The sequence below is a fragment of the Poromitra crassiceps genome, assembly GCF_964638095.1.
Source record: "Poromitra crassiceps genome assembly, chromosome: 12".
NCBI lineage: Eukaryota > Metazoa > Chordata > Actinopteri > Beryciformes > Melamphaidae > Poromitra > Poromitra crassiceps.
In genome coordinates, this window is record NC_139632.1 from 28,441,670 (window position 1) to 28,549,317 (window position 107,648).

Below are 107,648 nucleotides of genomic sequence, written 5' to 3' on the forward strand. Positions count from 1 at the left end.
GTGTGAGGGGTGCGGTAGAAGCTAAATACAGTATTTTGTAGTCTGTGAATGAATGTAATCTATTACTTTTGGACTTGTCATTATTATATTAGAACACCCTTTTCATATCAAGGACCCCTAATTTAGTCCACATTTGAGCCATAAACTCCCATTTGATGAGATTTTGTCTCTCGGACCCACATCTGAGAATATTTTTTATAGTCAGATAATGATTTTGTCCAGAATTCCATGGCTATCTGTATTGCAGGTAGAGAGATAACAGTGACTATCATCCAAATAGTCTCCTACATTCTCTAGGTGTGCTTGTAGATGAAATAATGAATGATATATCATATCATCCATATGCTGGGGACCCCCTGGAATGCCCTCAAGATTCCCAAACCCCACGTTACACCACTGCAATGCATGCAGTTCCAGTCCATAATAAACAGGCTGTGTAGCTGTAAACAATAAATCAAATATAACCTTAATATTTCTTGAATAATACCGAATAAATAAAATGCACTTTCACGATTAAATCCAGTATTGCACATGCATGTATCATCAATGCAGAACAATAGAAATTAATCAGAATACAGTAAAAAAAAATAAAGCTACAAAATGTTTGGATCATGCCAAGCCTCGCCCCAGTATCCATGGCTGGCTGGCCTGAGTTTTCTCATTGAAAAGGATCTCTCTCTCTCTCTCTCCATTAGGACAGAATTAATTTTTAATGGGGCCAATGAAAGGGAGCAGTGGGATAGGCTTTTCCATATCTCTGCACGAGCCATAATCAATGAAGGGGAGATGAAAGTTGCCCAGCCCTCGGTTTCCTTTTGGAATGGCACGGGGTCAGATTAAGTCTAATTGAATTCACACACAGCAGTAGATTAAGCGTGCCAGTCCCATTTCCCCCTAAACACATTATGGGGATTAGGATTAGGATGATAGCAGACATATTTAGTGGTTGGTTTGTCAATGGTGCAGCCTGGATTTTGTCATTGGATTACAATATGATTATGACTGATTGTGACGGGAAATATGACTCAGTATGAGAATTTAATTATTATTAAGTTAAGTTATTCATATGGTCAAGGACAGTGGTTTTCAAGGTGTGGTCCAGGGTTCCTTATAGGGGTCCTGGAGGGGTTTGAGTAGGTCCTCAAACAAAAAGAGAAATAGATTCATTTAATTTGCTAGAAATTATTAGAGAATGCATTGTATAAGAATGACTTAAATAATCATAGTTTCAATCTGTTATCTCGTACAATTTAGAGAGTTAATTAAATACCAAATCGTAACAACAAAAATCCTCATATTAGGGTTCCTGGGACAAAGTCTTATAGCGTCCGTGGCCTGATGTGAATCTATTTGGGGCTCTGTGGCATGAAAATGTTCGACAGTCCAAACAACATGAAGACTTGTCTGAAAGCCAGAAACAAGTCCAATGAGAAGATGGAAAACATTTGAGAAGAGTTCAGACAGCCTCGGGGAGTGTCTGATTCAAAACTGATGACAGTGCTATTTCTCATCTGGGTTTGAAAACCCAACCAAACATGTTGGTGTCATCACAGGTTAGAGTCATAGGTTCTTTGGTTTTCTAACTTTTTAGCAGGAAACGCTTGAAAAAAGAGCTGTTCATTGTCACAAATATTGATTGCACTGCCCTTGGCTGCAGCATTAAGAATTATTAAACCTTCAGTATTATCATCATGATGTTAGAATGGCAGAATTTGGCAGTTCTCATGCATACTGCGATAGTACAGAAGATGATACAATAAAACAAGATATGGCAATAACCTGAGCATAGGCTGATGAAGGCTTGACGCTGAAACGTTCGTTGTGTGCCGTCCCAGGTGCCTTATTACATTTCTGAAAGGACATTTTTGAGTGCTGGCCTACTTCTATTACTCTAATAACCTGAGCATGACATCATATTGGATCAGCCCAAGCTTTTTGTCAATTGTATAAGCTACAATTCATTCTCAGAAATCCATGCCACGATCATAAATGAGACTATATAGTCTGTAAATGGATTGTTTATCACGCAATTGTAGTTAAATACAAACTTGTGCTAAGTTTTATAAGAGTCAATTGATTAGCAGTTTTATTTTTTGCCTTTTTTGGTCCAGAGAGGTTGAATATGACTATTTAAGGGAGTCAAGTCTTCCTTGTGCTGTGCGACAGGCTCTAGTGAGCAAAAGAGACTGAATTCATTAGCCAGCTGAGAATCAGAGTCAAGGTGTCCAAGCACATCCTTGGCCAATCAGGTCCCTTGGCCCATTGCCTGGCAACCAAAAGAGAGGGAGGGAGCAAATTGACACTGTAAAAATAGCACATCAATAGCCTGGTGTCTGAGACACACACACACACGCACACGCACACGCACACGCACATGCACATGCACATGCACATGCACACACATACACACACACACACACACACACACACACACACACACATGCTGGTGACGCTATAAATAGCCTCCTGGGGGCTTGGAACAGGTATCCATCCTTCTTGTACAGTACAGTATCTCAACTCTTTGTCCAGGACACATAGTTGCATCGATGCAAAGCCAGCAGGGCTAGTAGAAGGAGCACTCAGTCAGCTGTGTGGAATGATTTGAATGTTTGGGGAATTTTTCTGTTTTAGTGCCTGGAAAGACAACAAGAGCTGACCTCACAGCATTATCATGACATTGTAAAAGCTTTTCCCTAAACTCCCAACACGTAGACTTTTGTATGTCTTTGGTCCATGTCAGTGTCATTTTTGCCTAGATGCAAAGCTGCCATGTTGCGGTGTGCTGTTTTGTGGTGACAGATTTGAATGAACAGTAACAATCATTAAGCTGCATGGACAAGTTTGCATGTTGGAGGGAGTTTATGGTTTTAAGTCTTGCATGAATAATCTGGATGCTATCAGATATTTTCTATACTGTGTGGGATGCATAGCCTATCGTCTCATCTGCTCTCAATCAATACTAGAGTTGTTCCGAATACTGATACCAATACCAGTATCGAAAATGCCTTCGATACTGCCTAAAATGCGGATATTGTGTATATTTAGTAACGCGAGTCTATACATCGATCCTATACCACATAATTTATTAGTCCTGATCCCCCCCCCACCCCCGCCTTCCATACCCCCACCCCCACCTGGATAAAATGTTTTCCCGGAAATAAAAGGGTTTAACCTCAAGCCAGTTCATATAACAATGATAGCAAGCAATCATATCATACAGGGTTAGTAAAACTATAGAACAAAACCACACACACAAACAATTTTGTTTTTTTTAACACACTGGTATCGGATCGGCCAATATAAGTTCAGGTATCGGAATCGGCACCGGGAAGGAAAAATTGGTATCGGAACATCTCAGATCACTACAGTGTCGCATTGTTCAAATGCATCACACTGAATTGCAGCATTAGTGTCTTTCACAGAATGGCACAGCCCTGCAGAAGAGTAAAAAAATAGATCCACCATGTCCAATTCAGTTTCACAGGACTGCTCCAAAATGAGCCCAATACGTGGGTGATGGAATCAAGTGGAGATAATGGGATGTCAATCAAAGCAGCTTCTCAACACCTATTTCTATCCTCACGTTCCCATTCTCTGCCCTCATGTGCCGCGGTGCCCCGACCACCTCCATGTAATACTTCCACTGTATCAAAGGCAATTAAAAGATGTAGCAACAGCAGAGCCTTAAAAGGCTTTATCAGGCCCGTCTTATCCACCAGACATATCTCCAGGGGAGGCTGGCCGTTGCCACAGCAACCCTCACAAATGGCAACTGACGTCAAGAAGGTAGGAGAGAAATACCAGGGAGAGCCAGAGCTGCTATGCATAATGGATCATTGAAAAAAGGGCCCTCTCGAAGAGTGCTAAAGTGACTTAAAATACGAGTGGCTTGCTGGGTTCGCCATCACCTTTCTCCCCCCCCTCTCTATCTCTCTCTCTCCCCCCCCCCCTCTCTCTCTCTCACCTCCCTCCCCCCCCCCCCCCCCCCCCTTTCTCTCTCTGAGTGGGTGTGTGAGATGAGGGAAATAGATGTTGACAGTTCCAGGGTTTTACAGGCTGACTGGCACAGCTTGGGCTAGGCTGGGCCCATTGAAACTATCCGATTTGACTCAAAAGCTGCTCACGAAGCATCTCTTCATAACACAGTACACATACAATGGTTTCTATAGAAACCCCGTATCATTTATTCTGTTTGGCAACTGTGATCACAAGAGACTCTTCTCCTATAGGAACATGCATGCTGATCTTCTCCTATAGGAATGTGCATTCTGATTGGATAAGAGCACATTACAGATGTTCTTTTGTGATGTCTCTGAAAGGCAAAACCTCTCAAACCAGAAAACATGACAGCTACACTGCAACTCTCTCAGACCAAGGCAAAGAGAGAGAGAGGGTCTGCTCTCTGCTGTCAACAGCCTCAGTCGATCCCATAGGGACAGCGGTTCTCAACCTGGGGTCCCGGGACCACCAGAGGTCCTTGAGGGCGTTCCAAAGGGGCCACAGTGGCTCTAATGTGGACTAAATTAGGGGTCCTTGATATGAAAAAGGATGACAATCACCGCCCATGAGATACACAACATTCACGCTTATAGGTTCTCAGAGATGGATCAGTTTGGATCATGTTAAAGTCCAGAGCATAACTGCAGGCGGTTCTTGTCTAATCTCAGGCTATTGTTGGCCCAGGAGAGCCTGTGACTGTCATGGTGGCAGCTCGCTGAAGCGCCCTCATCATTTCTGCGATAAAGCTTCTCGTGTCGTGTTGGACTCACACTCTGGAGAAGCGGACACTGATTGCGGAGCCCAGTTTGCTGATGGCAAAGGCCAAGTAGGCTACTGTTGCTACCCGAATGCATACAGGAACAGTGAGTCCTTTGACGGTGTTCGGATACTTAAGAGACATTTACCAGACTCACCCCATAGATAATAATTAATTTTTAATTATTAAGCCTGGTTAAAAACATATTAAAAAAATCATTTTCTTAAATAAAAGGCAGCAATGTGGCCTAATATCTAAGACCATCAATTTTCTTACAACGCAACAACATCCAATATCATATGTCCTGTCTCAGAACCCACCACTGGCTAAGTTACTGTAGGCCTGTTGTATTGTACATGCCTACGATGCAAATGTAGGAGTGTTAGTAGGCCGACTGCTTGACTTTCGTTTCAGTGAAGAAGCTGTAGAGGAAATGTACAAAGAGCAGAAGTGAGAGTTTGTCAGTCCAGGGGAATCCCAGAGACTTCCTTAAATCAGAGGTGCAACAACCAGCGCAGAGAGCATGAATTAACATGCTGTGACTTTCATCTGTAGAGTGACTCATTCTAGTCGTAGGAAAATTCCCATTGTGAAGAAATGCATCAGCACATGCACTGTGCTGCTTTGATGAAACGAGGTGGGGTGCAGCCTGCTGTGCTAATGCCCCCCTCCTCTAAATGCCTCCCCTCGTAGCTGAAACACTATGATACCAGATTATCATTTATTCATTACCAGGAGCCAACAATTAATTTGGCTTGACATTTTGGTGCGCCACAGGTTCAAAACACAAGATAAGACCAAGGTGTTGCCTCCTGGCTGCCTGAAAAGCAAAGCGAACACGCCCCTTGATGCCAGACACACTGGTCAGTCTGGCGAGCCCGTAGATACCACCACTGGTTCCTCTGTGTGATTTCTGCAGCAGTGGCATTCGTTTTAGTTTTGGCTCCACACCCATCCATCCCTGCTTTGATCCAAGTTATGCTTCTGGTGCAGCAAATATTGTTCTTTATATGCTTTACCATGATAAAGGCATTATACTTCTTGTGTTTTAGAGGGAAATTTTAACTTCACATTTTCTCCAGTGGTTGTAGCGTGGTCCAGTGGCATTGCTGTAACAATGCCTCACAGATGAATGAATACAGAGCACACTAGACACTATGCACACACTGGTACACTGCACACCAGCAATGCTATATTTATGAATAAAATATATTATAAGATGTTTTTACCTTTCTCCAGTGCAGACGAGTAGGAGAGGAAGTGGGCGTTTTCTGCATGCGTCCTAAATTGCATGGATTGTGAGTTGTACAGAGAGCGTTGTGGTTTCAGTTCTTCCTCTCAGCTTGGTGTAGATGCTGCTAGGAGGAGCGCTAACTGGAGAGAGAGAGAGAGAGAGAGAGAGAGAGAGAGAGAGAGAGAGGGGGAGAGAGAGATGGAGTATGAGGTGGACTGAGTGGGAGGGTGAGCATGGTGGGCAGGGGAGAAGGGCGGTGGAGCATGAGATGAAGAGTAATACTTCTATTAAAGGGAAAGGGTTTATTTCTTATGACAATAATGGGTTGAGATTAAAAAAAAAAAAAAATTGTATTTAAGAAATTCTACTGGGACAAACTTGATAAGCTGTTATTCCACAGATTCTTCACGAGCTTGATGGTTACCTGTGTAGATTCCTTTTCCTTTCTTTTTTTTTATTATTAGAGAGCGACAGAACGGCAAGACAGAGGTGACAGACATCAACAGTTGCCTTCAACATACAGCTTGGGGTCAATTCATGGATGAACTCATCAACCCCTCAGGAATTGTAATAAAAAAAATCTAGCAAACAGAATTGGAATTTTATTGGAATTTCAGTAAGTTTAGTTTAATTCAATGAAATACTACTGTTTTATTGTGTAATAATGTTTTGTCTTGTTTTTATTTTCTTACCACATACCATAGGAGCGTAATAACATTATCAATGTTGAATGTCATTAAATGTTAAAGGGACCTTTCAGGTGGTATTTGAAGCATGTATTCGTTATACATACATTATGATTGTACTTGATTTGTTTAACAATTGTGATTGACTGTACATACTTGATTTGTTTAACTATTATGATTGAGTGTACTTGGTTTGTTTAGCTGTGATTTATTTGATTCATAATGTTTGTTTTATGTTTAGCAAGTCAAAACAAACTCTCTTAAAAGTGGAATTTCATGGAATTCAATTATTGTCATTCCAATTACACTCCCATTCTGTTTCCTTCCGATTCCAATTCCAACTCCAGGAATTTAAGTGGAATTTTCCATGCATTCCCAGTTCAATTCATGAATGGCCAAAGCCCTGTCCTCCTGGAATGAACTGTTTGCTAAATGGATTTCTGATCATTAATTAATTCATTCATTCAATCATTCATTCAATCATTCTCTCATTCATTCTCATTCAGCGTCACCAGGAGCTGGAGCCTACGTACCCAGCATGCATTGGGCTGAAGACAGGGACCTTGGACGGGTCGCTATTCCATCACAAGCATAAAGTATTACTAACCCATTATTCCCGTATGAGCAAGTCAACGAGTTTCCAATTTGCATGTTTTGGGAGTTTTTGGTTACACTCGGGCAATTGTGATGTCACTGATGATGTCACAATGTCTATGACATCATCAGTGATGTAACTCGAGCAATTGTGATGTCATCATGTCTATGACATCATCAGTGATGCCACACGAGCACTCAATGATGTCATCAGTGATGTGGGCTCTGTCTGCGATTTTGGTCTGCCACTCGAGCAATTGTGATGTCATCAGTGAGTCTTGTCAAGTTGATATAGGCCTATATACAGAATATATATATATATATATATATATATATATATATATATGAATATTTTTGTCATTCTCCTATATTGAAATGCCTTTTGCGCCACAATATAGCTGTTTTCTATAGCCTACTAGTTACATGTTACTTTGGTAAAAATGAATAAAATAGATACCGGTAGGTCGTGACTCGTGAACATAGCTTTTTCATCGCTTTCTGCACAGCAAAGCAAGACGTTTACTCACAGAAGCTTGATATCACGTCACGGGCAAAGACGGAAGTTGGGGAGCCGTATTGAATTCTGATTGGACAGCTTGACCAACGCAGTGTGGCGCTTGCGTTTGGTGGATCTATGCTAACAATTTTCTTTTGTTGTGATTAACCGTATAGCGGTTGTGATTCTGCTGTAATAATTCACAGAACGAGAAAAGTCTTCTTGTAATTATTTAGAGAATGAGTGGCGGGGTGTATGGAGGCGGTGAGTGAGATTTCATGTCAAAATATAATTACATTTTTAACCACGTTGCGTTTGTAGTTCTAGCCAGCAAGCTCAAGAGTTAGCCAGAGCTAGGTTAGCTCTGCTAACGGTTAGCCCAGTAGCAAGCCGAAGCTGCATTTATGTTAACATTGTTTGTACTGTTTACTCATATTAGAATATAGATATGTCACACTAAGTGCCTCGTCTAACGGGGTAAACTTGTCCCATAGATAAATGTGGTTAGCTAGTCGGTACAGCTAACGTTACCTAACGCGAACTACCGTTAGCAAATGAATGAAAGTGGGCTTGCCGATTGGAATCACATTCATGAGACATCCTGACCTAGGCTGTATATTTACAGGATTTGTATTATTTTGCATGGTCATTTTTCTTTGGAATGTGTAAAAGTGCCATTCTGACCATGGAATAAATAACTTGATAACTTGACTTATGAATCTTACGTTAACGTTACAGTGATCCGGTGTTCTCATACTTAACTATATTATTTACATTTGAGCCATTTCGCTGAGTGTAAAGTAAAAATAATATTGAAATCCTACAAGCAGCTAATGGTAAGGAGTGCACAGGTCAGACTTTAGTGCCCTTAACGTACAATATTCCCGTGTTTTAGCGGTTAGTGAGAAGAGAGTGTTTGCACCTTCCAGTGGTTTGCAACGTGGGGTCTCTAACTGATGAATGAATTGTTAAACTTAAACATTATTACATTAACAAAAAAAATACACAATTAGAGAATGTGGAATAAGATCATAGAATGTAGATGTAGATCATAGTTTCACTGATGTCTCTCTACCTACAATACAGATTTGAATGGAATACAAAATCATATCTAACAATGACTATTCGCATAATGTGGGTCCAAGAGACAACATATCATCAAACGGGGGTCTGTGGCCCTAATGTGGACTACGGTAAATTAGGGTCCACTCCTTGCTATGAAAAAGATTCAGGAATCTCTGGTGTAATCAATGTGAAGATGAATGTTACAATTCAAGACTGATTTGGAGCACTTGTGTCTCTTCTGCAGATGAGGTGGGAGCCTTGGTGTTCGACATTGGCTCATATTCTGTGAGAGCTGGCTATGCGGGAGAAGATTGTCCCAAGGTAAGTGGATCAGTCAAATGACCTGATTAACTATGTGTCTTTTTTTCTTCCTCTGGGCATCTCTTCATCCTCCCGTGGGGCAAACACCAATGTGGAAAGAAATGAGGTCTCTCACCCTGGAGACAGACAGCAAAAATTGAGTTCAGATCGTTCTGGAATACTTGCTTGCTTTTGATTTATATTTGCCTCGGGAAGAGATAGTGCTTTGCTCTTTAATAAATAAAGCACACGCCTTGTTTTTTTAACCCACTGATTCTTCATTGATGTGGTTGTGATGTGACTGGGGTGTGGACAGAAAACAAACAAACGTAGCAAAGTTGTACTTGCCTTATACATATTTTTTGTGTCCTGGTGTTTCACTGGACTAAGACGCATTGAATTATGAAAGTGTCGACTAGCAGCCTATTGTCAGTTGGCCAAACATCACAGATGGCAGAGTAACAGGTGGATGGAAAGGTAGAGAGGAAAATAGGTAAGAAACTGACCGGTTTAATAAGAGAAAGTAAATTGCGCTCATATTCTGCTTAAACCAGTGATGACACGTTACTCTTGTGTGGTGTTTTGTTGGGGCTGTGCTCAGGCGGACTTTCCCACGGTGATTGGTGTGACTGTGGACCGAGAGGATGGCAGCACGCCCATGGAGACAGATGGCGACAAGGGCAAGCAGAGCGGCACCACCTACTACATCGACACCAACCAGCTGAGGGTCCCCAGGGAGAACATGGAGGTCATGTCGCCGCTCAAAAATGGGATGAGTGAGTCTTTGCTCATGTGTAATGTGCATTTTAATGTTTCATTTATTTTCATGATTTATTCTTATATTTTTCCATTTCCCCCTTTCTCTCAAGTACCCCCTGTAGTACTTCCACGTACCCCTAGGGGTATGCGTACCCTAGTTTGTGACTTGTTGATGTAATTACGTCACACCGTTATATACAGTCTATGGTTACAGTGCTTAACGGTATGACATACTGTACCTACTGCAACAACAAGCATGGCTGAAAGCGGCTCCACAGCGGAGGAGTTGAAAAGGGGGAGTTACTATAGTGTGGAAGAAGTTTGGTTACAAAAGAGCATGTACAACAAACCACGGTAATATTTGAAGGCATATTTGAATATAAGGCAAACTGTTACATTCATCCTCATATATAAAACCATACATATTTTGTTGCAGTTGTATGTTCTTGAAATGAATAACATTATTTTAAAGTATTTTGTCATATCATCAAGAATATCGTTGTGGCAGAAATACCCTGAACTATCGTGACATTTTAGGGCCATATCGCTCAACCCTATTATAGAGTATAGACCAACATTAAAAAATTAAAATAAATAGGGGACTATAGGATTATTATTATTATATATATTTCTACAAGCATTGTAGCGATTATCCACTTGATAATTTGGGCTGACTTTAGCTATCACCTACGGTAATTCCCATAAATAAAGAAAAACAAAAAAGTAAATAATGAAAATATCAAAAACTTCACTTCACCTCACAATCCATAAATGAACATTTGTAGCCTGTAGTTTGAAAGTATATTGCCCTGTTTGTCATGGCCGCCTATCTATGATTTTTGGTCAGACAATTGACTTGACAGATGAATTCGTCATCACTACCCTGACTGTCACTCAATAATGAATATTAATGAGTATCTATAGACCAAAGAAACTCATTATTATCATGCTGTGGTGCCCTAGCTTGCTTCCCCATATACTGTAGTTTAGTAATAGAAATCTTTCTGGTCCACAATGGGGCAATTCATTCCACAGCAAGCAGTTCAATACATCAACATTAGAAAGATATAATCGCATATCACAAAAACACAATGTATGACACAATATAAATGTAAATCTATGCTGAGAAGAAAACCTCATGGTGGAAGCCATGCCCCTTTCCATCTTAGGTTTACCCCGTTTCTGCCTCCCAGTGATCATATATATTTTTTTTACCTCCTGCCTCCCAGTGATGGTATCTTTGTGTTTGCTGACTGTCGAGGCTGGAGTGGAGGATATTGTGTCTCCAGAGCTGTCCTTGGTGCTGAACTTGAAGTTTATGTAAAAGAGCAATTGAATAAAATCACCAGTCGCTGCTTTGACCTGAATATAGTTTCCAAGGCTTTGGTCAGGAGACACAGCACGTCCATTCACTACTGTCTGCAATTTCCTGTTTTCCTAATTCTCTGCCCAACTGTTTCCTATTCCTGTTTTGATGTCTTCTGTTTGATGTTATTTTGTTTCTCTATTTGACAACTGTTACCCAAAAGCTTTACACAGGGTTCATGGTCATGGAAAAACCTGGAAAATCATGGACATTTAAAATGCCATTTCCATGTCATGGAAAAGTTTTGGAAAAAAACAGCTTAGACCAGGGGTAGGCAACCCCTTTGATATGAAGTGCCATTTTCAAATTTGCCTGTCAACCATTGTGCCCAAGTTTTTCTTTTTAGCTCAAGGACCTGACATTGTCTTTCGCATCAACATTTTCATCTGCTCTCTGCTGCTTTGGAATGTATGGAAAGCATGGGACGCACCGTAAATATGGTCACTACAGTAAATATCATAAAAGACTAACTGCAAACGGCTGTAATTTGGCATTTCAAGATTTCTACAAAAACTCTCAATTGCGCACTTATTGCTACTGTCTGCTGCCGTGCCACTGGTTAAGGGTTAACCGTTAACCCTTCGCATCATGCCAGAGGTGGCACCCGACTTAGCTACTGCATCAACGAACTTCAGCTTTAGCTTTAGCTAATCGCTCCCTGCTAACATGAGTTCCTGTTGCCAAATCTCGCGAGAGTGTGTTGCTGAGATAGAGACATGTCTTCTTGAACAAGTTTAATTTTCTCCTGATCTGTCTGTCTGAAAAATGCCATTTTAGTGTCAGAATATTCAGAAGATATATGGCTTCGGAGAATGGGCCGAATATTTACTTGAATGAATATGGGGGCGAAATAATCTGAGATCACGTTGACTTTTGCCATTGACTCCAATAGACCCAGGCCTGCCGAAAATCTCTTAGTGGCCGTGTCCGTGAAACACCATGGGCAAAAGCCGCATTCCAAAATAACAGGAAGTGAGTTGAAGTTGGGCCGTCTTGCTTGAAATCCCATCGTCTTTGGTGTCTGTGTGAAGTGCTCCTGCCCGCTGACCTAGCTGATGATGCTAATCAGAATGTGCTCCAGTGGAGTTTGCCTGTGAGGCTATTTAGAGACAAGTGTGACACCAATCTTAATTGCAGCAGAACAGCACCGTGGGAGCACAGGCCCCCTCAGAGAGCTGACCTGGAACATTTGTGCCTGGTGCTGAAATTATTATCCAAAAAAGCTCATCATCGCTCTATTTTCTCCACCATCTGACCCAGCAGCATAGATGAAAGACAGGCATGCTTTGTGACGTCAAGTTTTCTGTAGGCTTATACCTATGAGCTCTAGATGGCTCATAGTTATGGCTTTATTTATTTTGTCTGAACTGGGACTGCCACATTATAGCAACACTTATCACATGCATAAAGTCAATGTTTGCTCTCTATTCGCATGTTTTTTTATGCAGGTTTCACCAGGAACTGTAAACTGATACTCAAAACCAGGTTTAAATGGAATCTGAAAAATATAGAAAACATAACTCCACAGTAATTTAACATACAGTATAACAAACTTCTCTCCTTGTTTTTTATCTCGCCCCTTGTGTAGTCGAGGACTGGGACAGTTTCCAGGCCATTTTAGATCACACCTACAAGATGCACTTCAAGTCTGAGCCCAGCCTGCACCCCGTGCTCATGTCGGAAGCCTCGGTAAGTCTTCAGCCGTTTAATCTGTGACTGTATACAGGTCATGTGCACAGGGTGTGAAATTACCAGCCAGCAGCCAAATGCTGGTCAAATTAGCTGGAAGACAAAAGTTAGTTTTGTGCCCTGCATGCACAAATCTGAACAGTAAAGAGCCATTCATTTTCTGGATTCACAATTTTGATTACACAGTGATTTATTAGGAAGATTGTTTTCTTGTTTTCAACCAGCTATTTAAATTTTTTTTACTTAGCCATGATCAGGGTATGAAATTACTATTGACCACCAGCAAAATGCTTGGAAATCATGGCTATGGCTAGGATGTTTCTCTACTCTACCAGCCATCACGAGCGGGCCTACCAGCCATCATGAGCGGGCCTATTCTATTCCAAAAATATTTGGTTGGCAAAATAATGAATTTGTCTGGGTGATTTTGGAATCCATCTGCCCCTGTGGTCAGTGGAAGAAAGAGCTCGTTGGTGGTCCTGATCACCTCTTTGAGAAATGTATCACTGATTTACTGTGTGTGTATCTTACAGTACCATGACCTGTTGCAAATGGGCTATTGACCTGTGTTTCATGTCTGCAGTGGAACACGCGAGCCAAACGGGAGAAGCTAACGGAGTTGATGTTTGAGCATTACAACATTCCCGCCTTCTTCCTCTGCAAAACAGCCGTATTGTCTTCGTATCCTTCACAATGTTACCTCATACACCTCCCAACAGAATGATGGAGTGAAGTGTGCTGCTTGATAATGGTCAGTTTTGTTATGACCAGTGTGTTGAACTTGGCTTCAGACTTGATATCTGATCTCTGTGGAACATTTCCTTCACTCTGAGTACCTAAGCTTTGCCAACGGGCGATCTACAGGTTTGGTCCTAGACAGCGGGGCCACACACACCACAGCCATTCCAGTGCATGACGGTTACGTCCTGCAGCAAGGTGACTGATTATTATAGACTATTGTCAAGGTGATCACTATTCACCTGTCAATTCTCCTTCAAGATTCAGTTTAGGGATTTCATTTGGTCTGTAAAGAGACCTAGGACCTATTAATCTAATGATTGATTAATTGATTGAAGTGTCATGCACTCCATGGTGCCCAACCCTCATGGGTTTACAAGACACCCATAAATGTACAGGGATGGGATTTTATTTATCACAATTTAAGATGATTGATATAAATGCTATAATTCAGTCCTAAATCATTGTAGATGCATCTACCTTTATGTTGCCATCTGCTGGTACAGGTGATAATTTCATTTCTCCCATGCCAATCAAGCCAGCTGTTCTTGCAAATGCTTTATCACTTACCTGTTGCCCTTAGGAATATTGGACAAGAATAATTTTTCAATTATACAGGAAGCTTGTAACCCCCCCCCCCCCCCCCACACACACACACACACACACACACATACACACCTATTTTTAACTCTCCCTTAATTTAAATCCCTTGACAGAATGGGTGGAGATGGAATTAAATCAGATTGTAGAGCAGAAAAACAAAGCCCAGAAGCAGGAAGATGTAACGGGAGACACAGTATGAGGTCTGACATCATATCCACCCTCAAATCATCACCTTACATTCAACAGAAGGATTTGGGAGGCAGCTTTTCAGGAAATGGCAACAACTGTGGCTCGACCTCAAGAGCTAGGCTTACAGCGACGAAGCCATTTGAGTCAGAGCCGCAGTGAAACACAAGACAGAAGAGAGTGCTGCAGGAGCCCAAAAAGGCATATTATAATATGATAAGGGGAAACTGTCACCCAGAAATCAATGAAGTAATTTTAGTTGGTGCGACTTGAGGAAAATGCTAATTTGGAGAATTGTATTACTTGGGCGGTCGTTAAGGACAAACTCATTATGGTCATAGTGGTATATCAAGTTGATTGTCTTAAGGTTGGTTTGTCATTGCAGTGTGTGAATGTGTTATATGGAAAGTACTGTGTGTTGGATTTTTTTTAAGTTGTCTCCACTGTGGTCCGTCTCTACTGTAGCTTCAATGTGACTTATATTATTTTTTCCTCTCTTAGGCATTGTCAAGTCTCCCCTGGCTGGTGACTTTATGAGCATGCAATGTAGAGAGCTATTTCAAGAGTTAAATGTTGAAATAGTCCCTCCCTATATGATTGCATCAAAGGTGAGATCTACTAAAGTAAGTCAAAACTACTCATTTCATTTTAGAGGCTTTCATCTCTCTCTTGGGATTGTTCGGCGCTCTTTGGTTGGGTTATATATTGTAAGTACTCCAGTAGTATTATGTATATATGGCCATGACATTCTTATGTTATCACACCAACACCCACAGTTTTGAACATGGTTGATCCACGTTTGTTTGATTTGCTTTTCATCATATCCATCTATCTTGTAGGTAGCATATTTCACGCTTCTGGTCAGTTTAGAACAAATGCAATAATTTGCTAATTGTATTTTGGCCGATTGACTTTGTGGTGAAAATATAACTAAGTGATGCAGTGTTTCATTTTGTTTTTTCACTGATATGACTGCATAAACTGGTTTCAAATGACCGTGGGTCTAGAAATTGGGGTTGAAGTACACTGACTGTTCAAAAGCTGCTTACGTTGAGTAAAATATAAATTAAATCTAATACTCATTCATTGAGTCCAAAGTAAACAGCTTGTGACGGCTTGGTGGATAATACTTGCAAATTGCAAGAGGTCAAATTCTGCCCAGGCTCTAGTAAAAATCAACATATAGTTGTTACCCAGTAAGTCTCAGAAGCGTGTCTCCAAATAAATGCATGGAAGCACATTGTGTTGTCTGCCTTTTCCCCCCCTTTTCTTCCCTTTCTTGGTTCATGTGTTTCCCCATATTACGATAATTACCGTGCCATGTCTAAACCATAACATTCTACATGCTAGTTAACTGCCTGTAAATGTTGTCTTGTCGTGATGTTAGCTATACTGACGTTTATGGAATTGGGTGTGTCTCCGTCTGTAAAATGGTATGGATTGACAGCTTTGTGCTAGTAATTAGAAGCTATGGAAAGCTGCACATTTGTAAATCAGATACAAACAGATCCTTATAGACAAGCAGGCCGTCTTCATCGGGGTGTTGTGAAGGCCACTCTCAAGCTTTCCAGTCTGAGGAAGTTTGTTTCATTCATTACTTTATAATCTGAACAAGCAGACTGGGAGCAGTGCTAACCAGTTGGCTGCCTTTACCAAGCAAGTGTCCTTCATGTCATCATGCTCCCCTGTAGACCAGCCACTGCCAACCACAGTGTTTTTCTCCATTGCAGGACGGTGTGAGGGAGGGATCCCCAGCCAGCTGGAAGAAGAAGGAGAAACTACCTCAAGTCAGCCGCTCCTGGCACAACTACATGTGTAATGTAAGCAGTCTAGACTCTTCTGTCGCTCTGTACTGTACTGTAGTAGGTATTGGTAACAGACCAGAACATTTGATCAGTGGTGGGGAGGTAGAAATTACAATAAAAATGTATATACATTATATATAATAATCTGATTATATCCTATATTTTGATTGAGAAGTGTTGTCTTGTTGAACTTGCACCAACTCAACTCTCTTACTGTCTGCAGACTGTGATCCAGGACTTCCAGCAAGCAGTGCTGCAGGTGTCAGACTCGCCGTATGATGAGCAGTAAGAGAGTTATTTTGCTTAAAATTATATTTCACTTTAGCACACAGGTAGGAGTTCATAATTTGTCTGCTAGGGACCTTGTACTGTAGTTGCAGCCACTTTTCGTTTTGTATCAATTGGTCGTTGGGTCTAAAAATATACTTCTAATGACACATTCTGACATGGAAAAATAGGTCCAGGTGATGTTATTATGTAATTGGATTATGTAATGTGTTATGCATTTCAGATGTGAGTGGTGTCACATGATCAAGCAGTGACAATATTTGGGGTTATTACACACAGGTTTTTATTATAGACTCAATTCTGCCCAGCCAGTAAACCCAGTCTGTTATTTCTGAATAACACACCACTGTTTCACATCTAATCAGTCAACAAGTCTGGACCATTCTGTTGATTTATGACCAAATTAAACAGAAACACCTTGTGCTCGTTGGTGACTGCAGACAGTCCTGCTGGACCCTTGTTTTGGTGCAAGCTTGTTAATTAATGTAGATTGTAATAATAACATTTCGAATAAACATTTTGTGTCAAATGATTAATGTATTTGGTAATTTCCTGTGTAATAAGCAGGCCAATATACACCGATCTGGCCATTATTGCAAAATTAGCCTTAACTGGGTGATTCAAGACCCCAACGCAAAGCAGAGTCAGAGTTTCTGCAGCTTCTGAAAAAGTTTTAAAAAGTTTTAAATCATATTTAAACTTGAACATGTTCTGAATGCAGTTAAACATGTAGTTTTAAGTCTTAAATTCAATTCTTGAAGCTTTTGGTATTTCATTCTGTCATTAAAACGGTATTTTAAAAGTCTTAAAATTGAATTTAACTAGATACATCTTGCAGATACCCTGTTGTTGTCATTACGTAACTGCACCTGAGCTACTATGGATGTGTCCATCCATGCTAAACACTGAAAATATTCTGACAGGATGACATTTCACTTAAATCCCACAAGATAACTAACTCATTATCCTTCTGGGATAAATAAAATTGTCTGAATCTGAATCATTATATGGCTCCTCTCTTTCCTCAGGGTTGCAGCCCAGATGCCCACGGCGCACTATGAGCTGCCCAATGGCTACAACTGTGACTTTGGGGCAGAGAGGCTGAAGATTCCAGAGGGGTTGTTTGACCCATCTAATGCAAAGGTGAGAGGCGGTTAGCACAAAATACTCCACTAGCCAGCAGTTTTATTCTGGTCTAACAGAGATAAAAGCAGTCAAACATCTCAGCTTATGTCTAAAATCGTTGTCTTTCTTCGGCCCCAAGAAATTCCAAGATAAGTTGTTGTTGGGCCACATACTCTGATACTGTTATCAAAATGAGTCTGGTGTGAGTTGATTCAAGCTTCTAGATGTATTGATTAGTGTGTTAGGTATTAGAGCTGGGTTAAAAAAATATATAACGATATCGAATCAATATTAATTTGAAGGAACTATTCATGAATCCCAATATCAATCTTTTAATATAATGGCTTTTCCCGTCAATGCCCGAAGCGTTTACCCCGTTAGACGCGCGTGGTTTGGTTCTTAGTGCAACAAGATCTCGTAACCATCTGTAAACATTAATATTTTTAATAATGCACCAGGTTAGAGGGTTCCTTGTACAATTTACAAAATTAGTTATTTGAGAATCTCTTTCATATCCAAGCAAAAGTGGTATTCTATTGTAACTGAAAAATCTTATCGAATCGGAAATCAAATCAAATCCGGACCTTGTGTATCAGAATTGTATGAAATCGGGAAATCCGTGGCGATATTATCAATGAGTTGTGTGAGTGTAATTGTTTGTGTTGTCTGATCACACAGGGCCTGTCGGGGAATACCATGTTAGGAGTCGGTCATGTGGTGACCACCAGCGTGGGAATGTGTGACATCGACATTCGGCCGGTGACTACAATACTTTGTGTGTGTGTGTGTGTGTGTGTGTGTGTGTGTGTGTGTGTGTGTGTGTGTGTGTGTGTGTGTGTGTGTGTGTGTGTGTGCAATTGCTATGGCTGCTGCAGTGTGCTAGCTTTTCTATGAGATGCTTGTGTTTACATTTACATTTACATGATACATTGATCATTTTACATGATGCTCTCAAAGGAAAAATCCACCCTCTGATACTCAAACACTTGTAGATATCAATTTGTGATGCATTCCAAGAGTTGTTTTGTGATGATACAGTTGTAATTTACTTATTTGTTGTACCCATTCTTTCTCACTTTCTTCTTCAGTTAGTGATTTGCTTACATTTAACAGAATGGAAATTAGTCAACGCAAATAGCGGGTCTAGAAAGAAGAACCTATTTGTGCGCCCCCGCCCCCCAAGATACAGTTCTTGTTCAAGAACACATTAACTGGATGCCTTGCTTTTGACAGACTAATTGGTTTTTCTGGTAGAGTTGCAATTTTCATGCATTTTTCTTACTCGTGAAGTAACGTTACGCCCTCTGCTGGTATAAAAGTTAATACAATATGTGAGCTCTGGAGAAATGATACACGTCGCCTAGTTCTTGGGATTGAACCTGTGACCCTTTGTAATTCGGCCACCCTGCTGCCTTAAATGCATTGACGTTGAGCAGTGTGTTGCATTTCAGTTCTGCACTTCAGACTCATAGCAGAGCTTTGTTGTGTTCCTCAGGGTCTGTACGGCAGTGTGGTGGTGACTGGAGGAAACACACTCATCCAGGGCTTCACCGACCGACTCAACAGAGAACTCTCGCAGAAAACCCCTCCTGTGAGTGACGCTCAGTTATGCTGCTTCTGATCATGCATTTTACTTATAGTCTTTAACTTATGGACCAAGTACTGCTGCTACTATAAGTACTCTGGATTTTACACACTCTTCTCAATCGGAACTAGGCAACTTCACACATTGGTGACTCCAAATGTCAGCAAAGAGCCAACTATTTGAAAGATTTGAACTTAAGAAATTCAGTAATGTGACGTCAGTAAACTGCACACAGCAGGTTTGTTTATTGCTTACGAAAGGGATGAAAGGCAAAAGACCTAATGTTGGTGAGTCCAGCTTTCTCTGGAAAGATAATTGGTAATTCCAGCTTTCTCTGAAAAGATAATGTTGGTGTATCTCGCTTTCTGTCTGGACAGAGTGCTCTTGTGTTTTGATAAGTCTTCCTATTGGCAGAACATTTTGAACATACCTGACACCAGAATTTCATTTGGGGCCCTTTTCTCTGTTGCAACCCCTCTTTGTGATATAAGGCGGTTGCATTTTTTTATTATTATATTTTGGGCATTTTGCCGTTATTAGACAGGACAGTATTGCAGACAGGAAAGGTAGGGAAGAGAGGGGGGATGATGCGGCAAAAAGCCATGGGTCAGATTCGAACCCGGGCTGGCCGTGGGAAGAACTAAGCCTTATGGTACCAGGTGAGCCGCCACGATGCCAAAAATGGGTGCATTTTTACATACAAATCTTACCTAGTGCAGCTTTTCAAGGAACGCTTCACTACTGGGAAAAATCCAGATATAGCCATGGCTATATATAATAGGGATGTCATCTACCGTAAATTCCGGACTATAAGCCGCGGCTTTTTTCCCGTTTTTTGGCCTTTTTTTGCCCCCTGCGGCTTATATAACGGTGCGGCTTATCTATGGATTTTTCCAGCAAACGGCCACTCGGGAACCTTCAAAATCTATGGATGTTGGTATGAGGCAGAACGAGAGCAAGACAGACATTATGAGAGCGAGACCCTGATTGGATGATGTTGCAAAAAATGTGCCTCGCGACCTGATTGGAGCACTGTGCCACTACTCTCTCTCAGCCACTACGGTAAAACACCCTCCCTCCTCCCTCGCTCCGGGGGGAAAAAGGCAGCGATTGAGCCTGAAAGACAGTCTGAATGAAATTGAATGTAACATTCCCAATTCTATGTATTACATTCTAAAAAACTAACAGCAACATTTTGGAAGGCTAAGCCACACAACTAGCTCGTTGTAATCTAACATCATGCTTCAAAAGATGGAGAACTGGCTGTGTTACGACGATGGCGGCGATTGAGCCTGAAAGCCATGTCTGAGACAGTAGCGAGACAGGAACAACAACAGCAGCAGCAGCAAAGGATCATGCACAAACCCGAGACGAAAGGGACTGTCCGTCAGGGCGCGGACGACTGTGTCAGCAACTCCCTCCCGACTACCAGGAGAAAATTACAAACTTCGGCGAATTCACACAAAGAAAGATCAAGGAATATTCCATCGGACCGGAGCAGATCATAAATATGGATGAAGTGCCTTTGACGTTCGACCTGCCTCTCACTAGGACTGTTAACAAGAAAGGTGAATCGTCCATCATGTTGAGAACCACAGGTCACGAGAGAACGAATTTCACTTGTGTTCTTGGCTGCACAGCATCTGGAGTAAAGCTCCCGCCGATGGTGATTTTTAAGCATCTCACAATGTGTGATTTTGTCTGGGGATTAGTGACCTGACTTTTGTTTTGTTGAAATGTTAATAAATGGGAGCTTCCCCAAACAGCCATCTCTTTCCCGACAATCCCCTCTGTGCACGAAGCCTTACATATGGTAATTAAACATCAAAACACCCGCGGCTTATAGACCGGTGCGGCTTATATATGTAAAAAACAGTCAACTCTGCAGGTGCGCCTTATAGTCCGGAATTTACGGTATTTGTTTTTCCCCCTTGAACACACAAAACTCCCATTCATTTCTCACGGGTTGATATTTCTGCTTGTATGTGTTCCTGATCTACAAATACATGAACATTGAACTGAACATGACTGTGTGCTGGAGTCTAACATGTGGTGTATTGATCTCCAGAGCATGAGGCTGAAGCTGATAGCCAACAACACTACAGTGGAGCGCCGCTTCAGTGCCTGGATAGGAGGCTCTATCCTGGCTTCACTAGTAAGGACACACAGCAGCCACAGCAATATTTTCCCAGGAGAATGTCAGTTTTCCTGCGTTTCTACCCTTGTTTTGTCCCGATCACATCCGTGATATGAAACATGTTTTCTTTGTCTACCAGGGAACCTTCCAACAGATGTGGATCTCCAAACAGGAGTACGAGGAGGGAGGGAAACAGTGTGTGGACAGGAAGTGCCCTTGATTTGACCGACAGCCCCCTCCCCCCGCTCGGCTGCTCTCTGCCACAAACCCGTCACGTTTCGTTCACCTCGGACCCTGGCCTCAGGAACACCCATGGAAGATTGCAATCGTTTTGTATGTTTTTCTTTTTTAATAATGATCGGTATATTTGTCTGTCTTTGGTTTTATGTAGAAATCAGACTATGAACATCTATCACAAACTGTTGCAATGGAGAATTGGGGTTGAGTTCCTTTGTTCAGGTCATTAGTCACATTGTCTTGTTATCTTTATATCATCTGTGTCTTGTGGAAACCTTGTATCTTCAAAAAGTCTGGAATTGAGAAAAAAAACTGCTTGATTTTGCTACTTAATGTAAATTTATTTTTTCACTTCAGCAGGTTTGGTCCAAAGATCATGAAATACTATCTACATGTGGGTCAGAGACACTTTTTGATTGTTAAACCTAAGAATTGCTCAATTGGTTATGGTTACACAAGGTTTCTGCAGGACACTGACAGTATAAAATGTAGGTCATAAATTTTGGAAAGTGTTCGCGTACACTTTGTACAGTTGGAGGTGAATGTCGTCGTTTGTCCTTCAGTCTTTCTCTTTTCGTGAATAAGCTTGTCATCACCAAACGCCAGTAAAGTCTGTGCTTATTGGGGTGAGATTGTCACTTCAAATTAAATCTGTAGTATTTAATATCCACTTTTGTTTTTATCATTGGCAATGTATGGTCTTTTGAAAATAAAGTCCTTTTTTGTTACGTGAGTTCTTGTATAGTTTTGTGATGCTAATTGTAATGGGCCCGGCCTATAAAAACAGTCCTCTCCTCACCCAAAACCTGGTTTACTGTGCCAGGAAAGTTGGATTAGTTAGCCGAACGTTTCTAAACCAGCATGTAGCTTGATTTGGATCTGAATCTGTGAAATTAAACTTGAATATTACATTATCTTATATCAGTCGTACATAGTGCTTGCGACTTGTTTTACAAAAATTCACAAGTGGTTTAATTATGTCATGACTTTGTAAACCTACCTGGAATAATTCTGACAACTTCTCATTCTCGATTCCTGTTTTCTCTGCAAAGGAAATGAACTAAATTGGACTTTAATTCCAAACTTTCTGCCTAAGACGGACATATGATTCCATATCCGAGCAAACTGGGTATACAGCTCCAGTTTGAACAAAGCATTCTTTAGAGATAGATGACAGTATCATAAACCAGGATAATTCAGTTGTGTAAAAACCCATTTCTAAAATGCCTCCAGTATTACATCTATTGGATGTTGTGATACTTGGACCTTCACTATTCACCTCGCTGACTAGCACCATAAACATTTGTTTAATATTAAGTAACAGAACACAACAATACATTTCAGTGTAGTACAGCACACATGTATATTGTAGAAACAAATAACAGCTGACCAAATACACTTAATGGTGGGACAACAATTTTAATTAATTTGAATTGAGCCAATTCAGATGGCTGAATGGAGAAGAAGCAAGATGACCAGAGCCGATCCACAACAGCTCAGCAGATGAAACGTGGAAAAGGAATTGCGTCTGGACACGTCGTGCCCGCTGGATCGTAATCCACCAACAACTCTGTAGGCTATTTATAGAATGGGAGACTGATATACGTTCACATCACGATGAGGCCTTCATAAGAGGAAACTTCTCCTCGAGTATGTGCAGCTTTTTCTTCTCTAAGCTCGCCTTTCTGGTCTTCGCCCGCATGTGCTTCTCTATACGGAGCCTGCAAGACAGAACATGATGATGTATGAGGAAAATGTGTGTTTTACCTTGGCCCAAAGATAATTGAATGCATTTAGCGCAGTGGTACACAACCTTGCCATACTCAGGAGCCACATTGACAAAAAAAAGAACGTTGCAAGAGCCACAATTAAAAAAAGTCCCTTTCCTATTTATTTTTATTTATTTTAGGTAAGAGCCACAACTTCCCATAAAGGAGCTGCATTTGATTGTAGAACCTCGTGTTGAGTATCACTGTGCCTTTCTAGATACTCAAAGCGCTTCACATCAGGGAGGCAGGGGAATTCAACTCATCCACCACCAAAGACGCTTAAATTATAATTATTATAATTTATTACACCAAATAAAAGGTGTGATACTGAGCTGTGTCTTACCTCACGTGTGGTTCGACAAACTTTGGTGTGAAGAACTTCTTTCGCTTGAATCTTGTGTTCATGTACCAAGGAATGACATGCTCTCTGAATCGATACCTGGGGGAAAGAAGATAAGTCACATACCGTATGAGTGATGCCATTTCCTGTGTTTCATTCTCTCAAGACCGCCTCTTTGGATGTTTAATTCATTGCTCCTTCATTATATGCCATACTTAATGTCAGATGACCATTTCTGGAAGAGATTTGATATTCTGCAGGGAATATTATTCACTCTGCCTGACAACGTACAGGCAGGTCGCAGCAGAAGAGGTGATCTATAGTCACAGAGTTAAGGGTCCCCATTATTCCCCATAGAGGAACTATATATATACGGTATATATATACATTTCTGCAATAACTGTACTTATGTGTGTTTACTCTACTAAGGTTAACGAAGTGGATGGTTTTAACCAGGCCAATTTATATTATGCTCAACGATGTTTAATGAAGACACTGTTAAAGCTTTGTTTGAGTGGTTACATAATATAAAGTAATTTCATTTTCAAAAATCCATCCTTTACCTTTGGGGATTTTTTTGGACTAACTCCATTCGACCCATTACAACTAGACTTGGTCTTGATTGACTCCCCTCACTAAACTATTGCTCAAATCCTGAGCATCTGAGGCAAACAGAGTTCAATATTGTGACTGTTCTCGCTGTGAACACAGAGTTCAAATTCATTAAATAAATAAATACCCTTTTAACTAAACTACATTTATCATAACATCATGAGGAGCATTATTATTTTCCTGGGCACAGTATATTTGAAAACAAAACCATGAAAACTATAATATGGGACCTTGAACACAACACACCTGAACCCCAAATTTGACTAATTTCTCAATATTGGTTTTGACCCTGAACATGACCCAAACCTGTGTAATTGAATGACAGCTTTGTCCCAGCCTGAACCCACTAGGAATATATGTCAAGCGCTCTGCTCAGACAGACCTTTTGACATGGCCTGGTTCCCCATTCCCAGAAGGTAAACTGAGTTAAAAGGCTAATTAAGGGCACTGTATTTCTTCCTGGGTGTGGGGTGTGTTGCACAGTGAGACTCCGGCCTCACCACAAGATTTGTCCAAATACGTTCCTCCTCCAGGCTCCAGGCCGGCCCCGCTCCTGTCCTGTCTGCAGCAGGCGCAGGGCGTTCTCCCTCTCACTCACCACCGTCTCCAGCCTGATCAGAGAGCGCTCAATCTGAGGAGGAGAAAGGAGATTTGTTCCCCCCAGATCCCAGATCAGTTATACTTTCACAATTCCCCCTCCCAAGCTGTCCCGGTCGTTGCTTCACCCCCTTCTTGTTGTTGTCGAGTTGTAGACTAGCACATGCTTCCTCTGATACATGTGCAGTCGCCAGCCGCTTCTTTTCGCCTGTCAGCGAGGAGTTTCACTGGCAGGACATAGCGTAACCCCAATTGTGCCTGTATGGACGCCTGACCAAGCCAGAGGTAACATGGAAGCTCGAACCTGTGACCCTCGTGTTGGTAGGCAGGAAATCTATCGCTGCACCACCCGGGCATATCACTAATTACTAATTACAATTAGATCAGAAACAAACAGGAGTTTTATTTGAAAATGACAGTTACACTTTATATTATCATGCAGTTTGATGTGATGATCAATTTGATTAGATGATTTTACATGTCATTATTTCTTATGATTATGATGATATTACTTTTGTTCATATCACACAGTCCTACCTTAGAGTAACAAGGGTAATTGTTTTTCAAATGCCAAAATGGCAATTGAAATAGGTAAATAATTGTTTAATGATAGGGAAAGGGAGCAGGGATGTAGTGAGAGTAGTGGCCTGCACATGTAGGGAATATAGGCAGGACTCAAACGCTACAGTCGTGTTGCAGACATCAGTTCCACTTCATACCAACCTTCCTTAATCTTTCTGGACTGGGCATCGGAACTCTTTGCCTTCTTGCCTCCCGCTCAATTGTAAGCAGCATGTTCTTCTCTTTCAGGAGCACATACCTGAAATGAGACGACAGTGAATGAGACTAATTCAGCGAGTAGAACAGTTTAATATTGCGAGGCAGTAGAAACAGTGTCATTAGATACACACATCACCACAGAGCCTACCAGAGTTTGTGTAAATCTTCATTGCTTTTTGCTCTCAGCAGTTTGGCGGTCCATGGTGCACCTGAAAGGCAGAGTTAAATGCTGCCTTCAAGTGCAGTTGGAAAAATCACAAAGCATATTTGAATGACCTAACAAAATGCTAAATACGCCTGGGAAAGTCAGTCTTTTGATACCAGTGGCCAAGACATAGGGGAAAATAGCAAACAGCATGTGAGACATCACCTTGAGGGGAAAACAGCAAACAGCATGTGATCCATGTCAGTAACTGATGGTAGTTGTGTATTTTATCATTCTGTTATTAGTCTCTCTCAAGCCAGGCTCTTCTACAATCTTCGAATGCTCCATAGTGCAAATTGTGGCAGACAACGCGTCTGTTTTAAGAGACTATTCTGTTATTGTTTAGCATTTAATGTAAATAATTAGACGTAGTGTTGTTGCAGGTTTCTATTGTTGCTCTTTAACTTTTAGTTAACACACATTTTTGCACATACTTGAAGAGATAACTGAAATAGTATGTAGTCTCGGGATTATTGATGCAGAAGATATAATAATGTACGTTTTGGCTAATAAATTAATTTAAACATCAATATCATGCCTGATTTGCATTGTCTTCTCTTCATTCTGCCAGTACAGCACATGTGGTTTGATTTTTTTTATACAATTAACAGCCACCAAAACAAAGCACCTGAATGCACCTCAAGTGGCATTTACAACTTTATACCAGGAGCCCTGAAGGCAGCACAAGTTCCATTCATTTAACGCTAGTTTTCGGCTGACCATATCCACATGATTCGAAGCAATGATGTTATGATATCGTATAATCGTATTATATAGACAGTTTTACCTGACTTCGCTGTGGTCTCTCCCCAGTTCTCAGGCAGGTCAAAGAACTCATCCAGTCCCCTCCTGCTGATGGTCGTGTGCAGGGCTCGACTCTGAGCCACAGAGCCGGTGTGACAGTGCCAGGACGGGGCTGTGAGGGAAGACTTTAGCCTGGTGTATGCCAAAGTCAGAAAACAAGACGAAATGTGATTGATCTGTCAACGTGAACGAGCAGCAGCGCTAAGACAGTCCTCTATGAACACCGTGTCTCTTTTCGCAACATATTTCCTGTTACTGTACTTCCACTCTTACCTGGAAAGATGAGACTGGCATTTGGTCAAACTGAGAGGAGAGTGCTGAGGTGGATGTATCGATGAAGATATCCTGAAAACGCTTTGAAACTGCCTGCAAAGAGTCAAAACGCGTCCTGCTGAGGTCGCCGCCATCTTTGTCGTAAGCCTTCACACATTACCCATCATGCATTTCTCCTCAAAATAAATAAACAAATAAATAAATAAAGTAAGAGAAGATATTTAATTGTTTAACATTTTTCTAATGATATATACACGGTGTTACTATACGAATTATAACAACACAATAGCTAAAACAAAACTACAATTAAATGTATGCCCTTTGTGAATATGGCGTCTTCGGCTTCACTTCCCCGTCGACCAATAGGAGGTGGTGTTGTTGGACTGTCTGCCCACAGCAGTGATGGTGGGCATGAGTGTTCTGCGGTCTGCTGCTGCCTTTGCAGCCAGGCTAAACCCTCTGAAACATGGGAATACTGCGTCCAATTTACTCAGCAGAACCATCCCGCGGGCAGATAAAGGTAAACGACACCTAACAGTTTCTATGGTGACAGGCTGGACCCTAAAGGCGGCTGTCTGTTGTCATGACCTTGTGTCGGGCTTGTTAGCATGCTAACGTTAACTAGCACTGGCTGTCAAACTTCAGGTCCTGTCAACAAAAACAACAGTTAGCTTATTCCTCTCTGCCCGCTAAGTAATGACATCGTTGTCTTTCCTTCCAACGCAGTAAACAGAGTTCTTATCATTATTAAAACGAAACACTGGTGTAAGGTTAAAAACAGTTGTACTACTAATGAGGAGGTCAAACTCAGGCAGTAACGTTAGTCAGATAAGACAAGTTCAGTGGGTGGCACGGCAAGATTTCACTTTGAGATATTACCGTAACTGCAGTCGTAAAAGTGTTGGTAAGTTTGGTCAATGAAGGAATCAATAGATTGTCTACTTTTGAGCTGCTCAGTGCATGGCAGATGGCATTGGCATGCCATATGACAGGACCTCCTGCCTTTGTTTTGCAGTGGCAGTCCGTTGGGGCCATGGCAAGTCAATGTTTGTCATCAAACCCAGTGACTACTATGACAGGAGGTTTCTGCGCCTATTGGTGAGTATTTAAGTATTTTCTCATATATTTTCTCTTCCCAGTTAGGAAGGAATCTCAAGTGCTCATCTTATAGAACAACAGTTAGTCTCTCTCAAGCCACTATCTCTTCCACAATCTTCGAATACTCCAGAGACAGTCTGCACTTTAGCCTGTTAAAATTTGGCCAGAGGAAGTTGTCATCTTCCAAAAAAAAAAAATGCCAGTCGTATAATAGAAGAGTTGCGACATCTCTGTTGACTCCAATGGACACGTTTTTTACATTGCAAAAGGAACTTTTGGGAAGTAAGGTTCTGGATTAAGGAGCGCTGTTGAGTTGCAGCAGAATGGACCGTTTGTGATGTACTTTGATTTGAAAGGGTAAGACGTTTAAATAATCAAATTGTATATTATAAGCTTTATTTTATGCATTCAATAAACATAGCGCAAGTCCCCTTCCTGGATCCGCATTTTGGACTTCCTTTGTCACAATCTCTTACTACTACACCACCACGCTGAAAAATGCTTCAGACTGGAGGAAGTTTGATGGTATTTGACCAATCACGACACATGTAAACAAAACCGAAGCAGGTGATTGGAGAAATTAGCGGATGTCCCGCCTTGACCAACTTCCTCCTCAATGCTCAATGAAGTACAGACGGGTAGGCGGAAGCATTTGGAAATTAAAAGAGCCAACGCATCTGTTTTAAGAGACTAAACAACAGTAGAACATTTCAACATTTCATTTTGTCTTTTCTCTTTTTACAGCAATATTATGTCCTGCTGACAGGCATTCCAGTGGCTGTCATTGTCACAAGTGTGAATGTGTTCATTGGTAAGTAAGCACATATTTGTGTGTGTGTGTGTGTGTATTTTTTTGTTTTTATGCCTCCGCCGGCGATAGCCAGGCCGGAGGCATTATGGATCCGGGTTGTCCGTCCGTACGGCTGTCCGTCCGTATGGCTGTCCGTCCGTACGGCTGTCCGTACGAGGTTCGTTAACGCGATATCTGAGGAACGCCTGGACGGAATTTCATCAAATTTGCCTCAAACATCGACTTAGACTCGAGGATGATCTGATTAGATTTTGGTGGTCAAAGGTCAAAGGTCAAGGTCACTGTGACCTCTCGAACGCCATTTTCAAGCTTGTTAACGCGATATCTCAGGAATGCCTTGACGGAATTTAATCAAACTTGTCTCAAACATCGACTTGGACTCAAGGATGAACTGATTAGATTTTGGTGGTCAAAGGTCAAAGGTCAAGGTCACTGTGACCTCTCGAACGCCATTTTCAAGCTTAACGCGATATCTCAGGACTGCCTTGACGGAATTTAATCAAACTTGTCTCAAACATCGACTTGGACTCAAGGATGAACTGATTAGATTTTGGTGGTCAAAGGTCAAAGGTCAAGGTGAGCTCTCGAACGCCATTTTCAAGCTTGTTAACGCGATATCTCAGGAATGCCTTGACGGAATTTAATCAAACTTGTCTCAAACATCGACTTGGACTCAAGGATGAACTGATTACATTTTGGTGGTCAAAGTTCAAGCTCACTGTGACCTCTCACACACCCAATTTCCAAGCTCTGTAACGCAACATCACAGGAGCGCCTTGACGGAATCTCTTCCAATTTGCCTCAAATGGCGATTTGGACTCCAGAATGAACTAATGCGGAGGCATAAGTCCGCGTTGCGGTCGTTCTAGTTGTTTTTATGCCTCCGCCGGCGAAGCCAGGCCGAAGGCATTATGGATCCGGGTTGTCCGTCCGTCCGTACGTACGTACGTACGTACGTACGGCCGGCCGTCCGTACGGATGTCCGTCCGTACGGATGTTTGTTAACGCCATATCTGAGGAACGCCTTGACGGAATTTCATCAGATTCGCCTTAAACATTCACTTAGGCTCAAGGATGATCTGATTAGATTTTGGTGGTCCAAGGTCAAAGGTCAAGGTCACTGTGACCTCTCGAACGCCATTTTCAAGCTTGTTAACGCGATATCTGAGGAACAACTTGACGAAATTTCATCAGATTCGCCTTAAACATTCACTTAGGCTCAAGGATGATCTGATTAGATTTTGGTGGTCCAAGGTCAAAGGTCAAGGTCACTGTGACCTCTCGAACGCCATTTTCAAGCTTGTTAACGCGATATCTGAGGAACAACTTGACGAAATTTCATCAGATTCGCCTTAAACATTCACTTAGGCTCAAGGATGATCTGATTAGATTTTGGTGGTCCAAGGTCAAAGGTCAAGGTCACTGTGACCTCTCGAACGCCATTTTCAAGCTTGTTAACGCAATATCTGAGGAACAACTTGACAAAATTTCATCAGATTCGCCTTAAACATTCACTTAGGCCCAAGGATGATCTGATTACATTTTGGTGGTCCAAGGTCAAAGGTCAAGGTCACTGTGACCTCTCAAACGCCATTTTCCTGCTTGTTAACGCGATATCTCACGAATGCCTTGACGGAATTTCATCAAATTTGCCTCAAACATCGCCTTAGACTCAAGGATGATCTGATTAGAGTTTGGTGGTCAAAGGTCAAAGGTCAAGGTGAGCTCTCAAATGCCATTTTCAAGCTTGTTAACGCGATATCTCAGGAATGCCTTGACGCAATTTAATCTAACTTGTCTCAAACATCGACTTCGACTCAAGGATGAACTGATTACATTTTGGTGGTCAAAGGTCAAGGTCACTGTGACCTCTCACACACCCAATTTCCAAGCTCTGTAACGCAACATCACAGGAGCGCCTTGACGGAATTTCTTCCAATTTGCCTCAAATGGCGATTTGGACTCAAGAATTAACTAATGGCGGAGGCATAAGTCCGCGTTGCGGTCGTTCTAGTTGTTTTTGTTTTATGTGACTCCAATAAACATTTGAGATTAAGTTGAATGATATTGTTAATTGAACTGGAGTGTAATTGTGCTTTCAAGGTGAGGCAGAGATGGCTGAAACCCCTGAGGGATACGAACCTGAGCACTGGGAGTACTACAAGGTATACAGCTAGCTTTTTCTGTCATTACAACTCCTTTAGAAATGCTCATAATGTTTGTCACTGCTTTGAAACATAATCCGGGCAAATAGATGAGCTTTAGGGTGCATTAGCTTTGGAATTGGCAATGGGCACCATACTGTATATATGCATAAACAAGCTTTAAATTAACAGTTTGTAAAGTTTGCCTCCTGTGAATTTTTCATGGGGATGCTGTCTCTAATGTTATTGATAGCTCATAAGCTGTGTCCACAGCAAGAGAGAGTCATGAGCTTCAGGCTGTGCGTGTCTGTCTGTCTTTGGTTAGTGTCTTTTGTGTCTTAGCAGCTTTTAAGTGATATAAAAAGGTACAATTTTACAGACTGCATCCTAAAAGGACAAGTTCACCCAAAAAAGACAATTCAGTCATTATCTACTCACCCCCATGCCGGTGGAAGTTAAGATGAAGTTTTTTAGTCCACAAAACATTAATGGAATTTTCCAGGGAAACAGAGTTACAGCATTCTCCTAAACAATTGAAGTGATTGGTGACCAACTTTCAAACATTTTGAGCACCACAAGCCGAGTGCCATCCAGTTCCATTGTATTGAAGAGAAGGCAGAAACTCTGCAGCCAAAAATATGTATTTTGGATTTTAGGTTGAGCTGTCCCTTTAAAGCGAAAAACCGACTTTCAGCTCACAACTTCAATTGTTTAGGAGAAAAACATCACTCGACCTTCCACCAGCATGGGGGGGAGTAGATAATGACTGAATTTTCATTTTTGGGTGAACTTATCCTTTAAAGCAAGAGAACGTCTTAAGATTACATTGCAATATGCACATGTGAAATGATTAAGGTAATACTGCAGTATTTTCACAGAGAGCATTTTGAATATCCCCACTGATCTTTGTTCAGGTATCTTGGAACACAAATTAGTTGGCAGATATTGAGTGTTGGCGTGTGCCTTCTCTGTGGTGGCAGCATCCTATCAGCAGGTGGATTGTACGGACCTTATACGACTCCCCAGTGAAAGACTATGAGAAGATGATGGCTGCAATCCAGATAGAGAAAGAGAAGGCAGACATGAGGTGAGTTTTATATTACTGATGTGTTGCAGATCATGTTTGCAAAGCCTCGTCATTTACCGATTTTTCGGCTATATGAATCGCGAGTGACCATAAAACATTTGACTCAGACTTAAACAAACAAAATGTCGATGATCACTCGTGATTCATATCGGCTTGTGGCCATGCTTAAAACTCCATACAGATTTTAAAAAACGTCTTTATGGAGAAATTAATAACGAATTCACAGCCTAAGGTCCCGGAAGTGGGTGTGACTTAGGTACTCTATTACAGAAGTATTGTTTTATTAATCATGTGTTTGTGTGTTTTTTTGTTCAACAGAAAATCACAGCTGGATGTGCGTCGTCACATGAGGCAGAAGGGCGATGGTCCTTGGTTTCAGGTGGAGACCATCGACAAGAATATAATTGACAACAGTCACAAGTCGACACCTGACCACTAAACCTACTGGTCGATGATGGATCTCACTATTTGTAAATTTTTTCCCTCTTCCGTAAATAAAGTATCTGTATGTACTCGGATATCGTGTCTTGCAGTGTCTTTACTAGGCTACAGTGTGCCAAAATGTTTCTGCAAAAAAAAATCAGCTGGCTGTCTTCACCTCGATTTAATTCTATCTAAACTACATGGAGGTTAGCAGGAGATATATATATATATATATATATATATATATATATATATATATATATATATATACTTTTTTGTCTTTTTATTAAGTGCATTTACCCCACAATAACTTTATGCAGTATCAAAACAACACAGGGCAAAATGAGGACACATGGCCAGAGATTTTGTTTTGGGGACAAATGTTTGCACCACACCAGCTTCATTAAATTTGTTGCAATGGATGGAATCGTCCACTTGGTGGCACAGTTAAGCAGACAATAATTTGTGTCTGTTGGGCGAAATTGCCCTCTAGTAAAATAGAGGGACGTTTGACTGTTGAAAATACATATTGAGCAACATGTGCCAGACCTTTCCCCCATTGTAATTTAAAAAAAAATCGTTAATTTGCTAATGTTATCTTTCTTGTCTTTGTTATGTTATTCTAGTAGACAAATTGCCTTTGCTTGTATTGATTTTTTTGCCTGAAAATTTGCTTTCACTTACATTGAGTTACATTTTATGTATGCATGGTGTAATAAAACAGTTTTATGAGAAATGTATGAAATGCAAATGTAATGATATTACATACATTCTGGAAGGGGAAACAAGCAGGCGGTTAGTGTGTGGTTCATGAATCAGTGGTGGGAGGGACCTTTCTATATTTAAATAAATAAATGCGCGTCAGTAGGCAATGCAATTCCTGCGCAAGTCAATACCTTTTTTAAGGGGGGAAACGCATAAAGAAAACATCAGCCAAATGATCTAATAAAGGTGTTTATCTCTGCGTTATTTAGATATTTTCCTCGTCCAGCAGCGTCACCTCCCCCGTCGTGGCCTGGCTGGCTGGCTGGAGGAATGTGGAGAGCGACGCTTTAAAAATAGCATCCTCTCTGACAGCTCAGCGCAGGCTGTCTGCTCGGTGACTCCCTCTCACAGGCAGCATTGTGGACCTGGAAGCAGGAATGCGAACATGGCTACAGACCTCGGAGAGCTGCTGGTCCCCTACATGCCCACCATCAGAGTGCCCCGGACAGGAGACAGGGTTTTCAAGAGCGAGTGTGCCTTTTCCTACGACTCTCCAGTAAGTCCACCATACTAAATAATATCTGTCTGGGAGAGAATGTGTAGCAGTTGCAGTCTACTCACACCCGAGTCTGCTTGGCCGCCCTCATAATAACACGTGAAACGCTGCTGTGACGCGCTCATGGCCACCTACCTTCCTCTTGGACTTGGAAGGAAATAAATAATTAAATGTTGTTTACATCTCCAGAGGAATGGCCAGGGGCTTTCCTTTGTGGTGCAGCGCGTCTGTCTGCGACGCAGACGCGCAATTAAAGCCAATAAATAACACCTGCCTATTGTCAAAATCTTCTGTTTTGGCTGCCATGTTTATTACACCCTAACGGGAAATCACTACAATATTCCTATCAGAAAGAAACGGTGTGCGCGCTACTACCGCTAGTAGTGAGTACCTCGGTTTTTATTCACCTATGTAACATAGGATATGTTATCACTATAATATTAATTATTAATCCTATAAGGAATTGTAGTGTATGGTACGTAGTAGCCTAGTGATTTAGTGACCTAATCTCCGATGGTATCCCTACATGTGTCTGTCGTAGGATATTTCTTTTGAATATCTTAGTATTCATATTCCTATAATGACCTAGTGTATGGTGGTTATTCAGGTTATATGTAGTAGCCATATATACACACACACACACACACACACACACACACACACACACACACACATATATATATATATATATATATATATATATATATATATATATATATATATATATATATATATATATGGGTTAGCCTGGCTGGCAGTGGACTTGGAGGAAAACTATGTTGTGACCAACTGATCTGGTATCAGTGAGTTGATATCATAATCTTCTCATAATCTGTCTGTAGTAGTCTCAGGCATGAATGAGACGGGAGGAGGTTTTCCACCCGAAACAGGCCTTCATAGAGGATGTGACAGACTTGTAGTTTTACTTTTGAATGTCAGAACCCATAGACTTAATGAGATGGCAGATTTACTTGTCCTGATGATCGGTGACAGACTGCACGAGGAATTCTGAATGTTGTCCCTAAACACAATAAAAACACTTTCTCGGCCGAAACCAGTTTGAAAGGTGACTCAGCTGTCTGGAGTTCATCATGTCAGTTTGAGGACTGGTTTATTTTTATCCTCTGTTGCACTGTTGAAGCTCATATGTCACTCTGAGCCACTTAAAGGGTTGTCACACAGTTTTATAAGGCCTACCCTGATTGCAGATGTAGCCGGTTACTGTAGGTTTGAAGGGGGTTTCTTCATTTTGTCCCAAACAGTCAATGAAGCAGGCCCTAGTTAAGCAGCAGTTTAAACAGCCAGAGTGTGACTTTAGACTAATAGCCACTGGCCACAGGTTATTTTCTTTTCAATCCCATACAATGTGACAAACCATCAGGCCTTTGAGTCCTGTAACAAGCTAAGATAATGCGACCATGATGCCTCTGAGCTGACATGAGTGGCTTCACAGACCACAGGCATCATAACATCAAACTGGGAGTACAACCTCCTTGTCCTCAGTTAGGCTACTGAGAGTCAAACCGGTTCTAGTTTGTCAATAATAATAATAATAATAATAATAATAATAATAATAATAATAATAATAATAATAATAATAATAATACGTGTTTTCCATATAATTGAGTAACAAGAACAAGATAATTGTGCTTTACTTGAAACAATAGCAAATGTGACATATCACATTGTCAGCATGATATTGGGGGGAAAAAATATTTTGGGGTTGTTCTGTGGCATCAATAATCAGTAAACCTTAGCTATGACTTTGTGGCTTTTTGCTAGAAACCAGGTTAGTCAGTTACTAGCAGGCCTTTTCTTGATCAAGGGAAATAAGTGTGCAACTGTGCATGGGTAAGGGACAGAGTGGCGCCCTCTGCTGAGTGCTGACTGTTCAAGATCAATTAAGCAATATCACACAATAGGGAGTGCTGTTGTTGTACTGTAATATCGTTACGGCGGTGATTCGGTCAGAAGATGATCATAGCCATGATAATATTAAGAGTACAACAGCACAACCTCAAGTGTGATATTGATTTTATAAAACAGTTGTACAGTGTAAACAACAAAGCTATTCATCAAGTAATAATAACATTTAAAGTCATTTGAGGCAACAGTCTGTTATTTGTCTCTGCCAACAACAAATAGTTCCTCAGGAGTGCACTACCAGGAGTTGCCAAGCAACCACAGGTAAACTTGGCGCCTGCAGTTTCCCGAATGCAAGCTAGCTAAGCTAACGTCAGCTACTTTGTGGTTAGCACAGACGATTTCAGCTTACCGTTTGTCAAATGTATCCATATCGCTGTCCCTATAGGTGCACAAACGCTGCAGTGTTAGCGGAGTGGTATAAACACAGTGAAGCGCCCGTAATGTTATACTGAAATATCGATCGACACAGCTGGAATGCCTCTTCTCCAATCAAATTGCTCGGCTGGAACTAACTGTTGTAAAATGGACTATAAGCAACAAAGCCCTACTTACATGGCCATGGGTTAATCTCTGCTCATGACAATTCAGACCTCACCTGGGTCACACAACCCGGGAGACAGGCATAATAATGAACAACATTAGCATAAGAAATAATAGCAACCCTGGTGGTGCCATTCACACTGCATCAACCCGTGTCCGACCCTGGTCCGGTCCACCTTGACAGGTGGGTTGCCAAGCCGAGTCGGCCAACCCGGGTTAACCCTTTCAGAGACATAATCAACCTAGGAATAACCATCATTGGACGTCTGTGTGAAAAGGGGTATAACAGTCTTCTTGAGAGCGCACCTGCTGAATCATTGAAACCTCACCCTTACTTGCACTTTCAGCATGCAGTGTTCAATTTGACCTTGCAAGGCTGGGCAATATGCCCACAATACTTTTCTTATTTAGCATCCATCCATCCATCCACTGACAATTAAACTGTGATGTTAGATCTTTTTTGTAATCAGATTGTCATGATATTGCTTTGGTTTACACACATCCTATTTCATTGTAAACTACTTATGGTAGCAAGCAATGTCTAAATATGGTAGATTTATAATATATATTATTGTCAGTGGTATTTTTTTTAAAGGCATACCTTTGTGTGGATCCATACCATCCGCTGTACAAATATAAGCATGCCTCCCAGCTACTGTACGTGTGTGTTTAGGGATGAAACGATTACCGGTTTAATGATGAACCGTGATAAAATTCCTGGCGGTTACTATCACTGTTTAAAAAATTAATGATCATTAAAACTGTTTGATTACCACGCTTTGAAAAACACTGTAAATACTGTCCATCATCAACCAAAGTTAGCAACAGTCTCCCAGTCTAGGTCAGAATTTTCAATATAAAAGTTGGTGAAATTATTTCAGTGAGTGTATCAGTACTTTTTGAACATTGTTAGCCAATTTATAATTGTGATTATATGATAATGCTGATAACGTGCTACTTTTGGTCACTATAATCATGATATAAATGTTCATACTGTTTCATCTCTGTGTGTTCCTTGAATGTTTTTGACATGAGGCTTCATAATGATAATGATAGAACATTCACTGCGTACTGCTACATTTCCAATGCTTTTCCTTGAGCGTTGATCATCTGGTTCTGCTGTTCACTGCTGTCTGTTTGTGTGTGTGTGCAGGAGTCTGAGGGAGGCCTGTATGTGTGTATGAACACATTCTTGGGCTTTGGAAGAGAACATGTGGAGAGACATTACCGCAAAACTGGACAGAGTGTTTACATGCACCTCAAACGACACGTCAAAGAGGTAAGGCTCTCCGACTGCATCACATCTGACTGGGGGCTAGCATCATATACTATAGTAGTAGGGGTTAGGGGTGGGAATCACCAGATGCCCCACAATATGATATTATCACAATACTTAGTCACGATATGATAATATTGCGATGTTGTGATATGCTAGTATTGCGATGTATTGAGTATTGTGATTTAGCTAAATATAGTTTCCAGTCTGTTCATCTCACTTCAATAATTTTTATTGCAGCAAAATTGTCAAGTAGACAGACTGACCAACACAGGTCATAAAAACATAAATGTTGCAGCACCTGGTAATTTATAGAATAAAATATCACGATACTTGGCATTCATGCAATAGGATATATTGCCACACAAAATATCGCGATACTATGCTGTATCGATCCCCCCCACCATCCCCCAACCCCTAGTAGGGGTGGTGGTGGTGTTAGTAGTAGTAATAACAATAAGAGTGAGAATAATAACCTTTGTTTACATAGCGCGTTTGAAAACACATTTTACAATGTGCTTCACAAAAAACAAACCAATAATGAATTGAAGACAATATGAGACAATAAACACAATAAAATGATAGACATGAATCAAGATAAGAATACAACCACAATAAAATTGATAAAATCAAATGATGTATTGAGCATGTGAAATGTCTTTGCTAAGCGATTTAAAAGATGATACTGAGGATACTGAAGGGCCTTCCAAAGCCCCGGGCCCCAAGTGAACGGCAGCTGAACCAGGCTAATTTGCAAGAAGTGTCTCATATGCAAATGAAAGTTGTGAGAAACTGTGGCTTCATTTATGGCTGATGTGGCTTGTAGGCGTGAACAAAAATATTATCACATATTTCACAAATCGCAATATATGATGTGAAAAAGTAACGAGCGGAGCCATTATGGAGAAGCCACTTGAGAAGTGTGGTACTGCTGCTGTGTTATCATTATTAATATTTAATGTGACATAACATTAGTTCATTGCTACAACAGAGTGTCCCTCTTAATTTAATTACATAGATTACAGAGCCACTGGTTTCATATGGGCAAAATTAGAGGTTAAATTCCCACTGTGCAAATGAGTGGAGTCATGATACTGTAAGGTGCTTCGGGTAAAAAGGGCCACCCAGTGGCCTGAATTGCTGACATCATGATGGTATCATTTTGAACCGAGGATTATATCTAATTACATTGTGTCCAGGATATAGTTACATTTTGAATGCCCAGTCATCTTTGACCATTACACACAGGCTGGCTTTCAGTGAATCATAAGCAATAAAGAGGAACATTTTAAACTTGTTTTGACCTCTTCGTCACATCTGACTTTCAGATAGAGACCCTTTTTCAGTGTTTTGGTGCAATACCTAATGTTTTCCACTGTGCAATCAAGCAATCAGCAAATGATACCCCCCCCCCCCCATTGTTTTATAAAGATAATTGAGTGTAAACCCTCTTTCTTTATTTTATTTTTTATTTCATTTTGTCATTTACCCCCTTCCTCGTTTGTTTTTGTTTTTCTCTCTCTCTAAAGGCTTTTGCACACCAAGTCCGTATTTTCGTCCGAAATTGACGCACGAAAAAAAGAAAGAATACGACCTCATTTGTGTCAATCATCATTGACACACCGCGTCCGACAGTTACGTCCGTCATTTAAGTTTTCGGACGAGGTTCGATTTTTCGCATCAGTCAATAGATTTTTGCGAGCTGGGACCCGTCTGTGTTTTCAGATGACGGATTAAAAAACACGCATACGAAAACAATCGGACTGTGTGTGCAAAGACCTTAAGTCATTAGTTTGTGCTTGATGTTACTGTTTTGTCGGTGGGGGGTGGGTATTATACTAAAATTGATGATACTAGAATTGTGTCATACAGTATGTTGATTCTGTCACTTGTAAAATGTAAAACTCCAATAAACAGAAGAAAAAAAGTATAACTTCTGCAGCAGTAAGATGTTAAATACCAGAATCTACTTATCCAAGTATAATAATGTGCTTCACACTGAGTTACACCTGAGCCGTATACCACGGCCCAGCAAGCCCCCATTACAGGTTGATGGTGAACAACAAAGGCCTTAGCTGCTGCTGTGTTTCCTGGCTGGCTCTAATTGCCCTCAGATAAGCTGGGCTCTGTAAAGAGCTGCTATTTCCATGCCTGGATCTGCCCGACCTGCCAGAAACAGCTGCTCACATTCTGCTGCAGGCTCCTGTGTCTGCTGTCTTTTCCCAGGAGGCCACTTGGGCTACAGTGTGTCAGCACACTCTCTCTCTCTCTATCTCTCTCTCTCTCTCTCTCTCTCACATACACTCTCTCTCTCTCTCTCTCACACTATCTCTCTCTCTCTCTCTCTCTCTCTCTCTCTCTCTCTCTCTCTCTCTCTCTCTCACACACTATCTCTCTCTGTCTCTGTCTGTCTTTCTAACCTCTGTGTCTTCCTCTCAGCCTGGTGAACAGCAATCTGGGAACCCAGAGTCTATCAGTCTGACGACTAATAAGACCCTGGAACAGACGGGTGATATTTCAGGGTTTCCGGTGTAGAGCGGACGTCGGCACCAAGTCTCAGGCCCGGTTCCATAACAAAATGACTTTTGGGGCGGGGGTGCATCTGAATTTAGTGGTGAGAGTGCGTGCTGGCAACAGCAACGACAAATAGTATACAGGTCCCGAGCGTGGTCCCCGATGAACAGATGAGGTTTTGAAAAATGGTCTCATTACATGAAATGGCTACTATGGCGACTAACATCACAGATGAATACAAGTGGGCTCATTAAATCCACAAGAAGAGTCTCAGCTTTCCAGTCATACCCAATGTATGCTATTCTAAAACTGTTAGAACCCAATGTATGCTATTCTAAAGCTGTTAGAATAGGTGAGAATAATACATTTATATGAAGTGCAAAAAACTGCATGGTTTTTTGCCAAAAACTGCATGGGATTAAAGTGGGCATGTCTGTAAAGGAGAGACTGGTGGGTACCCATAGAAGCCATTCTCATTCAGATGTCTTGAGGTGAGAGGTCAAGGATAGAATGACATGGTTGGTACCAATGGATGCCTTTAGGGATACCAGTATCTTCAATCTAGCTTTAAAAATAAGCCCTCTACAGCCTCTGAAAGACAGTAATAACGCCTATTATTCAAATTTCAACTGAGGGTGCAAAATATTAAACTGCGGGTGCAATGCATGCTCCCCCTGTAGAACCAGGCCTGTCAAGACTTCCACTTCCGTGCACCACGGTCATTGTTTACAGTCTGATTGACGCGAGAATGGAGTTGGATTTGATCGTAGGTGTTTTAGGTCCAGATGACATTTTGGCTCATCTCTATAAACAGATAACTGCATAATGCAATGTTGTCAGACTGACGGAAGCAGAGGTTTTTGCGCGGATGTCCACTCTACAACGGTCACCCTGAAATATCGCCTGCCTGTCCCAGAGTCCTGTTAGTCGCCAGACTGATACTGCAGACTCTGGGTGCCCACATTGGGTGAACAGTTGAGTGGGCAGTCAGTCACCTGAACTTGATTAGACTGGAGGGAAACCAGTCAGTGGCACCGGGTTGTCTTGCTGCCAGTCGGTGATTTGGCAGGTGCACGTTTATGGTAGATTGACAAAGTGCATCACATTTTTTGATTGATTCACCCAGTTGTAAAGGCTGATGCTATGGATGATAAATCAATCACCTTTCAATGACAGGCTTGACTGTTGATTAGTCTGGAAAGTAATATTTTTGTGTGCGTGTTTCTGCAACAGTGGACAGTATGTAGTGTAGGGAAGAAGCAAATACAGGAAGAACAGAGAATACAGACAAAGCAGCCTGAAATACACAATGCTCATTGTACTGTACATGGCATCTGTCCCAGTCCACAGATCCACAGTGCATCACATGAGCAATTAGTTTTATCACTGGCTCTTAGCTTTTGACCATACTATGATAGAGGGGGTTTCCCCTTGCCTTGTAACCTGACCTGGCAACCGGAACGTCTAGCATCTATTTCTAACAAAATGACAACCATCAGCATTGTGCAAAAAGATTTTTCTAAGGTGTTAACTGTGATGAGGATTCCTTCATCTCATGTAAACTCTTCGTCTTCCTTCCTGTTTCCTACAGAAAGCCACAGGTGCTGCAGCAGGCGCTATCCCCAGAAGAAGAAACGGCAAAGTGTTTCTAGGTAAGTTTGTTTTGCCCCTAACTGTCAGTTAGGGTGGAGATGTACTTCCTTTTGGCCATGCGTACGCGTGTGTATCCTGCATGCGTTTGGAGCGTCGGTCGTGCACGTCCTGTCCAAATGAACACACCGCGTACGCTCCAAACCGAGGCAGCCGTCATACACACGTGAACGCGTAGTTAAAAGCATTAAAGCAAGTATAATACTAATCAAACGTTTGGATACACTTTCTCATTTAAGTGAATGGGAAGGCGTGTTCAAACTTTTGACCGGTACCATATCTCCGCCCTTAAGATTGCTCAATCGACCCTCTTTTCATTATTGTTCCCATGAAATTTAAACCCATTGGTGATAAAATAAATAAATAAACAAACAAACAAAAAGTCCAGCTCTGGTTGCAATATACAGCTTTTGCATAGAGTAGGAGTTATGGCATTAGGTTGAACTTGTTTCCTGTCATAGCCGAGCGAAATCTCATCCCTTACGACCTCATGTTATTGTTTCTGTTAGACCGCCATGACCCGCCAGCTGCCCCTCCAGCCCGTCTTTACCCAAAGCAACAGATATTTCCCATGTCGAGACCCCCCCCTTCCCCCCGTGCTCTAAATATAGCCCATTTATTTGTATATGTGGTTGGTAACTGTTCTAAATCCAAAGTGCCACATGCGCAGCCTGGCCTACTCCCCTCCTGCTCGGTGAGGAAGGGGGGGTTGGTTTACAGTTCTTCCCCGGCCTCTCAGCTGCTCCAGCCCGTCAGCCTCGCTCTCATCCTGACACACTTCCACCGCCGGCAGGCAGCCATGATGCTGTTCAGGGACCACCAGGTGTCTCTCCCCACAACCCCCCACCCCCCCTGTCTCCCCCGTCCTCACTGCTCGCCTGGTGCTGGAGGAATTCCTTCCATTCAACTTCTACCTGATTGATGTCCCTGTGTTCCTATCACCAAGCGTTTAATAGGCTGTACTATGTCAGTGGGAGGGGTTCTCTCAACATGGGGTCCAGGGACTACCAGGGGTCCATGAGGGGGTTCCAGGGGGTCCCCGACAATCTGATGAATTGTTAAACTTCACCATCACCACCATTAACAAGAAGATAACACAATTAGAGAAAAATCTAAATCATATCTAATGATACAATATTCTCAGGTTTGAGTCAGAGAAACAAAATCTCATCAAATGGGGGTCTGTGGCCCTAATGTGGCCTAAATGAGGGGTCCTGGATATGAATCACTGCATGAGGTCCACCCTCTCTGACTCAGTGTCTCTGATGTGGGTGTGACACAGCTTTTCGAGAAGGCCATCTCTGGACAGGACGGTTCTCGCTGACGTCCGTTTTGGATCACCCCCCCCCCCCTTTCTCTGCATCATCTCCTATTAGCGTTGATGCGACTGCAGGCATGTATGAATCTGCGTCTGTCTCCATACCAGTCCCATGATCTAATCCTCTAGCCAGCCGCACACCTCAGATGTTACCATGAAACCAGCGGGCACAACAACAAAGCCAGCGGGGCTCGCCGAAGGGAGAACCTCTGCTCCTGTTTGTCATGAGTCATTACACAACTTTAGGCTGGAGACAGTAAATCAAGAGAAGGCTGTAATGAACAGTCAACTTGGATCATCTAAATTTACATCAGCTTTGGCCAAGTTTGATATCGTTTTGATTATTTTGTTTAAATTTGTGACCTATAATGAACAGCACTTTGTTGGGCGAAATCTTGCAATATGCATTCATTCAGTTAACATTTAACGTCCCACCCTTATCTCATCTGACACTCCTGCCCAATGCTTAATAATACGGGTCATAGGTAGGACGTCCTGAACCTGGAAGGGTCATAAGTAGGACATCCTGAACCTGTAAGGGTCATAGGTAGGACGTCCTGAACCTGGAAGGGTCATAGGTAGGACGTCCTGAACCTGGAAGGGTCATAGGTAGGACGTCCTGAACCTGGAAGGGTCATAGGTAGGACGTCCTGAACCTGTAAGGTCACACATTCAAACCATAGGTAGGACGTCCTTTTCTCCCATTTTCTTCCCAATTGTACTTGTAATTGTAGCCCAAGTCCCCCTGCTGTCCCGGTTGTTGCTCCACCCCCTCTGCCGATCTGGGGAGAGTTGTAGACTAGCACATGCTTCCTCTGATGTGCAGTCGCCAGCTGCTTCTTTTCACCTGACAGTGAGGAGTTTTACCGGCAGGACGTATCGCGTGGTGGGAGGATCACACTATTCCCCCAGTTCCCCTCCCCCTGAACAGGCGCCCCGACCGACCAGCGGAGGCACTAGTGCAGCGACCAGGACTCATACCCCACCGGCTTCCCACCCGCAGACACGGCCAATTGTGTCTGTAAGAACGTCTGACGAAGCCGAAAGTACCACCGGCGGGAATTGAACCCTGGTCTCCGCGGTGTGGCTAGTGTAACATGTTCATTTCTTGCCTTGACGTTGAGTGACCGGAACAATGTCAGTCAGTGTTGTTTTCAGCATCAGTCCCTGTCTAACGGCAACTGAATGAATGTGTGCTTCCTCCCTTTGAAGATTTAGAGCTAAACCGTGATTTTAATGGCGAGGACTATGAGTATGAGGACGAGGCCAAGCTGGTCATATTCCCAGACCACTTCGAGATCCCCTTACCAAATATTGAGGAGTTGCCTGCGCTGGTCAGTGAGTCACTCGCTGCTGCACAGGCTCTGTGTGTGTCCATGCATGTTGCAGGGATGGTGCACATCAGTTATTCCCCTCATCCTGAACTTCATTTGTACACAGTATAGGTTTAACTGAGATGCACGTCAGAGTTTCCCCTATCAATGATTAGGCGGGTTGGGTCACCCTACCTCCAGGAGCTGTCAGTCTATGGAAATATATTTCTATCAAAACAAATTGTACATAAACCCAAGGTTGTGAAATGGTTCAAAACGTGTCTGAAACTCCAAAGTCACTTCTGTAAATCTATAAACCAGAATGTAAGCCGTGGTTACCAGTGAAATCCTTAACTTCCGACTACGAGTGACTATTTGTGCCTTCACTTCTCATTTTGCATCTCTGTTTATACATTTACAGATTTATTTATTTGTACATCCCATTATTTTCTTCTTTTTCCCCCTTAGAATTTTCCTTTCCAGTTATGACTACTTCCTGTTGTAGTTTTTCCTGAGGATTGTACCTGCAGAACACAAGTTGCAATCCTGTTTATAGATTTACAGAAATGACTTTGGGTTTTCGGATTTGTTTTTCACCATTCAACCATTTCTCACTCTTGAGTTTTGGTGGAAATACAAATATTTTGTAATCTTTCCACCATTGTCTGATCTCTATCCTTTTATGTATATTTACTCCCTATCTTGTTTTGTACATTTACATTTTCCAAAAAATCAACAATCGAGATTTTGGTGGAAATATAAGTCCAAATCAGCCCGCCTAAAACTAAGACACCAAGAAAACAAACTCTGGGGAAACACTGGTGTGCTTGTAAATATCACGTCTGGCTCTACAGTACATTGTATTGCTTGCATGGTGTTCAGTGTTGTCTCTATGCCATGCATGCACAGGCAGAGGTGCTTCAGAGAAGACTGTCTTCACTCTTGGCTTTAGTAGTGCAGTACACACTTCTCCACTTAGTACACTATGATGGATCTTTTTGGCATGCTGTGGTTTTTCGTTTGTTGAAGCTAAACACCTGGTGTTGGAGGAGTGATGCTACATTTTGGTGTTTTATCTGAAAATGTCATGCATGGTTATTCTCTGGCAAGATAGAAATGTTGAAATTTTAGCAAATGCTGCCCTCTCCTCTTATGCCAGATAGTCGCTCATGTCAGACATCTTCATGTTGTGTGTGTCCTGCATGAACCTCGAGTCATACCTCCAGTTTGGCCCTTTTCATTTACAGATGATATTTATGTGTATACAAAATGTTATGCTCCCATACGCGTTTCAAGCATGTGAAAATATTCTAAATTAGGGATGCATCATGATATATCGGCAATCATATCGGTATCGGCCGATGTTAGTAATTTTTTTATATATCGTATCGGTCCGATGAGCAAAATAACAGCAATGTTAATAATGGGTATTGGTATCAGCCAAAATGTTCATATTGAGAGGAAACAATGTGGTAAATCTATGATTTACTGGATGTGCTTTTCCAAATGTTTTGGAAATGGAGAAATGTGTTACTTTTTCCAACTCAGTGTTTACATTTGTTTTTCAGTATGTACAACATTTGATCATCATACAAACTTGTTTTCATACAGATGTATCAACATAAATATCAGTTGGCCATAACAGCAACGTTAATATCGTACCGGCCAAAGTTTTCATATCGGTGCATCCCTATTTATGTGGAAAATACACTGATATTAATGGTCAATTCAACCAGTTTTCTTAATCCCTTTCTTTGAGATACAAGACACTGATGAATACTTCATGACTTGATCCATACTTAATGTGGTTGATGTCCGTCTGTGCGTCCAGGTGACAATAGCCTGCGACGCAGTGCTCAACGCACCGTCGGCCTACAAGAAGCAGGACCCTGAATCATGGGAGGAGGAGATCCAGGTGTCCAAACATGCCAGGAGCCTCAGACAGCAGGACAACGGGGTCCGGATCCCACCCAGGTACTGAGGACACAGGCCACACCCACCTAGGTACTGAAGACACAGGCCACACCGACCCAGGTACTGAGGACACAGGCCACACCCAACCAGGTGCTGTAGGACATAGGCCACACCCACCCAGGTACTGAGGACTCAGGCCACACCCACCTAGGTACTGAAGACACAGGCCACACCCACCCAAGTACTGTAGGACACAGGCCACACCCAACCAGGTACTGTAGGACATAGGCCACACCCACCCAGGTACAGAGGACACAGGCCACACCCACCAAGGTATTGAGGACACTGGCCACAGCACAGCACCATGCCAGCCTGGACTGCTCGGTCAGCGCTTAACAGTGTTTTTATGGAACACTCCACTGTGTTGGAAGAGCCGCAACAACAGGAAATATTGCAACATTGTCACCTCCTTTATTTCTAACTTCTTTCACTCAGCAGCACTTGGGTCAACCAATCTAGACTCTGTAGAATTCTACTTCCACAGCTGGGTTGAGAGCAAAAGCAAAATCTTTTGTCACTTACTCAGTCCTGTCATGATTGTATGATAAAAAAAGGTGTGTGTGTGTGTGTGTGTGTGTGTGTGTGTGTGTGTGTGTGTGTGTGTGTGTGTGTGTGTGTGTGTGTGTGTGTGTGTGTGTGTGTGTGTGTGTGTGTGTGTCTGCTGGCAGAGGGTGGAAGTGTCAGAAGTGTGAGATGAGAGAGAACCTGTGGCTGAACCTGACAGACGGAGCGGTGCTCTGTGGGAAATGGTTCTTTGACGGGAGCGGAGGCAACGGCCACGCGCTGGAGCACTACAGAGAGACCAACTTCCCCCTGGCTGTCAAGCTGGACACCATCACCCCAGATGGAGCAGGTCTCTCATACTGATCCCCCCCTCTATTGTTTCACAAGTACAGAATCTGAGCTACAAAACAGTGTTAAGATTCATATTCTGGATATAGGGAGTGAAGATGACGGATTCAAAAGAAAAAGGGGTGATAACATTGTAACTGTGAATTGAAATGTATCCAGTGACGGCTGGTGGTGACATTAGGTGGGTGGGCTAACAAATGTGCCTTATACCCATATAGTTCACGCTCTCGTATGTGATGCTAGATACAGTAGATGCCAAGTTACAGCAACAAACTATATCCAATCTGGGAATCCATCAGTTAAAAAATAAATGTTGTTGTTGTTGTTTTACGTCTGGGCGCAAGCATGTTTCAATACCTTAATAACCGGAACCGGAACTCAACCCCGCGCACTTTTATGCAAATTTTACCCAGCACTCGTGCTATGATTAGGAGTGCTATTATCCGGATTGTCTTCGACCATGCGGACAGATCTTCATGCAAATCAAAAATCTACCTTGAGAGATTACGCTATAGCCTATACCAGTGGTAATCTCAAGCTGGGGTACGTGGGGCTCCATCCCTCTCATACTTTCATATGGTGGTCATTTCTGAGGTGGTCCTTTGTGTAAAAAGGTTGAGCACCACTGGCCTATACCTTGTTAGAGCAAGTGCTCCACAACAACAGAGAGAGAAGAGAGAAATACCCACAAGAATGGCCTGATGCCAAAAACACTTTGTATCTTTTCCTCCCCCCTCTCTCTCTCACTCTCTCTCTCACACACACACACACACACACACACACACACACACACACACACACACACACACACACACACACACACACACACACACACACACACACACTCACACATTTGCCATTTTGCCATTTTTAACAAAAACAAAATATGCAAGAATGATAAATGATAGACAAGAATGCTCTATTCGTGTGCTGTAGCCTACAGTATCAGAAAAGGGTCCACACTGTTCCAACTGTAACAACTAGATACGGCAACAGTTTTTATCACAACCATTTTGCAACACATATCCTGAATAAAACAACTTGGTAACCACAGCAAAAATAAGACAATAAGGCAATATGTTGTTAGACAGGAAAGCTAAAAGAAACGTGTGTGATGTTTTAAGAGGTCTATGTGGGATTAGCCTAGTTGTTGCCTGGAGCCCCTGGCACTGCTATATGGTGCTCATCACTCGCCAGCTCGCTCTCCGTGTTTCAACCATGGACTCAACACCGTTTGGCTTCAGTGCTCATTTGACAGTTCATTTGTAGACATGTTTTCACGTAACTAACGATATCTTAAAACGCCAGTGAGTGACTCAAGTCACGCTGATTTAATGTATGTATCGGTACTGTTTTCACCAGGAAAGAGATTTGACAGAGATTGATATTGTGGATCAGTCTCCTTCCAAGTGTTGTGGTTTTACAAACACACAGTAAAGTTTTGGCAAGGTTCCTCTTAAATTTAAAATCTGAAAATCCACTTTTAAAGGATGGCTTTACCGATTATCAACCCACTTTGTATCATTATAATCTCGGTAATATAAGCACATGCGCAGTGTTTACCTTCTCTCGCTCACGGAGAGAACCCATTTCCTCTTCTGGCAAAACGCCCCGTTGTGATGCGTTTTACGTCACACCGTATGGTATGGTCGACTGGCTGACAAGAACATGTAATTTTCCCAGTTCAACTCTCAAGTCCAAAACACATCGGCGCCAAAGTGCCGCGTTGTGATGCCCCTAGCACTCATAGGAAGCGTCACGCCATAGCAAGTCCACCTGACCACACACGAGGCGGTGCTGGAAATAGGACAGTGGCGTGAAGTGTTGCTGGGATTGTGCGCCGCCCGCCGCTGGTGTCGGGTTATACATAGAAAATACTGGAGGGTGAATGGGGCGGCTGTTTGAACACGCATCATGTGTTTTGCACTTCACTTTTTAAATCAATTGAAACATGTGGCTAACTGGTGTTTTGGCTTCCCTCAGATGTCTATTCATTTGAGGAGGAAGAAGCAGTGCTGGACCCGCATATGTCAGAACATTTATCACACTTTGGAATAGACATGCTACAGATGCAGCAAAGAGTAAGTTGAATCTGTGCGGAATTTATCAATAAGCTGCTTTTGCTACTCACATAATATCTCTATTATTATGTAAATACCAAACTAAAACAACAGTTAAAAGGCCACTTTGCCAATTTTCAACCAGCTTTGTTTGATCATTACAAAATCAATAGTATATATGCAAATTAACAATGCTTAACTTCCCTCCATCATGTTGCCTGGACTGAGAGCTCCCCGTACATTCACAGAACTTCCTGGTCTAAATGATGTCATAATGATGTCATTTCACTATCACAATCATTATTGCTCTCTCACTTCCTGGACCAAATTACATTATTGGACAGGAAGAACTGCAAATGAATGGGGAGCTCTCGGTCCAGGCAAGATGGAGGGAAATGAAACATTTTTCATTTACATATACGACTGATTTTGTAATGATACAAAGCTGGTTGAAAATCACCAAAGTGACCCTTTAATGCCATCTTGATGGACACCCAAGTCTTCTACCTTAAAGTGTTAACAGCAGGTCTCCTCTGCCCCCTGCAGACAGAGAACGGCCACCACACAGACAACAGCGCCCCCCGGCCGCGGGTCAGTGAGTGGGAGGTGATCCAGGAGGCGGGCATGAAGTTGAAGGCGGTGTACGGCTCGGGTTACACGGGCCTGAAGAACCTGGGCAACACCTGCTACCTGGGCACCGTCATGCAGGTCCTATTCAGCATCCCAGAGTTCCAGAGGATGTGAGTACAAGCTGCAGCCAGACTTCACCACATGGAAAGCATAATAAAAAGTCAATAAAACATCATGTGTGACTTAAAAATAGAAAAAGAACACCATTTAATAGTAGGAATGCAATAAAATCCATATATTTTGTATATGTAGTTTATATGTATCTGTTGTGGTGGTAGTCTCTGCTCAGCAGCACCATGTGGGTTCTGCCTTCCTGTGTGGCCTCCTGTGTGCTCCGTCTGAGGTGAGCGGCTGACATGTGTTTGGCTCTCTAGGTATGTGGGCAATCTTCAGAGGATATACGACTATTCGCCCCTCGACCCCAGCCAGGACTTTGCCACACAAATGTAAGTGATTCCAACGTTACATAATGCCATGTTGTAATACGCCAAGGTGTGATGGTCTCTTCCAATGACTGTCATGTATGAAAATTGAGATATTTGATGAGTAAATACTGCAGACGTGCATTTCATTATGAATACAGACAGTACATATTTAGTACAGTAATACATATGTTGTCATATAAAAGTGGGGCAAAATTAGGTTTTGTATATGAATTTCAGTGAACCCAACAAATACCCCCCCCCCCCCCCCCCCCCACCCTCCCAAGCAATTTTCTGGTAAATATCTGGTATATTTTGTCTGGTATGTTTGCTTGTATTTTGCTGAGGCCAAGATTAAAGGTAAATCGGGTCTAAGCTGGGTGTTGAATATCAGTTGTTAATCCAGAGTGTTATCATGTCTTCCAGGCAAACATGTTTATAACTTTCACTATTCTTATTGGAGAGAGCCTATCACCACTAATCAAGTCATTGATTATAAGATGAAAGATCAAATATGTGAGTGAATGATATTGGACTGGTTCTAAATGTGACTGAATGATATTGGACTGGTTCTGAAATGCTTCTGATGAGTCAAAGCACTTTTGATGTCAATGGTATTTTCTTTGGAAATAGGGTGTCTGTTTAGGGAGCGGGTGTAATTGTTCATATCTAAGAAAAGCAGGGGGGGAAAGGATAGAAAATCACGAGCCCCGAAACAGACTGACTGACTTTGTGTTGTAATGATTACGCTTTCCCTCTGTCCGGCAGGGCTAAACTGGGTTATGGACTGCTCTCAGGCCAGTACTCCAAACCACCCATGAAATCTGAGCTCATTGAACAGGTGATGAAAGAAGAATACAAGGTATTAGACTGGGTATGTCCAGCTCCCAATCTGGGTCCCTAACCCACAGAAGCATGTAAATACTGAGTGGTACTGTAGCTACATGACTCTTGTTGACCTGATGAAAAAAACTGTTTGGGGTTGTTAAGACAGAGATGAACGTTTTAACCTGCTGGTTTCAAATGCTATTCTAAGTCTTTTCAGAATTCATCTGTTATTAATACAATTAAGTGTGGATAGATTTTCATTGTTGTGATAGCTGCAGATGAGTTGATGGAAACAAGAAAATGTGATTTTGAGACATGTAATGTCAAACGTGATACTATGCTCTGAATTTTTTCACTTGGTCTTAAAATAGCTGTTGGCTGCTGTCCCAAATGTACTGCTCAGACTGCTTTTGACCACAGCTCTAATAGTGTGTTTTACTCTTATCGCTGCTTTATTTTGCTACCAAAAAGATCTCACACGTTATCTGTTGTAGTTGACGACTGTATGAGCTGCATTACTTCATGTCTTCTCTTAATTTCCTTCACAGCCAATTGATGGAATTGTTTTTCGGACATTTTCTTGTGTATTTTGCTTCACAAATTTGAACGGGCATGATGCAAAATCATGGCCTTTTCATCCACATAATGCACAACTGTCAGGAAATTAGAAGAGCAAAGCCATAGATTTCAGCCGGATTGAACCAGATAGATAGAGCAGGGCAACTGTCTCATTTGATAGTTTATGGCTGAGTTTGACAGATAGTTAGATAAATACATTCACAACAGAAGTAGACATAATATATCTCCCTATCATCAAAAATGCTAAATGTTACTTTATTTCTTGCTGCTGGTTGGCCTGTATATTACTATTTCACTGATGTGGTGGTACAAGATAATGCAGCAGTAATCTCGGCTACTTTTGGATTTATGAAATTGGTGCTTTTTTGTTATTGAAGATTATGAACATTTTGCCATTAACTGCCTTCAAGATATCTATTTGCGTCTAGTTAAGTTGGATTTACAATCACATTTTTACAGCACAGTTTTGTTGTCCCAGAGTGCCCATGTAAAGACCCTCAGGCTAGCATGAAGACTGCTGCTTTTTTGAGTAGAAACTTTGAGTTTGTTGTCTTTGCTAGTGGTGTTTTTGTATAGCCTCTTGATAGGCAACTTTAAGAGGTGGCTGATGCTGTAAGTGCAGCATGTGATCAGCACTTACTATTCCGTACCCTTAAATATTCAACCTTGAGCACTGCAATGTTCCTCAGCAGCTAACCGCTAAACCTGAGCAGATTTGTTCTCCTCCCTCCAAGCCCTTTAAGAACCATTAAAACCAGAAGGCTTTGCATCTTTTTAATGAAAACTCCAGTTGCAGCTATACTCATAGCAGCCATATTTCCTGAGGATTCACTGATAACACTTTTTCATTGTGAATACCATTTCTGGGTCCTAAACTTGAAGTATCGGCCAAGTCCTGATCCATTACTTTTACTCGACAGCATAGGCTTGAACTGATCATTTTAATTGATAATTTGATATTGGCTTTATCCATTCAGGGGGTCTAACACCCTTCAGAAGTCACTTCAAGGCCCCCCTTGTGTATTTCTGACATGTTACACACAGCTCTTCATATTGGATTTGAAGTATTCTTGGATACCGAGACCCTGTTTAGTCTGATACTGGCCAGACACCGGGTACCACTATCAGTTTGTAATATTCACTGGTGGTTTTCTGTCTTGTCTTATACTTAACTCTGAGGCAGGTGATTGGTCATGTGATTGGTCATGTGATTGTGATGTGATTGGTCATGTACAGTGAGTGTGTGTGTGACTCTGAGACAGGTGATTGGTCATGTACAGTGAGTGTGTGTGTGTGACTCTGAGACAGGTGATTGGTCATGTGCTTGGTCATGTGATTGTGATGTGTTTGGTCATGTACAGTGAGTGTGTGTGACTCTGTGACAGGTGATTGGTCATGTGATTGGTCATGTGATTGTGATGTGTTTGGCCATGTACAGTGAGTGTGTGTGACACCCACTCTTCTCATTCCAGCACCAACAAAAGGGCGTGTCTCCCAGGATGTTCAAGTCTATGGTCAGTAAGGGCCACCCAGAGTTCTCCTCCAACAGACAGCAAGATGCACATGAGTTCCTACAGCACATCATCAACCTGGTGGAGGTGAGTGGAACCGTGGTCTGTGCAGGTCAAATTATTTTCTTTTTCTTCACATTATTAAACAGGCATCTTTGTAAGCAAACGGCAGGTGATTATATTTGAACAAGCCATTGGCCACAGCCAATCAGTTATGTTTATGTTGAGGAGCCATATTGGTACATGTAATGTCATGAGAAAACCATTCATACTAGGGGTGTGAATCTTTGGCCGTCTCACGATTCGAATAGATTCTGATTCCTGGGGTCACGATTCGATTCAAAACCGATTTTCGATTCAAAACGATTCTCAATTCAAAATTGATTATCGATTCAGTACACAGGGGGATTTCAGGATCTACTCCAGTCCTCTGTGTGCTAAGAAAGGTGCAGTAGATAACATTTATTCATGCTAAACTTGCACAAACAAAAACTCTTTAGTATTTCTGGTATAGCTAGTAAGTGTTTCCAGGTAATGCCTACGTCTCTAGATGTTTGGTTTAATATAATCGGACCATCAAATTAAATTTCCCTATTATTACCATTTGTTTGTGGCCCTGTTACCCTCGCCCTGTTAGCCTATTACATACATTTCAGCCTAATTACCCAGATATACCCATTAATACCAAGCTATTATCTGGTTATTACTTTGTTATTACTAATTACATGGTATTACTAGTTATTACTTATTTATTATCACACTACATGCATGACCCCCCTATTACCATGTTGTTACCGAGCTGTAATGTAAAGTGCTACAAAAATAATAATAATAATTAATTAGCAGATCTTTTACCAAATGGATAGTTTTGGAATTAAATGTGAACATCTGGCTACATTTGAATGATCTTACACTGTTCCCATCAAGTGGTGTTCACTGGGTGATAATGGAAAGTAAACAGGAAGAGAGGCTGCCAAAAAACAAACAAACTTGAAATTACACCCCTATAAATTCTGTCCATGTGCTCTGATGAAGGTTACTTTAATTTTTAATTGTTGGGTAAGTGATAGTCTTCTCTTAATTGGCCACTATAAATTCTAAACTGTTTCACAAAATGGCAGGGGTTTGTCTGACCCCTGACACAGTGGGGGGGGGGGGGGGGGGGGCTGTTTTCAATGAAAGACAGCACACCGTCTCCTTGGTTTGGTAGACACACACTGGTGCTCTGAAGTGACTTTCTCAACCGGGTTATATATAGCTCAGCCCTCTCTGTTACACAGACCCACCAGATAATGCTTCCTAGTCTGCCTCAGACTCAGACCCGCTGCGTCCTGATGCTGAGATCAACAAAACAAACCGCTCAGATTCTGCCTGCCGGGCTTTCTCCAAAACCCTGTACTTCCTGTAGTAGGGTATGGCCCTATGATTTCCACAATGCAGAAAATGCAGAAGGAATCACAGAATTTTGTAATAAAAATGGAATTGACAGTAAAACATGAATATTGCCGAAGTTTTCATAATTTGGCTGAATTTGATTCAAAGAAAAAGGAACAAAATCTAAAGTAGGGTGTTTTGAGAGGGGGGTTGATCTTGCGTGGGACCCTTACGCCACCTTCCAACTTGGTTGTCACTTTGAGAGACATGTTGAAGAAGCCAAGTAATTAAAATAAATAAATCAACCATAACCCCGAAATTCAGATCGATAAAACTGAATTGTGGGGGGGGGGGATTTCATAGGGCCCTAGCTGAGCATTGACTTGGCTTGTCTGGAAAAGGACCTCAAGCCCCGCCTCCAACCCCCTTAGTGTACTTGCAGGCATCTCCAGCTGTCTGCGACCTAGATGCCGAGTTAGTTCGCCAGACATCGACAGAACCTGACCACCATCAGCAACTTCTCGAATACTTTCCCAGAGTAAAATTATAACGTGTATTTCTATAGCCGCTTAGAATAGACAGGCTGGACTGCCTAGAGGCCACTGGTGTGTTAAATCGCACTGCCGTCCCTCATCACACTCTTCAAATAAACACAGCCCAAACCTCAGTGACCCCTGCTGTTCAGACGCGGTGAGATGACATACAGGCTTTTAATGATACTAAAATATCTGTGCTCTGGGAAAAAAGAAAAATAAGGTGTAACACACTCAATTATGGAACTATGGCTAACCGGAGCACCATTTCTGTTGTGTGATTTTACGAGTTGCAGAGTTGCGTCGGTGTTATAAATTAATGTATTAACCCATTGATACCTGATGCAGCATTTGCGTGTATATCCCTCATTTGTGTGCGTATCCCTTTAAGACCGCGAACCGCGTTAACACGGTTCGCGGTCTTAAAGGGATACGCACACAAATGCTGCATCAGGTATCAATGGGTTAAGAGATCTGGGTCAAACAGTGTTTGCGCTGTTGTAATGCCAGGCAAGTGTAATAGACCACAGCAAAGAATGGCATGTAGATAGAGTCACATTTCAAACCTAGGTCTGTCATGTTTATATCTGTAGTTTGAGACCAACATATTCATATTGGCCTTTAAAAGGACAATACCAATATTTTTGACTTGAAGCTGCAAATAGACGATGTTTTGTGGTGATGTTTAACACTTTAATTTTGACCATTTGCAAGTAGGTAACAGCTTTAACACCAGGGGGTGCTAAAACTCGTTTTTGAAACCTGTGCTAATCAAATTCTTATAGATGGTTGGCTGCACTTCAACCTCTTGAACTCTGATTTCCCCCTTAAAATTTGCCTTAAGTAGCTTCATAGTTCTATAGAAATGTGTTTACATATTGTATGACAATGCTACATATTGTCCGCCTGTTCCAAAGGTTCAGGAACCTCCATCATATCAGTGGTGGACCATGATATCCAATATATTATTATAAGGCCAATATCGGCCCAGTATGCGTCAAACCGATATATGGGTCTAACCGTATTGTTGATATTCTAACCCCCCACCCCCTCTTGCTGTCTCTCCAGAGGAACAGCGCAGGTTCGGAGAATCCCAGCGATGTCTTCCGCTTCCTGGTGGAGGAGCGTGTTCAGTGCTGCCAGTCGCGCCGGGTGCGCTACACCCAGCGGGTGGACTACCTCATCCAAATCCCCGCCCCCATCGAGGCCGCCACCAATCGAGGTAAAGGACCCCTGTCACTCACACGTACACATGCGTGCACGCGCACGGCGTCGGGCGCACACACACACACACACACACACACACACACACACACACACACACACACACACACCTCACAGCTGGAAGCCACAACTGCTGTGGCGCCGGAGCAGCTGGCTCAGGTGGGACGAGCTCCCGGGGGAATCAGCAGGTCCTCATCTGAAAGGGTATGGAGGGTCCTGAGGTGCTGGATCCATAGTGAGGGGGGTGTCTGTGTCTAACAGCAACTGCATATGACTCTGATGATAATGAGTGCTTCCTTATCACAAAGTCTTGGTTTGACTTAAAACACACCATGGTATCCTATCCTATCTTCACTGTGCGTTGGCTGATTGCACTGCAATCATTAGTGGAAACATTGCAATATTTAAAGGTTTACATTTTCAAACATCGATGTATCATCGTCAAATTAATTGTTATGCCTTGTTATTATGACTGTAAACAAATGAGACCATGGTGGAGATGACTGGCAGCCTCTATGTCACATCAGTGGTATTGTTAGTGCTAGTGTTTCTCCAAATTAACAGCACATTTCACATAAACCCCAATTGCAAAGATGATGTTGCTACTTTAATTACCGGTAGCACCTTTGTTTCCTTTCATTTTGAAATTACTGGATGTTATGGAGTGTTGTGGATGTTATGGAGTGTTGTGGATGTTCTGGAGTGTTGTGGATGTTAACCTTTGTTATATTAAATTACTGGATGTTATGGAGTGTTGTGGATGTTATGGAGTGTTGTGGATGTTCTGGAGTGTTGTGGATGTTAACCTTTGTTATATTAAATTACTGGATGTTATGGAGTGTTGTGGATGTTATGGAGTGTTGTGGATGTTATGGAGTGTTGTGGATGAAACCGTATGTTATATTGCATTCTGTTTGGATTCTACCAGAGGAGCTGTTGGCATACGAGGCCAAGAGGCAGGATGCAGAGGAGAACATGCGGCCCCCTCCAGAGCCGGTGAGGGCCCGGATCCCCTTCAGCGCCTGCCTGCAGGCCTTCACTGAGCCCCAGAACGTCGCCGACTTCTGGAGCTCAGCGCTGCAGGCCAAGTCAGCCGGGATAAAGTAAGCAAGGTCCATCTGCACCTGCAAGGGCTAGTCTACACCTGCATGTCTTTGCATCATCTCACGCCTTTCAGTTCTAAGCAATGGCCTTTTAAAGAGTTTTGCTACTTTCTTCTAAATTCAGAAGACTCTTTTCGCTAAATGTTTGTCCCTTTCTCTCCAGGATGTCCCGTTTTTCCTCCTTCCCAGAGTATCTGATTATGCAGATCAAGAAATTCACATTTGGGGTTGACTGGGTGCCAAAGAAACTAGGTAACTGACTGAAGAGCTCTCTAACTTACCCCACTTAACACACCAGTGCTGAAAACATTGTTCTAGAGTTTCTCAGTACATTGCATATAACTCATTACATTCTACCACATTGGACTGTAGTCAGGTTCGCAATATGGCTTTTGCCGAGATCTAGGAGGAAGTAAAACATCCATTGATTGTTTTTCATTGCCCACTAACTTCTCAGTGACTCAATAGTATTACCGTTTTAATTCTGTGAATGCCCAGCAGAGGGCAGCATCACACTGTGATTCATGTTTGTTCACCCAAGCATCCCCTGTCCTTTTTGGACACACCATCTGCCCCACCTCTCACCCCACACATCCCTGGCAAATACTGCAGTTGGTTAGCTATTAATAGGACACAAAACTTCAAAAGAAAAAGCAGAAACTTGCATTTCACTTCACAGCTGACTTTTTTTGACATACTGTAACTGCATCTACAGGTGTATCTGTAAATTTGTTGTGGCTTCTTTAGAGCTAAATCATTTTGCAAGGTCACTAGTGACATATAGCCTGTACTCTTTACTAGGGGTGTCACGATACACTCAGTTCACGATACGATACGTATCACGATACTGGGTTCACGATAACGATACGATACGATACGATTTTAACAATATTTTTTTAAACTTGAATAATGACAATATATGACTGGAAAAGTAGTATTTTATTTGAAATGCACAAATACAAAACATGCTGTTGTGGGAAATTGTTATTACAATAACAACTAGAAAAAACATGAGATTGGACATAAGGCTTATCTTAAAATAGAATGAGTTACACCGTCACTTAGATTTACTTTGAACTAAAAGGTTTCTCAGCAGTATAAATTCTCATTATGCATCTTCAGTTTTTCTTCAAACTCAAACAACAAGACTTTTCTTAGTCTATTTTTTATGCATCTTCAGTTTTTCCTGTCAAGTAAACAGTTTTGCCAGAAACTCAATTGAATGGTTTCTCTCCTGTATAACTTCTCATGTGTCTCTTCAGAGACTTGTTCAACTGAACTACTTTCCACACATTGAACTTCAACAAACAAAGACGTTTCTTAGTCTATTTAAAAATTAAAAAAATTTAAAAAAATCGCGATATGAGATTTCATCTCAACGATACATCGCATTTCGTGGGACGATATATTGTGACACCCCTACTCTTTACCATATGTCATGGGTAATTCACATTCGCAAATCATGATCTCCTTTGCCATACTACTGACTACATTATGATTTAACTCTTCTTAACAGTCAGGCTGCTTGAATGAGATTAGCATTTTGGTAGCAACTTCACAGGCTTGAATCCTCAGTTACTATATTGTCCCACTTTCCTTATAGACCCCTTATACAGCTGTCAACATTGGAGCTGCGCGCGCATCGTGTAGGCAAAAAGCTGTGAGCCCAGCATAGAGAGCTGTGTAAAAGCCCCGCTGTCAGGACTGCTCTGTGCCCATCTGCGACACACAGTTTTAAGTTTTTAGTTTTAAAATGCAGTTCTCGGCTTACTACCACAGCTTATCGCCTAGTGATAAGCAATGTTATGCATCGAAATTAACGTTGTTAATGGGATATGTCTTACAGACCCATACCATACGCACTGGCGCTGTCAATTGGCCAAGCCTAGAGTGGCCAGCAATACATATCGTGCATTCCTTTATAACTGGGGATAGCGTAGATAATTATTCTGTAACTTGCAAAGATATATTGTTATGTTGATAATGCACACAACTCAATAATGACATTATGTAACGTTACTTGGTCGTTAACTAACCGAGCGATGTGGCTGAGCAGCCTACAGCTACAGGCAGCTTACCTGATTATGAAATGAGCACTACAAAGTCGGGCATTTTTAATGATGTCCTCGTTCCAATCAGTTCAACTCAATAATGACATTATTTAACGTTACTTGGTTGTTAACTAACCGAGTGATGTGGCTGTTACTAGCAGCCTACAGCTACAGCTTACCTGATATGAAATGAGCGAGCACTGCAAAGTCGGGCATTTTTAATGATTTCCTCTTTCGGCTTGCAACCAAAGACACCTACGGTTAGCATTAAAAGCAGTATGAGTTGACGGGATTCGGTAAAACTTTAGTCCTTGCTTTGTTGATAGTGTAACAGACTGTTCAGTGTTGTGTTGTGTTCTATTGCGTGTGTGCGAGGCTGTGTATGTTCCCTCGAGTTGCCGTAGAACAGGATATGTGGGGAGAAGCTATAACGTTACAGCCTGGCTCTATCGTTTATTATTTTATTAACCAAGTGTGAATAGGCGGACCCGAATACTCTGCTACAATACCTTTCCGATTCTGGCATCCCACTGCACAACACAAAGACATGTCTAGCTCGTCTAGTTTTCCAGCCAGTTGAAAACTACTTGCCAGGGCCGCGCGGAGTCTGTCTTTCTGCCTCCGTCTTGCGCATGTCTTGCGTGTCTTGCGTGATGTCAGTGTGACGTAGTCGTATAAGGGGTCTATATTCCCTTTCCCTCTTCAGTGTGAACTCTGAGGTGTACCTGATGCACGGCACAATCCAAACCTGAAGAAATCCCATGACAAATCCTGTCCAATCCCAATATGAGCCCATTTGCCCCTAAACCTGACCTGACATGTGTCCATGTGTTCCTTACAGACTTGGCCATAGATGTCCCAGACTTCCTGGACCTGAACAGACTGCGGGCCTCCGGGCTGCAGGCGGGTGAGGAGGAGCTGCCGGACCTCATGCCTCCCATCGTCCTGCCTGAAGACACCAGAGGTATGGCACAGTGAGCACACATCCACTGTGTGATGGCGGGTAGAGTGACCAGATGTCCCACTTTGTGTGGGACTGCATAGCATTTTCATGCCTTTTCCCCTGTTCCACATATTGAGACAGTGTCCCACATTTTGATTGGCTCTAGTGGCCACTGGTGTCTTTTGTCTTCTATGACAGTAAACTGATTATCTTTGGGTTGTGCACTGTTGGTCAGAACAAAAGAAGACATACAGAGGATGCCATCTTGGACTTTGGGGAGAAGGTTATCAAATTTTGTCACCATTTTGCAACACTTCATATATGAAACGACTAACTCAAGGTCTCTGCTCAGTATCTTGTTAGGACTCTGGGCAGCACCTCAGACGTTAAAAAGGCCTTTCTTTGAGCTGCAGCACCTTGCTTAGGCCGCATCGCATATCTACCTCTGACAGCAGCAAACCATTCAGCCATCTCTTTTCAGAGGACTATCTGAATGGAGGTGTGAATGGGTTTCTTTGTAAGTAGGCTTCCTGAGATTGGACCCTGTTGCTTGTTAATTGACCTCAGAGCATCACATTCTACAGAGACATGGGTTAAAACAAGAGTGTGAATGAATCATGGTTTAAACAGTAGAATGAAAGGGGGTGAAAAGAGAGACCATTGTTCCCCCCCCTCCCATTTATATGATGATCTTAGTCAATTTCAAATGAAGCGCTGGCCAGTATCAGCAGCGATTAATCATGCCTTGGTCACCCTTCTGTCTCACTGACTACAGGGGGCGCCACACAAATGTGTTTTCCTTTATGCTGCTTGAAACACGTCATTTCCCATTAATTACAATGACAGATTTTGGTATTGATGCAGAAGAAACAGGTTTGATGCTCAAAGCAATGACTACTTGGGGTGAAGCGAACTTGATGTGATTGAAGGCGATGTTGCTGACCTACATTTTGGAGGATTCTGTCTAGGTTGATAAGCATGTTATTTGTATTTATTTTTAAATCATTTCTCCTCCTCTGAAGCTAAAGTTTTGTATTGCCAAGCCCATAAACAAAACTTATAATAGTGTCAACTAATCTATGTGCATCACCTGAAATACATACTTAGAAAGTTGTACTTTCTGCTCCTCTTTCAGATAACTCCATGAGCTCCATAGACTGTGAGTATTTCATTTCTCTTCTCAATACCTCTATACTATACTGTATATGAATATGTCATCCATTATTTTGGGTTATTATGGGCCCAAGCAGTAGTGACAAATGCTGTAGAGCTGGAAGTCTGGCTATGTTCACTGCAGCAGGTGCAGCTGAGGCGCCTACTTCCACACCAAACTTGATTTCTCAGTGTGACTCTGCTCCTTTCAGCCCGGCTCATTTCTCTCCTTGATAAATCTCTAATTTAATGAGGCCCAAAGAGAAGAATGTGTTTGCTTGTGTAAACTGGAGGGCTATAGCGGATACGCTGTAGCTATAGCGGATACGCTGTAGCTATAGCTGATACGCTGTAGCTATAGCGGATACACTGTAGCTATAGCGGATACACTGTAGCTATAGCGGATACACTGTAGCTATAGCTGATAGGCTGTAGCTATAGCGGATATGCTGTAGCTATAGCAGATACGCTGTAGCTATAGCTGATACGCTGTAGCTATAGCTGATACGCTGTAGCTATAGCTGATACACTAGCTATAGCTGATACACTGTAGCTATAGCTGATACACTGTAGCTATAGCTGATAAAGCTACAGCTGATACACTGTAGCTATAGCTGATATACTGTAGTTGAATCAGCTGCTCTGTGTTTTAATATTGATGTTGGTTTGCGTGTGCCTAGCTCCAGAAATAGACGAGGCAGCAGTGATGCAGCTTGCAGAGATGGGCTTCCCGCTGGAGGCTTGTCGGAAGGCGGTCTACTACACCGGCAACATGGGCCCCGAGATGGCCTTCAACTGGATCATAGCCCACATGGAGGAGCCAGGTAAGGCAGCCACAGCAGCGCACCGCCATGAGCCTATTTCACTTCCCACCCAATTCACCCATTTTCTGTCTAAAAGGCAGGAGGTAACACAGGTGCAACCAGGACACTAATTAGGGCTTGGAAGTTGGAAACCCTAATTAGTCTCTTGCTTGCACCTGTGTTACTTCCTGCCTTTTTGACACACAATGGGTGAATTGGGTGGGAAGTGAAATAGGTGAATGAGCACACACACACACACACACACACACACACACACACACACACACACACACACACACACACACACACACACACACACACACACACACACACACACACACACACACACACACAAACACACACACATTTAGCACATATTTATTTGACATTTTTGTCCACTTAACTTTTGTCCACTTTGCCTAAACATGTTGGAATACTTACAACAAAGTCAAACTTGCTGGAAATAGAAAACGAGCCGAATGCGTCTTAGTAGCTAAGTAAGACTTCAGCCTCCTATGACAATGACAAATTGGACTTGTGAGAGTGGCTACCGCTTCTGTAGATGTGTTTTAGCAAAATGTAGGTATTTTAATTTTTTTTTATTAGTTACCACCTTTTCACACAAACATAACTAGCAAAGCTTTTAAAATAGTTTTAGTCTAGTTAGTAGTTTTGTTTTTCAAGTGGTGGACATCTTGTTTCACAACGAGCATCTTAAAGTGTGATCTGCAGGTTGTTACATTAGATCGACCATTACACACTGACGACTTCCTATCTGAAACTGTTTCACAAACCACAACAAAGGGCTGAACATCCGTCTGAGGTTTTGTGACTGTAAATGATGGTTATCATGCTTACTTTCACTTCCACATTAAAATATATTCTGATTGTGTGTATAACGGAGAACTATCATTACTCTCTCTCTCTGTTTGTCTGTCGCCCCTCTCTGTCTCTCTTTATCTGTCCCCACCTCTCTCTGTCTGTCTCTCTCTCTGTCTGTGTGTGTGTCTGTGTCTCTCTCCAGACTTTGCAGAGCCTCTCACTCTGCCCTCCATGTTGGATCTGGGTCCCTCCTCCAGCGACGCGCCCATGGGTGTGGCCCCGCTGACCAACTCGCCCCCCGAGGAGAGCATCGCCATCCTCACTTCCATGGGCTTCCCCCGCACTCACACCATCCAGGCCCTCAAAGCCACGGTCAGTGTCCGGTCCACTGCCCTCATGTTTCCCCTCCATCTACTGAAAAATAACTTTTATTCCATTAGCTGGCACTGAGGTGGCGACTTTTTTCTTGGGGTCAAAAGATGTTTAGTCTGTCTTCTAGTAATATTCTAGTAATATTATTTGTAATAATCTATTAGAAATCTATCGCTCTATCTAGAGCGATTAGAGATGTCTGCTCTACACGCTGTTTACACTGAGCAATTAGAGATGTCTGCTCTACATGCTGTTTACACTGAGCGAGTAGAGATGTCTGCTCTACATGTTGTTTACACTGAGCGAGTAGATATGTCTGTCTGCTCTACATGCTGTTTACACTGCGCCATTAGATATGTCTGCTCTACATCCTGTTTACAAATAGTCTCCGCATACAGAGGTCACTGCTGATGCAGCTCTTCAGCTCCGGCAACATGATCTGGATGGGTTACAGAACATGTGCAGCAGTTTTATCATCTTAATCAACACGTTTGGAAACGGATGTAAAACGCACCAGAGCATCGACCGCTTATCCACGATGCGTCAAAGTGGATGCGGTTGCAGCAAAGTCACCGGCTGGTGTCTGTTTTGAAATGGCCCCCGATTCTCTTGTTTCAACTTGTCCCAACTTGTCCCCTTCAGCAAAAAATAGACCAGCAGATACCATTAATAATACACCACTGAAATAGACATCTGGCTTCGTTGTTTATCATCCCCAATGCCTCCATACTGGCCGCCGTCCTCAGTGTTCACAGACGGGGTAAATAAACAGTGAGGGGGCTCATGGCCCGTCTGTTTATAGCCCTGAGTCAGGACGAGGAAGTGTTCAACCTCACTGACCTGACGGGTGGAGATGGGAAAGCACCAGCCACCCCTTCACCCCCGCCCCTGTATTGAAGGTCTGCTTCAATACAGCATAGTGTCCCATTTTGTAAATTGTGGTCCCATTTAGAGTAAAATAGACAATAAAGCGGACTATGCTTTGAGCGCGTGATTGACAGGTCACCTGTCCAGTATACTTTAACTCATAATCTGTAAGATTATTGTTTTTCTTGATTTTGGTGACACCTTTAGTGATAAGCGGTCATTGCTCTGGTGTTTTCTCAATGTCGTCCCTGGCACTCACTGTAGACTGCAGTGCAGTGTCTTCTATTTATCAATTTTAATATGTATTCCAAAGAAACTACTTTGTTGCCTCCATAAGCACAAAAGGGAAAATGATTTTTGCCAGGAAAGAGGGATATGACCTGGCGATGAGATGAATCAATATTGTATGGCATCAAGCGGCGATAGAGTAGCAAAACCTACATTTATTTATATAATAGGGAAAAGTTGTGGATTATTACTTCAGATTGAGATTTCATAATTTGCATATACCTGAACATTTTGTTTTGTCGTATATTAAATGTGAATTTATAAACTTTGAAATGAACGCTTATCTTTCAGAACAACAACCTGGAGCGAGCGCTGGACTGGATCTTCACGCACCCGGAGGAGGAGGAGAGCGATGCCCTGTCAGACATAGACACAGAGCCCAACGACAACGCCTTCTCCAACGCAAACTCCCACAGCGACTCCACGCTTTCCCCGGACAGAGACACGACAGGCCCAAGGGTCAAAGACGGCCCGGGACGTGAGTGACTCTGCACGACTCTGGACTTTAAATTGATTATTAAGTCTTATTTAAAGCCTGATTATGTAGTTTTACTACTTTGCGAAACTGCGCCCCCCACCGAAATGCTACACTTCCCTGTTTGTACATTCAGATATCAGCCATATTTTACTGTTCTTGCTTATACTCTCTACTTGGCTTACCTTTCTGCTGTGCTTATAACTGGTTCACTGGAAAGAATAGCTCCAAATATCCCCAAATGATGTCTCGACGAGGGAATCGAGAGAAGTAGCGCTGCTAATCAAGCTAGCAAGCGAAACACCTTTCATTTCCTAAACGTACTTCACACTAAAAGCAGGCTGTTACTTTGTCAGCGGAAAACTTTTAATTTGAAGGCGCTGTGCAGGAAATGGACTTAAAAGTTCCAGGCAACTTGGCACTGTCAAGATGCCATGACACAGACACCAAAAATGCATAATTCTGGAACAGGCTTTCGGAAGGCGGTGTTGGAATTACAGAGCTACCATTCTCCCCTATTAGAAGTCACTGTACCATCAAAATGATTAAAAAGCTGTTATATTAAGATTTAAAACAAAAGTTACTTAAAGGGGCTTTAAAGTGGCAATACGTATTCTATGACTTCTGTTGACCTCTACTGGTGTTTAGTATGAATTAACTAGAAAAAAGTGCACACATCAAAAAAACTCAATACAGGTGCTGGATCAAAAGATTGAAAGAGGTAAAATCCACACACTGTATTGATAGCTCCCAATAATTTGAATGACTTTCAATCATCTTGACAGGTACAATAAAGTCACATTTTTACAATCGACAGGAGTAAGCTAGCCTAGGGAGGAAATGTCACACACACGCACACACACACACACACACACACACACACACACACACACACACACACACACGTGCGCACGCACGCACACACACACGCCAGGGTAAGAAATTAACTTTCTTTCAGACCCCTCATTTTTCACAGGCGTTTTATGAACTTTCAAGGGCGTTCTTGCCCCAAGCCCCGCTAATGTCTGACCCTGAGCCACACACAGTCTCCACTGGGAGAAACTCCAACATTCCTGTGTAATGTTGCTCCTGTGTAATGTTGCATGTCCACAGTACAAATAATCATAACATCTTGACCCCTAAAATCTAAACCTAAAATTTAAATGGAGAAATTGGCCAGTGGAGTTTGATGATTGTACTTGTTTCCAATGCAAATCAACTTGATCCAAGAATTTTGTAGAATCACGTGTAGAATTACCGTAATTGCCTTCTTATTCTGACTTGAAGAGACTAATTTCTAGAAAATTACTTACACAAGTGAAACTGCATTGAAATCAAGTGGCGTTCTCACCCCATTGAAATAATTATTCTCTTGCCTTACGAAAAATAAGATTTGAAAGCTGAATATGAGACTAAACAATGTTTTTGTAGTCCATATCCTTGTTTGAATAAACTGCTATTTGTAATTAATGGTCCATGTTGGTTACAAGGGGCTACACAAGTGACTGAGATTCACAAATATACATGTGAGACCACTTTCTGTGATGTCATTCTACATGTAGAGTTTTTGTGATGTCATTCTATATGTAGAGTTTCTGTGCTGTCGTTCTACATGTAGAGTGACTGGTTTGATTTCTTCCCCCAGGCTATGAACTCTTGGCCTTCATCAGCCACATGGGAGCATCCACGATGTCCGGACATTACGTATGTCACATCAAGAAGGAGGGAAGGTGAGTTATGTCTTGATATTGTACTTTATTATTCAGTCTGGCTCTATCCACCGTTTCAAGTTCTGTGTTCGGCCACAGCTATGCCATTTTACGTGCGATCGGGTTGAAACCTTCAGGGTGTGTAAAGGGCACCCGTGCGGGTGACCTGATGGAGCCAGATTTTTTAATTATGGCAGATTAATTGCCCTAAGGCTGAGGCTATAGTTCAGTGATGATGTCATCAGTGATGATGTCATCAGTCTGAGGCTATAAGTAATGGGAGTATAATGGCCGCACAGCGGTCGAGCTGCAGGGGGGGGGCGAGGCCGCGCAGTGGCCTGAGCCACGTATGCAAGCTGCAGGGCCAGCTTGGCGAGCTGCAGGGCGGGCGAGCCCGCGCAGAGGGCGAGCCTAGGAATGGAGCGCGCGAGATGCCTAGTTCACCCCCCCATTTTCTCCAAAATTGTACTTGGCGAATTCCCCCTGCCGTCCTGGTCGTTGCTCCACCCCCTCTGCCGATCTGGGGAGTGGGGAGAGCCATAGAGTGCCGTCTCCCTTCGTCTGTCTGTCTCTCTCCCTCTATCTCTCTCTCTCTATCTCTCTCTCTCTCTCTCTCTCTCTCTCACACACACACACACACACACACACACACACACTTGCTGTCACCATTACACAATGCTAAATACATACCAGTTGTGACCATAGACTGTATTATTAAAAAAAAGAAGAAAAAACAGAGTACGCTACAGCATAATGCAACGCGCACATTTCTTATAATTTCAGCTGTCAAAAGAATCTCTGGGAATTTATATTTCCATCCCGGGAGATGAGTCTGTTGGCCAATCCGGGAGGGTTGGCAGCCCTATCTGGTCTGCATGCTTTTTACCTGGTGTGAAACCGAGCTGAACCGAACCAGCTGAAAAACTAAACAATGTATCATTTTTGCATTTGGTGTGAATCAAGGAACCGGACTGGCTGGTCTGAAAATGCCCTAAGTTGAATGTGCATCTCCCTCACATATTGTCCCTTCCCTGCAGGTGGGTGATCTACAACGACCACAAAGTGTGTTTGTCAGAAAGGCCTCCAAAAGACTTGGGCTACGTCTACTTTTACCATCGACTCTCTAGCAGTTAGACTGAACTAGAGACCCACTTCCTCCCTCCCTCCACCATGCAACCTTAGAGAACTGCAGCCTTGCAACCAGAAGACTGGAAGACAACTGTAACAACTCCCTCCAGTGGGAAACCATGGAATTAACCACTTGGACCAGCCAGTAGGAGAACTGCTCACCTTATCACAATGTCATTGAGGAGCAATGAGGAAATGTTCAACACTGCTGTGGTCGTAAAGGGAAAGCAACGTGCTTTTGTGCAACTGTGTTATTATATTGTGCTTTAAATGTGTATTTCAGTGTTGTTTCTCTTGTCTCTACAGTGTAGGTACAGAGGGATGTGTGCAATGTCCATGACTGGAGTGCTGTATCCGCAAAATAATGTTGTCACATATCAGATCTTATTGTTCCTTCTCTATGCCTTCAGCTACTGTGCCAGTATTTTTCAAAGTGGTACGTTTTATAAATGTATATTGAAACGGCAGTGCCTCACTGCCAGCCCTGAAATGCTCTGAACTGCAACAACAAACAAGGAATTACTGTGCTGATGCTGGTGGCTTGGCCTTTTTACTGCGTGGCATTGAAATAGATGTGAATGTTCTTCAACCCCTGGGAAACTGAAAGGACATCAGGAACGATAAACATGTTCAATAGCATGTTTTAGTTGGACAATGCGCCCCAAAAATACCAGCATACGAGGGAGAACACCGGAGAAAAAATTACGACGACCCTGCTCGGCTGTGATGGGCACTTACATAGAAGCCCAGGAATAGGTATACTTATATTTATTATCTAGACCGGAGACTAGTTATGATTAGACTCACATGGTCAGACCCAACGTCTTACGTCAGCACGCTTCCAGCGACGGAGGGTCTGAATCACAAGTCAAATTTCCGGATTCCGCCAACAGGAAGCCTGCGGCGAAATCTGATTGGCTGGGCTGTTACGGAAGTCCAGCATGCCGTCCATGGTTGGTCAATTCATATGTCTGTGATGCCTCTTTTTTTGTCTTGGGGGTGGGTGTTGACCACTTTTCAAGTGTGTTCCAGATGTAGATGTACGGCTGTATGGCTGATTGACTGAATGATGGGTCAAATCTGAGGTCATTTCAGCTTTCAAAACAACTGTTGTATTGTATTGTCCTTCCCTGAAAGCACTTTTAGACTAACAACTGGGACACACCAGAAGCATCTCCGAAGCAGTGCGTCGAACAGGAGTCTGGCCATTCACACCAGAAGCACTCTGTTTTGCTCCGCGCCTCGCTCAGTTTTGCTCCGTGCCGGTCACAACTTGTACTGACTTCATGCCTGGCTGCACGTGGCCGCTCGCGTCAAAAATAGAGCAGACGCCGAAACTCTCGCTGCAGGACGTGAGACGTGACGCGCCGAGGCCGGTGTGATCGAGCGCCCCTGTTAACAAGGACGCCGAAATGAAACTGCCTCCGCGAGGTGAGGCTTCCGCGTCGGATGCGCTTCTGGTGTGTCCCAGCCTTAAGATTATTTCATATGCTGCACCTGATGCAATAGAACTAGAATATTTATTCACCAACTACAAGCAACTGAATGTGGTGTGAAAAGTCTATGAAGCCATTACAGTATTGCATATAATTACTGCTTCATATGAGGAAAGCCATGCCTCATTTGAGCTGGCGCAACCATCAGTGTACATAGTTTATGTAGAAGTCCTGAGTCTTGTAGTGAATTTCTATACAAAATGTTTGCATCAGTATTTTTCCTCAGATGTGACTGGCCCACTTTGACAGATTTAGACCATTAAAGGTGCGTTCACACCAAGGCGGGGGAAAAAGAAGCTTCACTCGCTCAAGCTTGACCGCGCAAATTATTTGGCAAAGTTGAACATTTTCAACTTGAGCGAATGAGGTGAATTTTGTGTCATTCACAGCACGATAACATACAGCCGGCGAGCGTGCTCTGGCTTATGGAGAGCAAATAAGTGTCCAGATATACTGCGAGCGAGGTCCAATACTGGGAAGCAGGATGACCCTCGCGTCCAAAAATGCCCCTATTTTGATGGTGGTGTTGTGCACGAATCTTTGCAGAAGTAGAGTCAGGGCGAGCGATTTTATTCATAAGCGTCACATCGCCCAGGGCAAAGCGGCATCTGCTCACGTTTGCATTGGCTTTATATGTAATCTTGACACGTGAATTTGTGAATTTCGCCTTGGTGTGTGAATGCACGGCAAGAGTAAAAAAAATAGATAAATGTTTTAGTTGAATCTTACAGGTGAATTTGTCCTGTTGCCACCTATAGATTGTTTCATGTATTTATGCATCTCAACACTCGTGGCTTCACCTCTATAGCAATATGCACTACAACCAAATCTCTTCTCCAACACACAAAATGAATGACGGATGCTGTCTCCTCTTCTTGTACCACTAGACATGGTGCAGTGCTGAATGTATACAGTAACTTCACGGTGCTCACTGCGACCTAAGCCATGCTCCTCAGCTTTAACCCTCTGAGACCACGACAAAAAACACAACTAGCCCTAAAACCTTAAACTGGATTCTCCTCCGACTGTGCTCTGACTCAATTACAGTTAACAATGCTGCCTTGAGGCTTCTCTGATTAAAGCTTCATGATTTTCTGTTGGGTGGGAAGAAGACCACCTGTTGACTTCTCACGCTCCTCAGATACTACTTGATCTACTTGCTGTAGTGTTCATTGCCTATGCAGCATTCTCAAAGGTCTCTCTATGCAAGTCTTGTGTTCTCTTTCGTGTCAAGACTATCTCTCCCTACTAGAGTACATATTCCATAATGGGACTGTCCCTTAGCCTCTGGCTAATGTGTAGCCTCACCACCGGTGATGTGTCTTAATGAGTAACCCATGTCACCTGCCCCTGGAAAGGGAAGTCACATACGGAATATGTAGTCGGGAGAGATGGTCTCTCCACTCATTGAACCTGGGTTACAACAACGTAACCAACTGTTTCTGCTGGTCTTCCCGGACAAAGCATTTTTCTCACAGAAACCGAATAAGTAGAATGTACAGTATCCTCTCCAGGGTTTCTACTGCGCCTTGTTAAATTGCTTTACTACCCCGCCTACTGGATGTGCTTCATGGCTGTGGATGGACCCAGGTCATATCTATTAGATGTTCTTGTCGTTTCGTTTTGTCTCAGCTTTCCCTCCAGCTTGGTCTCCTTTCTCTCTGAGTTGTGAAAGCTTAAGGGTTTAATTTGTGTCACAAAACGCCTTTTTACTATCAGCATGTGCACTAAAAGTTGACATTTAGTCATTTGGATTGTACAATTGTACTTTTGTGAGTTTTATCCTTTTTCATTTCACTAAATGTCGCAATGGTACTTCACCTGTTTTTACTCAATTGTGTTTCCTTTTTGCCTTTTTGCAAACACGTTTGTGCCAATTCTGTAGTTTTCATTACATACAGTTTTCCTGAAGGGATTATTTTAAGTTGACTTTTGTAATGTATGTATTTATCCAAATATTGCTTAGGATACAGTATTCTAACAGTATATGTGAGTATTCACTGATGATCACAGTAAACCCAGTGGTGCTGTTTACTTGCAATGTTTGGATAATTCAATAAACTACACCTTTGTTGAGATTTGGCACTGACGCTTCATTCAGAATTTACCTGGTGAAATGTCTTTCTTCTACAAGTCAATAAGACACAGGAGCATAGAATATAGAACAAGAGTTTATTTGAAAAGATTTAATTTTTACTTTCATATTGTTAAATACACAGCTTTATTGAATACTCAATTCTGATTGGCTGCAATGAACACAAGTCTGTCATTTCTGAAAGGCCTGTTTCACTTCTAGTCATCACTCTGGAGTCAACCGGTCCAGTGGAGTTTCTAATCAAGTTAACTAGTGACACCTTGTGACAGAAAGACATCACTGCTTGGTTAGAAGTCATACTGGACTAGGCTACTTGATGGAAACATCTATACTTCAGATTCTGATCATTTAGAATGATTATGTGTAAAAGCAGGATAACGTACAGGGAGCTGATTGTTATCGCAAAATTTGCATCTTCAGGGTGATTGGACTTATATATATAGTTATGCATAGCTTTACATTTGTAAATTGGACAGAGGTTATCTTTGTTTCTATCTGATTGTTTTTCTGTTTGTCTATCGACTACCCAAAGCACTTTTACATTAATACCACACATTCACACACCGATGGTGTTTGCAGCCATGCAAGGCACTAACTGCTCATCGGGAGCAGTTAGGGGTTTAGTGTCTTGCTCAAGGACACTTTAACACCCCACCGGGAGGAGCCAGCCTCGAACCGGGAACCTTCCGATTCCCAAGCAACAGCTCTCTACCTCCTGAGCTAATGCCGCTCCAATATCTCATAAAAGTATAATTTGGTAAAATGATTTGGCAGAAAGTTGGTGGACAGAATCTTGTCCCAGGGATCAGTCGGTTAGATTTTGGGGATGATTTAGATCTGGAATTTCTGCCATTAGACGATTATCAACTTTTTTCCTTCTCCAGAGCTTAATTCTTCACCTACTCTTCTACTGCATTCATGTGCTGGTGGGAGGGTTTGATATCCGGCATTGCATTCATGTGCTATTTCACATGCTTTTTCTTTTGGAAATGACAACCCACCAGAATAAAATGCGAACCAAAAATACGTTGTGTATCACCATTTAAAATTAACCCACAACAAACAATTTGGTTAAGGTTAGGGTTATGGTTAGGGTTAAATACAACCGTTATTGACTCACGGTTGAAATGTAGACTTGGGAAACACCTTTCTTGGCCACCGTACTATTTCAATAGCAGACTCTACAGTATAACATTGATATACACATATCTAGAAATGTTGATATGCAACATATTTAGGTTCACAAATGTTGAGATTCAACATTTCCGTGGATTGCAGGAACGTAAGATGCCAACATTTTATTCAGACAACTGGCCTGAGTTTGGAGTGACTGTTAGCTCTACAAGTTGCAGTTTAATTTTAATTTTACAGACCCAGTCAATTGCAAGTGAACTGACCACACCCTTGGTTGACCTTTTGACCCCTGACTGACCCCATCAGGACTGGTTGATCCAGACGCACCACATGCAGATGACGACCACGGCGTAGCAGCAGATGATGAGCAGGTAGATGCGGAAGAGCAGGAAGTCCAGGACGTATCCCACGTGGCACCATTGGTCCTGCCGCTCGCTCTCCTTCTGCAGAGAGGCCAGGTGAGCGCGCAGCTCGCCCAGGTCCCGGCTTATTTGCTGCAGCTCGGGCACCGACACCACCGCAACTGGACCTATCAAGGGTGTAGGGATGGGAGGGATCGCAATTCATGAATTTGCCAGATTGGTTGACATTCTGCATAATTCAGTAATATTAATATTCTATATTAATATAGTAATATTCAGACTGGATTCAATTATACCGGAAGAATATGTGGTGGGAATTGGACAGAAGATTGGAAGATTTTCCTTTTGCTTTTGCATGTCAAGTGGATGTATGATAGTTAGAATAAGTTAAAAGGGCAGGAAAGTCATTTTTCATTGACTTTGACTTTTATCGCATTTTGCTTTATTGGGTAGTTCACAGTGTGGAGAGACTGGAAAAAGGGGGGAGGTCCCAGGCTGGATTATTGCCCAACTGAGCCTCAACTTGTTTGCCCAATTTCCCCATGAGGATGATTCAAATGTCATCTTATAGGTAATCACTACTGTAGTATTTTGAGGGTCCACAAAAGTACAATACTGTTGACTACTGACTAGCTCCAGTTAAAAGTAACAACAGATTGACATTTGTGAATCTATTGGATCAACCTGTTCTCTCATCCCCGTTGCAAGTGGGGTGCTGGTCAGATCCGGGTGCGTTGGCACCTGGTTGGATGATCCAGGGGCCTGACCCGCTGTCCGACCTGTCAGGTTTGTCCTCCTGGGCTTCAGGAGGGGGCGGGACTTCCTCCGGCCAGCGGTAGCAGATGAGGGTGGCGATGAATTTGAGGATGACCACCCTCACCCACCGTGGGACCTCGCGGTACTTCATGGAGTTGTGGTGGAGCACGTTGGTGATGATGACCGTCTCCAGCAGACTGATCACCATGAGGGCCAGACACACCGAGAAGTAGATACCTGAGGACGGAGCAGACTCCTTAAAGGGGCAGTAAGTACGAATTTGCCCGTAGCACAAATGACCATCACACATCTGTTCATCAGCATAGTTAGTTTTACTCAACTTATTATAGGCAGAAATAAACATATTATTCTTCTTGCCCCCCCACCCCCCAAGTGTGTAGGCAGTCTTTTCCTATCTGCCCCGAGCACAGTAGGGGGAGGGGGGTTTATACTTCATTGCAAATAAAATATGATTTACTTCAAAACATCAGAAAGCTTGTCAAATTGGCAAAATGTGGTGTGGAAACCTTTCCTGCACATTGTCAAAGTGCTGGAAACATTTAAAAACACAGCTTTTGTTTTTTTTAATAGAAGGACTCATGACTGCCAGTCCCAATGGGGGGACTCTGACCTATGATGGGCGTGCCGTTGGCTGTGCTGGGCAGCAGGTCGTTCATGATGAGCAGGAAGACGGTGTAGCCCAGGATCAGGGTCATCTTGAAGGAGGCACGGTCCACGCTGTGGGGGGGCAGGTAGAATGACAGGATGTCGATCAGCATGAGGAAGGAGCTGGGGATCAGCAGGTTCACCACATACAGCATCGGACTCCGCTTGATCACCACCTGGTCGACAAGAGAGGGAGGGACATGGGGTTCAGATGCGTGTTGACGCGTGTCATCGGTTCATGTTATTTGAAAATGTATTTTACGTTATCAGAGGCAAAGAACATAATACACTATGAGTATGTGGGTGAGTCTATAAGCTCTGAATATGTGGGTGAGTCTATAACCTACGAGTATGTGGGTGTGTCTATAACATTGGGATATTTTCAGAAGCTAAAGAAAAAATTATGGTAAGAAGTATCAAATTATAGTACAGGTACAGGTAAACTTCATTATCTGCAAAGGGGAAATTTGTTTTGTTATGTGTATTACATGCCAATGGACATCCACATGGAGGAAACAAACATACTATATAAGACATCAATTTGATAAAATACTGTACACAGCTTAATTATTTTATATTCTGAGGCCTTTGTACCAAACCCCCATTCTATTGTATGTATTTGCTCTGGGCGTGGCCCAGGTAAAAACCTTTACTATCAGTAAGATATGTCTATCTTAGTAACTCGCACCTTTACTATCAGTAAAAAGTGTCTTTGTATATCCTGCTATCCTAATTTTTCATTGCAAAATGTTGTGGATTGCTCAACTGAAATTTAGAATGCAGGTTATATGAAAATTGGGTGTGGAATTTCACCCCAAAATGAAAATGTATTCTTTATCAAGTCACCCTCATGTCAGATATTGGACTTTTGGACCCACACAGTGCAATTGTTTGGCTACAAAACAGCTTTATTGGAACTGTACAAATATTTCACAGATTAACCTCAATTGCCTGGGAGTTGCTGAGATAGAGCTACAGGCGCTAACTCGCTGTGCGTTTGATTTTCAACTGACACTAGTGCTGATACCTGTTGGGAGCATGCAATCACTCTGTGTGTGTGTGTGTGTGTGTGTGTGTGTGTGTGTGTGTGTGTGTGTGTGTGTGTGTGTGTGTGTGTGTGTGTGTGTGTGTGTGTGTGTGTGTGTGTGTGTGTGTGTGTGTGTGTGTGTGTGTGTGTGTGTGTGTGTGCGCGCGCGCGTGCGTGTGCTTGTGTGTGTGTGCGTGTGTGTGACCTGCTGGCTGCCATGGATAGTGCCAATTAGTATCACTAATTGGCCATTTAATCAGCCATAATGACCTAATTACAAATGTGTTAGATGAGGATGAGTAGTTAATGAGTTTATCGGAATAAAGCATACACAAATGCATTTCTGAAACGTTGATTTGTATTCATGTTAGCGGTTGTTGGCTGTATGATAATTGCCGACTGGAGGTAATAGTTCACCCATATTTTTATTCACCGCTACATCAACTTGTTGACGGTTTAAGTTTTATTTTCAAACATAACCAGTGAGTCCAGTGAGCTTCCTCACCCAGAAGGTGATGATGTCCCACTCGTCGATGCCAAAGCGCAGGATGGAAGTCTCTCCCAGGATGACCACCAGCTCCCACTCCCCACTGGCCTCCAGGTAACGCTTTGAGTTTCCTGAGATCTCCTCAAAGGTCAGAGCTGGACTCACCCTCACATCCCGAACTGGGAGGGAAAGAAGACAAAGCCAGATAGATTGATCTATTCTAAGCTAACTGAAATACCTAAATCTAGGCTAGTTTTATAAGATAATTTTATAAGCTGTTTTGTATGTAATTAATCTGAATTTTTATTTATTTTATTTTATTTATTTATGCTTGCTTGTTTGTTATTCAGTGTGTCATCAAGTCTGTCGTGAATAAAATCAAGAGAAATAATCAGTAGATCTCTGCAATCATCTAACATTTGTAAGAGATTTTTATGTAGCTCTAATGGTAATGAGTAAAATTCAATAAGAAATCACTGAATTTTACATCAGAAGTCATTTCCACCACTGGAAATGACATAGTGGATGCCAAACTGTTAGCATAGAGCAAACGATCGACCGGGGACACGTGGATAATTTTGGTGTCTCTGTTCTCATCACTAAACAGGTAAATTCACCAAATGTCCAAACTTTATTTAACAACCTTTATTCATGTGTAGCCTATGACTGCCAGTTTATAATTATATAAATTATATAAATATCTGTGTTTATATAAATGGTTACTGGTGTGCATGTAGGAGCCGAAGGTGAAAGTGCAGTTCTGCACATCGAAAGGGAAGCTGAAGATCTGCAGGTTGCAGGCGGACACCAGCCTCAGCATCCTGTCCCAGCGGATGTGACCCGTGTGGTTGACGTAGACGTAGGGACACGCCTGAGAGACATCGTCATCCACACTGAGAAAACACACGGACAAAGAGGTGACAAAAATATCATAAATCACAACGACCAAAATAAAAATAACATAAGACAGGGCTTACGTTGTCCCGGGACCTCCGGACGGGACCTATTTGATTGGATCCAGCATATTTAGCGCCACTAATCGTCAAGCATCAACATAATCATCTTATCAATTATGTGTGTTGGTAAACGACAGTTTCACAGTTGACTCTCTCTCTGTTGACTTAACACTGTGGCCTATCTTTGCTCTCTCTGTCAGGGGAGGGCTGAGCGCATCCACACACACACACACAGACACACACACGCACACGCACACACGCACACACACGCGCGCGCACACGCACACACACACACACACACACACACACACACACACACACACACACACACACACACACACACACACACACACACACACACACACACACACACACACACACAGACAAACACACACACACACACACACACACACACACACACACACACACACACACACACACACACACACACACACACACACACACACACACACACACACACACACACACACACACACACACACACACACACACACACACACACACACACTGACAGCACAGCAGTAGAGGCCAGTCAGTGAATCAGGTCAAGTGAAAGATGTTTGGTGTATTAAAGGAGTCGGACCACACTGCCGATTTTCAACCAGCTTGGTATCATGAAAAAACTCGGTAGTACTGTATTCACCTTATTCTTTGTCCATATAAGGACGCTTCTGCATGACGTTATTTTGTAATTGTCTTTCCGTTTTAGAAGTAGATTACGCCTACCGTAGTAATTTTTAGACTTGCCAAAAAGCTGTTTTCAAGCAAAAAAACAAACTGTTAAAGTTTTAATATTTTTTCTGGTGAGAAGTTGAACGTAACATACCAAATATGTGACCAGTTTATCAGAATAACGCCTATTTGGAAATATTTAACGAGCAGCGAGGACTGCAGCGTTGGCTGTGCTGACCGGTCGGACTAGCTAGTATCTGTCAAACCCTACTGGCAGTGAGAAAACAACGTGCTTTTGTAACTAACGTTAAATGCCGACCAGGTACAGCCATCGGCTCCTCGCAGCAGTAGGCCTAAGGCTATGAACATGTAACTGAAGTTGGCCGAAGTGTAGCTTCTGAATGTTGCCAAACTTCATTCATAGTGAGTGACGTTTTGTTTTGAAATTGGCCGCCAACTAGCGCTGAACCAGAAGAACAAATACAATTGCGTCTAACACGGCAGAGAGAAAAAGTGAATAAGGTGAATAAGGTGAATAGACCAACAATGTTTAACTTCCTTTCATCTTGCCTGGACCGAGAGGTCCCGTTCATTCACAGAACTTCCTGGTCCAAATGATCACAATGATCTCATTTGGAACAGTTTTGCCATGGTGTCACTATCACTATCACTATCACTATCACTATCACTATCACTATCACTATCACTGTCACTATCACTATCACTATCACTATCACTATCACTATCACTATCACTATTGCTCTCTCTACCTTCATTCGCAGAACTTCCTGCACCAAATTACATCATTATGACATCATTTGGACCAGGAAGTTCTGCGAATAAATGGGGAGCTCTCGGTCCAGGCAAAATGGAGGCAAGTTAAACATTGTTAATTTGTTAATACTGCTGATCTTGTAATGTTACAAAGCTGGTTGAAAATTGACAAAGTGGCCCTTTAAAGGCATAGTTCGTGAACAGGGTCACAAGCAAAAATGTAAAAAACAAAAACAAAAAAACATATAATGCTTCCATACTGCTCACCTGGTAAATCCAAGTCTGACTCAAGCCCTGACTTGCCAAGTTGACTTGAAAATGAAGATCAATTTGTTCAAACTCACAACTCGTAGACAATGATGTCCGGGGACCAAAGCTGCTTCACAGGGAGAGAAATCCTGGTGACGCCATCACACTCGTCTGGGTCCCAAACCAGGAACTCATGGTGCCAGTACTGAAAAAACATGACATAGAGTTTAACTCCTCCTAGGGTTAAGGTGAGAAGCTCAGTCATCAGTGAGGGACTCGGAGTAGAGCCCATGATTTGCATAGAAAGGAGGCAGTTGAGGTGGTTCGGGCATCTGGACAGGATGCCACCTGGTCGCCTCCCTAGGGAGGTGTTCCATGCACGTCCAGCTAGACGCACGTCCGAGGGCTAAAGCAGGGGGAGAGATTATATCGCCACGATGGCCTGGGAATGCCTCGGGATCCCCCAGTCAAGGCTGGATAATGTGGCTAGGGAAAGGGAAGTTTGGGGTCCGCTGCTGGAACTGCTACCTCCGTGACCCAACCCTGGATAAGCGGTTGAAGATGGATGGATGGATGTATGTTCCATTTGTTGTAGTTTACTAGAGTAGATTACTAGATTACATTAGAGTATATGAGGTGGATGGTAAAAAGTACCACTTACTAGTCTCAGCCACAGGAAGGTAGTGAGTATCTGAGTCTTCTCATTCTGAAATAAAATGACAGACAAACCTCATGTAAAGCTGATTGTTGCCTATGCCACTTTAGGGTCATCCAAGTCAAGAATGCATTATAATTATGTCTTATGTGATAATATTTTCAGTGTATCATTTAAAAAAAAATGAACGGGATCAAAGTTGATTCCCTCACCACCCCCAGCACGGCGTACAGAGTGAAGGAGATGTTGGTGAGGGTTGGATTACTGAGGTTCACGGCTGGTCTGAAGGGCTTTCGTTCAAACACGGCCTGCATGGACTCATAGGTCGGCCCACTGTGGCCTTCTTTACAGGTCAGCTCACTGTGACAGAGGCACACTGAAGAGAGAGAGAGAGAGAGAGAGAGAGAGAGAGAGAGAGAGAGAGAGAGAGAGAGAGAGAGGTTAGAATAGGTTATGGTAGGCTGTAGATCAGATAGATTTTTTTGAATGTTATATACAGTAGTTCAGGCTAAGATTAGATTAGATTAGAGTAGGTTAGGGTAGGACAGTTTAGGCTGTAGATTAGCTAGATGCCTTGTTTGCTATGTTCCGGTTAAGTACTCAGAATGTCTGCAGCTGTTGCTCGTTTGGTTTGGCCGCTCTGCTGCCGGTTCCAGGGCCGGCAGCAGAAACCCAATGTAAACCTTAGTTATTTTTCTGACATCATAACATTGATCCAATTCCAGACATAATATTTATTCATTACAGTTGATGTGTCATACTGTTGACATTAGCTTAGAGCAGATAGGCTACTATCTGATGGTGACAGCAGGACAATATTCCATCCTTTAAAAGTTAATCAAACATAGCGAGGCATGCTAGTCAAATCAGTTCACTGAGAGGGATACAAGGTTTTCTCTTCAATTTCAACTCCAGTCTCCTCAACTCACCGATGAGGCTGTGCTGATCATGGATGTTTTGCCAAGAAATAAAACATGATACTGAAAGATCAATGTGTAATGGGAGTTTTTGATTATTTCATGATATGCTGAAATTCAAAGCAGTCACAATTTCACGTTTTTCCAAAGGCTACTAGAGGAGATAAAGCCTTAAAATCAGACCACAGATTTAGGCTACTATTTTAACAACTATCAATAATAAACTGAACCAAAATATAAAAGCAACAGTTTTCAAGATTTTACTTCAGAGAAAATCATCTACAGTAGGAGAAATTGTACATGGGCAAATGAGAAATGCTCAGAGGGATGTAAAATCTACAGAAGATTAGCTCGCTTTTTTTTAATAACGGAAAATGAATGGGATATTTTAACTCAGGAAACATGGGATGAAAACTTTACATGTTGCATTGATATTTTTGTTCAGTATAATAATAATAATGATGATAGGAGGAAGAAGAAACTGCATTTGTAAAGTCTAAAATGACATTGCCATGTAAATAAAGGCATTTTAACTTTTTTAAAGGAGAGTGCCTTGGAGTTTTTTGTTTTTTCAAGAAACTGCATTTGTTTGAGTTAAAAAGTTCTTCACAACATGTCCTCATAATGAAACGAGAGAATAAGTCGATTTCCAATTATTCCCAAAAGGACTATGAACGAAACGGTGCGCGCATGTTATATATGCCTCGCGTGGAGCATGGTTAATTTGAAAATGTCACGTTGGTTATGTTTACAGTAAATGTCGGTTATGTTTAGGCAACTAAAACAACTTGGTTAAGTTAAAACAACTTGGTTAAGGTTAGGGTTATGGTTTGGGTTACTATATGGTAAAAAACGCAACACGTCTGGGGACAAACCCAGCAAGAGGTTGCATTCGTAAATATCTGTCATTTTTCTTCTTCTTCTCTTCATTTTAACCCCCTTGAATATCGGCCAATGTTGTCGTTTTCTTTGTGGGGACGGCCTGAAAATGTATTTTTACTGAAAATAACAACTACAACAAACAGCGAATACATGGATTAGAAATGCAAACCAAGGAATCCAAAACTACCACAGTAGGAACATAATAACTGAAAACACAGCAAGTTCTCCTTACCTGTCATGAAGAGTAAAGCTGAGATGAGGCTGAGGTTCTGCTGAGACATGTCCATGTTGGCTGACGGACCAAACAAACCTCCAGAAACACTGATCACCCAAACACATGCACAAACAAGATGCACACGCACAGTCACACTTGGATGTGTGTGCAACTACATGCACAAACGCACAACAAATGTGTACATACGCATCTCTTATCATACAATTGAAAAGTGTTGCTGTATTTTATTCTAATGCGAACTGCAAGTAAAAGAAGTGTGATTTTCCAATTTCCAATACAACTGTCACATCTAAAATTGTAACATTGCTAAATTAACTGCTCTCTTTCTTTTGCTAAAACATGGACACAAACACACACGCACACACATTTTAGTCCTATACTTGTGAGGACCATTTTGATATTGTCCCTAACCCCTAACCCTAAACGTCCTTATATAGTACCCCAAAACTAAACCTAATCTTAAATCTAACCCTAAACCCTAAAAACTCCGAACCATAAACTTCCCTAAATCCTAAACTATTCTATACTAGGACCGCGGCACAAATTGTCCCAATCTTTCTATCTTTGTGAGGACATTTGATCCTCATTTGTAGAGACAAAAACATGCACGCAAACACACACACACACACACACACACACACACACACACACACACACACACACACACACACACACACACACACACACACACACACACACACACACACACACACACACACACACACACACACACACACACACACACACACACACGCATACACACACACACACACACACACACACACATCCAGATGGGTCTAAACGCACACCCACTCCCCAACACAGGACTTGTTGTTCAACACCTCCGGTAACCACTCACCCATTGTATTTTTGAACACCTTTACCCTTGGATCCAATGAGCACCTGTTTTTGACACCTGCAGTTGTGAAGCAGCACTCCCTGGCCAATCTATTGGCATTTGACCTCTACCCATGGGATTTACAATATTTTTCCCTTCTCCAGTGTTGTGTCTTATCCTGGGCTTATATTTTTATGCTATGTTAAAAACCTGTGATTACATTCATCTCTGTGAGGAGAAAGAATGCAAGTATATCTCATCTTCTGGAAGCATCATGCCCTCATATTCCGCAAGCATTTCAATGAAAAGGCTTATTTTTATGATGCTTTATTAGACAATCCACACAAAAAAGAAAGAAAAACAAAAAGCCAAATCACACTGTGCTGTATGACTGCACCCAAATGTAGATGATGGTGATGGAGCTGGCTGAGAGGAAGACGGTGTAGATGCCGAACAGCAGGCGGTCGATGATGAAGCCAACCTGGACCCAGTCCTCAGAGCTCTGGTCCCCTGTCAGGTGCTGCTCCACCTGGAGGCGGATGGCCTGGAGGTCCTTCCCCAGCCTCCTCAGCTCCTCCAAGGCCTCGTCCTCCACCGACCCCTCCTGCTCTGGAGGTTTCCCATCAGCTACTGGAGGGCAGGCTTTCATTTCTGTTACAGAGGGAATAGAGCTGGCGATGACATACTGGAGTTGACTGATTATGGCTTTGCACAAAGATAGTCAGTCCAGAATGACATACCACTTGTGGTACTGTAGGTGGCAGCCTAAAAGTTGAAGAGGCAGGATTGTAACTGGAGAGTTCCTGGCTTGAATCCCTATTGTTACTGTTTAGGATTCCCTTAACAGTCTTATCTACTGCACTGGAAAGCACTTTGAATTGCATTCACCAAATACCAAAATTGCATTATAACAATTATGATTGATTGATTGATTGATTGGTTGATTGATTGATGAAAATGAATGTACAATGCACTTTCCTCCCTCAAAGTCAATTGTTGAGCAAGGCATCTGTTCTGTGGCCAATAGTGAGAGACTTGGACTGGAAATCACTTGTCTTCTAAATTAAAGTTGTAAGAAAGAAGGGTGCAGAGAATTCAGTAGCTCACTTCTTGCTGAACTCGATATCATTGTACCTTAGTGTGAATGCTTGGGCAATTAACAATGTATCGTTACAGTTCATAGTTATCTTTATAGTTCTTGTTCTGAATGTGAATGAGCATCTAATCTGGTTACCAGGTGCAAAACCACATCCCAGGTCTGACATTCTACCTTGTGCTGCAGGATTTTGGATGATTGTGTCTTCTGGATCTCTGGGCTTTGGAGGAAGTCGCATCAGGCGGCCCAGGATGTGAAGAACGAGCACTCTGATCCAGCGGGGGACGGGAGAGTACTTACTGGAGCCACACAGCAGGTTGGTGATGAGGATCGTCTCCAGCAGACTGGCCACCATCAGAGCCAGGCAGAGAGACAGGAACACATCTGAGACAGAGAGAGGGACAGATGACTTACTTATTTCTGCAGTGGTTTCCAGTCATTGTTTTTCTCAGCGTCCCTATAAGACACCTTTGACAGAATCGGTGACCCACAGTCATGTATATGTCAAAAGTAAAAGTCAATGAAAGATAGATTTCACATTTCATCTTATTCGTATTATAGTTTGTTTTACTAGCAATAACGTGGAAATCTTTTACTTGAAAGTCCTCAATCGAAAGCTATAGCTCACCCTATTTTCAAAAACCATGGCAATTTTTGGTCTAGGCCAGATGAATTGCTTTTGCATTACAAATATTTCATTCACATTCACGTCTGGCATTTTGCTAATACTTTTATCCAGTAACATTTACAAAGAGTTCAACAGTAAAGAAAAAAGTATGAGCATTATACTGACTGAGGAGAGGAATGGTGTTCCCCGTGATGGGCAGCATGTCGTTCATGATGAGCAAGAAGGCGGTGTAGCCTACGATCAGGGTCATCTTGAAGGAGGCACGGTCCACACTCTGTGGAGGCAGCAGGAAGCTGAACAGATCCACTGTGATCAGGAAGCAGCTGGGGATCAACAGGTTCACCACATACATAGTGGCTCTGCGCCGCAACGTGATCTGGAAATATATAGTACATAGACCCTCATGTTTATTGACACATCTGGTGCTGTGAATGTACTGTGTATACAATGACATACACTATACTTTTTTTTTAAATCTTGTGTCCCTCCCTACTCTGTCTGAATAAACATTGTTTTTTTTACAAGCAACAAAACAGTAATTCCTTACGTAGTAGAGGATCCTGTCAAACTCGCCCTCCTCATGGGACAAATCTCCTTTACCCGAAGCAGGTGGCTGGTATTTCTCTGCCCTGATGCCGACCAACTCCCACTCACCCATGGTTGTGATCACTTTTTTAGATTTTCTCAGCATATCCTCTGCAGACATCGCCATGTTCACCTGCACGGCGGACACTGAGAGGAACATAATGTATATAGTCAGACTTATGTGATGGGTTTTTGAAGGCTGATAGATACAGATTTTTTAGATTGAAGTTGCTGTTAATGGAACATGCCAACATTTTGGGAGATTCGCCTATTTGCCATATTCCCAAGGCGAGAAGATAGATGCCCTTATCTTCTCTGTGCGTGCCCCTCCTGCTATTAACTTACCCCTACCTCTGTTAAGTCACCAAAGCAAATACACATTCCATCAGCACCAAAACGCTCTTATGTAGGCCTACATGTTGTGACTCGTGCATTCACCACATTATTATTAATAATAATGTAAAATTATGAAACATTGTAATCTTTGAAGCAAATACATAGCCAGATGTCTCATAATTCTACATTATTATTTCATAATGTGGTGAATGCATAAGTCAAAATTAATTAGTAATATTGCATCTCATTTTTTTCACTGGGATTTTTTTCTCTCTATTGCAAGGCCACTTCATTGTATTTCCTTAGTTGAAAGGGCATCTAAGAGGGCACTTCATGAGTTTTTCATCAGAAAGGCACCTGTAGGGAACCTCAGGTTTATCCCATTGTAAGGGCACCTACTGTAAATGGCACCACATCACATTTTCTCCACTGGAGGGATATCAATTAGGAATCCTCCCCACATTCTCACACAAGTAGGGACACCCTTACAGCACTGCATCAGCATCACATTCTATCCACTGAAGGGGCACCTTTCCATTAGAGGGCATTCCATTAAAGGGCATGCTTTGGGACACTGTCATAACGGCACCCTTTCCATTGGAAAAGCACCCATAGGGACTGTCAATTTAGACCATTGTAAGGGCACGTTATAGGGCACTGTATCACGTTTTCTCCACTAGAAGGCACATTAAGACACATTATAGAATTTTCTTGCCCTACAGGATTCATCATCATGATTCATTGCATGAAGGGGCACCCAGAGGGGCGGCCCTCAATCATATTTCCCCATGTAAAAGGCAGCCAATAGGGCTGTTTAGCTATGCTTTTTCAACCATTGACACATCCCCCCCCCCCCCCCCCCCCCTTCCCCGCCAGTGATAAAAAGGCCAACAACAGCCAATATATTGGTCTAAGTTAACCCTAGTGTTATTTTTCGGGAAAGTTGGATCACCAACGAACTGACAAAAAACTAATAAATAAATAAATCATTAAATAAATAGAGATCGACAGTTCCTACTTACTACGATGTTTGAAGGAGTTGAAGGTGAAAGTGCAGTTCTGGATGTCGAAGGGGAAGTTGTAGATGTTGAGGTTGCAGGAGCTGATCACTTTGACAGGATGAAAATCGGCCACTGAGCCATCAGACCGCAGATAGACGTATGGGGCAGGTGGAGCTGTGTTCTCCTGCATACTGAAACAGGAGAAAAGGTTAGGTTTAGTGTTAGGGTCTGGGTTAGGGTTAGGCATGGGGTGTGGGAGTGGGGTCCCCGGGGTCGGAGACCCCCTTCAACCTTAAACCTAACCTCTCCCACCCCCCATGCCTAACCCTAACCCAGACCCTAACCCTAAACCTAACCAAAAACCCACCAAAAAAAACATTTCCATTTTACAATTTTTGAGCCGAAATTGTAAAATAGCAACGTTTTATGCTGTGGACAAACATTGCTATTTTACAATTTTTTGGAGACTGGGCTGGGTCAGGTTCAGTCCTGACCCACTTGGGTAGAAATCTAGATTAAACTTACAATTCGTTGATCACCAAATCTGGCGCCCAGAGCTTTTTTCTTGGAATAGTAATCCTTGAAGAACCGCACTGATCTGGGTCCCAGCTGACAAACTCATTTCTCCATGACTGCAACACAATACAATCACATGCTTATTGTCCACAAAAGATGACCTGCTGAATATCAGGTGTCCGTGTCATGCACAAGCACAACCACGAGGACACAAGCAACTGACTCACAGCATTTGTTAATGTCAGCTATAGGTCCTTAAAGCAGTCTGATAGAGCGCTTTCAGGTGAAGGAACACAGCCTTCAGTCTTCAGCTCTTGGGCAACACTCTCAACAGCCTTTCCTGGTTAGATTTCTTAATGTCCTTAATGTCATTTCAGAACTGAACAGAGGCAGGTTGCAAATTGAGTACTCACTATACTTACGCAAAACTGCCAGATATACGTTGTCAGGACTTGGGCCTTTTCATCCTGAAAAAGAAACCAACATTTAGCTTCTTCTTCTTTTTTATGTTTGATTCAAAAATGACCCATAGGCTAGCCTCAGTAAAGGTGCGGTTGTTAGGTGCCACATGAGTTTGATTGGCATTGTTCTATTCTGCCAAAACAAAACAGACTAAAGGAGTAAATGCTCTAGTCTAGGGCTCGGATGAGTCGGACGAAACAAGTGTAAAGACCTAACAATTTGTTGAAACATTACTTTAAGCTACATTATAAACTGTTTTGTATATAAGTATACTTACAAACAATTACTAATAATACTTTATAAACTGCCTCGTACCACTCCCAGAATGCCATACAGGATGAAGCTAATGTTGATCTTGGTGGGAGTTGACCAGGTCCTGACGGGTCGTATGGCGCTCAGGTTGAGAGCCGGGCCGAGAGCCTCGAGGAGGGCCGGCTGGTTGGGTTGAGAGCAGTTCAGCATGACGGCACTGCATGGAGCTATGGAGGGAAGAAGAACGCTTTGTGACAGCACTGCATGAAGCTATGGAGAGAAGAAAAATGCTTTGTCAGCAGACTTGAACCTGCACTAGGTCACTCACTCCAAACAACAGCGAAGGAAAATTTTTGGAATTTATATCCAGAAACAACATTGTGCTTCTACAAGCAGTTTGAGAGTTCTAACTTTTCCCTTTACGAAGCACTCACTCAGTGCTGTTTAGGATAAAGTTTGTGTTTTACGACTTTGTCATTTGTCAGTGCCTGCTGTACCACACCAAAACATGGCACCACATCACTCCAGTCTTAAAAGAACTTCCCGTCTCCTCCGGATCAACTACAAACTCTTCGTCACTGCTTAGAAAGCCCTTCACCAACTGCCCCCCCATATATCACCGACCTCCTCTCCCCCTACCAACCCTCCCGGTCTCTCAGATCCAATTCAGCCGGCATTCTCTCCACCACCAAGTCCAACCTCCACAATTTCTGGGACAGAGCCTTCTCCAGTGCACCTATACCAGGCTCTGGAACTCAATCCCGCAAGACATCTGAGAATCTGAGTCCCTCAAAGTCTTTCGATCCTGCCTCAAGACCCATGTCTTCTCCATTGCCTTCTCTTACACTGTCTCTGTTGTCAACGCCGGCCGTTAGTGTATAGTGTTAAGCGACTTGAGTTCTTGAAAAACGCTATATAAATGCCATGTATTATTATTATTATTATTATTATTATTATTATTATTACCTTTATTATTATTATTATTATTATTATTATTATTATTATTATTATTATTATTATTATTATTATTATTATTATTATTATTATTATTATTATTATTATGCCTGCTGATTAACTGAGTAATGCTTTACTTTCAATTAGTTTTTCTTCTTATTTGATTGCACCCAGCTCAGCGAGCACATGCAGTTGCCTGAGTCTGTTGAGCCATGAGGATGTAAGTATCTTCTGTAAGTTAGAATGCTGGAAAAGTTGACAATTATTATTGATTGATATCATAACAGCACCCGCCATACTCCATACAATAAACCAGTGCCACTAACCCCCGGAATTAATTCAATAATTGACATAGGAAGGTAGTTGAACTGAACAAGATCATCACTAAATCTATGAGAATGAGATGTATGTATAATACTGTACTGTTACTTACCATACATGAGCACAGAGATGAAGATGAATAGAATCTTAGAAGACTTGACTGTCAGCGGGCAGCGCTAAAACATTAACATTGGGTCAAAAGCAATTGTTAGTTTTAGTTTGAGTGCGTATAAGGGCTTTCCTGCAAAGCTGTCTTCACAGATTTTAAATGTTAAATACAAATATTCTCTAGATCTCTTGTAGTATTGGTGTAGGAGTTAGTTCATTGAGAACGTGGCAGTCAGCCTTGATTCCCGACAATTAAATCAACAGGGAAAACCAAGAAGATGCAAAAAAGTTTTTTTTTTTCATTTTAAGATTGAAAAGGAAATAAACATAGAATGAAATGGCCAATAAAAAAAAATCTCTTTGTTCTAATTCTGTGTCAATTTTGCATTGCAATGAAAGATGTGAGTTCTTCTGTTTACTTTTTCTCTTATCCAAATCTCAGATACATGTGAGCCATCAAAACAGCTAAGATATGGATTCTGTATTTAAATTGGATTTAAAGTCCCATTAAGAAAACTCCATAACACCTCACATGCTCTAATGCTATTTTTATTTTTTTGCTAATTATTTGTTCAATCCATGGGTTTTATTTATTTGTTGTATAAAGGTTCTATATATAGGTTATATATTTTGACACTTAAGTATCATAATTTATCTTTGGGCATTGATGCGATATCATTTTGGGGAGGAATTAGAGTATTTTGCTCATTATGTAAATATGTTACAGCTTATGTTTATTTTAGTGATGCCTGCACAGCCTGGCATAGATGTTAGTGTTACAACTGAAGGCTGATATTAAAAATAAAATAATAATAAAATTAAATAAATCTTTTTTTTAACATGTTGATCATTTTGGATACTTGGAAAATATTGTATGGGAGTCAACATAATTACTCTGCACACAACACTAACTGATGTCAATCATCAAAAACTATGAAATTCTTTTTCCAATCAATTTTATTTTGTATACAGTGGTTTCCTCCATTCTACAATGTCACAATATAAAACAAAATGTTAGGCACATGGTCAAATAGAAACTATGTAGTAACTGTAGTAAAGCTAAGCTATTTTTTTATGTCCCATAGTAATCATATGACAATTCATATCTACTTACAGTAATGGTTATATATAACCAACACATTCTCACTCCCAACTCGTCATACTGCTGCTGATCGGTCAGGAACCGATTGTCGTCACTTTTTCACACCCAGGGAACCCCTTCCTCGTTATTTTTCAACAAGGAGGGTAGTGGGGTTGGGGTTAGGCACTGGTAGCAACTTGGTGGTGTTAGGGTTTGGATATGGGTCAAGGTTAGGGCTGGGCTGGAAGCTCCATGAGCTCCACATCCAGCAGAGCGGCATATTCCTCCTCCTCGTCAGTGCTAAGCCTTCATTTCACGTGAAGGACCGCCTCGCTTCTCCGAATTCAATGCCTCTTTTCCCAGAATTCAAGGTCACTAGTGGTCACATGACAACCGTGCTCACCCCGTTGACCACAGCATTGCTTTCTGAGGATAGGGGGCTACCTTTCTCTTCAGGAAGTGACGACAAGGGTTCCTGACCGATCAGCAGTATATTGGTATAGTTGGTATAGTTGGGAGTGAGAATGGGTTGATATAACTAAAATATCATCAAATGAAAAGTCAAACTAAATTTTGATGTAGGCTATCGAACAGATTCAACAAACATTTAAGTCACTTGACTACATTAATGGAGCACCTTAAAACAGAAAGTATTTGTCTACGGCTTATGTGAGTTTGACCAGATAATGATGAAGGTGATGAAGCTGACTGATATGAAGACGGTGTAGAGGCCGAACAGCAGGCGGTCGATGATGAAACCCACCTGCATCCAGTCCTCAGAGCTCTGGCTCCCAGTCAGGTGCTGCGCCACCTGGAGGCGGACGGCCTGGAGGTCCTTCCCCAGCATCCTCAGCTCCTCCAGGGTCTTGTCTTCCACCGCCGTCCCCTTCTGCTCTGGAGGTTTCTCATCAGCCTCGCTCTGCTGTGTTGCTACAGGGCCGGGCTTCACTTCTGTGTGTGTGTGTGTGTGTGTGTGTGTGTGTGTGTGTGTGTGTGTGTGTGTGTGTGTGTGTGTGTGTGTGTGTGTGTGTGTGTGTTTTAGGGAAACACAAGAGAGAATGCAATGGCAGGTAGTATTATCAGCATTCACTGTGCCAATTGTCATTGTGCTAATTGAGATTTTAAATTTCAGAATTGACATGTTTGAGCCCTCAAAATGTCCCTCAATGACTTTTCCCAGAGATACAGAGATAAAAAGACAGTGTTGTTCGATTACCATAATCAAGAAAACGATAGTTATACAGTATGTACATTTATCCACTTCAATATGGTTTCTTGGATGTTTCATAGACCCCCAACATCTACCTTACTCAGGAAAACAGTGATTTTAATCCATCTGTCCCATTGAGTACATTTTGCTGACGTGACAAGCCAAGGCCATGGCTTGAATACAGTGCAGGTGTGCACACCTGCAGTGCACCATATTCAGTAACTGTTGTTTACCGTTTTTATCTTCGACATTGTTGGTTTTGATTGTCTTGTATTGTTTGTCCTCGTGAAGCCAAAGGCAAATTTTCACATCATAGACAATAAAGTTATCATGTCGTGTCGTATCGTATCGTATCGTATCATATCGTATCGTATCGTATCGTATCGTATCGTATCGTATCGTATCGTATCGTATCGTATCATAATGTGTTGTATCATATTACATCACAATGTATCAACTTTATATAGCACTTTTCAAAACACTTGTTGAAAGCAACAAGAGTTTAGAAAAATTATTTAAAACATTATTTCAGGTTCATTTTACCGTTCTATAGTCAAACACATTTATTCAAATACTGTATATCTCCTGTCTTTGTTCTTTGTTCTTTGTACCTGTTTGTTCTTTAGGCTTTGGAGGCAGGCCAACAAGACGACCCAGGATGTGAAGAACGAGCACTCTGACCCAGTGGGGGACGGGAGAGAAGTTCTTGCAGCCATAGAGCAGGTTGGTGATGAGGATCGTCTCCAGCAAACTGGCCACCATCAGAGCCAGGCAGAGACAGAAGAACACATCTGTGATAGAAATGAGAGAGGGACAGTTGACTGACCCTTTCTACAGCAGTGGTTCCCAATGATTGTTTTTGTTTTTCTCAGCGTCCCTATAATACGCACCTCCTGGTCCAGGCACTTGTCATCTTTCGCCTGCACTACTGCAATATTCTTGTGGCTGGGCTATCTGCCTTGGCCATCAGACCATTTCAGCTCATTCAGAATGCTGCAGCCCATCTGGTGTTCAACCAACCTAAATTCCCTCATGTCACTCCCTTCTTCCGGTCCCTTCACTGGCTTCCCATCTGTGCACAGACTGCACACATCAAATTCAAGACACTGGTTCTCGCCTACAGGGCAGTACAGTGACCAGACCTGCCCCCCTACAGGGCCGTACAGTGACCAGACCTGCCCCCTACAGGGCAGTACAGTGACCAGACCTGCCCCCTACAGGGCAGTACAGTGACCAGACCTGCCCCCCTACAGGGCAGTACAGTGACCAGACCTGCCCCCCTACAGGGCAGTACAGTGACCAGACCTGCCCCCCTACAGGGCAGTACAGTGACCAGACCTGCCCCCTACAGGGCAGTACAGTGACCAGACCTGCCCCCCTACAGGGCCGTACAGTGACCAGACCTGCCCCCTACAGGGCAGTACAGTGACCAGACCTGCCCCCTACAGGGCAGTACAGTGACCAGACCTGCCCCCCTACAGGGCCGTACAGTGACCAGACCTGCCCCCTACAGGGCAGTACAGTGACCAGACCTGCCCCCCTACAGGGCCGTACAGTGACCAGACCTGCCCCCTACAGGGCCGTACAGTGACCAGACCTGCCCCCTACAAGGCAGTATAGTGACCAGACTGCCCCTCCCTCTCTGCAATGATCAGTTTTCAAACCTCGCCTCGTTCCCTCCGCTGCTCCACCCTTGTAGGTCACTTGACCCCTCCCACTACGTGGGCTCAAAGGTCTCTCTTCCGGGTTGCGACTCTTCTCGTCCCTGACGCCACAATGGTGGAACGAGCATCCCCCTTCTTTCAGGATGGCCAAATCACTGGCCATCTTTCTGCGAAGACTAAAACATACCTCTTCAGGCTACAACCGGACCTTTCTTGAACTAACCATTCTCTTCTTCTTCTTCTTCTTCTTCTAAAAATATCCATCTAACGCTACTTATTCCTTCTTTTCGACAAATGCAAATGTATTCCTTTTAAAAAGTCTTCGCTGATGTAGAGTGTATTGCACTGTTGATTTCACCACTGTTGACAAAATGTCACTTTGGATAAAAGGGTCTGCTAATGACATAATGTAATGTGTTATATGTGTTAATATGTTGAATCCAGCCTCAATCAGCCTGCATTCAGTTCTGAGACACTGTATGCAGAACATGTTTATGTCGCCCTTAAATAGCTTGATCGGCCACATTAGCAGCAACCGATAATAAGGCGTGCAAGTCGCAGCAACGCCGACAACAGTTGTAACAGATTGAATTGAATCACTGGAGAGTGTATTTTGCATCAGACTGACTTATGAGAGGAATGGTGTTCCCGGTGATGGGCAGCAGGTCGTTCATGATGAGCAGGAAGACAGTGTAGCCCAGGATGAGGGTCATCTTGAAGGAGGAGCGGTCCATGCTCTGTGGAGGCAGCAGGAAGCTGAACAGATCCACTGTGATCAGGAAGCAGCTGGGGATCAACAGGTTCACCACATACATAGTGGCTCTGCGCCGCACCGTGATCTGGATTGGAAAACAAAACATTTGTGTTTTATTACTTATTTATTACCTGACGATTAGTTACTGTTTTTGTGTACCCTATTGTAAAGTGGTGCATCATACTCAGTAGTTTATGCGTACTGAATCATTACTTAATTATTACCTGTCCATTTGTTAGTGAAACTGAAAGATCATATTATTAACAAATAAACAATCACTCCAGGTGAGATTTGAACACTCAGTCCCAAGATTGTTAAATTATAAGTCTGCTTCTCTACCATCTGAGCTAACCAGCCTGTGATTTGGTAGAGCCATACTGCATCTGTAGATCCAGAGACTAAGTATTATGTTCCATCCATACTACTTTCTGTTCAAGTACTTGAAGATATATTCCACCCAAATACTACCTTCTCTCCAAATGTTTATAGTTTTAAAGGTATATTCCATCCAAATACTACTTCATGTCCAAGTACTTAGGTATGTTTCAGCCAAATACTACTTCTGTCTAAGTACTTGTGTTTTAAAGCACAGAATATACCTTCAAAACTATAAGTACTTGGACAGAAAGTAGTATTTGGGTGGAATATACCTTCAAAACTATAATACTTGGTCTCCGGCTCTACAGATCCGTAGTATGGCTCTACCGACTAAGCTGTGTTAACAGGCTGGTTAGCTCACTTGGTAGAGAACCGGCCTTACACCCTTTGGGGCTGAGCGTTCAAATCTCACCTGCAATAAGTCTTGAATTTATTACGTATAAGTATGATGTTTCACTTTATATTAGGGTACACAAAAAGAGTAACTAATGGACAGGTAATGAGTAAGTACTCATAAACTACTCAGTATGATGCACCACTTTACAATAGGGTACACAAAAGAGTAACTTTGTACAGGTAATAATTAAGTAATGAGTAACTAACAATTAACTACTATACTCACAAACTGACCATTGACTAACCATTAACTAATGAGTAATTACTCTACCAAAGAACTAACAACTAATCATGAACTAATGATTAAATACTATACTCACAATGTGACCTTAACTAATGATTAACTAATATATTCATGAACTGACATTTATTAATCATTAACGAACGATTAACTACTCTACTCATGGAACTGACGGACTAATCAGTAACTAATGATTAACTACTATATTTAGGAGCTGACATTTAGTAATCATTAAAGGTCCCATTCCGTGCAAAAGCTGTTTTTACTTGTAAATGCATATATACTGCTGTCATCCCTCCCTGTAATGAGTGGTCACAACCTCAGAACTGCCAGAGTTGGATTTGTCCCTCCAGCTTCCCCCTGCAGTCTCCTTCAAGCCACGCCCCTTACACTCTGTTCCCCCAGACGGGTTAATGTGATGTCACTCGGGTCCTTAAGCATACTCTCTCACACAAGCTATACCTGCACCATTTTGTCTATAGCCACAAAATTAACACTTCTAGCTGGAGCAACGCCAACTGTACGTGATCCAGCAACTGCGGAGGTGCATTTGGTAAGTCTAGGCATTTTGAGATGTCCTCTTTAGCGTAGCAACCGTTAAGTTAGCGATAGCTCGTTGCTAACGTTAGTTGTGGACACAACCTAGCGTGCTGGTCCACGGACGCTAATCTGATTGGCCGCTGGGAGCCTGGGGCGGGCTCTCCCTCAGCGGCCAATGGGAACTGTTAGTTCTGAATATATTATAGAAACAGACCATTCTTGGGAAGCGACGAGATGAGGAAGTGACAACTCCGTCAGAACGAACGGGTTTGCTATATTTTCGACAAATTAATCCAGAATCATGTTTTATGGACCAGAGACACACGTTTTTAAGAGGTTACAGCTGCACGAATTGGGACCTTTAAGTAATGATTAACTACTCTACTCAGGAACTTAGATACTAATCAGTAACTAATGACTACCTACTCATTAACTATGATTAACTAGTGATTGACTAATGACAAATTATTCATTAACTACTCATTAACTAACTATTAGTTAATAATTAGTTTACTAGTAACTACTACATTATTTGTGTATGTTATTGTAAAGTGTTACCCACAAAGCAATTAAAAAATAATCAACTCTCATGCAACACAGTATTTGTTTCACTAAAACAAGCTAGCTAGATTGGTAATGTTTCATCTGTCATATTTTCTCTCCCTCTTGCTACAGTAGGTTGTATCAAGTGGGGAGTGTCATTCATTCATTGTAATTGGCATCTTTGTATTTTATTTTGTATCGTTTTCTAGCTGAACATAATGTCAATCCGTGTTGTATCAGGTTTTCTTCTGTCACTAGCTGACTACTTTCTTTCATTATGGTTGTCCTGGAGAATAGGAAGAGAGCCATCAGTCAGTGCAAATAACCTACTTATCAGCGTTTTGATTGGCTGTTGCATGAAACTAGTTTCACAAAGTTGGGAGTTTTACAATTGTTGCAGCTGAGTTTCAGACAGGTTTCAAGTGCATTGCAGAGGGCTTTAGACCATGCAAATAATTTGCAACTTAGTTTCACCTTAGTTTCAAGCAAAAGAGAAAAGGCCAGCACTCAAAAAAGTCCTTTAGGTGTTTTTAATACTTATCATGTACTGTACAGCGGTTTCAACCAACTAAAGTTGCGTGAAAGTTTAACCCTGTAAAGCCAGCCTTAGTCCTTCGCGCGACCGACCCGTGGTCCTTTGGCCAAGTTTCCCCCCCTCTCCCCATCTTTCAGACATTACAGTAAACATACGTGGAATTCAAGCGCTTCCAGAGCACTTTCTCCAATTCCATGGATTCTTTTCTGGAAGGTGATGTCCAGCAGCTCCCATTCCCCCATGGTGGCCATCACCTTCTTGGAGCGTTCAACAATCTCATCCACTGGCATACTCAGGTTCATCCTCACCTCCCTTACTAAGAGGAGGATAAATGAGAGTAGAGGGAACAACAGGATAGGAGAGAGGAGAGGAAAGGGGAGGAGAAAAGATGAAACGAGAAAATAGGAAGAGAGGAGAGAAGAGCAGAGGAGATGAGATCCAAGGAGAGGGCATCTTCCTTATCAATTTGTCTAACAAGTGCAATAATATACAAGTAGCATTTCTCATGGGAAAAAAAAAGTAATACCAAAATCATTATTGTCGTTGACACTGTCAAAACAAATGACTCCTCGTAATCCATGTCAAAGTAACTGTGTGTAATTACAGACAATCTCCAGCAGAGACATTAAACATTATTTCAAACTGGGGCCAGACCAACTTTGTCCAGGCACTTCATTATCTCTTGGCAAGGATGGAAATGTAGACTTGTCTATTGTGAAACTTAGAATTGAAATAGACCCATATCACTGCCCAGTTTTTCTCATGGTGCATCTGCAGTAAAACACTTGAAACACGAATTGATTGATTCTAAGTTATCTGTAAATGCTACAATGATATCACTCTTCTCTATTGTCAGTAGTTATAATGCTTAAGGCCGTGTGTAGCGCCGACACGAAAATATCGACTATGCCGGTCCACGCCCACTAATATGGGCTGCGCCTGGCGATAAGCGCTAATTTAAGGCCAGTGGGACGATAGAGCCCTATATGTCTAGGTAAAATACAGTTTATAAAACGGCTCTCTCAAATCAAACAATCTGATTGGCTCACAGCTGTGGTATTTAGCACATATACCACACTAAATATACCACAATTAGAGCCACTCACTGCCCTGAACACTGTATTGAGCCCATTATGGGAGTTAGAGGGGATCTGATATGAAGGCGAGCTGTTTGGACCTGAGCCCCTGACACCCACTGTGCATGAAATTAGTTCAGTTCCTCTGAAGGTGAGCTAATCAGTTTAAATCAGCTAATGTAGCCAGCCTTTGGTGATGTAGCAGCCCAAGCTTTCATTGCATACGCAACTGCCTTGATGTACAGGAGGTACCATTGTTTTGAACGTTATCTATGAATAAAAACTATTTAAATAGGAGTTGTTTAGTATACTTTCATATTGCCATACTTGGTAACCATTTTATAAAAGAAATAGTTCACTTCAGACCGTGAAATAATCTTATTAACCACACCTAAGGGTGTTTTTGCCTGACACATTTCTGTTGGACCACTACTCTAAGATACTGTAGGCAGCTTAGGCCAGTTGTTCTCAAAGTGGGGTCCGAGGACCCCCAGGGGTCCTTGAGGGGGTTCTAGGGGGTCCCCAGCAAAATATTTTCACTATAAACCCATCCATAAGTAACACAATGACAGAATGTACTACTATTTTGGTCATTGGTTTCACATACTTTCTCTAATAAAACATCTATCAGCAAAAATCTTATCAGATGAGGGACCCTGGGACAAAGTCTTATCAAATGGGGGTCCATCCATCCATGGTCTACTCTAATCTGTGTCAGTTTAGGGGTCCTTGATGAGAAAAAGTTTGAGAACACTGGCTTATAGGCTACTTGTCTCTGTTGTGCAATTTTACTTATAGGCATCTCCCGTGCTACGCGGCCTCGCCAACAGCTCGGCTGCTGAGTGGCCTCGCCTGCTCTATTGGCATCTATTGGCACAATTGCTCGCATCACTGATGACATCACAATGATGTCACAATGCCTATGACATCATCAGTGGGACAAACATGTCACCAATGACATCATTGATTATGTGCAGGCTCACCTGCTCTTATGATTATGTCACAACTTCGCATCACTCATGACATCACAATGCTCTTATGACATCACTGATGATGTCACAATGCCTATGACATCATCAGTGATGTCACAATGCACAATCGCTCAAGTGACATCACTGATGACATCACTTCCAGTTGAGTGACATCACTTCCGGGACAAAAATCGCAGAGCCCACTTGCTCCCTTTTAGTTATGATGATGATGATGATTGTTGGTGTCAATTAGAGGCCACCGGTGTGCTTTGTCAGAGGTTTATGTAGGAGAAGAAAATAAAACATTCTGCTGAATTGTAGCCTACTCAGCAGCATTTTAAATCCCATCTATTACAGAGTACAGATTTTACAAGCATCAAATACTACAGTATAGACAATTGTAAATTGACAGTGTGGATCCATTCACAGTAATAAGAGAAATCTGACTTTACATATTTTACTCTTTCCTCTTGTCCTTTTAAAATTACATGGAAAAGATCAAAGAGCAACATTCAATTTTCTAAAAAGTAACTTTTACTCATTTTAAGTACATTTTAAATTAGCTACATTTAACCTTTACTTGAGCAGGCTTTTACGGCAGTAATTTTACTTCTACTTAAGTAAAATATCATTAGAGTAACGTAGTAAAGTAGGCTACTTCTACTGGAGTGTAATGTTTTAGTATAGTACCCTTTCCACCCCTGCATATTCTATTGTAAATATGAAGCGCCTCACCCGTGTGAGTGAAGGAGTTGAAGGTGAAAGTGCAGTTCTGGACATCGAAGGGGAAGGTGTAGATGTTGAGGTTGCAGGAGCTGACCACTCTGACAGGCCCAGAGTCGTGCACCTCACCGTCGTGGTGCAGATACAGGTACGGGACATGGGGGGCAGTGTTTTGTTCCATACTGCAAGACAGGCACAATCAGACAGGTTATCCATGAAATATTTGCAAAATGAAAGCATGGGATTTTTACTTCAATTGTTTGCACAGTGCACACTGATAGGTGCAGCTTCTCAACTGTAGCCCCACTGTGATTAATAAGGCTGATAAGACAGGTTTATGTTTACAACATGTAATAATTTATGTTTACATTTTGAGTGCTAGAATAGAAACTAGCAAAGATTTGCCCTTGCACTTGCACTTGGGCAGAAGATATGTCACTATACTGACTGATGAAAGAAACACGTCTGCATGAGATTTTGTGTGTAGGGGGAGTTACAGTGACTTTTATACTTGTTGTATTGTGTAGGTTATATGTTGTTGTAAAAGTTCTAAATGTTTGGTTAGGTGTAGGCTTCATCTTTACGAATTATATTTTTTGCAATTTCAATGGCTAACAAAGCAATGAAAATAATTGATAAAACAACAACGTACAGTACAACTCCTGTACTTATCTGATTTATAGTAAGCTACTGTTAAAAACTGATAGTAACATAATATTTCCTCTGCCACTACATTGTTGATTATTTACAACTTAGATGCATGGAACTCACAATTCATCGATCACCACATCTGGCACCCAAAATTTGTCTCTGGGGAGAGAAATCTCCTTGGTACCGCACTGGATCGGGTCCCAGCTGACAAACTCATTTGGCCACTCCTAAAACAACACACTGGTGTTAATACACTGGGGTAAATAATACAGTCATAGACATTTGCTTAAGTATTAGATGAGCGGTGTTTACTGCGTCAGTGGGATTTAGATCGTGTAATTTCTTTCAATAAGTACACCTGTAATTCTAAAGTCAGGCTATACAGGGTTAAGAAAGGCAAATTTAAGACTTTTTGAGACATTCTTAAAAGCTACCTGGAATTGAATGAGACAAATCTAAAAACCTAAATAAACAAACAAAGCTGGAAAAACAAGGGCATTTCCATTCCATATTTTTTAGTAATGCAGATAGCACAATGAACTATCTTACATCCCTACAATTTCTTTTTTCTTTTTCAGTATGCATGGACACTGTGTAGCATATAAGCTACTTGTTTTCCTTGTGATATTACATGGGAAACTTACTTAGTTTGTTACGGTAATTGTAGTGCCGTGCCATTATATTTAATACTACGTCGCTGACTGAGATATAAAAGACGGAGGACTGTACTACTTACAAAAGTTAACACAATATAAGTTGTCAGCAGTTGAGCCTTTTCATCCTGGAAGGAAACAGAACATGAGTACCAGGGGTCCCCATAATAAGGATTGAATTAGTTGCATTTGGTAGAAGCAGCAGACTTTTTTCAGTTCTCCCCCCACTGTTATCTCTAACCCACCACCACCAGCAGAGCAGACATGCATTTTACAGTAGCTATAGATTACACCATGATCACCATACTGTAATAACAGCACTATTTCAGAATGATGCCCCTTGCCTAAAGTACATCTAAATGGGTCTTACGAATTAAAAAGCCCTTTAAACACCATTGTACGTGTAAAGAGTTTCATTTTGAGAAAAGTGGGACCTATTCATACAATATGATCAATAGAAACATCTTTAAAGAAATTATTTTGAAATGATAAGTTAACAGCTCTTGACACAACAGCAATACTTAATCACTGTCAAGTATTTTGGAAATGTGGAAAAGATCAAGGTTTTCAGGGATAATATATGCTCAGCTGTGAGAAATGTCAATGATTGATAAGGTATTTTACCTCGATGTAATATCAGGGCATGTGGTATTAATGATTTGATGTGGTATTGCAAGATTTTACTTTTAAAAAGCCATCACCAGAAACTGATCCAAAACTGAAGCCCTTGGTCTTGAACAATGGATGGACACAGGGGAAATATTAATATGGAAAAAATATCATTTATCCCAATGACTAAGGAGGATTTATTTAATAGAAAATTGGAGAAATGGAATAGCTACATCACGAGTACAAAGCCAACATTTGCTCTTCAATATTCAATGATGAACTTACTGTAGGTAATTTCTCAACACAGACACATTGTACAGTATATAACATTTTGGAAACATATACGCCCCCGTCTTTTATCTTTTGCCAAAAATCGACTGCGAGCCACTGAACATACCACTCCCAGTATTCCGAGCAGGGTGAACTGTGTGAGGACCATGGTTGGGTTTGATGTGTTCATGACAGGTCGGATAGACTTCAGCTCAAAGACCGGAGCCAGAGCCTCCAGCAGGGCCTGGGGGTCCGGCCGGGAGCAGTTCAGCATGATGCCACCCTGACATGCAGCTGATGGAGAGATCCAGAAATATTACACCATGAATATGATATGACTGACGGGATTATTCATCCTAACAATGGATCTGCAACCAGCAGAATGCATTCAAATATAGCCTAATGCTTTAACCTTGTTAAAACCATCCTGAGTGAATCCAAATTCAGTCTTTTGCCGCCAAGAAACTCTGCTGTACATACTTTTGTTCTTGTTTAATTGTTGTTATTGGGTCTATTTCTGCAATAACTGCACTTATGGCTGTGTAAACTCACGAACTGCTTTGTGAACTGCTTTGCTTTGTGAGCCACAGAGCCATTACTGATTGGCAGGTTACTGTGTCAACTATGATTGGCTCGTGGACTTTGTAATTTCTGACAACGCCCGCCCCAGACTGGAGGCCAGACGATACAGGGACCATGTTGGAAATAAGTGTCCGCCCTTTTACATGTATATCCCTTGGATGTTGCTGTTTTTTATATCCATAATAAAATCAATCAATCAATGAAAAAAAATGTGACTTCACATGATCTGGATGGTTTAAAAAACTCTCGTAACGGACAAGCCCGTCTTTTATTGTCACACGAACACCACAACACATGCATGCGGCCACAACACACTCATGCTGACGGTGGCCGGTGAAAAGTGTCCTCTGCATTTAACCCATCCAGGCATGTCCTTTCCTCCGAGGGGCAGGCCAGGAGCAGTGGTCGCTTTCTCGTACAGCGCCCGGGGACCAACTTCGGATGTTGTCGTCACTGGTCGGATGACGATGACGATCTGATCTTCTGCATGTTTTTAGTGGGGGGGTCATATACGGAGGAACCCCCTGGGGGAGCACGGGGAGAACATGCAAACTCCACACAGAGAGAAAGGCCCTTACGACGAGATAACCCACCTGGGCAGTAGGCACTGAAGATATGGGGGGAACACAACCACAGCGCCCGCAGTGTCCCAGGCGAGAATCGAACTCAGGACCTTCTGACTGTGAGGCGACAGCGCTACCGACTGCGCCACCGTACCCCCTTTACTATGCTATTCATGTTTTCTTTCTTTTATATATATATATATATATATATATATATATATATATATATATATATATATATATATATATATATATATATATATAGTTTTTCGGTGATGTGTCCCTTCAAGAGAGGGCTCCATGGTGATCTAAATCAGCAAGAATTGGTGCATTTCTTATTTTATTTAGCTTAAATTCATTGTTTTATATATATTTTTTAACTTTAACATTTCCAATTTATACTGCTTTGTTGACCAGGCATTTATGAGCAAAACTGTAGATCTCAGTGGGACCTCATCCTTCAATAATGGCTTAAATAAAATAAATATATAATATGAGTGATGATGAATGATGTGCTTACCTTGTATGGCAGCGAAGGTGATAAGCAGAGTCAGAGAAGGCTTGACTGATGGCTGGACCCACTAGAATTAATATCAGTTAGAGATAAATTATTAGAGAATAAGTTAGAATAGATGATACAGTATCCTTACTTGTGCTGTATTAAAATGTCATGTGTAGGCTACAAATTGTAATTGTAATTGATAGGCCTATATGTCATAAAGGGAAAAGTGTTTATCATAATCATTGATCTTTCAGGTGATAATGTGTTTCAAAAATAACATATAGCCTATGTGCACCATAAAAAGACATTTCACCTTCAGTGTCATATCTTTGGATGCCATCAAAGGGAGATTTTCTGCCCCGCTGTTTCTTCAGTATCGCATGCCTGGAGAGTCACAGATTTACACATAATAAAAATACATTTGCATAAACCATCACCTTGACTGATCATCACATCTTCTGCTGCTGCTACATTTCTCAGAAAGTTGGGAAGAGCTAGTTGTCCCCATGCTAAAAATGCCTTTTCAATTTCAATTTTACCAATATTCTGAAACTGCCAGTGCAGTGAGACAATAAATAAATAAATAAATAAATAAATAAAAATAAATAAATAAATAAATAAATAAATACATACATACATACATACATAAATAAATAAATAAATAAATAAATAAATAAATAAATAAAAATAAATAAATAAATAAATAAATAAAAATAAATAAATAAATAAATAAATAAATAAATAAATAAATAAATAAATAAATACATACATACATACATACATACATACATACATAAATACATAAATAAATAAATAAATAAATAAATAAATAAATAAATAGATAGCTATCTATCTATTTATTTATTTATTTATTTAGATAGATAGATAGATAGATAAATAAATAAATAAACAAGGTTGACAATTCTAGAAATAACTTAAGAAGTTTGTCAGTTTTTGCAGTGTGTCTAGAGATATACATACAGCAGAGACAAAGGGTATCCATTACCTACCTGGCAGACAAACTCTTGCAAGTCTAAATTCAGTCCTAGCAGCAAAGATATACATAGTATCCCTCTGAACCCAGTGTGACTTGGCTAAAAACCCAACACAAATGTTGTGGTGTATAGAAGGCTTTGGCAGGCTTCTGCTTTCCCTGCACGTGGTTGAATGCAAAACAAGTCTTCAGCCACGGGTGCCTGATAAACCGATGTGTGCCGTGTCGCGCAGATGGTGAAAACTGACCACAGCAGCATCAGTGTCACACCTGCAGCACCCATGCAAATAAGAAGGGCACCCTGTGAGAAACAGGTGTCCCCCAATTTCACCCCCTGGCTGCCCTCCTGCCATCAATCTTTATGCAATTTTCATGTTACAAGTTGCTTGTGCAATAACTTCTCACCATAGGTCAGAGACTCAACCTTTTTCAAGGACCCCTAATCTAGTCCACATTATGGCCATTTTTATTATATTATGATTTGGTCCAAAATTACAGAGAGGTAACAGTGACCAACACTGTCATTCTTCTACATCCCACATGTGATTGTGTTAACTTCTTGTAAATGAAGGAATCGTGAAGTCTAACAAGTCATCAGTTTGGATCTGGACCCCCTGGAACAAGGACCACTGGTTGACCCCATGTTGAGGTCCACAATGGAAACAAATCATGGACTTTATTGTGTTTTATTCCTCGACTATTTTAATACTGGTGTATGGATTGTATCTGTTCATTTGTATTTTTAACAACTATCTTAAATAAATTAATTCACTCATGTTGAGAACCACTGCCATTTGTTTCCAAGAGTTTTGCAGCTATCATAACTTCAGAAATCCTTGATTTACAGAGAATGCAAATTCATTCCCATTGTTATCTCGTCCGAGTGAATTTGCATCTCATGCAACTATTCAAGGATTGTAGCAAATAATTTCTCACCACACTATCAAAACACAAACTAGGTAGTTCCACCATGACAATAGATCGATCATATTCACACGAGACATGTTTGTTTGCAGAAAATACCCCCACTATATACACCACATACAAAGAAAGTGAGTCTCTTGAATGTGTATAGGCTTTATTTCATTAGTCCATTTGTATTTGCAAGGCAGCTTGTTTAATGCTTTCAATAGGCATATATTAATATGAAAGAGAAGAGATTGCCAACTGTAATAACATACTGTCTGTATACACTAGGGTTAACACCTTGTAACACCTTTTCATGTTTCTAAGGTAGTCCTTTATAGATAGATGTGTTTCAAGGCATGTCTCATACATCCATTCAGAACTCATGAGGCAGCTGGCTGCCGGTCTAAATCTGGCTATGTCTGAAGTAAGGAAGGAAGCTGACAACCTTCAAAAGTTGACAACCCTGAGCAGCCCTCTAAATGCTCGAGTGGCATGACTGATGACATCACTCACTGATGACATCACAGTTGCTCGACGTCATCAAGCAACGGCAACCAGCGCTATTTAGATTATATATATACATTCAGTAGTATATACATTCAGTAGTAGGATTATTTATATTTATCAATTACTGGAAATTTTAGGCGACCCCATTTGAATTCCATGCGACCCCACTTGGGGTCCCAACGAAAGCCTGGCATAAGGAATGATGTGAAGGTCTGTGCTCAGGGAGAAAGCCTGGCATAAGGAATGATGTGAAGGTCTGTGCTCAGGGAGAAAGCCTGGCATAAGGAATGATGTGAAGGTCTGTGCTCAGGGAGAAAGCCTGGCATAAGGAATGATGTGAAGGTCTGTGCCCAGGGAGAAAGCCTGGCATAAGGAATGATGTGAAGGTCTGTGCTCAGGGAGAAAGCCTGGCATAAGGAATGATGTGAAGGTCTGTGCTCAGGGAGAAAGCCTGGCATAAGGAATGATGTGAAGGTCTGTGCTCAGGGAGAAAGCCTGGCATAAGGAATGATGTGAAGGTCTGTGCTCAGGGAGAAAGCCTGGCATAAGGAATGATGTGAAGGTCTGTGCCCAGGGAGAAAGCCTGGCATAAGGAATGATGTGAAGGTCTGTGCTCAGGGAGAAAGCCTGACATAAGGAATGATGTGAAGGTTTGTGCTCAGGGAGAAAGCCTGGCATAAGGAATGATGTGAAGGTCTGTGCTCAGGGAGAAAGCCTGGCATAAGGAATGATGTGAAGGTCTGTGCTCAGGGAGAAAGCCTGGCATAAGGAATGATGTGAAGGTCTGTGCTCAGGGAAGGGACATTTGTCAGGAATGCCTGGTTGATGCAGGTTGTCACATTGATTTCAGGGCAGGTTGCCATAACTATCCAAATTGTTTAAAAACTAGAAGAATCCATATGAATCTGTCCTCCACTTTCATGGACAAGATCAGCATGCATTTTGTCTATAGGCTACTTGCTCTCACTGACGTAGGCTGCTCTCTTATGCACTAACTGAAGCTCGCACAGCTCTGCCTCATCTGGGCATCTCTTGTCTGAGTAACTCAAGAGCTACGCAAGTCTTCAATGACTGGAGCAAATGCTATCGCACCGCATGCACTATCAAAACAAATGCCATGTTAGAAAGCAGAAAATGACTCGATTCACTAGATATTTCCTCCATGACAGGTCCATAGTAATCATATTCACAGTAGCAATTTAATTTGAATGCAGAAAATACCTACAGTGTATGCACTGTATACACAGCAAGGGAGTGTCTTAAGTGCTTTATTATATTTCTGTTTGCTTTATTAACCTAGGAAAAAAGGAGATTGGCAACACTAAATTGCCACAGAAATGCACTTTAATGAGTGTATTGCACATAATTATATAGGCCTACAGTAAAGACAATGTTATTTCAAATTCAATGGCTTTACAATGACTTTTTCCAACACTATTTTTCTATTCTTAAGGGACTCTGCCCAAAAGCAAGAAACCATTCCCTAAACCTATTGCATTTCATTTCACAAGTTCACATGTTTAGGTGTCTTTCCCAGAATATATTGTCTTCTTTTCTGTTTTTACTTGCATTCTGTCAAACACTGCAAACATTTTATATATTTGTTTGCTTATGTATTTAATTATTTCAATCTCTTTTAAGCATGGGGGCAGGGCAAACAACAAAAAAACATTCTGTGAAGACAGATAGAAACATATCTATGCTGTGAAGAAGCTCCAACAACTGGTCGTCAGAGCAACGCCTCATTGTGTGGGCAGAGAGAGAGACAAACACACACACACCGACAGAGAGAAAGCTGTGCATATTGGCTTTATAGGACCTAGGGTTCAAATCGCACCTTAACTTAATCAGAGGGAAATTATTAATGTCTCGTTTATAAAATGACACCAAGTGATTCACTCTTCAGTCACAAAACTATATTAGTGTCCATTTCCCCCACACATTTTTAACCAGGTGGCATTCAGCTCACCAAGTGCGCTCAAGTCGCCACTGCATTCACACTGGGTCATTTCAATTACTTCTGATATTATTGTACCTCAGACACACGGCTAGCATCTAGTTTGTTGTTTGAGGGGCAGGCAGGTGTAGAGAGTCTGATGAGCGTACAACACAACCAACTATAATTTCATATTCAGAAATGTCTGATTCATTTGACAGATGCCCTGCTGACAGGCCTCACAGTGGGCAGCCTCATGGGGTCCTTCGACGTGCATGTTTCTAAAAGGCTGGTTGTTTTCGCCCAGGTCTTCATGGTAGCACTTTATTCTTATCTTCTCCACCAGCTTCTCCAGGAGGATGTTGATGTTGTCTGCGTCGAATGTGGCCTTCTCCATCGGTGCTTGAGTGCAGCGCCTACAGTTTTGACGGAAGCGCTTCACCTTCACTGTTCCCTGGCTCTGAAAAAGCCGCATGTGGAAGACCACCATTACCCGGTTGGAAGGCCAGCTCCTCTTACACTTGGAACAGGAGAACCTTTAAAGGAGAGGGGATATATGGATTCATATCACAGCATATGGAATTTAGTTATAGGCAAGAAATCAGTGGTATCCCACACTGACACTCAACAGGTATTTCCTTCTTGGTCTTTAGCCTAAACCTCTTAAAACCCCTAACCCTAAACTACTCCCTTGAACAAATGAGGACTGACCAAAAAGACCACAGATTGGAGTGAGAAGTAGACCCTCAATGCAAGCTGGGAATTTGGGCAATATAGATATATAAATAG

At 42.0% G+C, this 107,648-nt stretch overlaps 7 protein-coding genes across 8 annotated transcripts; 3 read left to right on the forward strand and 4 right to left on the reverse strand.

The window, feature by feature from the left end:
* Positions 1-7,890: 7,890 nt before the first annotated feature.
* actl6a (actin-like 6A) lies at positions 7,891-22,377 on the forward strand. The gene is made up of 14 exons (XM_083648193.1): positions 7,891-8,030; positions 9,076-9,152; positions 9,733-9,907; positions 12,845-12,945; positions 13,529-13,626; positions 13,787-13,881; positions 14,974-15,095; positions 16,203-16,292; positions 16,501-16,562; positions 17,594-17,708; positions 18,369-18,449; positions 19,186-19,281; positions 21,344-21,430; positions 21,552-22,377. The coding sequence occupies exons 1-14, from the start codon at positions 8,006-8,008 to the stop codon at positions 21,630-21,632; spliced, it is 1,305 nt and encodes a 434-aa protein (XP_083504319.1). The 5' UTR covers positions 7,891-8,005; the 3' UTR covers positions 21,633-22,377.
* Positions 22,378-23,066: 689 nt separating this feature from the next.
* Positions 23,067-27,164, reverse strand: mrpl47 (mitochondrial ribosomal protein L47). The gene is made up of 7 exons (XM_083647032.1): positions 27,030-27,164; positions 26,740-26,888; positions 25,896-25,956; positions 25,691-25,787; positions 24,871-25,001; positions 23,762-23,857; positions 23,067-23,370 (listed from the first exon to the last, which is right to left on the reverse strand). Exons 1-7 carry the CDS (start codon positions 27,161-27,163, stop codon positions 23,262-23,264), a joined length of 777 nt encoding a protein of 258 aa, XP_083503158.1. The 5' UTR covers position 27,164; the 3' UTR covers positions 23,067-23,261.
* Positions 27,165-27,417: 253 nt separating this feature from the next.
* On the forward strand, positions 27,418-32,687 carry ndufb5 (NADH:ubiquinone oxidoreductase subunit B5). The gene is made up of 6 exons (XM_083647745.1): positions 27,418-27,549; positions 28,045-28,127; positions 28,872-28,938; positions 31,042-31,103; positions 32,063-32,169; positions 32,488-32,687. The coding sequence occupies exons 1-6, from the start codon at positions 27,432-27,434 to the stop codon at positions 32,606-32,608; spliced, it is 558 nt and encodes a 185-aa protein (XP_083503871.1). The 5' UTR covers positions 27,418-27,431; the 3' UTR covers positions 32,609-32,687.
* A 1,055-nt stretch (positions 32,688-33,742) lies between these two features.
* usp13 (ubiquitin specific peptidase 13) lies at positions 33,743-68,096 on the forward strand (the record flags this gene model as incomplete). 2 transcript variants are annotated; one of them, XM_083648384.1, is made up of 21 exons in its annotated part: positions 33,743-33,853; positions 37,473-37,598; positions 41,701-41,761; positions 44,290-44,411; positions 46,222-46,364; positions 47,033-47,217; positions 49,200-49,297; positions 49,823-50,016; positions 50,281-50,352; positions 51,097-51,190; positions 53,208-53,333; positions 56,222-56,375; positions 57,306-57,480; positions 57,644-57,732; positions 60,373-60,495; positions 61,610-61,633; positions 62,307-62,450; positions 63,454-63,623; positions 65,070-65,256; positions 66,899-66,983; positions 68,000-68,096. In XM_083648384.1, the coding sequence occupies 21 exons, from the start codon at positions 33,743-33,745 to the stop codon at positions 68,094-68,096; spliced, it is 2,580 nt and encodes an 859-aa protein (XP_083504510.1). The 2 variants fall into 2 exon arrangements, with proteins under 2 accessions (XP_083504510.1, XP_083504511.1); XM_083648385.1 differs by lacking the exon at positions 61,610-61,633.
* Positions 68,097-73,117: 5,021 nt separating this feature from the next.
* On the reverse strand, positions 73,118-81,526 carry LOC310786134 (5-hydroxytryptamine receptor 3A; the record flags this gene model as incomplete). Its single annotated transcript, XM_083647309.1, has 9 exons — positions 73,118-73,338; positions 73,862-74,170; positions 74,565-74,775; positions 76,132-76,292; positions 76,837-77,006; positions 78,881-78,990; positions 79,447-79,491; positions 79,653-79,816; positions 81,472-81,526. 9 exons carry the CDS (start codon positions 81,524-81,526, stop codon positions 73,118-73,120), a joined length of 1,446 nt encoding a protein of 481 aa, XP_083503435.1.
* Positions 81,527-82,685: 1,159 nt separating this feature from the next.
* On the reverse strand, positions 82,686-87,398 carry LOC310786135 (5-hydroxytryptamine receptor 3A-like; the record flags this gene model as incomplete). Its single annotated transcript, XM_083647310.1, has 7 exons — positions 82,686-82,963; positions 83,583-83,792; positions 84,202-84,412; positions 84,584-84,768; positions 85,980-86,149; positions 86,484-86,590; positions 87,252-87,398. 7 exons carry the CDS (start codon positions 87,396-87,398, stop codon positions 82,686-82,688), a joined length of 1,308 nt encoding a protein of 435 aa, XP_083503436.1.
* Positions 87,399-90,310: 2,912 nt separating this feature from the next.
* On the reverse strand, positions 90,311-100,090 carry LOC310786136 (5-hydroxytryptamine receptor 3C-like; the record flags this gene model as incomplete). The annotated part of the gene is made up of 7 exons (XM_083647311.1): positions 100,071-100,090; positions 99,455-99,561; positions 98,696-98,865; positions 96,069-96,229; positions 93,155-93,365; positions 91,474-91,653; positions 90,311-90,546 (listed from the first exon to the last, which is right to left on the reverse strand). Exons 3-7 carry the CDS (start codon positions 98,862-98,864, stop codon positions 90,311-90,313), a joined length of 957 nt encoding a protein of 318 aa, XP_083503437.1. The 5' UTR covers position 98,865; positions 99,455-99,561; positions 100,071-100,090.
* Positions 100,091-107,648: the final 7,558 nt, after the last annotated feature.

Coding starts and splice junctions, on each gene's coding strand:
- ndufb5 (XM_083647745.1), top strand. CDS start 27,432: ATGGTGGGCATGAGTGTTCTGCGGTCTGCTGCTGCCTTTGCAGCCAGG. Junction 27,550..28,044: donor CATCCCGCGGGCAGATAAAG/GTAAACGACACC, acceptor TTTGTTTTGCAG/TGGCAGTCCGTTGGGGCCAT. Junction 28,128..28,871: donor GGAGGTTTCTGCGCCTATTG/GTGAGTATTTAA, acceptor CTCTTTTTACAG/CAATATTATGTCCTGCTGAC.
- mrpl47 (XM_083647032.1), bottom strand. CDS start 27,163: ATGGCGGCGACCTCAGCAGGACGCGTTTTGACTCTTTGCAGGCAGTTT. Junction 25,957..26,739: donor AGAGACCACAGCGAAGTCAG/GTAAAACTGTCT, acceptor TCTGCCTTTCAG/GTGCACCATGGACCGCCAAA. Junction 25,002..25,690: donor GTCCAGAAAGATTAAGGAAG/GTTGGTATGAAG, acceptor TCTCCTCCTCAG/ATTGAGCGCTCTCTGATCAG.
- actl6a (XM_083648193.1), top strand. CDS start 8,006: ATGAGTGGCGGGGTGTATGGAGGCG. Junction 9,153..9,732: donor CGGGAGAAGATTGTCCCAAG/GTAAGTGGATCA, acceptor GGCTGTGCTCAG/GCGGACTTTCCCACGGTGAT. Junction 13,627..13,786: donor AAAACAGCCGTATTGTCTTC/GTATCCTTCACA, acceptor TGAGTACCTAAG/CTTTGCCAACGGGCGATCTA.